This window comes from Carassius gibelio, chromosome A22, assembly GCF_023724105.1.
Source record: "Carassius gibelio isolate Cgi1373 ecotype wild population from Czech Republic chromosome A22, carGib1.2-hapl.c, whole genome shotgun sequence".
NCBI lineage: Eukaryota > Metazoa > Chordata > Actinopteri > Cypriniformes > Cyprinidae > Carassius > Carassius gibelio.
The window spans coordinates 16,235,748-16,379,926 of record NC_068392.1 but is presented as its reverse complement, the minus strand read 5'-3'; the positions used below and the strand labels follow the sequence as shown (position 1 = coordinate 16,379,926).

The 144,179-nt window shown below is 37.3% G+C and overlaps 1 protein-coding gene and 6 long non-coding RNA genes across 8 annotated transcripts; 3 read left to right on the top strand and 4 right to left on the bottom strand.

Annotated features, from left to right (window-relative positions):
• The first annotated feature begins 73,788 nt into the window (after positions 1-73,788).
• Positions 73,789-86,734, top strand: LOC127942641 (uncharacterized). Of its 2 annotated transcripts, none has more exons than XR_008149362.1 (4): positions 73,789-74,038; positions 74,693-74,766; positions 74,892-75,477; positions 86,598-86,734. It is a non-coding gene; the product is annotated as an uncharacterized LOC127942641 (long non-coding RNA). The 2 variants fall into 2 exon arrangements; XR_008149361.1 differs by lacking the exon at positions 86,598-86,734 and adding an exon at positions 75,626-75,770.
• LOC127942642 (uncharacterized) lies at positions 80,130-82,819 on the bottom strand. Its single transcript, XR_008149363.1, has 3 exons — positions 82,023-82,819; positions 81,710-81,813; positions 80,130-80,685 (listed from the first exon to the last, which is right to left on the bottom strand). It is a non-coding gene; the product is annotated as an uncharacterized LOC127942642 (long non-coding RNA).
• Positions 86,735-98,483: 11,749 nt separating the features above from the next.
• LOC127942640 (uncharacterized) lies at positions 98,484-100,483 on the top strand. Its single transcript, XR_008149360.1, has 2 exons — positions 98,484-99,097; positions 99,354-100,483. It is a non-coding gene; the product is annotated as an uncharacterized LOC127942640 (long non-coding RNA).
• Positions 100,484-111,287: 10,804 nt separating this feature from the next.
• On the bottom strand, positions 111,288-112,626 carry LOC127942638 (uncharacterized). Its single transcript, XR_008149358.1, has 2 exons — positions 112,501-112,626; positions 111,288-112,069 (listed from the first exon to the last, which is right to left on the bottom strand). It is a non-coding gene; the product is annotated as an uncharacterized LOC127942638 (long non-coding RNA).
• A 7,048-nt stretch (positions 112,627-119,674) lies between these two features.
• LOC127942639 (uncharacterized) lies at positions 119,675-121,435 on the bottom strand. Its single transcript, XR_008149359.1, has 2 exons — positions 120,890-121,435; positions 119,675-120,458 (listed from the first exon to the last, which is right to left on the bottom strand). It is a non-coding gene; the product is annotated as an uncharacterized LOC127942639 (long non-coding RNA).
• Positions 121,436-123,494: 2,059 nt separating this feature from the next.
• LOC127942637 (uncharacterized) lies at positions 123,495-126,033 on the top strand. The gene is made up of 5 exons (XM_052538496.1): positions 123,495-123,594; positions 123,675-124,007; positions 124,136-124,240; positions 124,375-124,472; positions 124,937-126,033. Exons 1-5 carry the CDS (start codon positions 123,570-123,572, stop codon positions 125,042-125,044), a joined length of 669 nt encoding a protein of 222 aa, XP_052394456.1. The 5' UTR covers positions 123,495-123,569; the 3' UTR covers positions 125,045-126,033.
• Positions 126,034-135,472: 9,439 nt separating this feature from the next.
• Positions 135,473-139,146, bottom strand: LOC127942636 (uncharacterized). The gene is made up of 3 exons (XR_008149357.1): positions 138,911-139,146; positions 137,786-138,832; positions 135,473-135,927 (listed from the first exon to the last, which is right to left on the bottom strand). It is a non-coding gene; the product is annotated as an uncharacterized LOC127942636 (long non-coding RNA).
• Between the last annotated feature and the right edge of the window lie 5,033 nt (positions 139,147-144,179).

Sequence of the window (144,179 nt, the reverse complement as noted above, 5' to 3'; positions counted from 1 at the left end):
CATACAACGAATAATCTGATGAAGTTTGATTAAAATCAGGAAATGTATGTGGACGGTATTAGACACTTCCTGTTTCTCATTTCTCGCCATAATTTCAACGCCTCGCCACGAGCAAACCGTTTGAGATATCAAAAATCCCCTGGCAATTTTTCATCCCCAGTGTCTTGAGATCATGTTGACCAAGTTTGGCGGCAATCGAGAAAAAAACCTATGACAAGTATTTCAAATTCCAGAGCATGCGCTTTTTACATAACTCTAAATAGCTGACTTCCTGTTGGGTGGAGCCTATGACATGCAATACGAAAGTTGTTCGGCACGATGAGATCTATATGTGTACTGAGTTTCATATGAATATGTGCAAGTATGTGTGAGCTTTACATCAACATTTCTGACTGTGTTCCAGGGGGCGCCGTAGAGCCCCTGTGCCACGCCCGGGTCCCAGCCTCTGCAGGCTCCTAAAGGCCACCAATTCCAAAGTGTGCGCAAATTTTCAAGAGTTTTTGAGTATGTTAAGGACCCTAAAAGCCCCCACAACTTTGACGAAAAATTTGAATACTAAACCCTAAATAGCCAACTTCCTGTTGGGCGGAGCCTATGATATGCAATACAAAAGTTGTTTGGATTGATGAGATTTATATGTGTACCGAGTTTCATACGTCTACGAGCAAGAATGTATGATATATGGCCCTCCATATTCCAGGGGGCGCTGTAGAGCCCCTGTGCCACGCCCGTGTATCAGTCTCTGCCCGGCCCTAATGGCCGCAGGTTCCAATCTGTGTGCCAATTTTCAAGACTTTTTAAGCACGTTAAGGGCCCCAAAAGTCCCCGAGACGTTGGAAAAAAATAATAATAATAATAATAATAATAATAAAAAATAATCCTAAGGAAAACAATAGGCCTCTCGCCCTTTGGGCTTGAGCCCTAATAATAAACAACACAGAAACAAGAGGGTCCTCACACCATCGGTGCTCGGGCCCTAATAATAATAATAATAATAATAATAAACGGAGCAATTCCAAGAGGGTCCTCACACCATCGGTGCTCGGGCCCTAATAATAATAATAAAAAAATATAGCTGCAAGCAGCGATGGCGGGCTCAAGCCACCAGTGCCATCGCCACCCCGGTGGCATCAGGTAAACTGTGCCCAGCGGGCACATGCATTCACAATATCCCTCTGGCAGTGAGGTTTTAAAGGATATGGCAGTTAAAGGGTTAATCCGAATCATCTAGACTTTAAAATCACATTCACAGAACAATATATATGTATAACTTTAGTAACACTTTACAGTAAGATTCCATTCATAAACATTATGTTAACATGAACAATATTTATATAGCATTCATTCACGTCAGTTAATATTCCAAACTTAAACATTAAAACATTGTTTTATTGTGATTTTTTTCCAAGCACATTTTACCAATTCCTAACCATATAAATCTTAATAACTACCATTATTTTTTATTTAATCATTTATGAGTGCTATACAATAGTCCAGGAAAGCTGGAAGAGAAAAACTCCTTATATTCATGTGTGCAGAATTATTAGGCATGTTTTCTTTTACAGATGAAATGCGCTAAAATAGACTTTTAACTCAAACTGTAAGGTCGAAAATTATGAAATACCCATGAGAAATATCAAACACAAATGCAATACAGAAATGGATAAGTTAAGACTTGACCATTGTACAAAAAATACTGACTGGGTCATGAGGTCAGAAAAGAAGAAGAAAAAAGCAGGTCAAGAAGAACTGACAAAAAGAATTGCAAAATAATTAGGAATTAATGTGAAGATTAATTTTTAGTCAATTCTGCAAGACAGACTTTTCAGGAAAGGAGGTGGAATAAAAATGAGCTCCTAAATCTTAATCCTGGATTCTGGAAGATATACTCCTCAAACCATCGAACAAGAGGAGGTGGTGCTGGTCCTTCACGAGTCACTCTAATCTGTTCATAAAGCCTATATATAAAGCCTTAATATATAGTATTTCACAATACTTCATGGTATTCTAATTAAATCATTTTTTGGAATCTTAAGTCTCTCAGAGCCTGACACCGAGTAATTCTGGAGACTCCAGGAAAGTGGCAGTTCTGTAAAATGTTGGCGCTGGAGACTAAATGCACCCTGATAGTTTCACACCTAATTCACTTAACACACACACACACACACACACATTACCCACAGTGACAGTGGGACTGAGTGACATCAGATGTATGATAGTTTTTTTTAATTTTCTATCATCCATACAGTGTTGTATAGTCATGAAACTATGGTCATGAGACCAGTCATTCTGAGGAAATATGCCTCAGAATGACTGGTCTTCTATGTGTACATTTTTTTTTTTTTAAGTGTTTAGAAGCTGCACTTTAAAAAAATAAAAAGACATTTACTGGTTCCTTTTTTACTATTATTTCAAAAAATCATCACGGCAAAACCATTCAAGCTATCCAAAATTCATTCACACCTATTCTGTAAGATTAATTCTTTAAACAGTGGTAAAAGAGGATGTGGTGCTGAACCTTCAAGAGTCACTCAAAACGTTATCTGTCCATAAAGCCTATAAAGAATTATTCTTAATATACAGTTCAAAATACTTCAGCTTGTTATTCTAATTAAGTGAGGGTCATTTTATCAGTAAAATATATACAATTCATTTTTTTTTTGAAAGATTTCTATAAATGATTTAAATCATACTCGTTTCTACAATAATTATTTAAAAGTAATCCTATAGCTCCCTCTGGTGGCCATTATAGGTACTAAGAATTACAAGCTTGATTTATAATTTATGATAGTTTAAATTTTATGCTGGCTCTTGAAAGTGATAAAGCTATGAAACTTACTGTGCTTCCTTCAAATGAGGACTTCTACTTATATAAAAAATTATGAAGATTTAGAATGAAAAATTGTAAAGATATAGTAAAATAACTATTGTATTTTTTTATGTTACTTTAATAAATCTCTATGGCAACACCATTTAAGCTATCCTAAACCCATTCACAATTTAACATCTCAGTATATAGGCATAATGTTGAAAAAGGAGTATGGAGTAGTATGAGTAGGAGTATGAATTCATTTGCAGGCTTTATCATAAATCCACAATAAAATTTCTGAGTTCTGTATCAATCTGTGTTGTTGTTTGTTTATTTTTATCTTTTATTTTTCATAGGAAGATAACTTACTCTCATTTTTAATAAATGTGCTTATAAACCAAGGACAAGCTATTTATAGCTGTATTTATAAACTGCTTACTACTGACTATTGATATTGGGACAAGGCTTTATAAAGCATGAACTGACTATTTAATAATGAGTGCAGTTATTATAAAGTGTTATCAATGAATTTGCTAATGTTAACAAATTAGACATTATTTTACAGTGTTATCAAATCCTTAAATGACTCATAAGCATTTGTGAAAGTTCTGCTTGCATTACAGCTTAGTATTGATCTGTGAGCTGAACAGATTTACTGTTACATCCATGAGATTATGTAAGTTAAAATAAATATAATGTCACAGGATGTCATAGGTCAGTATCAAATGAGTTTGAAATTATTATTTGCAGCACAAATAAGGTTTTTTTAGGATTTTTAAAAATCCCTAAAACTGTCAGAAAAAGGTTAAGGCCTAAGCTATTTCTATGTGAGTGGCTAAATTTATTTTTGTTTTTATAATTGTAATACACAAACTATGAAATTATACAAAATGTATAAAAAGATAAATAAATAAATACGCACACATTAAAAAAGCAGCCAAGTCGAATGAGTTTCTTTTTTTATATAGATTAAAATTGAAGACAGAAACAAGTGGTAAATGTGGTCACTTTAATATTCAAATCCAGTAGATCCAGTTTATGTTCACGTGGCTGTTTTCGTTTATATTCGCCAAGCTATTATGTATTTTGAAATAATCTTGTCCGTGATGTGTTCGTTCGTACGACGAAAGGCAGAATCCTGCATCTCGAGAGATATGTTATTCTGCCAGTCGCACTTTCAAATAGTCTTGCACACTTAAACAGGTCACAAACACCTGCATTTAGCTCTTGTTGTGTTACAATGGGTTTATTGTGTGCATTTGTGGTAATATTTTATTTAAAAAAGCTCTTAAACAAGAATAAATTCGTTTGTTTTGAGCTGGACACTGTACGCGCTGATCGGAGGCGGTGATTTCAGATAGGCAGCCACAAATATTTCATTTTCACACAAACAGTTCAAAAACATCTTAATTTAGCTCTTGGTGTGTTCTAATTGGTTGATTGTGTGATATCGCTGTAATAATTTATTTTTAAAAGCTTTAAAACAGGAATAAATTCGTTTTCTCTGAGCTCTTTAGCCTACTCCAGACGCTCGTGATCACAGCGGTGATTCATCTCTCCTATTTCTCACATATCTCTGGCCAGAAATAATTTATCCATGAGCCCTGAACCGGTAATAATCAGATATGTTGGTTTAGCTTGTCAGTGTGAATTAAATCTAAGTATTTGTTTGTATTTTTAACCGATTTAAAAGTGAAAGTAAAAGTTCGGGAATTGAACCTGTAGGGGCGCTATTTCTCTCAGACAATGGAAGTCTAAGCACACACACTCAAACAGAGGGACAGAGTGAGATGAGATGTCTGACAGTTTTTTAATTTTCTGTTATCCATACAGTGTTGTAAAGTCTTGAAACTATGCATATTTCCTCAGAATGACTTTTTCATCTGTATGAAAAAATTATTTGACGTGTTTGGAAGCTGCAATTTAAAAATACAATAATGATTCCCTTTGTAAGGTCATTTAAAAAAATCACCACGGCAAAACCATTCAAGCTATCCAAAATCCATTCACAATTTAAGTTCCTATCAGAAATACTGATGTGTGTTCAGAGTTTTGTGAAATTCTAAGTATGTTATTTGCCTCAAAATCACCTGAGAAGTATTCTAGTTTGACATGTTGCCACGGCAACAATTTTTTAGATATCAATATCCCCCTTGCAGATTTATATCGGCTGTGTTTTAACATTATTCTGATGAAGTTTGAAGCAAATCGAGTAATAATAAGATGCTGAATTCAAATCATTTTGAAAATGACACACTTCCTTCTGCCAGTTGGTGGCGCTATAACTTTGACTCCTAATAGTCACATATATGCGATCGACATCATACAACGAATAATCTGATGAAGTTTGATTAAAATCAGGAAATGTATGTGGATGGTATTAGACACTTCCTGTTTCTCATTTCTCGCCATAAATTCAACGCCTCGCCACGAGCAAACCGTTCGAGATATCAAAAATCCCCTGGCAATTTTTCATCCCCAGTGTCTTGAGATCATGTTGACCGAGTTTGGCGGCAATCGAGCAAAAAACCTATGACAAGTATTTCAAATTCCAGAGCATGCGCTTTTTACATAACTCTAAATAGCTGACTTCCTGTTGGGTGGAGCCTATGACATGCAATACGAAAGTTGTTCGGCACGATGAGATCTATATGTGTACTGAGTTTCATATGAATATGTGCAAGTATGTGTGAGCTATACATCAACATTTCTGACTGTGTTCCAGGGGGCGCCGTAGAGCCCCTGTGCCACGCCCGGGTCCCAGCCTCTGCAGGCTCCTTAAGGCCACAGATTCCAAAGTGTGCGCAAACTTTCAAGAGTTTTTGAGTATGTTAAGGACCCCAAAAGCCCCCACAACTTTGACGAAAAATTTGAATACTAAACCCTAAATAGCCAACTTCCTGTTGGGCGGAGCCTATGATATGCAATACAAAAGTTGTTTGGATTGATGAGATTTATATGTGTACCGAGTTTCATACGTCTACGAGCAAGAATGTATGATATATGGCCCTCCATATTCCAGGGGGCGCTGTAGAGCCCCTGTGCCACGCCCGTGTATCAGTCTCTGCCCGGCCCTAATGGCCGCAGGTTCCAATCTGTGTGCCAATTTTCAAGACTTTTTAAGCATGTTAAGGGCCCCAAAAGCCCCCGAGACGTTGGAAGAAAATAATAATAATAATAATAATAATAATAATAAAAAATAATCTTAAGGAAAACAATAGGCCTCTCGCCCTTTGGGCTTGAGCCCTAATAATAATAAACGGAGCAATTCCAAGAGGGTCCTCACACCATCGGTGCTCGGGCCCTAATTAAAGCTGCAAGCAGCGATGAACGGGCCCTCGCACCCGGGCTCACCGCCATCGTGTGGCTTTAGTAAAAAGGTGAACGTTGAGAAATATGCATTTAATGTCCTAAATATAAGTGGAATATATCAAAGTATATCCCATATATGTGCCAATCTTACCGTTGCTAGCAGGTGGCGCTATCTTTATAATGGAATATTGGCCTTCAGATGTCTTCAGGCCAGGACTCTTATCAAACATGTGAAGTTTGGGGAAGATTGAACATTTTATGCTTGAGTTACAACAACTTCTCTTGCTGTGGCAAGACATCAAATTTTGTCATGGCGCCATGGAAATGCCCTTTAACAAAAACTCAAGATCTCCAAAAGTTAACATTGCACAGGCCTTTAGATTAGACTGACCACAAAATATATGTTAATCTCAAAAAAATTATAGGAGTAGTTTGTCGCAGCGTAAAACATGTCACTTCCTGTTGCCAATAGGTGGCGCTATGACTATAACTGAATGTGGGCATGGAGATCTGTTAAGGGCAGAAGTTTTATCTAACATGTGAAGTTTGGGGCAGATTGGACATTGTATGTCTGAGTTACAGCAACTTCCTTTTTCATGGCGAAACATCGAAATTTGTCAGGCCGCCATGGACACGCCCTTTAACGAAATCTAAAGATCTTCGCAATTTAACATCGCAAAGGGCTTAAGATTACACTGACCAGGTTTGGTGTTGATCTGAATAAATCTCTAGGAGGAGTTCGTTAAAGTACAACCCCTGAAAATGGCAAAAACAACGCCAATTTTGCAGAGAAAATTCTAAATATCCGACTTCCTGTTGGGATTCGGATTTCGTACCAAGAGACTTTTTTGTAGGTATTGGTGTGTTACATGTGTATACCGATTTTTGTACATGTACGTGAAACATAGCTCGAGGCGCACTCCGTTGAAAGTGTATAGGTGGCGCTATCAAGCCATTTTGCCACACCTGATGGAATTTTGGCCTTCAGATCTGTTCAGGCCAGGACCCTTATCACACAAGTGCAGTTTGGGGAAGATCGAACATTTTATGCCTGAGTTAAAACATCTTTTATTCCCATGGCGAGACATCGAACTTCGTGACGGAGCCATGGACACGCCTTTTAACGAAAACTCAAGATCTTCACAACTTAACATCGCACAGGCCTTTAGATTAGACTGACCACAAAAAATACATTGATGTCATAAAATTTCTAGGAGTAGTTCATCGCAGCATAAAATATGTCACTTCCTGTTGCCAATAGGTGGCGCTATGACTATAACTGAATATGGGCATGTCAATCTGTTCAGGTCAGGAGTCTCATCAAACATGTGAAGTTTGGGGCAGATTGGTCATTGTATGTCTGAGTTATAGCAACTTCCTGTTTCATGGCGAATCATCAAAATTCGCCAGGCCGCCACGGACACGCCCATTAACGAAAACTCAAAAGCTTCGCAATTTAACATCGCAAAGGCCTTCAGATTAGGCATACCAAATTTGGTGTTGATTTGAAGAAATCTCTAGGAGGAGTTCGTTAAAATACAACGCATGGAAATGGCAAAAATGACACAAAATTTGCTCATAATATTAAAAATAACCGACTTCCTGTTGGGTTTAGAATTTTGCTCCAAGAGTCTTTTTTGTAGGTATTGATGTGTTACATGTGTGTACCGATTTTCATACATGTACGTGAAATGTAACTCGAGGCGCACACCGCTGAACATGCATAGGTGGCGCTGTCGAGCCATTTTACCACGCCCACTTCTGAAACCCATATCAGATGTAAATTTTCGCCAGTTCGGAGGCGTGTGCAAAATTTGGTGACTTTTTGAGCATGTTTAGGCCCTCAAAAATGCGATTCATTAAGGAGAAGCGGAATAATAATAATAAATATAGCTGCAAGCAGCGATGGCGGGCTCAAGCCGTCAGTGCAACGCCACCCCGGTGGCATCGGGAAAACTGTGCCCAGCGGGCATAAGCATTTACAGTAACCCTCTGGCAATCAAATTTTAAGGGATATGGCAGTTAAAGGGTTAATCCGACCCGTCTAGACTTTGAAATCACATACACAGAACAATATATATAACTTTAGTAACACTTTATTTTAATATATATATAAATGTATAAGGTGTACATTGTAGCTGACACCTAAATTAACACATTAAAATTGTTTTATGACTGCAAGTCTTTCTCCTCAAATGCTATTGAGCTTCAAATTTGCTTTTGAGTCCATTTGAAAAAGTAGCATAATTTACATATGACTTACAGTTTGTTTTAATAAATATCAAACATTCAATTTAATGGTGCATTATAGCTGTCACCTAGATGAACAATTACAGTTGTTTTTATGACTGTAAGTCATTCTCTTCAAATGCTACTGACGTTAGAAAATTGTATAACAATATCACATGTAACTTAAGAGACGGTCCCTAAATTTGAGACTCTCGAATGTCCAATGTCAAGCCAAATTTATGCCTGTTTTTGTTTTGTTTTTTACTTTATTTTTCTTTTCTCTGTGCCGGATTGCTGATGACTTTTACCCGGGCATAGATGTCCATCCATCAATTACGAACATTCATCCGCAAATGTCCGAGCGGTCGCGAGCGCGGATGGGAGAATGGCGCATGTTTTATTTTACTGGGATGGTGCCTCCTCTGGGAGTTGGTGCCCTACGAAGACTGCGTATTCTGCATATAGGGAGCGGCGGTACTATCTGGAAGATATATTCCTCAAACCGTCGTACAAGAGGAGGTGATGCTAGTACTTCAAGCATCTCTCAAAACCTATCTGTTCATAAAGCCTATATATAAAGTCTTAATATAGTATTCCACAATATGTTGTGCTATTCTAATATTATTGTGGTTTTTTATTGACATTGTTATTTGCTGTTATTTTTTGTTTTAATATTGTTACTGTTGTTACTTGTTGTACGGTGACCTTGAGTGGTTTGAAAGGCGCCTTAAATAAAATGCATTATTATTATTATTATTATTATTATTATTATTATTATTATTAGCTGTACACTTGATAAAAAAAATTAAATATAAACTTATGCAATTGTATATATATGTATATATAGTGTACAGTTTTCTTTTATTGCATCTTGAAATAAATGTTTCTGAGTTCTGTGTTTGTTTATTTTTTTATTTTTATTTTTTTATTTTTTTTAGGAAGATTACAGCCTTTAATCTCCTCAAAATAAATGTGCATATAAACCATGAACAATTTAATTATAGCTGTATTTATAAAATGCTTACTAATGACTATTAATTTTGGGAGATGGCTATATAAAGCAGCAACAGTTGATGTTGAGGCCTAAGATATTTCTTAAGCTGTAATGATGAAAAAACAACAACAACACAAAATTGCTTTTTTTTTCTGCTGGTGATTAAAGAGATGATTAAGTCTCCCTCCCTCTCTCTCTCTCTCTCTCTCTCTCTCTCTCTCTCTGACACCAAGCCCATCCCCTCTCCCACACATTCACACAAACTCAGCACACACACTTAACACACAAACACACACACACACACACACATTACCCACAGTGACAGAGGGACAGAGTGAAATCAGATGTATGGTAGTTTTTTAATTTTCTATCATCCATATAGTGTTGTATAGTCATGAAACTATGCATATTTCCTCAGCATGACTTCTATGTGTACATTTTGTTGAAGTGTTTAGAAGCTGCACTTTAAAAAAATAAAAGACATTTACTGGTTACTTTTTTACTGTTATTTCAAAAAATCACCACGACAAAACCATTCAAGCTATCCAAAATTAATTTGCATCTGTTCTGTAAGATAAATTCTTTAAACAGTGGTAAAAGAGGATGTGGTGCTGATCCTTCAAGAGTCACTCAAAACGTGTCTGTCCATAAAGCCTATAAAGAATTATTCTTAATATACAGTTCACAATATTTCAGCTTGTTATTCTAATAAAGTGAGGGTCATTTTATCAGTAAATACATAAAATTCATATTATTTTTCTTTGAAAGATTTCTATAAATGATTTAAATCATACTTGTTTCTACAATAATTATTTAAAAGTAATCCTATACCTCCATCTGGTGGCCATTATTGGTACTAAGAATTGCAAGCTTCATTTATAAGTTATGATAGTTTTAATTTTATGCTGGCTCTTGAAAATGATAAAGCTATTAAACTTACTGTGCTTCCTTCAAATGATAACTTCTACGTATATAAAAAAATATGAAGAGTTTGGAATGAAAAAAATTAAAGATATAGTAAAATAACTATTGTATTTTTTTTATGTTACTTTAATAAATCGCTATGACCACACCATTTAAGCTATCCTAAACCCATTCGCAATTTAACATCTCAGTATATTGGCTTCATGTTAAAAAAAGTTTGGTGTGAACTACTTGTGTCTTCTTGGAGGAGTATGAAATCATTTACAGGCTGATTTTATCATAAATCCACAATAGAATTTCTGAGTTCTGTATCAATCAGTGTTGTTGTTTGTTTATTTTTATTTTTTTATTTTTCATAGGAAGATAACTGACCCTTTACTCTCCTTTTTAACAAATGTGCTTATAAACCAAAAACAAGCTATTTATAGCTGTATTTATAAACTGCTTACTACTGACTATTAATATTGGGACAAGGCTTTATAAAGCATGAACTGACTATTTACTTTTTGAGTTTGAAATTATTATTTGCAGCACAAATAAGGTTTTTTAGGATTTTTAAAAATCCCTAAAACTGTCAGAAAAGGATAAGGCCTATTTCTATGTGAGTGGCTACATTTATTTGTTTTTATAACTATAATGCATAAACTATGAAATTATACAAAATGTATAAAAAAAGTACAACAGTTATTGTTTTCCAATGTTTTTTATTAATTTTTTTTTTTTTTTTTTTTTTTTGGATTTACATTTAAAAAAATTAGCCTACTGCAATCATTCTAAACAGCTTGAATAAAACCTGTCAATATTTATTATAGACCACTGTAACTGTGTATAATCTAACAAACAAGTTTATTATGAAAATAAAAGTGTGTACACCAGAAAAATTGGACGATAAAGAAATTGCTAACAATAGTATAATAGATCATGTTTTATGTTTTTAGGCGTTTAGATGCAGAAATGGACAAATAAAATGTAAAATAAAATGTAATTGATTTAATTAAATATAGATTAATTCTTGTTAGAGCAAAATAATAAATACATACGTACACACATTAAAAAAGCAGCCAAGATGAATGAGTTTCATTTTTTTTTATAGATTCAAATTGAAGACAGAAGCAGCTGGTATATGCGGTCACTTAATATTCAAATCCAGTAGATCCACTTCAGATTTATTTCTCAACAGTTTATGTTCAATTGGCTGTTTTCGTTCATATTCGCCAAGCTATTTTGAAATAATCTTGTCCGTTATGTGTTCGTTCGTACGACGAAAGGCAGAATCCTGCAGCTCGAGAGATACATGTTATTCTGCCAGTGGCGGTGTCAAATAGTCTTTCACACTTAAACGAGTCACAAACACCTGCATTTAGCTCTTGCAGTGTTACAATGGGTTTATTGTGTGCATTTGTGGTAATATTTTATTTAAAAAAGCTCCTAAACAAGAATAAATTCGTTTGTTTTGAGCTCGACACTGTAAGCGCTGATCGGAGCGGTGATTTCAGATAGGCAGCCACAAATATTTAATTTTCACACAAACAGTTCAAAAACATCTGAATTTAGCTCTTGGTGTGTTCTAATTGGTTGATTGTGTGATATCGCTGTAATAATTTATTTTTAAAAGCTTTAAAACAGGAATAAATTCGTTTTTTCTGAGCTCTTTACTCCAGACGCTCGTGATCAGAGCGGTGATTCATCTCTCCTATTTCTCACGTATCTCTGGCCAGAAATTATTTATCCATGAGCCCTGAACCGGTAATAATCAGATATGTTGGTTTAGCTTGTCAGTGTGAATTAAATCTAAGTATGTATTTGTATTTTTAACCGATTTAAAAGTGAAAGTAAAAGTCCGGTAATTGCACCTGTAGGGGCGCTATTTCTCTCAGACAATGGAAGTCTGAAGCACATATACTCAAACAGAGGGACAGAGTGAGATGAGATGTCTGACAGTTTTTTAATTTTCTGTTATCCATACAGTGTTGTAAAGTCGTGAAACTATCCATATTTACTCAGAATGACTTTTTTTCTGTATGAAAAAAGGTTTTGAAGTGTTTGGAATTTAAAAATGCAGGACAATTAATAATTCCATTTTTATTGTCATTTAAAAAAATCACCATGACAAAACCGTTCAAGCTATCCAAAATCCATTGGCAATTTAAGTTGTTTAAAATGTTTTGGCATCATGTAGACAAAGTTTGGTGTGTATAGTGTTACTCTCCTCTGAGCAGTATGCATTAATTCACAGCTAAATGTAAAAAAAAAATCCACATTCAAATCAAAATAGCTGACTTCCTGTTGATCGTAGCTGATGACTGTGAATTAGAAAGTTGTCCGTGTTGATAAGAACAATTTTTGTACCGAGTTTGGTGTCTGTAGCTAAAACTAACCCCCCCACTTTTGACAAAAGGTGGCGCTATAGAGTGCCTCTTCCACGCCCTTTTAAAAGCTTTTTCCATTGTCTAGCTATCAAGAATACTGATATGTGTTTTGAGTTTCATGTAAATCTGAGGTTGTTATCTGCCTCAAAATCACCATAACAGAATATTCAAGTTTGACACGTTGCCATGGCAACAATATATAAGATATCAATATCCCCACAACAGATTTACATCGGCCATGTTTTGTCATTATTCTGATGAAGTTTGAAGCAAATCGAGTAAAAATAAGATGCTGAATTCAAAGCATTTTGAAAATGACTCACTTCCTGCTGCCAGTTGGTGGCGCTATAACGTTGACTCTTAATAATCACATATATACGATCGGTATCATACATCGAACAAACCGATGAAGTTTGATCAAACTCAGGCAATGTATGTGGATGTTATTAGGCATTTCCTGTTTCTCACTTTTTGCCCTAATTTCAACGCCTCGCCACGGGCAAACCGTTCGAGATATAAAAAATCCCCTCGCAATTTTTCATCCCCAATGTCTTGAGATCATGTTCACCGAGTTTGGTGGCAATCATGTAAAAAACCTATGACAAGTATATCAAATTCCAGAACATGCTTTTTTTAAACAGCCATGAATAGCTGACTTCCTGTTGGGCGGAGCCTTTGACATAGAGCGCGAAAGTTGTTCAGCTCAATGAGATCTACAAGTGTACTGAGTTTCATATAAATATATGCAAGTGTGTGTGAGCTATGGTTCAAGATTTCTGACTGTGTTCCAGGGGGCGCTGTAGAGCCCCTGTGCCACGCCCGGGTCCCAGTCTCTGTGGCGTCCTGATGGCCGCAGATTCCAATGTGTGTGCCAATTTTCAAGAGTTTTTGAGCATGTTAAGGCCCCCAAAAACCCCCGGAAGGTTTAATAAAAAATAAAAAAAATAATAATAAATATAGCTGCAAGCAGCGATGTCGGGCTCAAGCCGTCAGTGCAACGCCACCCCGGTGGCATCGGGAAAACTGTGCCCAGCGGGCATAAGCATTTACAGTAACCCTCTGACAATCAAGTTTAAAGGGATGCGGCAGTTAAAGGGTTAATCCGACCAATCTAGACTTTGAAATCACATACACAGAACAATATATAGAACTTTAGTAACACATTATTTTTATATTTATTTAAAGATGTATTACTGCTTAATAATGACTATTATTAAGGGAAAAGGCTTTATAATCATGAACTATTTACTAATGCTTAGCTAATGAGTGCAGTTATTATAAAGTGTTACCAATGCATTTACTAATGTTAACAAATTAGACATTATTTTACAGTGTTACCAAATCCTTAAATAATTTATTAGTGTTTTGTAATGATTTTAATGACCTATAAGCATTTGTGAAATAGTTTTGCTTGCATTGCAGCTTTATCTGTCAGTTGAAGAGTTTTACTGTTACATCCATGAGATTAATAAATGTCATGTCACAGGTTGTCATAGGTCAGTATCAAATAAGTTTGAAATTATTATTTGCAGCACAAATAAGGATTCTTAGGATGTTTTTAAATCCCTAAAACTGTCAGAAAAGGATAAGGCCTAAGAGATTTCTTAACCTGTAATGAAAGGAAAAAAACGCCACCATTAGCAACAACAAAAACAATAACAATTTAAAATACAGATTTGTTTTTCTTGATTATTAAAGGGATGATTAGGTCTCTCTCTCTCTCTCTCTCTCTCTCTCTGCCAGACAGCACCTCCCTACAGTCCACACACACTGTCAGTCACCAAAAATTCACAGTCACCAACCCCCTCACACTCCCCCTCCCTCTCCCCCTCCCTTTCTCACTCACTGAGTGGCCAGAGTGAGATCATGTCAGTTGAGAAGTCTGACAGTTTTCACATTTTCTTTTATCCATACAGTGTTGTAAAGTCGTGAAACTATGCATATTTCCTCAGAATGACTTGTCTTCTATGTGTACATTTTTTTGAAGTGTTTAGAAGCTGCACTTTAAAACAATAAAAGACATTTACTGGTTCCTTTTTTACTGTTATTTCAAAAAATCACCACGACAAAACCATTTAAGCTATCCAAATTCATTCGCAACTGTTCTGTAAGATAAATTCTTTAAACAGTGGTAAAAGAGGATGTGGTGCTGATCCTTCAAGAGTCACTCAAAACTTATCTGTCCATAAAGCCTATTAAGAATTATACTTAATATACAGTATTTCACAATACTTCAGCATGTTATTCTAATTAAGTGAGGGTCATTTTATCAGTAAAATACATAAAATACATATTTTTCTTTGAAAGATCTCTATAAATGATTTAAATCATACTCGTTTCTACAATAATTATTTTAAAGTAATCCTATATCTCCATCTAGTGGCCATTATTGGTACTAAGAATTGCGAGCTTGATTTATAAGTTATGATAGTTTTAATTTTATGCTGGCTCCTGAACATAATAAAGCTATGAAACTTATTGTGCTTCCTTCAAATGATGACTTCTACTTATATAAAAAAATATGGAGAGTTGGAATGAAAAATTGTAAAGATATAGTAAAATAACTATTGTATTTTTTTTATGTTACTTTAATAAATCGCTATGGCCACAACATTTAAGGTATCCTAAACCCATTCACAATTTAACATCTTCAGTATATTGGCATCATGTTGAAAAAGTTTGGTGTGAACTACTCTTCTTGGAGGAGTATGAATTCATTTACAGTCTGATTTTATCATAATTCCACAATAACATTTCTGAGTTCTGTATCAATCAGTGTTGTTGTTTGTTTATTTTTATTTTTTTTATTTTTCATAGGAAGATAACTGACCCTTTACTCTCCTTTTTAACAAATGTGCTTATAAACCAAGGACAAGCTATTTATAGCTGTATTTATAAACTGCTTACTACTGACTATTAATATTGGGACAAGGCTTTATAAAGCATGAACTGACTATTTACTAATGAGTGCAGTTATTATAAAGTGTTACCAATGCATTTACTAATGTTAACAAATTAGACATTATTTTACAGTGTTATTAAATCCTTTAATGACTTATAAGCATTTGTGAAAGCATCTTAGTCTTGATCTGTGAGCTGAACAGTTTTACTGTTACATCCATGAGATTTTAAAAATGTAGATACATGTCATGTTACAGGATGGAATAGGTCAGTATCAAATGAGTTGAAATTATTATTTGCAGCACAAATAAGTATTTTTAGAATTTTGTTTTTAATTCCTGAAACTGTCAGAAAAGGATAAGGCCTAAGAGATTTCTTAAGCTGTAATGAAAACAGCAATGTTAGCAACAACAACAAAAAATAACAATTTAAAATACTTTTTTTTTTCTGGTGATTAAAGAGATGATTAAGTCTCTCTCTCTCTCTCTTTCTCTCTCTCATTGTGTCTGCCACTCAGCTCATGCCCATCCCCCACTCACACACACACACACTCAGTCAGCACACATACATTCCTCAAACAGAGGGACAGAGTGAGTTGAGATGTCTGACAGTTTTTTTATTTTCTTTTAATCATACAGTGTTGTAAAGTCATGAAACTATGCATATATCCTCAGAATGATTTGATCTCTGTATGATTTTTTTTTTTAAGTGTTTGGAAGCTGCAATTTAAAAATACAAGACAATTAATGATTCCCTTTTTACTGTCATTTCAAAAAATCACCACGACAAAACCGTTCCAGCTAACCAAAATCTGTTCGCAATTTAAGTTCCTCGATGTTTTTTCTTCATGTAGACCTAGTTTGGTGTGTATAGTGTACTTCCCCTGTGAGGAGTATTCATTAATTCACAACTGTAAAATCTCAAAAATACACATTCAAATCAAAATAGCCGACTTCCTGTTGATCGTAGCTTATGACTGTGAATTAGAAAGTTGTCCGTCTTGATAAGAACAATTTATGTACCAACTTTGGTGTCTGTAGCTAAAACTAACCCCCACACTTTTGACAAAAGGTGGCGCTATAGAGTGCCTCATTCACGCCCTTTTAAAAGCTTTTGCCATTGTCTAGCTATCACTAATACTGATATGTGTTTTGAGTTTCATGTAAATCTGAGCTTGTTGTCTGCCTCAAACTCACCATAACAGAACATTCAAGTTTGACACGTTGCCATGGCAACACTATATCAGATATCAATATCCCCACAACAGATTTTCATCGGCCGTGTTTTGTCATTATTCTGATGAAGTTTTAAGTAAATCGAGTAAAAATAAGATGCTGAATTCAAAGCATTTGGAAAATGACACACTTCCTGCTGCCAGTTGGTGGCGCTATAACGTTGACTCTTAATAGTCACATATATACAATCGGTATCATACAACGAACAAACCCATGAAGTTTGATCAAATTCAGGAAAAGTATGTGGATGTTATTAGACATTTCCTGTTTCTCATTTCTCGCCATAAGTTCCACGCCTCGCCACGGGCAAACCGTTCGAGATATCAAAAATCCCCTCGCAATTTTTCATCCTCAATGTCTTGAGATCATGTTCACCGAGTTTCGTGGCGAACGGGTTGAAAACCTCAGAGGAGTATTTCAAATTCCAGAGCATGCTTTTTTTAAACAGCCCTGAATAGCTGATTTCCTGTTGGGCGGAGCCTATGACATAAAGTGTGAAAGTTGTTCGGCTCAATGAGATCTATAAGTGTACTGAGTTTCATATAAATACATGCAAGTGTGTGTGAGCTATGGTTCAAGATTTCTGACTGTGTTCCAGGGGGCGCTGTAGAGCCCCTGTGCCACGCCCGGGTCCCAGCCTCTGCGGCGTCCTGATGGCCGCAGATTCCAATGTGTGTGCCAATTTTCAAGAGTTTTTGAGCATGTTAAGGCCCCCAAAAACCCCCGGAAGGTTTAATAAAAAATAAAAATAATAATAATAATAACAAGAATAATCCTTAGAAGAACAATAGGGCTCTTCGCCCCTTCGGGCTTGAGCCCTAATAATAATAAGAAAAAGAATAATCCTTAGGGGAACAATAGGGCTCTTCTCCCCCTTCGGGCTTGAGCCCTAAATATAGCTGCAAGCAGCGATGGCGGGCTCAAGCCACCAATGCCATCGCCACCCCGGTGGCATCAGGTAAACTGTGCCCAGCGGGCACATGCATTCACAATATCCCTCTGGCAGTGAGGTTTTAAAGGATATGGCAGTTAAAGGGTTAATCCGAATCATCTAGACTTTAAAATCACATTCACAGAACAATATATATATATATATATATATATATATATATATATATATATATATATATATATATATATATAACTTTAGTAACACTTTACAATAAGATTCCATTTATGAACATTATGTTATCATGAACAATATTTATATAGCATTCATTCATGTCAGTTAATATTCCAAACTTAAATATTAAAACATTGTTTTATTGTGATTTTTTTCCAAGCACATTTTACCAATTCCAAACCATATCAATCTTAATAACTATTATTATTTTTTATTTAATCATTTATGAGTGCTATACAATAGTCCAGGAAAGCTGGAAGAGAAAAACTCCTTATATTCATATGTGCAGAATTATTAGGCATGTTTTCTTTTACAGATGAAATGCGCTAAAAAAGAGTTTTAACTCAAACTGTAAAGTCGAAAATTATGAAATACCCATTAGAAATATCAAACACAAAGGCAATACAGAAATGGATAAGTTAAGACTTGACCATTATACAAAAAATGCTGACTGGGTCATGAGGTCAGAAAAGAAGAAGAAAAAAACAGGTCAAGAAGAACTGACAAAAAGAATTGCAAAATAATAAGGAATTAATGTGAAGATAAATTTTTAGTCAATTCTGCAAGACAGACTTTCAGGAAAGGAGGTGGAATAAAAATGAGCTCCTAAATCTTAATCCTGGATTCTGGAAGATATATTCCTCAAACCATCGGACAAGAGGAGGTGGTGCTGGTCCTTCACGAGTCACTCTAATCTGTTCATAAAGCCTATATATAAAGCCTTAATATATAGTATTTCACAATACTTCATGGTATTCTAATTAAATAATTTTTTGGAATCTTAAGTCTCTCAGAGCCTGACACAGAGTAATTCTGGAGACTCCAGGAAAGTGGCAGTTCTGTAAAATGTTGGCGCTGGAGACTAAATGCACCCTGATAGTTTCACACCTAATTCACTTAACACACACACAAACACACACACACACACACAGACACACTACCCACAGTGACAGAGGGACAGAGTGACATCAGATGTATGATAGTTTTTTAATTTTCTATCATCCATATAGTGTTGTATAGTCATGAAACTATGCATATTTCCTCAGAATGACTTGTCTTCTATGTGTACATTTTTTTGAAGTGTTTAGAAGCTGCACTTTAAAAAAATATAAGACATTTACTGGTTACTTTTTTACTGTTATTTCAAAAAATCACCACGACAAAACCATTCAAGCTATCCAAAATTCATTTGCATCTGTTCTGTAAGATAAATTCTTTAAACAGTGGTAAAAGAGGATGTGGTGCTGATCCTTCAAGAGTCACTCAAAACATGTCTATCCATAAAGCCTATAAAGAATTATTCTTAATATACAGTTCACAATACTTCAGCTTGTTATTCTAATTAAGTCAGGGTCATTTTATCAGTAAAATACATAAAATTCATATTATTTTTCTTTGAAAGATTTCTATAAATGATTTAAATCATACTTGTTTCTACAATAATTATTTAAAAGTAATCCTATAGCTCCATCTGGTGGCCATTATTGGTACTAAGAATTGCAAGCTTGATTTATAAGTTATGATAGTTTTAATTTTATGCTGGCTCTTGAAAATGATAAAGCTATGAAACTTACTGTGCTTCCTTCAAATGATGACTTCTACCTATATAAAAAATTATGAAGAGTTTGGAATGAAAAAATTTAAAGATATAGTAAAATAACTATTGTATTTTTTTATGTTACTTTAATAAATCGCTATGGCCACACCATTTAAGGTATCCTAAACCCATTCGCAATTTAACATTTTCAGTATATTGGCTTCATGTTAAAAAAAAGTTTGGTGTGAACTACTTGTGTCTTCTTGGAGGAGTATGAATTAATTTACAGGCTGATTTTATCATAAATCCACAATAGAATTTCTGAGCTCTGTATCAATCTGTGTTGTTGTTTGTTTATTTTTATTTTTTTATTTTTCATAGGAAGATAACTGACCCTTTACTCTCCTTTTTAATAAATGTGCTTATAAACCAAAAACAAGCTATTTATAGCTGTATTTATAAACTGCTTACTACTGACTATTAATATTGGGACAAGGCTTTATAAAGCATGAACTGACTATTTACTTTTTGAGTTTGAAATTATTATTTGCAGCACAAATAAGGTTTTTTGGGATTTTTAAAAATCCCTAAAACTGTCAGAAAAGGATAAGGCCTAAGATTTCTATGTGAGTAGCTAAATTTATTTGTTTTTATAACTATAATGCATAAACTATGAAATTATACAAAATGTATAAAAAAGTACAACAGTTATTGTTTTCCAATGTTTTTTATTTATTTATTTATTTTTTTGGGGGGGGATTTACATTTAAAAAAAATAGCCTACTGCAATCATTCTAAACAGCTTGACTAAAACCTGTTAATATTTATTATAGACCACTGTAACTGTGTATAATCTAACAAACAAGTTTATTATGAAAATAAAAGTGTGTACACCAGATAAATTGGACGATAAAGAAATTGCTAACAATAGTATAATAGAGCATGTTTTATGTTTTTAGGCGTTTAGATGCAGAAATTGACAAATCAAATGTAAAATAAAATGTAATTGATTTAATTAAATATAGATTAATTATTGTTAGAGCAAAATAATAAATAAATAAATACGTACACACATTAAAAAAGCACCCAAGATGAATGAATTTCATTTTTTATATAGATTAAAATTGAAGACAGAAGCAGCTGGTATACGCGGTCACTTAATATTAAAATCCAGTAGATCCGTTTCAGATATATTTCTCAACAGTTTATGTTCACGTGGCTGTTGTTGTTTATGGTCGCCAAGCTATTATGTATTTTGAAATAATCTTGTCCGTGATGTGTTCGTTCGTACGACGAAAGGCAGAATCCTGCAGCTCGAGAGATGTGTTATTCTGCCAGTCGCGCTTTCAAATAGTCTTGCACACTTAAACGGGTCACAAACACCTGCATTTAGCTCTTGTAGTGTTACAATGGATTTATTGTGTGCATTTGTGGTAATATTTTATTTAAAAAAGCTCTTAAACAAGAATAAATTCGTTTGTTTTGAGCTCGACACTGTACGCGCTGATCGGAGGCGGTGATTTCAGATAGGCAGCCGCAAATAATTCATTTTCACACAAACAGTTCAAAAACATCTGAATTTAGCTCTTGGTGTGTTCTAATTGGTTGATTGTGTGATATCGCTGTAATAATTTATTTTTAAAAGCTTTAAAACAGGAATAAATTCGTTTTTTCTGAGCTCTTTACTCCAGACGCTCGTGATCACAGCGGTGATTCATCTCTCCTATTTCTCACATATCTCTGGCCAGAAATAATTTATCCATGAGCCCTGAACCCGTAATAATCAGATATGTTGGTTTAGCTTGTCAGTGTGAATTAAATCTAAGTATCTATTTGTATTTTTAACCGATTTAAAAGTGAAAGTAAAAGTCCGGGAATTGAACCTGTAGGGGTGCTATTTCTCTCAGACAATGGAAGTCTGAAGCACATATACTCAAACAGAGGGACAGAGTGAGATGAGATGTCTGACAGTTTTTTAATTTTCTGTTATCCATACAGTGTTGTAAAGTCGTGAAACTATCCATATTTACTCAGAATGACTTTTTTTCTGTACGAAAAAAGGTTTTGAAGTGTTTGGAATTTAAAAATGCAGGACAATTAATAATTCCATTTTTACTGTCATTTAAAAAAATCACCACGACAAAACCGTTTAAGCTATCCAAAATCTATTGGCAATTTAAGTTGTTTAAAATGTTTTGGCATCATGTAGACAAAGTTTGGTGTGTATAGTGTTACTCTCCTCTGAGCAGTATGCATTAATTCACAGCTAAATGTAAAAAAAATCCACATTCAAATCAAAATAGCTGACTTCCTGTTGATCGTAGCTGATGACTGTGAATTAGAAAGTTGTCCGTCTTGATAAGAAAAATTTTTGTACCGAGTTTGGTGTCTGTAGCTAAAACTAACCCCGCCACTTTTGACAAAAGGTGGCGCTATAGAGTGCCTCTTCCACGCCCTCTTATGAACTTTTGCCAGTGTCTAGTTATCATAAATACTGATATGTGTTCTGAGTTTGATGAAATTCTAAGCATGTTATATGCCTCAAAATCACCTGAGAAGTATTCCAGTTTAACATGTTGCCACGGCAACAATATTTTTAGATATCAATATCCCCCCAGCAGATTTATATCGGCTGTGTTTTAACATTATTCTGATGAAGTTTGAAGCAAATAGAGTAAAAATAAGATGCTGAATTCAAATCATTTTGAAAATGACACACTTCCTGCTGCCAGTTGGTGGCGCTATAACTTTGACTCCTAATAGTCACATATATGCGATCGACATCATACAACGAATAATCTGATGCAGTTTGATTAAAATCAGGAAATGTATGTGGATGGTATTAGACACTTCCTGTTTCTCATTTCTCGCCATAATTTCAACACCTCGCCACGAGCAAACCGTTCGAGATATCAAAAATCCCCTGGCAATTTTTCATCCCCAATGTCTTGAGATCATGTTGACCGAATTTGGTGGCAATCGGCAAAAAAACCTATGACAAGTATTTCAAATTCCAGAGCATGCGCTTTTTACATAACTCTAAATAGCTGACTTCCTGTTGGGCGGAGCCGAATGACATGCAGTACGAAAGTTGTTCAGCACGATGAGCTCTATATGTGTACTGAGTTTCATATTAATACGAGCAAGTATGTGTGAGCTATACATCAACATTTATGACTGTGTTCCAGGGGGCGCCATAGAGCCCCTGTGCCACGCCCGGGTCCCAGCCTCTGCAGGCTCCTAAAGGCCACAGATTCCAAAGTGTGCGCAAATTTTCAAGAGTTTTTGAGTATGTTAAGGACCCCAAAAGCCCCCACAACTTTGACGAAAAATATGAATACTAAACCCTAAATATCCAACTTCCTGTTGGGCGGAGCCTATGACATGCAGTACAAAAGTTGTTTGGTTTGATGAGATCTACATGTGTACCGAGTTTTGTGTGTCTACGTGCAAGTATGTATGATATATGGCCCTCAGTATTCCAGGGGGCGCTGTAGAGCCCCTGTGCCACGCCCGTGTATCAGTCTCTGCCCGGCCCTAATGGCCGCAGTTTCCAATGTGTGTGCCAATTTTCAAGACTTTTTAAGCATGTTAAGGGCCCCAAAAGCCCCCGAAACCTTGAAGAAAAATAATAATAAATATAGCTGCAAGCAGCGATGTCGGGCTCAAGCCATCAGTGCAACGCCACCCCGGTGGCATCGGGAAAATTGTGCCCAGCGGGCATAAGCATTTACAGTAACCCTCTGACAATCAAGTTTTAAGGGATTACACACAGTTAAAGGGTTAATCCGACCAATCTAGACTTTGAAATCACATACACAGAGCAATATATATAACTTTAGTAACACTTTATTTTACTATTTATAAAAAATGTATAAGGTGTGCATTGTAGCTGACACCTATATGAACACATTACAATTGTTTTGTGACTGCAAGTCTTTCTTCTCAAATGCTATTGAGCTTCAAATTTGCATTTGAGCCCATGTGTAAAAGTAGCATAATATACATATGACTTACAGTTTGATGTAATAAATATTAAACATTCAAATTAATTGTGCATTATAGCTGTCACCTAGATGAACAATTACAGTTGTTTTTATGACTGTAAGTCATTCTCTTCAAATGCTACTGACGTTAGAAAAGTGTATAACAATATCACATGTAACTTTAGAGACGGTCCCTAAATTTGAGATTCTCGAATGGGAGAATGTTTGTGTGCATGTTTGTTTTTGTTTTTTTTGAGCAACTGGGATGGTGCCCCCTCTGGGAGTTGGTGCCCTACGAAGACTGCATACTCTGCATATAGGGAGAGGCGGTACTATCTGGAAGATATATTCCTCAAACCATCGTACAAGAGGAGGTGATGCTAGTCCTTCAAGAATCGCTCAAAACCTATTCAATTGTAGTTTCCTTTTTTTGCATCTTGAGATAAATATTTCTGAATTCTGAATCAAACTGGGTTGTGTTTATTTATTTATTTTATAAGACAACTGAGACTTTAATCTCCTTTGTAATATATGTGATTTTAAACCAAGAACAATTTATTTATAGATGTATTACTGCTTAATAATGACTATTCTTAAGGGAAAAGGCTTTATTATCATTAACTATTTACTAATGCTTAGCTAATGAGTGCAGTTATTATAAAGTGTTACCAATGCATTTACTAATGTTAACAAATTAATAATTTATTAGTGTTTTGTAATGATTTTAATGACCTATAAGCATTTGTGAAATAGTTTTGCTTGCATTGCAGCTTTATCTGTCAGTTGAAGAGTTTTACTGTTACATCCATGAGATTAATAAATGTCATGTCAAGTCACAGGTTGTCATAGGTCAGTATCAAATGAGTTTGAAATTATTATTTGCAGCACAAATAAGGATTCTTAGGATGTTTTTAAATCCCTAAAACTGTCAGAAAAGGATAAGGCCTGAGATATTTCTTAACCTGTAATGAAAGGGAAAAAAAAAACCACCATTAGCAACAACAAAAACAATTACAATTTAAAATACAGATTTTTTTTCCTGATTATTAAAGGGATGATTAGGTCTCTCTCTCTCTCTCTCTCTCTCTCTCTGTCTCTCTCTCTCTGCCAGACAGCCCCTCCCTACAATCCACACACACTGTCAGTCACCAAAAATTCACAGTCACCAACCCCCTCACACTCCCCCTCCCTCTCCCCCTCCCTTTCCTCACACAGACAGAGTGGCCAGAGTGAGATCATGTCAGTTGAGAAGTCTGATAGTTTTCACATTTTCTTTTATCAATACAGTGTTGTTAAGTCGTGAAACTATGCATATTTCCTCAGAATGATTTGATCTCTGTATGAACAAATGCTTTGAAGTGTTTGGAAGCTGCAATTTAAACATACAAGACAATTAATGTTTCCCTTTTTACTGTCATTTCAAAAAATCACCACGACAAAACAGTTCAAGCTAACCAAAATCTGTTCGCAATTTAAGTTCCTCAATGTTTTTTCTTCATGTAGACAAAGTTTGGTGTGTATAGTGTACTTCCCCTGTGAGGAGTATTCATTAATTCACAAAATAATCTTCCCAAAAATCCATATTCAAATCAAAATAGCGGACTTCCTGTTGGTTGTAGCTTATGACTGTAAATTAGAAAGTTGTCCGTCTTGATAAGAACAATTTATGTACCAAGTTTGGTGTCTGTAGCTAAAACTAAATAAAATGCATTATTATTATTACTATTATTAGCTGTACACTTGATAAAAAATGTTCAATATAAACTTATGCAATTGTGTGTGTGTGTGTGTGTGTGTGTGTGTGTATATATATATATATATATATATATATATATATATATATAAAAATTCAAGTGTACAGTTTTCTTTTATTGCATCTTGAAATAAATATTTATGAGTTCTGTGTTTGTTTATTTTATTTATTTTATTTTTTATTTTACATTTTTTTAGGAAGATTACAGCCTTTAATCTCCTCAAAATAAATGTGCATATAAACCATGAACAATTTAATTATAGCTGTATTTATAAAATGCTTACTAAAATATTAATTTTGGGAGAAGGCTATATAAAGCATGAACTGACTATTTACTAATGCTTAGCTAAGAATTGCAGCTATTATGAAGTGTTACCAATGCATTTACTAATGTTAACAATTGAGACATTATTTTAAAGTGTTACCAAATCCTTAAATAATGTAAAAATGTTTTGTTATGATTTCATTAACCTATAAGCATTTGTGAAATAGTTCTGCTTGCATTACAGCTTAGTCTTCATCTGTGAGCTGAACAGTTTTACTGTTACATCCATGAGATTATGTAAATTCAAATAAATGTCATGTCACAGGGTGTCAGAGGTCAGTATCAAATGAGTTTGAAACTATTATTTGCAGCACAAATAAGGTTTTTTAGGATTTTTTTTAATCCCTGAAACTGTCAGAAAAGGATAAGGCCTAAGATATTTCTTAAGCTGTAATGAAAACAGCACAATTAGCAACAACAACAAAAAAATAACAATTTAAAAAACAGTTTTTTTTTTCTGGTGATTAAAGAGATGTTTAAGTCTCTCTCTCTCTCTCTCTCTCTCTCTCTCTCTCTCTCTCTCTCTCTCTCTGTCTGTCTGCCACTCAGCTCACACCCCTCCCCCACTCACACTCACACACACACACACAGTCAGCACTCATACATTCCTCAAACAGAGTGACAGAGTGAGATCAGATGTCTGACAGTTTTTTAATTTTCTTTTAATCATACAGTGCTGTAAAGTCATGAAACTATGCATATTTCCTCAGAATCACTGGTTTTCTAAATGAAAAATGTTTTTTAAAGGTTTGGAAGCTGCAATTTAAAAATAGAAGACGATTAATGTTTCACTTTTTACTGTCATTTCAAAAAATCACCACGACAAAACCGTTCAAGCTAACCAAAATCTGTTCGCAATTTAAGTTCCTCGATGTTTTTTCTTCATGTAGACAAAGTTTTGTGTGTATAGTGTACTTCCCCTGTGAGGAGTATTCATTAATTTTACAACTGTAAAATCTCAAAAATACACATTCAAATCAAAATAGCCGACTTCCTGTTGATCATAGCTTATGACTGTGAATTAGAAAGTTGTCCGTCTTGATAAGAACAATTTATGTACCAAGTTTGGTGTCTGTAGCTAAAACTAACCCCCCCACTTTTGACAAAAGGTGGCGCTATAGAGTGCCTCTTCCACGCCCTTTTCAAAGCTTTTGCCATGGTTTAGCTATCTTTAATACTGATATCTGTTTCGAGTTTCATGTAAATCTGAGCTTGTTGTCTGCCTAAAAATCACCAGAACAGAACATTCAAGTTTGACACGTTGCCATGGCAACACTATATTAGATATCAATATCCCCACAACAGATTTTCTTCGGCCGTGTTTTGTCATTATTCTGATGAAGTTTGAAGCAAATCAAGTAAAAATAAGATGCTGAATTCAAAGCATTTTGAAAATGATTCACTTCCTGCTGCCAGTTGGTGGCGCTATAACTTTGACTCCTAATAGTCACATATATACGATCGGTATCATACAACGAACAAACAAATTAAGTTTGATCAAATTCAGGAAATGTATGTGGATGTTATTAGACATTTCCTGTTTCTCATTTCTCGCCATAATTTCAACGCCTCGCCACGGGCAAACCGTTCGAGATATCAAAAATCTCTTCGCAATTTAGCATCCCCAATGTCTTGAGATCGTGTTCACCGAGTTTTGTGGTGAACGGGTGGAGTTCCTCAGAGGAGTATATCAAATTCCAGAGCATATGTTTTTCATAAAACCCTAAATAGCCAACTTCCTGTTGGGCGGAGCTTATGACATGCAGTGTGAAAGTTGTTTGGTTTGATGAGTTATATATATGTACCAAGTTTCATATGTATACGTGCAAGTATGCATGATATATGGCCCTCAGTACTACAGGGGGCGCTGTAGAGCCCCTGTGCCACGCCCGTGTATCAGACTCTGCCCGGCCCTAATGGCCGCAGGTTCCAAGGTGTGTGCCAATTTTCAAGACTTTTTGAGTATGTTAAGGACCCCAAAAGCCCCCGAAACCTTGGAAAAAAATTAGAAGAATAAAGGAAGAAAAAAAAAAAAATAATAATCCTAAGGAAAACAATAGGGCTCTCGCCCTCCAGGCTTGAGCCCTAATAACAAAATATAGCTGCAAGCAGCGATGGCGGGCTCAAGCCACCAATGCCATCACCACCCCGGTGCCATCAGGTAAACTGTGGCCAGCGGGCACATGCATTCACAATATCCCTCTGGCAGTGAGGTTTTAAAGGAAATGGCGGTTAAAGGGTTAATCCGAATCATCTAGACTTTAAAATCACATTCACAGAACAATATATATATATATATATATATATATATATATATATATATATATATATATATATATATATATATATATATTTATGTATTTATATATTTAGTAACACTTTACAATAAGATTTCATTTATAAACATTATGTTAACATGAACAATATTTATATAGCATTCATTCATGTCAGTTAATATTCCAAACTTAAACATTAAAACATTGTTTTATTGTGATTTTTTTTCCAAGCACATTTTACCAATTCCAAACCATATCAATCTTAATAACTACCATTATTTTTTATTTAATCATTTATGAGTGCTATACAATATTCCAGGAAAGCTGGAAGAGAAAAACTCCTTATATTTATGTGCATAATTATTAGGCATGTTTTCTTTTACAGATGAAATGCGCTAAAAAAGAGTTTTAACTCAAACTGTTTTAACTCAAAGTCGAAAATTATGAAATACCCATGAGAAATATCAAACACAAATGCAATACAGAAATAGATAAGTTAAGACGTGACCATTGTACAAAAATGCTGACTGGGTCATGAGGTCAGAAAAGAAGAAGAAAAAAAAACAGGTCAAGAAGAACTGACAAAAATGATTGCAAAATAATTAGGAATTAATGTTAATACAACGAACAACTTGTTTTTTTTGAGCAACTGGGATGGTGCCCCCTCTGGGAGTTGGTGCCCTACGAAGACTGCATACTCTGCATATAGGGAGAGGCGGTACTATCTGGAAGATATATTCCTCAAACCATCGTACAAGAGGAGGTGATGCTAGTCCTTCAAGAATCGCTCAAAACCTATTCAATTGTAGTTTCCTTTTTTTGCATCTTGAGATAAATATTTCTGAATTCTGAATCAAACTGGGTTGTGTTTATTTATTTATTTTATAAGACAACTGAGACTTTAATCTCCTTTGTAATATATGTGATTTTAAACCAAGAACAATTTATTTATAGATGTATTACTGCTTAATAATGACTATTCTTAAGGGAAAAGGCTTTATTATCATTAACTATTTACTAATGCTTAGCTAATGAGTGCAGTTATTATAAAGTGTTACCAATGCATTTACTAATGTTAACAAATTAATAATTTATTAGTGTTTTGTAATGATTTTAATGACCTATAAGCATTTGTGAAATAGTTTTGCTTGCATTGCAGCTTTATCTGTCAGTTGAAGAGTTTTACTGTTACATCCATGAGATTAATAAATGTCATGTCAAGTCACAGGTTGTCATAGGTCAGTATCAAATGAGTTTGAAATTATTATTTGCAGCACAAATAAGGATTCTTAGGATGTTTTTAAATCCCTAAAACTGTCAGAAAAGGATAAGGCCTGAGATATTTCTTAACCTGTAATGAAAGGGAAAAAAAAAACCACCATTAGCAACAACAAAAACAATTACAATTTAAAATACAGATTTTTTTTCCTGATTATTAACCCTTAGGGGACTAAGCCCTTTTTGGTCCGTTTTCTCTATTTTTACATTTCGGCTTATAAACCATATGTAATGAGGATGGACCACCATGTATTTGGTATCAATGGATTCAGAAGACCCTAAGCTACCATAAGCATGCATGCAATATGTCTATAAAGGAAGTATGAGTGAAAAATTGTACAATAAACTAGAGAATTTCAAAGACGAAAATGAGATTTTTGTCATTTATTACTGAAAATCCTACCTCACACAACAATAGTTAAAAGTTTTTGACCCAAAAATATATTTTTCAAACTCTTTGCTTGACAGAAATGGGTTAATGTTCAATCAAATGTGTAAAGATCAATTAAATAATTAACTTTATTTACAAACAGTCCTAGGCGTTTTTTTTATTTTTGGGACTAAGCCCTTTTTGGTCTGTTTTCTCTATTTTTATATTTGGGCTTATAAATCATATGTAAAGGAGATGAAACACCCTGTGTTTGGTATCTATGGATTCAGAAGACCCTAAGCTACCATAAGCATGCATGCAATATGTTTATATAAAGGAAGTATGAGTGAAAAATTTTACAATAAACTAAAGAATTTCAAAAACGAAAATTAGATTTTTGTCATTTATTACTGAAAAACACACAATATAGAACAGTTTTTGAACAAAGAAAATATATTTTTTCAAACTCTTTGCTTGACAGAAATGTGTTATTGTTTAATCAAATGTGTAAAGAACAATTAAATAATTAACTTTTTTAAAAAACAGTCCTAGGCATGCCAGTGAGCAAAGCAAGGCCTCTCCAGGCCTTTCCAGTAATTGTTCCAGAGCTTGTTCTGCCGTAAATCTTTTACTGCTTGCCATTTTGATAAAACAATTCTGTAATAATGCTGTATCTCTCTCGAATTGATCTCTTTGTGCTCGCTAACACACTTTCTGCTTTCTCCACGTGATGCTGATTCTCCGATCGCTCGAATTTAGCTCTTTGTGCTCGCTAATACTCCGATCGCGTTCTGCTTTCTCCACCCTGATGCTGATTCTCTGAACGCTTATTGATTACATGTCTTTTACTTTAGTCCAGCCTGATTTTAAAAGGCTACAGCAGAGCTACAGAGTCCTCTGAATCGCTAGAAGACATAACCTTCCTCTGATTGGGTTAGAAAAAGACTCCTCCCTGCAGCAATTTTTCCATTGGCTGTTGCGTGTTGAATCTGCCTAGCACAATCTTTTTCATTGGCCTGTTTACGCAGTCGTATTGCGCAATAAGGGAAGTGTTTAATATACAAACTGGACACCGCTGTTTTCAGCGGAATCTGAGGAAGACGGCAAAAAAACCCGCATCTCTCTAGCATTAATAGTTTTTGAGATAACTACACATTTGTAAAAGTATGCCATTTTGGGCGGTACCGCCTAATCCGTCCCCAGAGGGTTAAAGGGATGATTAGGTCTCTCTCTCTCTCTCTCTCTCTCTCTGTCTCTCTCTCTCTGCCAGACAGCCCCTCCCTACAATCCACACACACTGTCAGTCACCAAAAATTCACAGTCACCAACCCCCTCACACTCCCCCTCCCTCTCCCCCTCCCTTTCCTCACACAGACAGAGTGGCCAGAGTGAGATCATGTCAGTTGAGAAGTCTGATAGTTTTCACATTTTCTTTTATCAATACAGTGTTGTTAAGTCGTGAAACTATGCATATTTCCTCAGAATGATTTGATCTCTGTATGAACAAATGCTTTGAAGTGTTTGGAAGCTGCAATTTAAACATACAAGACAATTAATGTTTCCCTTTTTACTGTCATTTCAAAAAATCACCACGACAAAACAGTTCAAGCTAACCAAAATCTGTTCGCAATTTAAGTTCCTCAATGTTTTTTCTTCATGTAGACAAAGTTTGGTGTGTATAGTGTACTTCCCCTGTGAGGAGTATTCATTAATTCACAAAATAATCTTCCCAAAAATCCATATTCAAATCAAAATAGCGGACTTCCTGTTGGTTGTAGCTTATGACTGTAAATTAGAAAGTTGTCCGTCTTGATAAGAACAATTTATGTACCAAGTTTGGTGTCTGTAGCTAAAACTAAATAAAATGCATTATTATTATTACTATTATTAGCTGTACACTTGATAAAAAATGTTCAATATAAACTTATGCAATTGTGTGTGTGTGTGTGTGTGTGTGTATATATATATATATATATATATATATATATATATATATATATATATATATATATATATATATATATATATATAAAAATTCAAGTGTACAGTTTTCTTTTATTGCATCTTGAAATAAATATTTATGAGTTCTGTGTTTGTTTATTTTATTTATTTTATTTTTTATTTTACATTTTTTTAGGAAGATTACAGCCTTTAATCTCCTCAAAATAAATGTGCATATAAACCATGAACAATTTAATTATAGCTGTATTTATAAAATGCTTACTAAAATATTAATTTTGGGAGAAGGCTATATAAAGCATGAACTGACTATTTACTAATGCTTAGCTAAGAATTGCAGCTATTATGAAGTGTTACCAATGCATTTACTAATGTTAACAATTGAGACATTATTTTAAAGTGTTACCAAATCCTTAAATAATGTAAAAATGTTTTGTTATGATTTCATTAACCTATAAGCATTTGTGAAATAGTTCTGCTTGCATTACAGCTTAGTCTTCATCTGTGAGCTGAACAGTTTTACTGTTACATCCATGAGATTATGTAAATTCAAATAAATGTCATGTCACAGGGTGTCAGAGGTCAGTATCAAATGAGTTTGAAACTATTATTTGCAGCACAAATAAGGTTTTTTAGGATTTTTTTTAATCCCTGAAACTGTCAGAAAAGGATAAGGCCTAAGATATTTCTTAAGCTGTAATGAAAACAGCACAATTAGCAACAACAACAAAAAAATAACAATTTAAAAAACAGTTTTTTTTTCTGGTGATTAAAGAGATGTTTAAGTCTCTCTCTCTCTCTCTCTCTCTCTCTCTCTCTCTCTCTCTCTGTCTGTCTGCCACTCAGCTCACACCCCTCCCCCACTCACACTCACACACACACACACAGTCAGCACTCATACATTCCTCAAACAGAGTGACAGAGTGAGATCAGATGTCTGACAGTTTTTTAATTTTCTTTTAATCATACAGTGCTGTAAAGTCATGAAACTATGCATATTTCCTCAGAATCACTGGTTTTCTAAATGAAAAATGTTTTTTAAAGGTTTGGAAGCTGCAATTTAAAAATAGAAGACGATTAATGTTTCACTTTTTACTGTCATTTCAAAAAATCACCACGACAAAACCGTTCAAGCTAACCAAAATCTGTTCGCAATTTAAGTTCCTCGATGTTTTTTCTTCATGTAGACAAAGTTTTGTGTGTATAGTGTACTTCCCCTGTGAGGAGTATTCATTAATTTTACAACTGTAAAATCTCAAAAATACACATTCAAATCAAAATAGCCGACTTCCTGTTGATCATAGCTTATGACTGTGAATTAGAAAGTTGTCCGTCTTGATAAGAACAATTTATGTACCAAGTTTGGTGTCTGTAGCTAAAACTAACCCCCCCACTTTTGACAAAAGGTGGCGCTATAGAGTGCCTCTTCCACGCCCTTTTCAAAGCTTTTGCCATGGTTTAGCTATCTTTAATACTGATATCTGTTTCGAGTTTCATGTAAATCTGAGCTTGTTGTCTGCCTAAAAATCACCAGAACAGAACATTCAAGTTTGACACGTTGCCATGGCAACACTATATTAGATATCAATATCCCCACAACAGATTTTCTTCGGCCGTGTTTTGTCATTATTCTGATGAAGTTTGAAGCAAATCAAGTAAAAATAAGATGCTGAATTAAAAGCATTTTGAAAATGATTCACTTCCTGCTGCCAGTTGGTGGCGCTATAACTTTGACTCCTAATAGTCACATATATACGATCGGTATCATACAACGAACAAACAAATTAAGTTTGATCAAATTCAGGAAATGTATGTGGATGTTATTAGACATTTCCTGTTTCTCATTTCTCGCCATAATTTCAACGCCTCGCCACGGGCAAACCGTTCGAGATATCAAAAATCTCTTCGCAATTTAGCATCCCCAATGTCTTGAGATCGTGTTCACCGAGTTTTGTGGTGAACGGGTGGAGTTCCTCAGAGGAGTATATCAAATTCCAGAGCATATGTTTTTCATAAAACCCTAAATAGCCAACTTCCTGTTGGGCGGAGCTTATGACATGCAGTGTGAAAGTTGTTTGGTTTGATGAGTTATATATATGTACCAAGTTTCATATGTATACGTGCAAGTATGCATGATATATGGCCCTCAGTACTACAGGGGGCGCTGTAGAGCCCCTGTGCCACGCCCGTGTATCAGACTCTGCCCGGCCCTAATGGCCGCAGGTTCCAAGGTGTGTGCCAATTTTCAAGAGTTTTTGAGTATGTTAAGGACCCCAAAAGCCCCCGAAACCTTGGAAAAAAATTAGAAGAATAAAGGAAAAAAAAAAAAATTAAAGCTGCAAGCAGCGATGAACGGGCCCTCGAACCCGGGCTCACCGCCATCGTGTGGCTTTAGTAAAAAGGTGAACGTTGAGAAATATGCATTTAATGTCCTAAATATAAGTGGAATATATCAAAGTATATCCCATATATGTGCCAATCTTACCGTTGCCAGCAGGTGGCGCTATCATTATAACGGAATATTGGCCTTCAGAGGTGTTCAGGCCAGGACTCTTATCAAACATGTGAAGTTTGGGGAAGATTGAAAATTTTATACTTGAGTTACAACAACTTCTCTTGCTGTGGCAAGACATCAAATTTTGTCATGGCGCCATGGAAACGCCCTTTAACAAAAACTCAAGATCTCCAAAAGTTAACATTGCACAGGCCTTTAGATTAGACTGACCACAAAATGTATGTTAATTCGCAAAAAAATTATAGGAGTAGTTTGTCGCAGCGTAAAACACGTCACTTCCTGTTGCCAGCAGGTGGCGCCAAGACTATAACTGAATATGGGCATGTGGATCTGTTAAGGGCAGAAGTCTTATCTAACATGTGAAGTTTGAGGCAGATTGGACATTGTATGTCTGAGTTACAGCAACTTCCTTTTTCATGGCGAAATATCGAAATTCGCCAGGCCGCCATGGACACGCCCTTTAACAAAACATCAAGATCTTCGCAATTTAACATCTCAAAGGGCTTAAGATTACACTGACCAAGTTTGGTGTTGATCTGAATAAATCTCAAGGAGGAGTTCGTTAAAGTACAACCCCTGAAAATGGCAAAAACAACACCAATTTTGCAGGGAAAATTCAAAATAACCGACTTCCTGCTGGGATTCGGATTTCGTACCAAGAGACTTTTTGGTAGCTATTGGTGTGTTACATATGTGTACCGATTTTCGTACATGTACGTGACACGTAGCTCGAGGCGCACTCCATTGAAAGTGTATAGGTGGCCTTGTCAAGCCATTTTGCCACACCCGGTGGAATATTGGCCTCCAGATGTGTGCAGGTCAGTACTCTTATCAAACATGTGAAGTTTGGGCAAGATCTGATATTTTATGCCTGAGTTACAACAACTTCTACTCCCATGGCGAGACATCGAACTTTGTCACCGTGCCATGGACACGCCCTTTAACGAAAACTCAAGATCTTCACAATTTAACATTGCACAGGCCTTTAGATTAGACTGACCACAAAAAAGACAATGATGTCATAAAATTTCTAGGAGTAGTTCTTCGGAGCATAAAATATGACACTTCCTGTTGCCAATAGGTGGCGCTATGACTATAACTGAATATGGGCATGTCAATCTGTTCAGTTCCAGAGTCTTATCAACCATGTGAAGTTTGAGGCAGATTGGACATTGTATGTCTGAGTTATAGCAACTTCATTTTTCATGGCGAATCATCGAAATTCGCCAGGCCGCCACGGACACGCCCATTAACGAAAACTCAAAATCTTCGCAATTTAACATCGCAAAGGCCTTTAGATGAGGCATACCAAATTTGGTGTTTATCTGAATAAATCTCTAGGAGGAGTTCGTTAAAATACAACGCATGGAAATGACAAAAATGACACAAAATTTGCTCATAAAATTAAAAATAACCGACTTCCTGTTGGGTTTAGAATTTTGGTCCAAGAGTCTTTTTTGTAGGTATTGGAGAGTTACATGTGTATACCAATTTTCATACATGTACATGAAACGTAGCTCGAGGCGCACACCGTTGAACGTGTATAGGTGGCGCTGTTGAGCCATTTTGCCACACCCACTTCTGAAACCCATATCATATGTACATTTTCGCCGGTTCTGAGGTGTGTGCAAAGTTTCATGACTTTTTGAGTATGTTTAGGCCCTCAAAAATGCGATTCATTTTGGAGAAGAAGAATAATAATAATAATAATAATAATAATAATAATAATAAACGGAGCAATTCCAAGAGGGTCCTCACACCATCGGTGCTCGGGCCCTAATAATTAAAGCTGCAAGCAGCGATGAACGGGCCCTCGCACCCGGGCTCACCGCCATCGTGTGGCTTTAGTAAAAAGGTGAACGTTGAGAAATATGCATTTAAACTCATAAATATAAGTGCAATATATCAAAGTTTATTCCATATGTGTGCTAATCTTCCTGTTGCCAGCAGGTGGCGTATTCGTTATAATGGAATATTGGCCTTCAGATGTGTTCAAGCCAGGACCCTTATCACACATGTGAAGTTTGGGCAAGATCGGACATTTTATGCCTGAGTTATAACATCTTTTATTCCCATGGCGAGACATCGAACTTCATCATGGCGCCATGGACACGCCTTTTAACAAAAACTCAAGATCTTCACAACTAAACATCACACAGGTCTTTAGATTAGATTGACCACAAAAAAGACATTGATGTCATAAAATTTCTAGGAGTAGTTTGTCACAGTGTAAAATATGTCACTTCCTGTTGCCAATAGGTGGCGCTATGACTATAACTGAATATTGGCATGTAGATCTGTTCAGGCCAAGAGTCTTATTAAACATGTGAAGTTGAAGCAGATTGGACATTGTATGTCTGAGTTACAGCAACTTCCTTTTTCATGGCGAAACATCGAAATTTGTCAGGCCGCCATGGACATGCCCTTTAACGAAACCTCAAGATCTTCACAATTTAACATCGCAAAGGGCTTAAGATTACACTGACCAAGTTTGGTGTTGATCTGAATAAATCTCTAGGAGGAGTTCGTTAAAGTACAACCCCTGAAAATGGCAAAAACAACACCAATTTTGCAGGGAAAATTCAAAATAACCGACTTCCTATTGCGATTCGGATTTCATACCAAGAGACTTTTTTGTAGCTATTGGTGAGTTACATATGTGTACCGATTTTCGTACATGTACATGACACGTAGCTCGAGGTGCACTCCATTGAAAGTGTATAGGTGGCGCTATCGAGCCATTTTGCCACACCCAATGGAATATTGGCCTCCAGATGTGGGCAGGTCAGTACTCTTATCAAACATGTGAAGTTTGGGCAAGATCTGATATTTTATGCCTGAGTTACAACAACTTCTACTCCCATGGCGAGACATCGAATTTTGACATGGCGCCATGGACATGCCCTTTAACGAAAACTCAAGATCTTCACAATTTAACATCGTACAGGCCTTTAGATTAGACTGACCACAAAAAAGACATTGATGTCATAAAATTTCTAGGAGTAGTTCTTCGCAGCGTAAAATATGACACTTCCTGTTGCCAATAGGTGGCGCTATGAATATAACTGAATATGGGCATGTCAATCTATTCAGTTTCAGAGTCTTATCAACCATGTGAAGTTTGGGGCAGATTGGACATTGTATGTCTGATGTCAACTTCATTTTTCATGGCGAATCATCGAAATTCGTCAGCCCGTCCGCACCCGCAAAACTCTGACAATTTATTCCTGCACAATAATAGAGATGTATTGATTTTGTGTCTTCTCCGGTCCCTCAGGAAAAAAAACAAACAAACAGGTATTTGTATTGATATTATTAAAGAGATTCATGGGGTTGTTTGTTTCGTTTCCCTGGCCTGCATGTAAAAAAAAAAAAAAAAAAAAAAAAGACAAAACACAATACATTCAAATATAATTTTGCTTTTATCAAAAACTTTGCACATAAAAATAGACTGCTTTGCAAAGAAAAAATATAAATAATATGATAAACTAGGCTACATGAAAAACAGTTTTACAATTATTAGCCAAATGTCACAGGTATTCTGTTTGAAAAATACAAATAAGAATAAAAACATTCAAATTTAGGCAGCCTGCTCAATAACACTGGCATCATCACGCCTCTTGACCTAATTAACAAATGGTAACGAGTGGCTGTGCTCAAAAAACAACACTAATAAATAACATTAGGTTCTTTTCTACATCATCTATTGAGATCTTCTCAATCATGTCGCTAGGCAACCTCCCTATCCCGCGGTGTTTTTTTTAGCCGCCCATTCCCGCCCACAGCAAAATTCAAACCGCCCGCTCCCGCGAGATTTGCGTTGGGTCCCGCGGGACCCGGCGGGACTCAATCCCAATGCAGCCCTCTAGTATCTACCAATGCATTTACTAATGTTAAAAAATGAGGCATTATTTTATATTGTTACCAAATCCTTAAGTAATTAAAAGTGTTTTGTTATAAATTTACTGGCCTATAAGCATTTGTGAAATAGTTTGCTTGCATCACAGCTTGGTCGTCATCTGTGAGCTGAACAGTTTTACTGTTACATCCATGAGATTATATAAATTCAGATTAATGTCAATCACAGGGTGTCAGAGGTCAGTATCAAATGAGTTGGAAATTATTATTTGCAGCATAATTTTTTTTTAATCACTGAAACTGTCAGAAAAGGATAAGGCCTAAGAGATTTCTTAAGCTGTAATGAAAACAGCACAATTAGCAACAACAACAACAAAAAAATAACAATTTAAAATAATACTTTTTTTCTGGTGATTAAAGAGATGTTTAAGTCCCTCTCTCTCTCCCTGTCTGTCTGCCACTCAGCTCATGCCCATCCCCCACTCACACTCACACACACACACACACACACACACACACACACACACACACACACACACACACACACACTCAGTCAGCACACATACATTCCTCAAACAGAGGGACAGAGTGAGTTGAGATGTCTGACAGTTTGTTAATTTTCTTTTAATCATACAGTGTCGTAAAGTCATGAAACTATGCATATTTCCTCAGAATGATTTGATCTCTGTATGATAAAATGCTTTTAAGTGTTTGGAAGCTGCAATTAAAAAATACAAGACAATTAATGATTCCTTTTTTTGACTGTCATTTCAAAAAATCACCACGACAAAACCGTTCAAGCTAACCAAAATCCGTTCGCAATTTAAGTTCCTCAATTTTTTTGCAACATGTAGATAAAGTTTGGTGAGTATAGTGAACTTTTCCTCTGAGGAGTATGGATTAAATCACAGCTCAATTTTTTTTCAAAAATCCATATTCAAATAAAAATAGCCGACTTCCTGTTGGTCGTAGCTGATGACTGTGAATTAGAAAGTTGTCCGTCTTGATAAGAACAATATACGTATCGAGTTTGGTGTCTGTAGCTAAAACTAACCCCCCCACTTTTGACAAAAGGTGGCGCTATAGAGTGCCTCTTCCACGCCCTTGTAAAAGCTTTTTCCATTGTCTAGCTATCAATAATACTGATATGTGTTTTGAGTTTCATGTAAATCTGAGGTTGTTATCTGCCTCAAAATCACCATAACAGAATATTCACGTTTGACACGTTGCCATGGCAACAATATATAAGATATCAATATTCCCACAACAGGTTTACATCGGCCATGTTTTGTCATTATTCTGATGAAGTTTGAAGCAAATTGAGTAAAAATAAGATGCTGAATTCAAAGCATTTTGAAAATGACTCAATTCCTGCTGCCAGTTGGTGGCGCTATAACGTTGACTCTTAATAGTCACATATATACGATCGGTATCATACTTCGAACAAACCGATGAAGTTTGATCTAACTCAGGTACTGTATGTGGATGTTATTAGGCATTTCCTGTTTCTAATTTTTTGCCCTAATTTCAACGCCACGCCACGGGCAAACCGTTCAAGATATCAAAAATCCCCTCGCAATTTTTCATCCCCAATGTCTTGAGATCATGTTCACAGAGTTTCGTGGCGAACGGGTTGAAAACCTCAGAGGAGTATTTCAAATTCCAGAGCATGCTTTTTTTAAACAGCCCTGAATAGCTGACTTCCTGTTGGGCGGAGCCTATGACATAAAGTGTGAAAGTTGTTCGGCTCAATGAGATCTATAAGTGTACCGAGTTTCATATAAATACATGCAAGTATGTGTGAGCTATGGTTCAAGATTTCTGACTGTGTTCCAGGGGGCGCTGTAGAGCCCCTGTGCCACGCCCGGGTCCCAGCCTCTGCGGCGTCCTGATGGCCGCAGGTTCCAATGTGTGTGCCAATTTTCAAGAGTTTTTGAGTATGTTAAGGCCCCCAAAAACCCCCGGAAGGTTCATAAAAAATAAAAATAATAAGAAGAAGAATCCTTAGGGGAACAATAGGGCCCTGCGCCCATTGGCTCGGGCCCTAATAATAATCCTAAGGAAAACAATAGGGCTCTCGCCCTCCAGGCTTGAGCCCTAATAACAAAATATAGCTGCAAGCAGCGATGGCGGGCTCAAGCCACCAATGCCATCACCACCCCGGTGCCATCAGGTAAACTGTGGCCAGCGGGCACATGCATTCACAATATCCCTCTGGCAGTGAGGTTTTAAAGGAAATGGCGGTTAAAGGGTTAATCCGAATCATCTAGACTTTAAAATCACATTCACAGAACAATATATATATATATATATATATATATATATATATATATATATATATATATATATATATATATATATATATATATATATATATTTATGTATTTATATATTTAGTAACACTTTACAATAAGATTTCATTTATAAACATTATGTTAACATGAACAATATTTATATAGCATTCATTCATGTCAGTTAATATTCCAAACTTAAACATTAAAACATTGTTTTATTGTGATTTTTTTTCCAAGCACATTTTACCAATTCCAAACCATATCAATCTTAATAACTACCATTATTTTTTATTTAATCATTTATGAGTGCTATACAATATTCCAGGAAAGCTGGAAGAGAAAAACTCCTTATATTTATGTGCATAATTATTAGGCATGTTTTCTTTTACAGATGAAATGCGCTAAAAAAGAGTTTTAACTCAAACTGTTTTAACTCAAAGTCGAAAATTATGAAATACCCATGAGAAATATCAAACACAAATGCAATACAGAAATAGATAAGTTAAGACGTGACCATTGTACAAAAATGCTGACTGGGTCATGAGGTCAGAAAAGAAGAAGAAAAAAAAACAGGTCAAGAAGAACTGACAAAAATAATTGCAAAATAATTAGGAATTAATGTGAAGATTAATTTTTAGTCAATTCTGCAAGACAGACTTTCAGGAAAGGAGGTGGAATAAAAATGAGCTCCTAAATCTTAATCCCGGATTCTGGAAGATATATTCCTCAAACCATCGGACAAGAGAAGGTGGTGCTGGTCCTTCACGAGTCACTCCAATCTGTTCATAAAGCCTATATATAAAGCCTTAATATATAGTATTTCACAATACTTCATGGTATTCTAATTAAATAATTTTTTGGAATCTTAGATCTCTCAGAACCTGACACATTGTAATTCTGAGACTCCAGGAAAGTGGCAGTTCTGTAAAATGTTGGCACTGGAGACTAAATGCTCCCTGATAGTTTCACACCTAATTCACTTAACACACACACACACACACACACACACAAACACACATTACCCACAGTGAAAGAGAGACAGAGTGACATCAGATGTATGATAGTTTTTTAATTTTCTATCATCCATATAGTGTTGTATAGTCATGAAACTATGCATATTTCCTCAGAATGACTTGTCTTCTATGTGTACATTTTTTTGAAGTGTTTAGAAGCTGCACTTAAAAAAAATAAAAGACATTTACTGGTTACTTTTTACTGTTATTTCAAAAAATCACCACGACAAAACCATTCAAGCCATTCAAAATTCATCCGTACCTGTACTGTAAGATACATTCTTTAAACAGTGGTAAAAGATGATGTGGTGCTGATCCTTCAAGAGTCACTCAAAACGTATCTGTCCATAAAGCCTATAAAGAATTATTCTTAATATACGGTTCACAATACTTCAGCTTGTTATTCTAATTAAGGGAGGGTCATTTTATCAGGAAATACATAAAATACATATTATTTTTCTTTGAAAGATTTCTATAAATGATTTAAATCATACTTGTTTCTACAATAATTATTTAAAAAAGTAATCCTATAGCTCCATCTGGTGGCCATTATTGGTACTAAGAATTGCAAGCTTGATTTATATGTTATGATAGTTTTAATTTTATGCTGGCTCTTGAAAATGATAAAGCTATGAAACTTACTGTGCTTCCTTCAAATGATGATTTCTACGTATATAAAAAATTATGAAGAGTTGGAATTAAAAATTTTAAAGATATAGTAAAATAACTATTGTATTATTTCATGTTCACTTAATATATCGCTATGGCCACACCATTTAAGGTATCCTAAACCCATTCGAAATTTAACATCTTCAGTATATAGCTTCATGTTAAAACAGTTTGGTGTGAACTACTTGTGTCTTCTTGGAGGAGAATGAATTCATTTACAGGCTGAGTTTATCATAAATCCACAATAACATTTCTGAGTTCTGTACCAATCTGTGTTGTTGTTTGTTTATTTTTATTGTTTTATGTTTCATAGGAAGATAACTGACCCTTTACTCTCCTTTTTAATAAATGTACTTATAAACCAAGAACAAGCTATTTATAGCTGTATTTATAAACTGCTTACTACTGACTATTAATATTGGGACAAGGCTTTATAAAGCATGAACTGACTATTTACTAATGAGTGCAGTTATTATAAAGTGTTATCAATGCATTTGCTAATGTTAACAAATTAGACATTATTTTACAGTGTTATCAAATCCCTTAAATGATTTGTAAGTGTTTTGTAATGATTTTATTGACCTACAAGCATTTGTGAAAGTTCTGCTTGCATTACAGCTTAGTCTTGATCTGTGAGCTGAACAGATTTACTGTTACATCTATGAGATTATGTAAATTCAAATAAATATCATGTCACAGGATGTCAGAAGTCAGTATCAAATTAATTTGAAATTATTATTTGCAGCACAAATAAGGTTTTTTAGGATTTTTAAAAATCCCTAAAACTGTCAGAAAAGGATAAGGCCCAAGATTTCTATGTGAGTGGCTAAATTTATTTGTTTTTATAACTATAATGCATAAACTATGAAATTATACAAAATGTATAAAAAAGTACAACAGTTATTCTTTTCCAATGTTTTTTATTTATTTTTTTATTTATTTTTTATTTTTATTTTTATTTATTTTATTTTTTTTTTATTTTTTTTTTTTTTTGGATTTACATTTAAAAAAATTAGCCTACGGCATTCATTCTAAACAGCTTGAATAAAACCTGTTAATATTTATTATAGACCACTGTAACTGTGTATAATCTAACAGACAAGTTTATTATGAAAATAAAAGTGTACACCAGATAAATTGGACGATAAAGAAATGGCTAACAATAGTATAATAGAGCATGTTTTAGGTTTTTAGGCGTTTAGATGCAGAAATGGACAAACAAATGTAAAATAAAATGTAATTGATTTAATTAAATATAGATTAAGTCTTGTTAGAGCAAAATAATAAATAAATACGTACACATATTAAAAAAAGCAGCCAAGATGAATGAGTTTAATTCTTTATATAGATTAAAATTGAAGACAGAAGCAGCTGGTATATGCGGTCACTTAATATTAAAATCCAGTAGATCCACTTCAGATTTATTTCTCAACAGTTTATGTTCACGTGGCTGTTTTCGTTTATATTCGCCAAGCTGTTATGTATTTTGAAATAATCTTGTCCTTGATGTGTTTGTTCGTACGACGAAAGGCAGAATCCTGCAGCTCGAGAGATATATGTTATTGTGCCAGTCGCGCTTTCAAATAGTCTTGCACACTTAAACGGGTCACAAACACCTGCATTTAGCTCGTGTTGTGTTATAATGGATGTATTGTGTGCATTTATGGCAATATTTTATTTGAAAAAGCTCTTACACAAGAATAAATTCGTTTGTTTTGAACTTGTGACACTGTACGCGCTGATCGGAGGCGGTGATTTCAGATAGGCAGCCGTGAATATTTCATTTTCACACAAACAGTTCAAAAACATCTGAATTTAGCTCTTGGTGTGTTCTAATTGGTGAATTGTGTGATATCGCTTTAATATTTTATTTGTTAAAGCTATAAAACAAGAATAAACTCGTTTTTTCTGAGCTCGTCATTCCACACGCTCATGCTCAGAGCGTGATTCATCTCTCGTGTTTCTCACGTATCACTGACCACACATCAATTATTAATGAGCCCTGACCCAGTAATAATCATATATGTTGGTTTAGCTTGTCAGTGTGAATTAAATCTAAGTATTTATTTGTATTTTAACCGATTTAAAAATGAAACTAAAAGAGAGTCTCCTCCCTTTCAGTCGAATTTCCCTTTCAGGAATTGAACCTGTAGGGGCGCATTTTCTCTCAGACAATGTAAGTCTCAGCACATAATACTCAAACAGAGGGACAGAGTGAGATGAGATGTCTGACAGTTTTTACATTTTCTGTTATCCATACAGTGTTGTAAAGTCGTGAAACTATCCATATTTCCTCAGAATGATTTGATCTTTGTATGAAAAAATGCTTTGAAGTGTTTGGAAGCTGCAATTTAAACATACAAGACAATTAATGTTTCCCTTTTTACTGTCATTTCAAAAATTCACCACGACAAAACCGTTCAAGCTAACCAAAATCCGTTCGCAATTTAAGTTCCTCAATGGTTTTTCTTAATGTAGACAAAGTTTGGTGTGTATAGTGTACTTCCCCTGGGAGGAGTATGCATTAATTCACAAAAGAAAATTCCCAAAAATCCATATTCAAGTCAAAATAGCCAACTTCCTGTTGGTCGTAGCTTATGACTGCGAATTAGAAAGTTGTCCGTCTTGATAAGAACAATTTATGTACCAAGTTTGGTGTCTGTAGCTAAAACTAATCCCCCCACTTTTGACAAAAGGTGGCGCTATAGAGTGCCTCTTCCACGCCCTTTAAAAAGCTTTTGCCATGGTCTAGCTATCTTTAATACTGATATCTGTTTCGAGTTTCATGTAAATCTGAGCTAGTTATCTGCCTAAAAATCACCAGAACAGAACATTCAAGTTTGACACGTTGCCATGGCAACACTATATTAGATATAAATATCCCCACGACAGATTGTCTTCGGCCGTGTTTTGTCATTATTCTGATGAAGTTTGAAGCAAATCAAGTAAAAATAAGATGCTGAATTCAAAGCGTTCTGAAAATGATTCACTTCCTGCTGCCAGTTGGTGGCGCTATAACTTTGACTCCTAAAAGTCACATATATACGATCGGTATCATACAACGAACAAACCAATTAAGTTTGATCAAATTCAGCAAATGTATGTGGATGTTATTAGACATTTCCTGTTTCTCATTTCTCGCCATAATTTCAACGCCTCGCCACGGGCAAACCGTTCGAGATATCAAAAATCTCTTCGCAATTTAGCATCCCCAATGTCTTGAGATCGTGTTCACCGAGTTTTGTGGTGAACGGGTGGAGTTCCTCAGAGGAGTATATCAAATTCCAGAGCATGTGTTTTTCATAAAACCCTAAATAGCCAACTTCCTGTTGGGCGGAGCTTATGACATGCAGTGTGAAAGTTGTTTGGTTTGATGAGTTATATATATGTACCAAGTTTCATATGTATACGTGCAAGTATGCATGATATATGGCCCTCGGTACTACAGGGGGCGCTGTAGAGCCCCTGTGCCACGCCCGTGTATCAGACTCTGCCCGGCCCTAATGGCCGCAGGTTCCAAGGTGTGTGCCAATTTTCAAGAGTTTTTGAGCATGTTAAGGACCCCAAAAGCCCCCGAAACCTTAGAAAAAAATTAGAAGAATAAAAAAAAAAAAAAAAAAAAAAATAATAATCCTAAGGAAACCAATAGGGCTCTCGCCCTCCAGGCTTGAGCCCTAATAATCCTAAGGAAAACAATAGGGCTCTCGCCCTCCAGGCTTGAGCCCTAATAATCCTAAGGAAAACAATAGGCCTCTCGCCCTTTGGGCTTGAGCCCTAATAATAATAATAATAAAAAATAATCCTAAGGAAAACAATAGGCCTCTCGCCCTTTGGGCTTGAGCCCTAAAAATAATCCTAAGGAAAACAATAGGCCTCTCGCCCTTTGGGCTTGAGCCCTAATAAATATAGCTGCAAGCAGCGATGGCGGGCTCAAGCCGTCAGTGCAACGCCACCCCGGTGGCATCGGGAAAACTGTGCCCAGCGGGCATAAACATCTACAGTAACCCTCTGGCAATCAAATATTAAGGGATATGGCAGTTAAAGGGTTAATCCGACCCATCTAGACTTTGAAATCACATACACAGAACAATATATATAACTTTAGTAACACTTTATTTTAATATATACAAAAAATGTATAAGTCGTAGCTGACACCTAAATGAATACATTACAATTGTTTATGACTGCAAGTCTTTTTCCTCAAATGCTATAGAGCTTCAAATTTGCGTTTGAGCCCATTTGAAAAAGTAGCATAATTTACATATGACTTACAGTTTGTTGTAATAAATATCAAACATTCAATTTAATTGTGCATTATAGCTGTCACCTAGATGAACAATTACAGTTGTTTTTATGACTGTAAGTCATTCTCTTAAAATGCTACTGACGTTAGAAAAGTGTACAATATCACATGTAACTTTAGAGACGGTCCCTAAATTTGAGACTCTCAAATGTCCAATGTCAAGCCAAATTTATGCCTGTTTTTGTTTTGTTTTTTACTTTATTTTTCTTTTTTCTGTGCCGGATTGCTTATGTCCTTTACCCGGGCATAGATGTCCATCCATCAATTACGAACATTCATCCGCAAATGTCCGAGCGGTCCCGAGCGCGGATGGGAGAATGGCACATGTTTTTTTTATTGTGTTTTTTTTATGAGCAACTGGGATGGTGAACCCTCTGGGAGTTGGTGCCCTACGAAGACTGCGTACTCTGCATATAGGGAGTGGTGGTACTGGAAGATATATTCCTCAAACCGTCGTACAAGAGGTGATGCTAGTACTTCAAGAATCTCTCAAAACCTATCTGTTCATAAAGCCTATATATAAAGTCTTAATATAGTATTCCACAATATGTTGTGCTATTCTAATATTATTGTGTTTTTTATTGACATTGTTATTTGCCACCAATTATTAGGCATGTTTTCTTTTACAGATGAAATGCGCTAAAAAAAGAGTTTTAACTCAAACTGTTTTACTCAAAGTCGAAAATTATGAAATACCCATGAGAAATATCAAACACAAATGCAATACAGAAATGGATAACTTAAGACTTGACCATTGTACAAAAATGCTGACTGGGTCATGAGGTCAGAAAAGAAGAAGAAAAAAAAACAGGTCAAGAAGAACTGACAAAAATAATTGCAAAATAATTAGGAATTAATGTGAAGATTAATTTTTAGTCAATTCTGCAAGACAGACTTTCAGGAAAGGAGGTGGAATAAAAATGAGCTCCTAAATCTTAATCCCGGATTCTGGAAGATATATTCCTCAAACCATCGAACAAGAGGAGGTGGTGCTGGTCCTTCACGAGTCACTCTAATCTGTTCATAAAGCCTATATATAAAGTCTTAATATATAGTATTTCACAATACTTCATGGTATTCTAATTAAATCATTTTTTGGAATCTTAGATCTCTCAGAAACTGACACATTGTAATTCTGAGACTCCAGGAAAGTGGCAGTTCTGTAAAATGTTGGCACTGGAGACTAAATGCTCCCTGATAGTTTCACACCTAATTCACTTAACACACACACACACACACACATTACCCACAGTGACAGAGGGACAGAGTGACATCAGATGTATGATAGTTTTTTAATTTTCTATCATCCATATAGTGTTGTATAGTCATGAAACTATGCATATTTCCTCAGAATGACTTGTCTTCTATGTGTACATTTTTTTGAAGTGTTTAGAAGCTGCACTTAAAAAAAATAAGAGACATTTACTGGTTACTTTTTTACTGTTATTTCAAAAAATCACCACGACAAAACCATTCAAGCTATTCAAAATTCATTCACACCTGTTCTGTAAGATACATTCTTTAAACAGTGGTAAAAGAGGATGTGGTGCTGAACCTTCAAGAGTCACTCAAAACATATCTGTCCATAAAGCCTATGAAGAATTATTCTTAATATACGGTTCACAATATTTCAGCTTGTTATTCTAATTAAGGGAGGGTCATTTTATCAGTAAAATACATAAAATTCATATTATTTTTCTTTGAAAGATTTCTATAAATGATTTAAATCATACTTGTTTCTACAATAATTATTTAAAAGTAATCCTATAGCTCCATCTGGTGGCCATTATTGATACTAAGAATTGCAAGCTTGATTTATATGTTATGATAGTTTTAATTTTATGCTGGCTCTTGAAAATGATAAAGCTATGAAAATTACTGTGCTTCCTTCAAATGATGACTTCTATGTATATAAAAAATTATGAAGAGTTGGAACTAAAAATTTTAAAGATATAGTAAAATAACTATTGTATTATTTTATGTTCACTTAATAAATCACTATGGCCACACCATTTAAGGTATCCTAAACCCATTCGAAATTTAACATCTTCAGTATATGGCTTCATGTTAAAACAGTTTTAGGTGTGAACTACTTGTGTCTTCTTGGAGGAGAATGAATTCATTTACAGGCTGAGTTTATCATAAATCCACAATAACATTTCTGAGTTCTGTATCAATCTGTGTTGTTGTTTGTTTATTTTTATTTTTTTATTTTTCATAGGAAGATAACTGACCCTTTACTCTCCTTTTTAATAAATGAGCTATTTATAGCTGTATTTATAAACTGCTTACTACTGACTATTAATATTGGGACAAGGCTTTATAAAGCATGAACTGACTATTTACTAATGAGTGCAGTTATTATAAAGTGTTATCAATGCATTTGCTAATGTTAACAAATTAAACATTATTTTACAGTGTTATCAAATCCCTTAAATGATTTGTAAGTGTTTTGTAATGATTTTATTGACCTACAAGCATTTGTGAAAGTTCTGCTTGCATTACAGCTTAGTCTTCATCTGTGAGCTGAACAGATTTACTGTTACATCCATGAGATTATGCAAATTCAAATAAATTTCATGTCACAGGATGTCAGAAGTCAGTATCAAATTAATTTGAAATTATTATTTGCAGCACAAATAAGGTTTTTTAGGATTTTTAAAAATCCCTAAAACTGTCAGAAAAGGATAAGGCCTAAGATTTCTATGTGAGTGGCTAAATTTATTTGTTTTTATAACTATAATGCATAAACTATGAAATTATACAAAATGTATAAAAAAGTACAACAGTTATTCTTTTCCAATGTTTTTTATTTATTAATTTAATTTTATTTAATTTTTTTATTTACATTTTTAAAAATTAGCCTATGGCAATCATTCTAAACAGCTTGAATAAAACCTGTTAATATTTATTATAGACCACTGTAACTGTGTATAATCTAACAAACAAGTTTATTATGAAAATAAAAGTGTACACCAGATAAATTGGACGATAAAGAAATTGCTAACAATAGTATAATAGAGCATGTTTTATGTTTTTAGGCGTTTAGATGCAGAAATGGACAAATCAAATGTAAAATAAAATGTAATTGATTTAATTAAATATAGATTAAGTCTTGTTAGAGCAAAATAATAAATAAATACGTACACACATTAAAAAAGCAGCCAAGATGAATGAGTTAAATTTTTTATATAGATTAAAATTGAAGACAGAAGCAGCTGGTATATGCGGTCACTTAATATTAAAATCCAGTAGATCCACTTCAGATTTAATTCTCAACAGTTTATGTTCACGTGGCTGTTTTCGTTTTTATTAGCCAAGCTATTATGTATTTGGAAATAATCTTGTCCGTGATGTGTTCGTTCTTACGACGAAAGGCAGAATCCTGCAGCTCGAGAGATATATGTTATTCTGCCAGTCGCGCTTTCAAATAGTCTTGCACACTTAAACGGGTCACAAACACCTGCATTTAGCTCGTGTTGTGTTATAATGGATGTATTGTGTGCATTTATGGCAATAATTTATTTTAAAAAGCTCTTAAACAAGAATAAATTCGTTAGTTTTGAACTTGTGACTGTGCGCGCTGATCGGAGGCAGTGATTTCAGATAGGCAGCCGCAAATATTTCATTTTCACACAAACAGTTCAAAAACATCTTAATTTAGCTCTTGGTGTGCTCTAATTGGTGAATTGTGTGATATCGCTGCAATACTTTATTTTTAATAGATATAAAACAAGAATAAACCCGTTTTTTTCTGAGCTCGTCCTTCCACACGCTCCTGCTCAGAGCGATGATTCATCTCTCATGTTTCTCACATATCACTGACCACACATCAATTATTAATGAGCCCTGACCTGATAATAATCATATATGTTGGTTTAGCTTGTCAGTGTGAATTAAATCCAAGTACTTATTTGTATTTTAACCGATTTAAAAGTGAAACCAAAAGACAGTCTCCTCCCTTTTTTAGTCCGGTAACTGCACCTGTAGGGGCGCATTTTCTCTCAGACAATGGAAGTCTAAGCACACACACTCAAACAGATGGACAGAGTGATATGAGATGTCTGATAGTTTTTTAATTTTCTGTTATCCATACAGTGTTGTAAAGTCATGAAACTATGCATATTTACTCAGAATAACTTTGTTTCTGTATGAAAAAAGGTTTTGAAGTGTTTGGAATTTAAAAATGCAGGAAAATTAATAATTCCATCTTTATTGTCATTTAAAAAAATCACCACAACAAAACCATCCAAGCTATCCAAAACCCATTCACAATTTAAGTTCCTCAATGTTTTTTCAACATGTAGACCAAGTTTGGTGTGTATAGTGTTACTCTCCTCTGAGCAGTATGCATTAATTCACAGCTAAATGTAAAAAACAATCCACATTCAAATCAAAATAGCTGACTTCCTGTTGGTTGTAGCTGATGACTGTGAATTAGAAAGTTGTCTGTCTTGATAAGAACAATTTTTGTACTGAGTTTGGTGTCTGTAGTTAAAACTAACCCCCTCACTTTTGACAAAAGGTGGCGATATAGAGTGCCTCTTCCACGCCCTCTTATGAACTTTTGCCAGTGTCTAGCTGTCACTAATACTGATATGTGTTCTGAGTTTGATGAAATTCTAAGCATGTTATATGCCTCAAAATCACCTGAGAAGTATTCCAGTTTGACATGTTGCCACGGCAACAATATTTTTAGATATCAATATCCCCCCAGCAGATTTATATCGGCTGTGTTTTAACATTATTCTGATGAAGTTTGAAGCAAATCGAGTAAAAATAAGATGCTGAATTCAAAGCATTTTGAAAATGACACACTTCCTGCTGCCAGTTGGTGGCGCTATAACTTTGACTCCTAATAGTCACATATATGCGATCGACATCATACAATGAATAATCTGATGAAGTTTGATTAAAATTAGGAAATGTATGTGGATGGTATTAGACACTTCCTGTTTCTCAATTCTCGCCATAAATTCAACGCCTCGCTACGAGCAAACTGTTCGAGATATCAAAAATCCCCTGGCAATTTTTCATCCCCAATGTCTTGAGATCATGTTGACCGAGTTTGGTGGCAATCGAGTAAAAAACCTATGACAAGTATATCAAATTCCAGAGCATGCGCTTTTTACATAACTCTAAATAGCTGACTTCCTGTTGGGCGGAGCCTATGACATGCAATACGCAAGTTGTTCGGCATGATGAGATCTATATGTGTACTGAGTTTCATATTAATACGTGCAAGTATGTGTGAGCTATACATCAACATTTATGACTGTGTTCCAGGGGGCGCCGTAGAGCCCCTGTGCCACACCCGGGTCCCAACCTCTGCAGGCTCCTAAAGGCCACAGATCCAAAGGTGTGTGCAAATTTTCAAGAGTTTTTGAGTATGTTAAGGACTCCAAAAGCCCCCACAACTTTGACAATATGAAACAAAACAAAACAAAAATTTGACAAATATGAATAATAAACCCTAAATAGCCAACTTCCTGTTGGGTGGAGCCTATGATATGCAATACGAAAGTTGTTTGTATTGATGAGTTCTATATGTGTACCGAGTTTCGTACGTCTACGTACAAGTATGTATGATATATGGCCCTCCATATTCCAGGGGGCGCTGTAGAGCCCCTGTGCCACGCCCGTGTATCAGTCTCTGCCCGGCCCTAATGGCCGCAGGTTCCAATGTGTGTGCCAATTTTCAAGACTTTTTAAGCATGTTAAGGGCCCCAAAAGCCCCCGTAACGTTAGAAAAAAAAAAATAATAATAATAATAATAATAATAAAAAATAATCCTAAGGAAAACAATAGGGCTCTCGCCCTCCAGGCTTGAGCCCTAATAATAATAATAAAAAATAATCCTAAGGAAAACAATAGGGCTCTCGCCCTCCAGGCTTGAGCCCTAATAATAATAATAAAAAATATTCCTAAGGAAAACTATAGGGCTCTCGCCCTCCAGGCTTGAGCCCTAATTAAAGCTGCAAGCAGCGATGAACGGGCCCTCGCACCCGGGCTCACCGCCATCGTGTTGCTTTAGTAAAAAGTTGAACGTTGAGAAATATGCATTTAAACTCATAAACATAAGTGCAATATATCAAAGTTTATTCCATATGTGTGCCAATCTTCCTGTTGCCAGCAGGTGGCGCTATCGTTATAATGGAATATTGGCCTTCAGATGTGTTCAAGCCAGGAAACTTATCACACATGTGAACTTTGGGCAAGATCGGACATTTTATGCCTGAGTTATAACATCTTTTATTCCCATGGCGAGACATCGAACTTCGTCATGGCGCCATGGACACGCCTTTTAACAAAAACTCAAGATCTTCACAACTAAACATCACACAGGTCTTTAGATTAGACTGACCACAAAAAAGACATTAATGTCATAAAATTTCTAGGAGTAGTTTGTCACAGTGTAAAATATGTCACTTCCTGTTGCCAATAGGTGGCACTATGACTATAACTGAATATTGGCATGTAGATCTGTTCAGGTCAAGAGTCTTATCAAACATGTGAAGTTTGGGGCAGATTGGACATTGTATGTCTGAGTTATAGTACCATCATTTTTCATGGCGAATCATAGAAATTTGTCAGGCCGCCATGGACACGCCCTTTAACAAAACCTCAATTCCTTCGCAATTTAACATCGCAAAGGGCTTTAGATTACACTGACCAAGTTTGGTGTTGATCTGAATAAATCTCTAGGAGGAGTTCGTTAAAATACAACCCCTGAAAATGACAAAAACAACACCAATTTTGCAGGGAAAATTAAAAATAACCGACTTCCTGTTGGGATTCGGATTTTGTACCAAGAGACTTTTTTGTAGCTGTTGGTGTGTTACATATGTTTACCGATTTTCGTACATGTACATGACATGTAGCTCGAGGCGCACTCCATTGAAAATGTATAGGTGGCGCTATCGAGCCATTTTGCCACACCCGATGGAATATTAGCCTCCAGATGTGTGCAGGTCAGTACTCTTATCAAACATGTGAAGTTTGGGCAAGATCTGATATTTTATGCCTGAGTTACAACAACTTCTACTCCCATGGCGAGACATCGAACTTTGACATGGCGCCATGGACACGCCCTTTAACGAAAACTCAAGATCTTCACAATTTCACATCGTACACGCCTTTAGATTAGACTGACCACAAAAAAGACATTGATGTCATAAAATTTCTAAGAGTAGTTCTTCGCAGCGTAAAATATGACACTTCCTGTTGCCAATAGGTGGCGCTATGAATATAACTGAATATGGGCATGTCAATCTGTTCAGTTTCAGAGTCTTATCAACCATGTGAAGTTTGGGGCAGATTGGACATTGTATGTCTGAGTTATAGCAACTTCATTTTTCATGGCGAATCATCGAAATTCGCCAGGCCGCCACTGACACGCCCATTAACGAAAACTCAAAATCTTCTCAATTTAACATTGCAAAGGCCTTTAGATTAGGCATACCAAATTTGGTGTTGATCTGAATAAGTCTCTAGGAGGAGTTCGTTAAAATACAATGCATGGAAATGGCAAAAATGACACAAAATTTGCTCATAATATTAAAAATAACCGACTTCTTGTTTTTTTTTGTAACATTTTTGTAGGTACTGGAGAGTTACACATGTGTACTGATTTTCATACATGTACGTGAAACATAGCTCGAGGCGCACACCGTTGAACGTGTATAGGTGGCGCTGTTGAGCCATTTTGCCACACCCACTTCTGAAACCCATATCAGATGTAAATTTTCGCCAGTTCTGAGGTGTGTGCAAAGTTTTGTGACTTTTTGAGTATGTTTAGGCCCTCAAAAAGACGATTCATTTTGGAGAAGTATACTAATAATAAACGGAGCAATTCCAAAAGGGTCCTCACACCATCGGTGCTCGGGCCCTAATAATAATAAACAAAGCAGATACAAGAGGGTCCTCGCACCTCGGTGCTCGGGCCCTAATAAACGGAGCAATTCCAAGAGGGTCCTCACACCATCGGTGCTCGGGCCCTAATAATAATAAACGGAGCAATTCCAAGAGGGTCCTCACACCATCGGTGCTCGGGCCCTAATAACAAATAATCCTAAGGAAAACAATAGGGCTCTCGCCCTCCAGGCTTGAGCCCTAATAAGAAGAAGAATAATAATAAAAAATAATCCTAAGGAAAACAATAGGCCTCTCGCCCTTTGGGCTTGAGCCCTAATAAGAAGAAGAATCCTTAGGGGAACAATAGGGCCCTGCGCCCATTGGCTCGAGCCCTAATAATAAACGGAGCAATTCCAAGAGGGTCCTCGCACCATCGGTGCTCGGGCCCTAATAATAATAAACGGAGCAATTCCAAGAGGGTCCTCACACCATCGGGGCTCGGGCCCTAATAAACGGAGCAATTCCAAGAGGGTCCTCGCACCATCGTTGCTCGGGCCCTAATAAACAGAGCAATTCCAAGAGGGTCCTCGCACCATCGGTGCTCTGGCCCTAATAAACGGAGCAATTCCAGTAGGGTCCTCGCACTGCACTGCTCGGGCCCTAATAATAAGAAACGGAGCAATTCCAAGAGGGTCCTCACACCATTGGTGCTCGGGCCCTAATAATAAACGGAGCAATTCCAAGAGGGTCCTCGCACCATCGGTGCTCGGGTCCTAATAATAATAAACAAAGCAGATACAAGGGGGTCCTCGCACCTCGGTGCTCGGGCCCTAATAATACATCAATACTGTCAAGAATTTATTTTCCCCTGTAAAATAAGTCAGCTGACAAAGTTCTGAAGGTGTAAAAACAATGTCTAAATGACAGGTGGGACAGTAAGAACTATTAAATCATTCAATTTACAACAGATCTCTTGACATGAGAAAATCAAAAGTTAATTTTAGTTCAGTTCATAATAAAGTGTTCAGCACTGATAAAACTGCATTGGCATGAGGAATAGTTCACTGAATGGGACAGATGTAAACTTGACAGGAAAATTGTTAAAGGTTAAAAGTACACCCTGAAAGTTAACATAGAATAATACATATAATGGGTTCAATACGAGTTCATGTAATTGACTTTCCTTAAACCATTAAAGTGAAAAGTCTATTAAAATCAATGGGACTTAGGAATATGCTGTGTATGCCAAGGCTAACCAGTTGCTTATTTTTTTATGTCATGAACATCAAAGAGACCATAAGGACATTTGCTACATGTATTCATGTAAATGGCCTAATGCAAACAAACTAGGGCTGTGCAAAAAAAAAAAATCGAATTCGATTTTCATGCACCATCTCATCAGTAAACGCGCTCCTGTGATTAGTAGTATATCTCCAGCACGTGTGTTCAGATCAGGGTTGCCGGGTTTTCACAACAAATCCTGCCCAGTTGCTTCTCAAAACTATTCCAAAACTAGCCTAATTGCATTTCCAGGGGGTTCCCCAATAAAACCGGGGTTAAAATGCATGTTTTTTGTTTGCATTTTAGGGGCTAAATATCACGTTACTATGATTGGGGTCGCTTCAACCCGTGGACAAGAAAAACAACTGAGGACTCCTGCTAATTTTAAATCGATTTTGTGTAGATTGTCAGTGAATTACAACTCTGTGTAGTAAAGTCCAACCAGTGTTGCCAAGCCCGCGGTCCGCGTTTTTTTTCACAGCCAAAAATACATACATAATTCATGCTGCAAATTATCCGAACGGTCTCACATATATTTGTTTCTAAGGAACACCATCTGTTTGTACAGAAAATAAACTGAAACGTATGAGAAGAAAACATCTTCCATGTTTAAAATGGGGTCTATCAGTAACATTTTGCCGTTCTTTGTCCTTGACAGGTAAAATTCTTACCTTTCTTGAATAGCCATCTATTCCCCCAAAAATAACAAAGTTGTACCTAGGTTAAAATAAATCAGACAAGTAGTAAGTCCAAAACACACTACATAACATCTCCAACAGCCTATGTCTTACAATACAATATCTCTGGGAATGTAAGCAGAATAAAATCAGTTCGTTGCACTCTAATTCAATGAAGTTCACTTCACTGTGATCTATTACTCTGGTTGATGTGATACAATATACACAATGCCAGATACACAACTTGAAACAAAAATGAACTACACAGATAGATAGTGTGCAGACATACCTGATGAGCTTGTGTTTGGTGTCAATGTGCACCATGTACTTTGGGTAAGGAACCGTGTACGTCCTCCTCGCCACACATCTGAGACAAGTCATCCTGGAAAGCACACCTACACTGTCCACGCGATGCATGGATGCCTACACTCTGTCCCATTGCACTCTGTGTCCCTGTGCAAGTAGAGCACCTTTGACTTCTCTGCATCCAGCATCTGGCATTGTGCTCTTAATTCCTCTGTTCAATGAGTCCAATTCATCATCACTGGAGCCACTGCATGAGGAAGATATATATATGTGGCAATGCTGAAGGAAAGGAGGAACGTTGGAAATAAGTTTGGAAACACACCCAAAGACAATCCGACTACGCCACCCCGTAAGAAATGGGGAAATAATCAAAAATAAGGAACACAGGTTCGTAGGCTGAAGTAATCCGAGAGAGGCGTGTGAACAATGTACAAAAGACTTTATTCAAATCACCATAATTAGTTAAAACGTTCAATGATAATCAATGTCAATTGTCAGGTCATCAAACACTATCACAATCAGAAACTCTGTGTACTGGACAAAATAAAAATATCAATTTGAAAATACTCACAACAAAAAATAAACAACAAAATAATAAAAGACACAGGCCTTCCAGTGGTAGGGGACAGGCCAGATGGAGTGAAGACCCTATCTGTGGATTCGTGTAACACACACACACACACACACACAGTGAGAAGTGAATCCAAGCAGCACTGCACTCCACACAACTGCACCACCACCTATAACAAACCAGCCTCCCAGCCCCGGGCCAGCAGTGCCTAGAGTAAACCAAAACAAATTAAATTCAATAATACAGTTGAAATTTCCATCAAAATAAACAAAAACATTTATAAAGAAACACTACTACAATAGCAAACTTAATTATTGAAAGTATACAAAACAGAATACTAATAAACAACGATATAAACAACACTACACAAAATTAAATGAATGCAACAGTCCGAACCGAGCAGGTCCCAGAATCAAAGTTCCCCAACACTAGCTTCGAAACCCTTATCAGGGCACGAGCGATGACACTAATAATGCTCTAGATGTAAACCAGCCCAAAAAAAGCAGGGAAAGAAAAACAGCAGCAAATCCTCCTTTAACGACGGGTATAAACTTCCGCCTTCAAGAAACGCGACGGGAGAGACAGCTCAGCACACTAAGAAAGAAGAATTCTTAATTAAATACTTGTCTTGCGAAAAAAAGAGGAAACAGATTGATCATGCTTACCCAAGGCAATTCCTCGTACCACACGAAGTGTATAGTCGCTCACAGCTCATAATGAATTAACATGCAGGAAGACTTTTCACTGATTTCATGGCTGACATGCAGTGGACAGCCTGTGACCCAACCGGGCATAAAACACACGTCTGCACCGCCGTACTCCGTATCAGCGGTCCCAGTCGTGACGCACGCCAAAGCAATCTAACTCCAGCCTTAAAATACCATCAGCGCCACCTCCAATAGGCTATGGTGGGTGACAATCATGCACCAATGAGCCAATGAAACTGAACTACGTCACCCACCTCGCCACATATAGATTATTTTCAGCCATTTGCCTAAAAAGCGTAGCTCTCGACACACCGAGCAGTCTAGCGATGCATTTTGATGGCAGTCCAAGTTCTAGAAGATGTGTGAGGGTCTCTACTGATGTCGTCAATCGTGGACGCCCACGAAAGCCCTTCTGCAAATCCAGTGTTATAAATGTCTGCTCATTCTCAATCTCCTGTTGGATAACAGTACTTAAATTTGTAAGTGCAGACAGTAATTCTTCTCCTACATTCACTACGTCATCAAGAGCACTTAATAAAACTAAATTCTGATGGCAAACAAAATGTAACCCTTCCATGTCAAGAGGCTGCCTCTCCAAGATGTGTAGCAGTCGGTCATGCAATCTCTGAAGGAGTTCACGCTTCAGTGATTCCTAAGGGATAGAAGAGAAATAGACATTTAATTTTATTCACTTGCTGTCTGTACACTTTTTCTGAACTTTCCCCTTAAATGCAGAATCAGAAGCTGTGAATCCACTATATGCAAGGAGCGTTCTCTGGAACTTCCATATAAAGATAAGTCAGCCCGTGAACTTCCGGTGGAACGTCATTTGATGTTGTGGTACTTTTAGGTTAGTGGGCGGCACCTTCAAATCCGACTCCTTGAGACTCTAGTGGTTTATAGATACAGTTTGAACTAGAACTTATTTATTTAATTTATTATTTATTCAATATCTACGTGAAAATAAAGTAATAACTTAGGTTAACGGAAATGAAAAAGGCATTTAAATTTCAGCGCTGTGAGGGAACGTCAGCTGAGCACTGTTGTGTCCCTCAGTGTTCGTCCTCAGCGAAATTCAACTCAGTTATAAGTTTTCATACTTTCCCTTCATACGTACAACAGCGAAATAAATGGATAATAAATATAAAAAAGAGACAATTTTATTATATCTCACCATACACGCGTGTGTAGTCGGCACTTTGTGCCAGAAGAGCTCAAGGAGTCTGCTGAAGTCGGAGGGAGGCGAAGGCTGAAGTCTGGTGCCGTACCTGTACTGTTCCCTTGGAATAATTACTCTCTTGGAGAGAGAAGGCTTGGAGTTTGGGAAAGGAGAACGAGACCAGAGAGTATGGAAACTGGGGAATATTATGAACGTATATCTACCAACGACCACGATTACAGCGCAGCACCGCAGCCCGCGTTTGTTGACTTGGTTCTGGAAGAAAACGAAAGGCTTCGCGAAGAAATCGACCATGTGAGGCAGCAGATGGAACAGATGTCACTCAAACAGCGTTTTGGGCTTCAGCGATTTACCGGTTCTGACAGTGATATCCGTTTCTATACCAGGTATGTAGACATATTTAATTTAATAAAAACGCATTATACTTTAAGAACACTTTAAATATCTTGCATTTAAAGACTGATATTATACAGTGATCATACTATCTTTACTGATTATATTTAAAAATAAAATATTATTTAATATTAAAACACTTTTTAGGCTTAATGTGTCAGTAAATATCGATTTTTAGTATACTTAGTATGAAATAAATTATTTTAAAAACATTTTGGTTTAGGTTTTTTTTTTGCACTACGGTGTCCAAACCACAAACATTGAAGCCCAAATATAAATAGACCAGTGCAAGTCACTTCCTACTTCAGGTTCACCTCTGACCTGGTGTGTATAAATGTAATAATATGTATGGTGCTATATGCAAGAAATGTCAATGCTTTGACATTTTCACTATTTACAGGTTTTCATCTTATGATCATCTGATGCGGTTTTGGCAGGTTATTGAACCATCACTGAGATTCATGGGTTCGAGTAACCAGAGCAGGAAATGCAAACATTGAATCTGAAAAGCAAAGTGCTTCCATGGTAAGTCTGTTATCTGTGCTATTATGACCAAACTCTCCGGCTACAGAATTTATGCATCCTATCATTTACTTGTTCAAAACATGGTTGGACTTTTACTTTCTGAAGCCAGGATGTTCACATTATGACCAACACTAGTACTTTTAGAATTTAATGTAGAATGAATGGAAATAAATTCCACACCATCAGATATCTGTTGTTGTAACTGTACTGTACACCTACTAGTTTTGACAATTACATATACAATTTTGTTATGATCTGTCAGTCCTTACAGGCAATAGATGAACATTTCCTCTTCCTGAACTACCTTGCCCTTGGTCTGAAGCAGAGGGACCTAGCTGAGCGGTATGGGGTGCATCAATCTACTGTAAGCAGAATCATTCTGACCTGGAGCAATTTCCTGTTCTCTGTTCTTGGTTCACAATGCATTTGGATGACTCAAGACAAAATTAAGGAACAATTGCCATCAGAGTTTGAAGACTACCCAGACACCACCACAATTCTGGACTGCACAGACCTCCGGTGTCAAACACCCTCCTCCCCTTTACTTCAGAGTGAGGTATACTCAAACTATAAGTCCCACTGTACCCTGAAGGGAATGATTGGCATGGCCCCCCATGGCGCTGTAACCTTTGTTTCCTCCCTTTTTGCCGGCTCAGTAAGTGACAAACAGATCTTTGTAGAGTCAGGTATTCTTACTCTGCTTAGGCCAGATATGGCAATTATGGTCGACAGAGGCTTCCTTGTTGATGACTGTGTGCCCTGTAAGGTGTACAGGCCTGCATTCCTCGCTGGGAGACCTCAGATGCCAAAGCACGAGGTCATGGAGACCCAATCTATTGCACATCTCAGAGTGCACATTGAGCGCCTAATTCGTAGACTGAAGGAATTTAAATTCTTTGATACGGTCATCCCCTTAAACATGTTTGGGAGCATAAATCAGCTTTATGCAGTTGCATGCCTACTGTTAAATTATCAGAGTGGGCCACTTGTAAAAGCTTGGGCTAAGTAAAGTAAAAGTGCCTCTTGTTTTTATCCTCTCTTAATCCTTGTAAATATATCTTAAACATGCCTCTAGATTTCTTCTCTGTATATATCATTCATCTCATAGTTTAAACTTAAAATCTATTCACAAAAAATCTGATTAACTGTAATATAATTACTTTTGTTGTTTTTACATTATTTCTATGTTTTGTACGCTTTGTTAATTGTATTTAACTTTTCAATATTTGTTAACTAATGAAGTATAAATTCAGAACACACAAACAAATAACATGTTTATTAAAATACATAATTTAATCAGTTAACAACAGATCCTGTACATTTGTGGAAACAGTTCAAAATAAAGCATGGGGCAAAAAATATGTACAAACTGATGGAAACTGATTGAATGGCTTGAAACGTTTCAAGCCAAAAGTGTTGGAAGATAAAAGTAAAAGTAAAAGTAATCAACCTTTTGCTTCATTGTTTTAATGACTCCCTCATCTCTGTATATTCTTTGTATGAACATGTCGTCTTCAGTAAACACAACAAAATCACACCACTTCATCCCGGAAATGAACAGTTGGCCCTGCACCTGCCAGTAGTAAGTGTGAGACCGTTTGAGCTGTAGCACTCCACCAGAGACCCTTAGCTAGGCACAGTCCACATAGCTTCTCAAATTTGGGCACTTCACTTCTACCAGTCCAAACACAGGATCAGCTTTAGGGTCGTACACCAACCCATCTGGTGATGAGCCAAGCTAAGGTGCATCGGGGTGGATGATAAAACCACAAGGTTAGTGATTTACCTCCTGAATGCAGCAGTATTCCTCAATAGCTTTGGGCTCCATCTGAAGGCCCCGCTTCATTTCTGCAGACTGATAGCTTGACTTAAAAATTCTCACTGCTAGACTCGCCACTGAGGACTGCCCTCTCACATGGCAAACTTCTCTAGACATAAATTGATACACTTAAAAATAACTTTAGTATTTATATTAGATGACAATAAATGAGTATTTAAATGAGAAAACAAAATGTGCTGAATGTGACAGTATAGTTTACAGTTACCTGAATCTAGAGGAGGTTAGACGTGGCTTTCTCAATAAATGCCATTCCCTCATTGTGCTTTGTTGTCTTGTGCCCATCTCAGTTTCGTGTGCCATGACTTCTGTTGTTGCTAGAGAAGTCATGTGCATCTGCTGATGGTGAGTCAACACAAAACAGCACTCTGAGGGACCTAGACAGTAGCCATCCAGAGGCAAGTATGGTCGTTGTGGTGCAGTGCTATGTGGACAGGTCTTTGGTGGGCTCCATGCTGGAAGTTGATAGGACAGTAAACTCCCTTCTTGGACTTTTCCAAAAGCGCTGTCAACTAAAGGCACATCCCCTGAAATATCCATAGTGGCTATTAAAGGAGCAGATTCTTTCGACATGCCTTCGTAAATATCCTTCACCCGTAGAACTGACATGTCTGGAAGGCAACAGGTCAGGTTACAGGCAGCTTTATACAGGTTGCTCCTGAAAACATACATAAAAGACATGCACACAGTGTTAATTAAAGGTTCATGTAATGTGTAGATTACAGTGATCATAAACAAGTCTGAAAAAAAGTATTTTACAGTTTAATACATATTTTCAACACATGCATGTAGTAAAACAACTTCCCATTTCTACACCTTACCTGATGCCTTCTGCCAATCTTCTCTCCTTGGGCCTAGCTGACAATACCACCATTACATTTGTTGGACCAGGCTTAAAGCCCTGTAAATGAATGTTGTATAAGAACTTATTTGTGCTGTATTTAGTTTACTTTAGCTCCATGATTTACCTATTTTCATAAGAAAAGATTTCTGTGTTATTGGAAGTTGATGTGAGAACAAGAACAAAACTTAACAAAGAAGATGTAGGATTATATTATAATGTGTAAATTAACAATTAATTGTGATAGTGTTGAGCAGCATCACCTGGGTCCTGGGTTTGTGCCATTGCTGCTCAGACCCTGTGCAGCTGTGAGTCGGGGGGACAGCTGCCGCTCCCTGTTGGCTGTAATGTGCTGTTTGGAAGAGCAATGCTGCAATGTGATTACATAGAGCAAGCCCTGCCACACATGAGCACTGACAGGCCATCAGCTCAACAGGTTTATTGTGTTTGAGGACAACCTGTAAGCGAAAAAGATATCAATTGTATATTTTCTGTGTTTTAGGATTCAGGCAATCATAGTCACTAATTACTGGAATAAATAATCATTAGTTGAATTATGTTGGTTTGCACTGTATCTAGTGTTTGAATCTTCCTTGGGCTACAGTGTCAAATGTTGGCAAGCTAACTAACTCTACTCTCTGGGAATCTTAATAGGCCGTATTTGTAATAAATTACTGTGTATATACTTGTTAGAATACACAGTGTGCAGTTGATATAGTGGTACAGTGAACTATTGTCCTGACAGCAACAGTTATGCTGTAAGCCTTTGTAAACTCCAAACATTGGTCTATTACAATCATTATCTGCATAATTTTATTTATATATATATATATATATATATATATATATATATATATATATATATATATATATATATATAAAAATATATATATATATATATATATATATATATATATATATATATATATATATAAATAAATAAATAAATAAATAAATAAATAAATAAATAAATATATTTATTTATTTATTTATTTATTTATTTATTTATTTATTTATATATATATATATATATATATATTTATTTATATATATATATATATATATATATATATATTTTTTTTTTTTTTTTTTTTTTTTTTTTTTTTTTCATTGAATTCCTAGAGAGCAGACACTGCCTTATTACATTTTATTACATTGAATCTGATCTCATTCCCCTACACTCAAGTTGTGTGGTCTCTCATTTTTCCTCATAGACCTGAAGCATCTTGCCCTCACAGAAACCTCTCCTGCCTCGTTCTTGTCAGAAACTGAGAAACAAAACAATTACAACACTAGGAATATCAATACACATGCACTTGGATTTTTCCTCAGCAGTGGAAACATCTTATACTGCCTGTTATTTATGGTCATACAGATAAGAGAACATCATTCAAAAGGGAAAATCTGTAACCTGTGGCATTTCAAGCGTTTAATAAAAATGCATGCGTCTTGCGGAAGAACATTGTAGCCGGAGCTACTTCTCTATGTTTATGTCTATGGCGAGTCACGCAGGGATGTCCATACATAGTGATACAAGCCGACTGGTCTAAAATAGTCCCAATATAAACACTATTATAGGTGTATAACGTAGTGATTCAGGATAAGACAAAAACACGGTTTAGAAAATCGATTCATGATGTATTCGCTCATATAAATTGTGTAAATTTTGAAAATAAAAAAAGTTACAGAAAGCAGCTAAATAACATTGTGGTATTTTAAAGTTTAATGATATATCAACATACTAGTGTATATGTCGAGCCTGGTAATCACGGGAGAGTACCTAGACACATAATTGTAAATTTAAATGCTGACAACTAACGTTAAAAACGCGTTAACTGTTTGGATGTTTGCTAGCTATCCTATCTCGTAAACAACATCATCTTAATAATCGATAACTTACCTTCACAGTCATGAATATAACTGGATATGTACAGCTTAAATCCTTTTTCCCGTTTACTGGACGAAGCCTTGGAGTTTTCCTGAATAAGGCGGTGTACATCATTGATGTTGACTTGAGGTAAATCCTGAAGGCAGCGAGTGTAGAAAGACATCTTCACGGCCGCTTGATTTTGCACATTTGACCGGAAATGACTGAGCTGACTTATCTAAACCAGGAAGTGGCCGTGCATATAGTCCATTGGGAGGCCAACTTCAGCTTCATCTTATGCCGGTTTCACATAAGTTAACGTAACAAACCAAGATTGGGGCCGAGGACAGCTCCCGGGGCAATAACTGCACAAAAGCCTGAGCTGCTACCTTGGCTTGGGGCGACAGACCCTGTCAAACAGTCACTTAATTCACAAGAATTTCAACTTTATGGAACGATACTAGCCTGACCCTATAAGCATGCAGACACGCTAGCTTATGTTGATAGTTGCACAATTAAACCGGTTGACATTAACAATTAAACAACATCTTATAACAAGGAGATAACTAGCTAAACACTTTAAGTTGTACTTACCGCTCCCATGTCGTTTCCAGAAGCCATGTTGAGATCTCAACCAACCGAGAGACAGACAGAAGAACTCCACCGCGCCACACAGGCATATGGCGCTGTGTTAACGCATTCATGTGATTGGCTTATAAGTAAACAATCCCCCAAGTGGGGTGCGTTCTTGTGATTGGCTAAAACAAGGGAGATATCTGATTGGTTGTTGATCATTCCCTGTTTTAAAAAAAGGCATTTGTGTGTCGAGCCAAGTCAGGGGAGTCTCAAAATTCACACACAAATGCAGTCAAGTTCACAGACCGCAAGCAGTTTGTAAATCACGATATATTTGTGTGTGCATCAGAAATACATTTCTGAATCTTGTCCTGTGAATTTCTGAATCTTGAGTGCATTTGTAAATGTTGTTTGCATTTCTGAATTGTGTGTGCATTTGTGAATTTTTTATGCATTTGTGAATCTTCTGTGCTTTTTAAATTTTGTGTGTGCATTTGTGAATTTTGTGCGCATTTGTGTATCCTGTGTCTGTATTTATGATTCAGGTGTGTGCATGTATGAATCATGTGTGTGCATATGTGAATGTAGTATGTGCATTTATCTTTTTTGAGACTCGTCTGGCTCCATACGCAGCTGGCGACTCACTTTCCGCAGCCGGAGACTCACTTTCCTCACGCAGCAGACCATTGACTCTCTCTTCATGTAGGGACCGAATATTATAAAGTCACTTCTATATTACATCCAGAAGAATATTTAGATATAATATTTAAATATTATTATTAAAATATTATTTAAATATATGTTCACATTTCAATGAAATGAAATAATTGCCTATTGCAAATTTATGAATGCATGGTTAACTTTTTTTTTTCTGTAGTCACTAGGCTATATGTACTGAGACATTTAAAAGATTGTCCCTCATATGCTATTTGAGACAGATTGAGAGACGTTTTTATATTCATTGCACATTAAGCAATGCTTGAGTATCAGCACATGTGCGCGAGCACAAATGTGCTATTAATTTTATAGCTACAACAGTGCATAGTAAAACGGTGTTTCGTTCCTTGAATTCATCAGATTCAACAGTCCATTCAGATGGACTCACTTGTTTCCTTTCTAATGGAATCAGCCGTTTTAACCATGGATTTGCTGTCACCTACTGGCGATTTTATTTGTCAACATTATTTATCCATGAAAGGCCTAAACCAGACAAGGTGCCAGCACAAAAACACATTTAGCAAAATAGTTACCAAAATTAATCAGTTTCATTTAATAAGGCAAAATTTTCAATAAAACGTAAAAATTATACCTTTTTAATTTGAATATATAATATTAATATACATAAATTAAATTACAGTAAAGATTAAAAGCTTAATAATTTATTTTTTAAGTAACGTTTCCTGTCGCCGATTAGGTTTCCTGGGGTCCACAGTTTATAAAAACGTAGTACTGGGGTTTTGGCTGTTTGCTGTTTTTTTATTGCTTAGCTTAGCTCTCACTATATATTATAATAGTTTATATCATATTTTTTTAAACATTATATATTTATTAGCCTACTTATTTATGAAATTGTATGAAAATACAGATGTTTAGATTATAATTCAGGTTTATTTTTAATTATTTTTTACAAAATATAGAAATGGGATTATTTTCCCGCCAAATGTATTGCAGTCACAGATCAAAAAATAATGCGCATAAATAAAATATTTAAAAACACGTGTAAAATAATAACGCACAAAACCGAAAAACAAATGCAATTTTTTAAAATAACAAACAGCGCAGTCATGGATTACACAAATCTGAAACATGAATTCAACATTTTCCAAATCGCAAACAAAATCAGGTTTCCTGCTCATATGTTATTTTTTTGTGTGCTTGTGGTTTTTTCCTCTTTGCTTTTGTTTCCACGTTCTGCGCTTGCGTTTCTAAAAGTTGCAGTTTGAGTTTCATGTAAATCAGGGGAGGCTTCAGCGTCACCATTGGCCACAAGTTCTAGATTGACAGGTGCGCCTCTAGCCAATCAGTTCAAGGGGGAGTTGACGTCACTCCAATGCGACTTGTGGCTGCTGTGGCAGGTGTGTGTGTGTGAAGTAGAGGGTGATGGTGACAGGGGAGTGGATTTTCAAATCTCTCCCGTCCCCCTCCCGCAAAAAAAGATCCCGTCCCAATCCCACTAAAAAAACTGAGAGAAATTCCCATCCCATTTCCCGGAATGGCTCACGATCTCTCCCTCTCCCATGTTGTTTTATATATATATTTTTTTTTTTCAGACGGAATCTTTCAGTTACAGTGAAAAAATACAGCACAGATCACAGCATGCCCACTTTAGTAAATTTTTTTTTTTTTTTTGTTATTTTATTGAACTGAAAGCAATCTTAAACAATGCACATTGTGCATTTTAGACACGTTTTCTATTTTTTTTTTTTTCATTTGAGCATAGACCTTGCACTCTGAGAGTGGAACTCTATATAGATTTTTTTTTCATACATGGAGTTTCTCGCTCAAGTTCATATTTTAAGAGCAAGAGCACTGGTGCCTCCATCTGTCCTGCTGTTCAGTGTCCACACACACTTCAATAGCACACATTTCTGTAGGTCAACACTACACATCAACTCACCAGGGGTTTTCCTAGCACTCGTGAATGACGTGTTGAGAGACATGATAGATCAGTTTATATATATGTTTACCTGGACTCCAGGAACATGTGCAACACGTCAGACGAGTGCTCCAGAGATTACTAGAGAATGGGCTTTTTGTCAAGGCATAGAAATGCGTATTCCATGCACAGTCTGTTCCCTTCCTAGGGTACATCGTCTCATCTGAGGGAATACGTATAGATAGATACGTGATAGATTGGCCAAGCCCAGATTCCCATAAGGTCCTACAGCGGTTTCTGGGGATCGCCAATTTTTATCAACGTTTTATTTGTAATTTCAGCCAACTAGTCTCACCTCTGACCGCTTTGACCTCCCCCAGCACTGCGTTCAGGTGTTCTAATACAGCCGAAACTGTATTTTCTAACCTCAAAAGCCACTTCGTTTTGCTCCCATCTTAGTAGCCCCTGATCCCACACGTTAGTTTGTGGTGGAGGTTGACGCATAAGAGGTGGGAGTAGGTGCAGTTCTTTCCCAACGTGCTGCCTCAGACGACAAGATGCATCCATGCGCATTTTTTCCCCATTGTTTATCTCCTGCAGAACGTAATTATGACATTGGTAACAGAGAATTGTTGGCCATCAAATTAGCATTGGAAGAATGGCGTCACTGATTGGAGGGGTCGGGGGTACCTTTCAACGTAATGTAGCTTGTCATCCAGGGATAAGCCGCACCAAGTGCTTAGTAAAGCAACGATTCTGGTGGCCACTTATGGCTCGCGAGGTTCACAATTTTGTTTTGGCTTGCTCAGTTTGCATAGGGTAGCATAGGGTACCAGCCACCTGTTTTTCCTAGTCTGAAGTCTGAAGTCGCGGTCCCCTCCATCACACGTTTGTCCAGCAGTGCCACCGCACCTGGACCAGAGCCCACGAGACTCTGCTCCGGATGAGGGTGCGCACCAAGGCCAAGGCCGATCACCACCGGTCGAAGTCTCCCGTATACCCCCCCCCCCCCCCCACTAATATAAGATTACATGCACCAGTCACTTTGTGAAGCATTGGTCTGCTCACTAACTCATTCTCCATGGAACTGACGTCATTCCACTACCTCATCAGTCAGTTAAATAAAATAACTGCTCTTGAGCCCTTTGTCACTTTAATCAGACTTAATAAGCTTTTGTTTTTGCACTAAAAAACCTTTTAACTGCACTGTTGTTCACTTCATTGATTTGCACTCTATCTGCTATTTGCCTTGTGCTTCTTTATTTAACTTTATTTTTAATTGTATTTTATGTCTTTTTTACATTCCCTTATTGTATAGTTGTAAAATCTACATTTTTTATTTGATCTAGATTTTTAGGCGTTAATGTTATCTGTGTGCACTGGGGGTCTGAGAGTAACACAATTTCGATTCTCTGTATGTATGTACTGTACATGGGGAAGAATTGACAATAAAGCAGACTTGAACTTGAACTTGTATACGTCGTGGGTCAAAAAGTGTGGCTTTCTACTAACAACATTCTGCTCCGTTCCGTTTCTAATAAGTTAGCTCCCAAATTTATTGGCGCGTTTCCTGTCACCAAAATCATTAGTCCGGTGACAGTCCACCTCAAACTTCCTCCGGCGTAAAGGAGGATTCATCCCGCCTTCCATGAATCCAAAATCAAGCCCGTGTTTTATTCACGCAATAACCCACCTACCCTGGTTCCCCCACCACCGCGACTCATTGATGGGGAACCCACCTTTTCGGTTAATCACATTCTGGACTCGAGGCGGAGGGGGCAAGGATTCCAGTACTTGGTGGACTGGGAGGGTTACGGTCCGGAGGAGAGGAGTTGGGTACCTGCTAGGGACATACTAGATCACTCCCTGATTGATTATTACAATCGACAGGGAGGGCCGCCTGGGAACTCCAGGAGGTGTTCCTAGAGGGGAGGGTACTGTCACGGTTGGTAAACCGTGCACTCGGGTTTTGCACTATGTGGGTGGTGTGAGTGTGTGTCTTGCGTCAGCACTGATTGTTACACGTGGGCGTCTCCACTAATTGTCCATGATCACCATCTGCTACTCATTACCCTTTCCCTACATATTGCCCTGTCTTTTGTCTTGTGTTTGTCAGAGCATTGTTTGTCATTTCTAGTGTTACTTCCTGTTTCTCACGTTCCTGTTTATGTTCTTCTCGTCGTTGGATTGTCCTGTTTTCGGAACCCCATCCACGGACTTCACCACTCACCTTCACGGCTCTTCCCCCGCAGTTCCTGTGTCACGCTCTACTGCTGCCAACTTACCACCGCACCCTGGAACACCTGTGAGTTTTTTCTCTTCCCGGATTATACCAGACCTGCAAGATCACTCGTTCTCCTGTCTTCATGTTCAGTGTTTGTTATATTGTTCAATAAATTTATCATTAACTCGCACTTGCTTCCTCACCTCTTTAATACCGTTACAGTCATAGCCCAGGGCCCAGTGAGGTCTTAATCTGGCCCTGACGTAGACATGACTACTGACAATGCAAGACATGAGAGTAAGTAGAGATCACTGTTGTTTTTAATTTTTGTTTTTACATGAGAGAGCACTAAGTTTACCTGTCGAGAGCAGCGGGCAAACAAACAATGATAAAGGACATTCATGATTGGTCTTGTAAGTATCTGTATTTTAGTTTTGATGTGTTCATTATTTATCTGTATTATTTGTTATCATGTTTAGGAACTGTGACATTTTAGAGAGAGAAGGGGAGCAGATTGTATATATATATATATATATATATATATATATATTAAAATTTGTATATATAAATTTGTATATATATATATAATTGTCTAAGTTTAAGAACGCTAAAAGTCTCTCTCTCTCTCTCTCTCTCTCTCTCTCCAGTAGATTGAAGTAAGAGAAAAAATAGATTAATTGAATGCCTCTTTCTGGATGTTGGGTTTGTGGTATTGTTGTTTGCATTCACCCAAACTGATTTGGCAAAATTGGACGGTGAGAGAATTTCCTGCTAGAGCGAGTAGCATCTGCCTGCAAGATTTGGAGGCTGCATTTTCAGGACCGCAATCCTAGGAACGCATTTTTTGGACTCAATATTGATTGGTTTTTCAATAAGCTGTAGCACGTTCGTTGTGAAAGCTTATTAATTACTCATTCTTTTTCCATTTTAATTATGTTGAAATAATCTTAATGTTTTAACTGTCACATGCCATGCCTCCTAAAACGGCTCATTCAAACACGCCCCAACATGTCTATGTCATGATATGGGATGATTTGCATAACACCACCCAAATATTCATGCAAACAAAGAAGGCCTAACTTTTATTCTCGTTGTACTATTGTTGTTGCCGCCGCCATGTTGTGGAAACACTTTTGTTGGGAAAGCAAAAGTACTTTGTTTGGCCTTCCAAAAGAGGACGATATCTGCTTTGTCATGCTTAGAGCTGATCCAAGCTGGTCGCTGAGAAAATCAGTGGTGGACGAAGTACACAGATCAAGTACTTGAGTAAAAGTACAGATACATATGGTAAAATATTACTCCAGTAAAAGTAAAAGTACTCCTTTTTCAATTTTACTCAAGTGAAAGTACAAAAGTACGGAGCCCTTCTGGAACCACTTTGTCAAAAAAAAAAAAAAAAAAACTAACTCGTGGCCTCAAGATACTAACTCGTGGCCTCAAGATAAGCTAACTCGTGGCCTCAAGATAAGCTAACTCGTGGCCTCAAGATAAGTTAAGTCGTGGCCTCAAGATAAGTTAACTCGTGGCCTCAAGATAAGTTAAGTCGTGGCCTCAAGATAAGCTAAGTCGTGGCCTCAAGATAAGCTAAGTCGTGGCCTCAAGATAAGCTAAGTCGTGGCCTCAAGATAAGCTAAGTCGTGGCCTCAAGATAAGCTAACTCGTGGCCTCAAGATAGTGAAGTGTCTGACACATGGACCCTTTGTTATTAAACTGGACCCTGTACTGTAGTGCAATGTACGGAGCCCTTCTGGAACCACTTTGTCAAAAAAAAAAAAAAAAACTAACTCGTGGCCTCAAGATAAGTTAACTCGTGGCCTCAAGATACTAACTCGTGGCCTCAAGATACTAACTCGTGGCCTCAAGATACTAACTCGTGGCCTCAAGATACTAACTCGTGGCCTCAAGATAAGCTAACTCGTGGCCTCAAGATAAGCTAACTCGTGGCCTCAAGATAAGCTAACTCGTGGCCTCAAGATAAGCTAACTCGTGGCCTCAAGATAAGCTAACTCGTGGCCTCAAGATAAGCTAACTCGTGGCCTCAAGATAAGCTAACTCGTGGCCTCAAGATAAGCTAACTCGTGGCCTCAAGATAAGCTAAGTCGTGGCCTCAAGATAAGCTAACTCGTGGCCTCAAGATAAGCTAACTCGTGGCCTCAAGATAAGCTAACTCGTGGCCTCAAGATAAGCTAAGTCGTGGCCTCAAGATAAGCTAACTCGTGGCCTCAAGATAAGCTAACTCGTGGCCTCAAGATAAGCTAACTCGTGGCCTCAAGATAAGCTAAGTCGTGGCCTCAAGATAAGCTAACTCGTGGCCTCAAGATAAGCTAACTCGTGGCCTCAAGATAAGCTAACTCGTGGCCTCAAGATAAGCTAACTCGTGGCCTCAAGATAAGCTAACTCGTGGCCTCAAGATAAGCTAAGTCGTGGCCTCAAGATAAGCTAAGTCGTGGCCTCAAGATAAGCTAACTCATGGCCTCAAGATAAGCTAAGTCGTGGCCTCAAGATAAGCTAAGTCGTGGCCTCAAGATAAGCTAAGTCGTGGCCTCAAGATAAGCTAACTCGTGGCCTCAAGATAGTGAAGTGTCTGACACATGGACCCTTTGTTATTAAACTGGACCCTGTACTGTAGTGCAATGTAATACTTCACATTCTGTGCAATATTATCTGTTTTAATATTCAGTGTAATAGAATTTGCTGCAGTTCTGTTTCTATTAATTTACTAGTACTGTTCATCACAATCAATTCAATTCTGTTAATACAGTAATATAAATCTTGTAGGCTGTATTTCCATAGTCCTTTATAATTCTTCTTCATATTTTATAGCATATTTTTATACTTTTTACATGTATATAGGCTACTAGTTTATTTACCAACTTCTATTATTATTTATATTCCTTTAAATGTCTTGATGTGCACATCAACTGTGACACAAGAATTGTCCCCTGGGTTATCAATATCAATAAAGATCAAAGTATTTCTGATTCTGATTTTAAGATAGCCTATAGTAGTGTGCAGACTGGTTCATTAATTATTGAAGTGTTTCACATTTTGGAAAAGTATGTCTGTGTAGCCTACGATAAAACGTCAGCAGAGGGCGTTCTAGGCTTAGGTCACGGTACCTCCATCTGGCTGTATGTATTTATGTGTATTTCCCAGTTGACTGCAAGGAGTTGCGGGATGAGAATGCATTAGATGATCATATGAATAATTAGCATAACAAGTTAAGCAGGCTAATTCAACATTAATGGCTATCAAGTCCGATAAAATTTGTAACATTAGTAACAGAGACTAAGATAGCAGTGACTTGATAGCCAGTAACGTTGAATTAGCCTGCTTAACTTGTAATTCTAATCATTAATGCTTCCAGCTGAACACCTATAAGAGATCGCTAACACATGTGACCAACTGGGCGGCAACGTCATCCGAATGCAAAGAATTATGGGTATGTTTGGCCATCGTCTGGCATAGCAGGCTAGTGTTCTGGCATGAAAATAATGACACATTAGAGTGAAAACTGAATATAATCCTACAAAATGCAGCGGGCTAAAGAAAACATTGTCGGAGCATACCGCCTAAAACTAAATCCTAATGCAAAGATGAGATATGACGAGAAAATAAAGAGAATCGAAGGACTCGATCCTTATGAGCAGACCGTCTGGTCAAGGTAACACCCTCCAGCCCAAAAGAAGGGCATGTGAAAAGGTTGTGTTGTGACAGTAACAATATAAAGAAATCGTGTCATATCACAACCTCTATTCCTAAAGATTCCAGATTATCTATACACAGGGGGCAACATACACTACCGTTCAAAAGTTTGGGATTTTTAACGATTTTTAAATGTTTTTAAGAGAAGCATCTTCTGCTCACCAAGGCTGCATTTATTTGATAAAAAATTAATAATAATAAAAACAGTAATATTGTGAAATATTATGACAATATAAAATGACTTCTCCATTTTAATATATTTTAAACTAATTTATTCCTGTAATCAAAGCAGGATCACACTCCAACATTTCATAGGCAGGTTTGACTGCAAACACAGTCACCAAATAAATTGCAATGTAGCCTAGATGTACAACATTTAAAACTGATTAACGTTACGCTTTAATACACAGGTAACTTAAGTTAATTTTCTAGCCATGTCATGCTAGTTAACATTTACAGAGAGTTATTGTAACTTACCTTTGTGAAAATAGTTTGAACACCATTATGTGTGGTGGAGTGTTATCGAAGGTAAGCTTGGCCTCCTTACCGCTGCTATCCACAAGTGTGTACGTCTGTACGTCCACGCGAGACCTCAAAACGATAAATTGTTGGCAATATGGCGGCACAGAGTAGAATATTGGTTACGTTTTAAGGGAGGCAGGGATTTTAGGCAGGATTTGATTCATGATGTGTGTGTAGATATTAATGTTAGGGAACAATGTGAGAGTGTACGTTTTAGTAGGAAAACGTATTACGTGACCCACACTCCGGAACAGAAGAGGGCGGTAATGCACCAATAAGCTGGATGCCAACCGCCGTTAAACTGGAAAGAAGACGAATATGACAGCTTGCTGTGAGAGACAACGGTGAGAATATATTTTTTTTCCGAAGTAATTATTTCAGTTGAAGTGTATAAGTCATTTTCATACAGTGGTATTGTTTTTGGAGTTAATAATTTATTAAAACTAAGGCGTAAAGTAAGCAACATATAAGCAAAAGGTCTAAAGACGCCATCCCCAGGTATCACAGGCTCAGTCTGTCTGTGACCTACATAATATAGCATATTTGTGATTTAGCTGTAAACATGTTTTATAATGCATAACTAACAGTGAAGCTCCATTAAGTACACGACTCAATAGTAGATTTACATAAACTATATATACTTCTTGAAGACTATTACTAAAATGTCTATTTATGATCTGGCTGTTTGATAAGTATTGTAGATGAGCACATCTAACAGACATGAAACAGGGGTCTGAGTGATATCTGTGTGTGATATTGTGTAGAATTCACTTTTGTCAACACTGCTATAGATGAATGTGAGCCATGTAAACAAACAAATCTACATACAGTAACTAAACATAAGTTATCTATTTTATTTGTACATTTGCAATATTGATAATTTAAGGAACATTTTTGTTGGATAAAAAGTGAGTTGCATCAGTTATTAGTTCAACATGTAAATGCAGTATATCACAGATATATGACAGAGGAGACTGACTCTTGTCTGGATGTTACAGGGACAGATGAGACACATATGTGTTTATCTGCTGTAGAGTAACTGATGAAGGAATGCTGCCATCAAAGGATTTGTGTAAGTACACTACAAAAATAAATGAAACATTTTAAGTCTTAAGTTGTATTTTATTTTAATACATGTAATTTTAAACAACTATTACACCTCCTTTCTTATTCTTGATTTCTGTGCATTTGCTGCAGATCTTTTGTGGTGGAGCAGGACCTGCAAGGAAAGATGAAAAAGAGGGAAAACCTGAAACAAAAGAATAATGTAATGACTTTTTGTATTGTGTATGTGTATTTTTGTAGGACATGAAAATGTCTGTAGACTGGTGTGTGGACTGAGGATGGAGAAGACTACAGCATCATCCTGGAAATGATCGAGAGTCACAAATGAGACGCTTTATCACTCCAGCTCTTACTGTCTCATCAGGACCAGATGCTGCTCTGGTGTCTTCATCCTTAGTGACCCCAGAGCCAGTGAGAGCATCTAGAGAAAGACCACAAGACACTGAGGATGTGATTTTGGTAATGTTTGTTCAGCTGGTTAATGTTTAAACAATGAAGGCCGACTTTCAGAAGCTTCAAAAGCATCATCAAAAAATGTGATGGAGCTTTTATCTGAAGTGATTGACAGTGCTCTTATTACAGGGGCCTTCAATCCCCTGATCAACCTGGAGAAGAGAGCCTTGCTTAAGGACACACTGGTGTTCCTGTGGCTCAAGTGGTAGAGCATTGCGTTAGCAGTGCAAGGTTTTGGGTTCGAATACCAGGGAACACATGTTAGGTAAAAACTGTTATTCTGAATGCACTGTAAGTCACTTTGGATAAATGTATAATTTATTTATAAATTCGAACCACTTCAGTGGTTTAGCCCACTACAAAAGTAATAAATCAATGCATATACTTGTAAACTCTGTGTAAATGTTTTTCAGGTAGTCGTGCTCATGGGGTGCAGGCACATGAAAGTTCGGAGCAGACACAGCGGTCAGATTGTCCTGCACGTGTTCTTCTGCTCTTGCTTCAAGGTTGTGTGGTTCAGAGAGCCGTCATCATGGTCTTCCTCATCCTGTTGCTCAACGACATCCCTGTTGAGAAGAGTGAGATCTTGAAGTGCAGCAGCAGAACTGTATCAGCTGTGTTCAGATCACAGGAGGATGTTGGGTTCACCATCTCTAAATACTTGATTGTTAGAACAATAAGTTTGAATGAAGCTTTGTATCATGTGTTGTTGACTTGTGCATGTATGCATTTATTGTGATGATAACTTTTATACATTATTTTAATCATTTAGACATGTTTTTTTGTTCTCAGTAAATAAAATATAAATATTTTATCCATTCATGTATTAATTGCTTGACTGAAAATGGATGTATTCACATCGACTGCATTTATTTAACTAGTATATATTCATGTATAGCTGTGTCACAAAAGAAAATACATTTGGCTTTTTTTACTAAAATGTCATTTTAAGAAAAAAAAGATATAATTATTGGTTGGCATTTATCGTTATTATTGCATGGTAAGTGTTGGGGTGGGCAAAAGATGCAATTCATTATGGGGTAATGTTAATTTTCGAGTAGTAATACTTACATTTTTAGAGTGTCAAATCAACAGTCTTCTCCAAAGGTGAGATCTTCGAGCAGCTGATCGAAGTACCCTTTGTGCAGATATCGCAGAGTCACTGTGAGGTGTTTGTGCACTTGACCCACTTTTTATTATTATTGCCAAATTATAATTATTTGATTATATTTGATTAAAATTATTACATAAAAGATCATGGTAAGAGGTTGTATCTGACAATAAACAATAATAATGCGATAAAACAGTTAATAAAAAAAATATGTGTTCATCATAGTATGAGATACTATAAAAGAAAAACTTAGAAAAAGAAAAATTATTTTAAAAAAATATTCAAGAGATAACGATTTTGGGTTTTCTAATAAAAAAATGCTTTAAGGATAACACTTGAACACATTAGTGGAGTTAAAAATATAAAAAAATTAAATCAACAGTATTGGCTATACTACAATCACAAAATAAAAAGGCAGCCGTTTCTGCAACATGTTCTTCATTATCAATTACAAATACAATAAGTAAACCTGTCACTTATGTCTTTTACGTTTTTGTGCTTGTTTTAACTTTGTAGGTCACATGATCAACATAACGGATGAAGATATACAATTTGGATTCATACCTCATACATATGCATTTAGGCTGTAGAGTATAAACTCTTTTAGCGCTCCTTAAGTTAGTACTTATTGAAATTAAGAGCCTAATTAAAGGGTATGCGGTTTCTAACGCATCCCGACAAAATCTCGTTTTGAGATCTTGCGTGGTTCTGTGTGATTTGAACAACTTCAAGTTACGCCCCCGTCTTGCAGTCTGCAGACAGACCCTATCCATGCCATTCGTCGCCTTTTTGTCACCTCTGAAACATGGCTTGTACTATTATTTTTCCACGCTGGAAAACGATAAAATGATATTCCATTCTTAAGATTTATGCCACTTCTATCGTGAGAACGACTATTGCAGTTTATAGGTAGACAGCATCTTGAACACTGTTCTTCCCTCATGCAAAGAAGTCTAGCACCTAATACTTGTGCTGCGGATTCCCAAAATGCTTTACGTTCACCACAGGGAAAACGTCATGATGACAACACATTAGCGATCTCTTATGTCTTGCAGTTATCTTAACTCAGTAATTTGCCATCTAACTAAATGTTAACCATTCTAATTAAAACACTCTTACTTCTGTAAAGCCGTCACAATTAATTATATGATCATCTAACGCATTCTCAGCCCGCAACTCCTTGCCATCAACTGGGAAATACCGGGCAATACACATAAATACATACAGCCAGATGGAGGTACCGTGACCTAAGCCTAGACCGCCCTCTGCTGACGTTTTATCGTAGGCTACACAGACATGCTTTTCCAAAATGTGAAACACTTCAATAATTAATGAACCAGTCTGCACACTACTATAGGCTATCTTAAAATCAGAATCAGAAATACTTTGATCTTTATTGATATTGATAACCCAGGGGACAATTCTTGTGTCACAGTTGATGTGCACATCAAGACATTTAAAGGAATATAAATAATAATAGAAGTTGGTAAATAAACTAGTAGCCTATATACATGTAAAAAGTATAAAAATATGCTATAAAATATGAAGAAGAATTATAAAGGACTATGGGAATGCAGCCTACAAGATTTATATTACTGTATTAACAGAATTGAATTGATTGTGATGAACAGTACTAGTAAATTAATAGAAACAGAAATGCAGCAAATTCTATTACACTGAATTATAAAACAGATAATATTGCACAGAATGTGAATTATTACATTGCACTACAGTACAGGGTCCAGTTTAATAACAAAGGGTCCATGTGTCAGACACTTCACTATCTTGAGGCCACGAGTTAGCTTATCTTGAGGCCACGACTTAGCTTATCTTGAGGCCACGACTTAGCTTATCTTGAGGCCACGACTTAGCTTATCTTGAGGCCACGAGTTAGCTTATCTTGAGGCCACGAGTTAGCTTATTTTTTTTTTTTTGACAAAGTGGTTCCAGAAGGGCTCCGTAGCAATGTAATAATTCACATTCTGTGCAATATTATCTGTTTTAATATTCAGTGTAATAGAATTTGCTGCAGTTCTGTTTCTATTAATTTACTAGTACTGTTCATCACAATCAATTCAATTCTGTTAATACAGTAATATAAATCTTGTAGGCTGTATTTCCATAGTCCTATATAATTCTTCTTCATATTTTATAGCATATTTTTATACTTTTTACATGTATATAGGCTACTAGTTTATTTACCAACTTCTATTATTATTTATATTCCTTTAAATGTCTTGATGTGCACATCAACTGTGACACAAGAATTGTCCCCCGGGTTATCAATATCAATAAAGATCAAAGTATTTCTGATTCTGATTTTAAGATAGCCTGTAGTAGTGTGCAGACTGGTTCATTAATTATTGAAGTGTTTCACATTTTGGAAAAGCATGTCTGTGTAGCCTACGATAAAACGTCAGCAGAGGGCGTTCTAGGCTTAGGTCACGGTACCTCCATCTGGGTGTATGTATTTATGTGTATTTCCCAGTTGACTGCAAGGAGTTGCGGGATGAGAATGCGTTAGATGATCATATGAATAATTAGCATAACAAGTTAAGCAGGCTAATTCAACATTAATGGCTATCAAGTCCGACAAAATTTGTAACATTAGTAACAGAGACTAAGATAGCAGTGACTTGATAGCCATTAACGTTGAATTAGCCTGCTTAACTTGTAATTCTAATCATTAATGCTTCCAGCTGAACACCTATAAGAGATCGCTAACACATGTGACCAACTGGGCGGCAACGTCATCCGAATGCAAAGAATTATGGGTATGTTTGGCCATCGTCTGGCATAGCAGGCTAGTGTTCTGGCATGAAAATAATGACAAATTAGCTACAAAATGCAGCGGGCTAAAGAAAACATTGTCGGAGCATACCGCCTAAAACTAAATCCTAATGCAAATATGAGATATGACGAGAAAATAAAGAGAATCAAAGGACTCGATCCTTACGAGCAGAGCGTCTGGTCAAGGTAACACCCTCCAGCCCAAAAGAAGGGAAAAGGTTGTGTTGTGTTGTGTTGCTTTTGCAGACAGCCTGAAGAGCTTGATGACATGTTTGCTTGCGATAATCAGAACTGTCTCATACCCCACCCAGCAAAAACTCGTTGAAAAGACGTCGAAAAGACGTCATTGGCAGTCGTCTAAACAACGTTAAAATTTAGTTGAAAAGTGAAAGGTGTCAAAAAGACGTCTATAAATAGACGTCCAAATTACGTTTAAATGTGGTTGAATAGTGAACGGTGAAAAGACGTCTTTTCCAGACCTAATTACAACCATGAATTATTTGTCATATTCCTAATTAGTGAAAATAAGACAATTCACAGTATATTGACACATTTATTGACACATTACATCTTTCATGTAAAATCTTGATCACATCTTAAGCTTCTTTTGATTAAACAGACCGTAAAAACTGTAATATTGTGAAATATAACTACAGAAATAATTGTTTTCTATGTGGATGCATTGTAGAATGTAATTTATGCCTGTAAACTGAAATTTTTAACACAATTACTTCAGTCTTCAGTATTACATGATCTTCAGAAATCATTATAATATACTGATTTGCTGCTCAAGAAACATTTCTGATTATTATCAGTTTAAAACCGTTGTGCTGCCAAATATTTTGTGGAAACCATTACATTTGTCCATATTTTTTTAATAGACCTTGCAAAAGAGTAGTATTTATTTAGATTTTTTTTTTTTTTATCAATTTAAAAGGCTTTACTATAAACTTATCAAATTAATCCATGTTTCTGTATAAATATATTTTTTCAAGACAAATAAAATAATAACCAATTATAACCACATTAGAACAACCAAAAATTTTAATTCTGTCATTAATTACTTACCCTCATGTTGCCCCAAACCCATAACACCCTTTTGTGCAGAACACAAATTAAGATATTTTTTTAACAGATGCCTTGTGTACAAAAAAAAACAAACAAACAATAACAACAGCAAAAATAATCTATTCAGAAATTATGACTCCCCAATGGATTTTCACAAAAGCACCAAAAGCGCCAGCTCTCACGCCAATGCAACACTGATGCATCATGGTGCTTGTGTGAATGTGTTATTTTATATAAAGAAAATAATCTCAGATTTCATTAAAAAGTTCCGCATTTATGTTTCAAGGATGAACAAAAGTCTGGTTTGGAACAACATAAAGGTGAGTGAGGAAAATCTTTGGTTAAACTAACACATTAGGTAAATGGGGTTCCCACAGGGGCACCAGTAGATCTCTGCCTGATCTCTGATCTTCTGCTCCTTCCTCCATCCCAATTCTGGATTAATGAGCCAAGGCAGATGTTTCCACTTTGAATGCTTTAGCCTCGCTCTTTTTTCTGCAGCATCTAAAGTGAGAAAGAAAACCGTAACTAAAATGTAAATTAATAATACAAAAACAATGGTTGTCCAAAATGTACAAATTAAAGTGTACTCGTTCTTCATGAGGGATTATTAACTAATCAGTATGTTGGGTTGTCAGCTCTGGCCATTAAGGTGAGACTTAGGTCTCTGCAGAGTAAAAGTGGGCGTTTATGACTTTGTGGGTGTTTTCAAACTGCTGGGTGTTTCTAAATCATGCAATCAAAATGATCCCCCTTACCTAAACCCCACCCTAAACCTACCGTCACTATGATGTCAGCCAATCAGGTATCATGGTCTAAAAACACCCTGATCTGGTAACTCCCATTACTTTAGTACAGAGACATATGCTTGGATTAAGGTCCACTGTCATGCAGAGTTTACGTCTCAATCAGCTTCACAGTTTGCCCAGTTGTGAATATATTGTGTACATAAATGTAGGTACTGGTAAGCTCTGTGGCTCACTATACACTGGTGGCTATTTCTGTCCTCATTGTACAACATCACTACTGACATTAATGCACAACAATAAAACTGATATCTTACTTTAATGCTATTTACAGCACATTATGATGAATACTTTATTACATGTATGTGCAAGATTTAATTAATAAATTAATTGGAAATGTTCACTAGATTAGACATCACCTGTCTAGTGATATGTTTATGCTGAAATATATTATTGGTTTGTGTTTTAAAATCTATTACGTGTAATCTTACAGCGAATTATCAGTGCACCGTAAAATGAAAATAGTGATTGAGGCAGCCCTTCACCACTGAGTACTGAGCAACGGACCTGAGTGAAACACACCCAGTGTTTACGTCCACACCTGATCACACTCACCTGTTTGTGACTTATAGCTAGTAAAACTGAAGACCTTGATTAATGTGTTCAGGTGCACTGCACTAGGTTGGTGCAAAACTCTGCATGTAAAAGGACCTTGTGAGACAATGTTGAGATCTCCTGCAATATGTTCTGAACATGAACTATAGAGAGACAGAATGACTTACAACACTGGTGTCCAGTCCTGGGCTGGAGGAGCACCGTTCTGCAGAGTTTCTGCTGATCCTTGATCAGCTGCTCAGGTCTGCTTAACTGGGCTTAGAGCTAAACTCTGAAAAAAGAGAAGACAACCAATATTATAATGTTACAAAGTTAAACAACGTTAAATAATTTGATCCATAAATATGCACAACATCTGAAAATGCACAAAGATGAGAAGAAAGAACTTTCAACATTGAAAAATAAGAAGCAATATTAAGTCACACATGCATTTTCTTTTCTTCTTATTATTCCTCTTGCAATAAGTTTATTCACAATTACCTTGTGGTTTATCAATGATTTTCAGTCTCTGAAATAGAAAAGATCCATCAATGATGAACTATTATTTACCCCGTTTATATCTGCGAGGTGTTCATAACACATTTTACCAGTGTGTTAAGATCAGTAATTATGACTGTCGAATGTCAGACTTGACTCAATGTATTCTGCCCCCAAACATATGATTAGACTATCAGTCGAATATCGGCAAGATTCAAAAATTCTGATTCAACTATGAAAAACCTTAGTCAAGGACACCCCTAGTAATTTCAAATATTACTATTTTACTGTATTTTAATCAAATAAATGCAGCAGTGGTGAGCATAAAAGATTTATTTTAAATACATTTTTAAATAATATTTTCTATTTCTCTTCCACCTTTATTTGATCCTCTAACTTTAACACTCACTATTCTAATTCTATTCTTAAAAAAAATCTAACTACCTTTCTAATCTTTTTGTATTATATTTTCTTTACATTTATTATGCAATTGTGTGTATGTGTGTGTGTACGAGTAAAGACCTCTAACTAGCTTGTTCTACTCTTTTTTTTAATTCTGTTTTCTCTTTATTTATTATATTATTTAAAATCCCATGCTATGTGTACCGTGTTAAGCTAACTGAGACTTGTTATAGCACTATAACATTGCTTATATATCATTGCTCTTGTTTTTGATTGCTTCCACTGTCTTAATCTGTAAGTCGCTTTGGATAAAAGAGTCTGCTAAATGAATAAATGTAAATGTAAATACATGATAAATCTGACCCTTAAACGTTTGAATAATAGTGTATGTCTGAGGTATTACTAACTAGTTATATGTTTCATAATGTCTAAAAATGTTCTTCAGCTGGATACAGGCACGGCCATCAGCATGGAAGAATCTAGAACATAAACAATCTGTCATTCTGTCAATCTGTCTAAGCCAACAATATTTATTATACAATGCCATGTTTATTATAAATAAACTATAGCAGAGGTGAAATGCAGAAAAGAAAATTAATTTACAGATTATACAAAAAAATTAAAAGAATAATAACAGAATTTAAAGTTTTAGGTTTACTAATCGATTAATACTCTTACAGTGTGGACATCAAAATAACTAACATGCAAACAAACACACACACACACACACACATTATGAAAATATTATATAAACACACACATATATAAGAAAATTACAGATTCATGCTGATGTAGGCGAAATATATTGTGAAAAATGCACATAAAGTTACCTCTTGTAGTTAGCATTACATTTGAGATGCTAACGGACTTTTCATGAAGACACTGACCATTTCTATAAACTACAGCCCATTTACATCTATTTTTGGGCTAAATAAAAAAATAAAATAAAAAAGACGTTAAATGTCGCTTTTTGGGCTTAATTTGGACCAAATCCGACGGACCAAACGAAGACCAATTTTCAACGTCGCTTTTAGGGCTTAATTTGGACCAAATCCGACGGACCAAATGAAGACCAATTTTCAACGTCGCTTTTTGGTCTAAAAGATGGCCATGACGGGCCGACTTGATTTAGACCAGAAAACGACGTCCAAATGACGTCTGGTGCTGGGTGGGACATTTTCAGTTTCTCATCATTTTTTTTCGACTCTTTATAAATGTAAATGTATTCATCTAATTGTATTTACATGTTAAATATGTAAAGAAACTGAAAAGTTGGTTGTTACTACTATTTAAGTTATGTAATTGTGTTTGCAACCAAAGAACACTGATTTTGCACAATTCTTCCTTAATAAAGATAAAGGAGGCAGAATTACATTCAATCTTTGTGTATTTTATTTACAGACATGGCTAAAAAAACATTAAATGTGAGAAGAGACATTACAAAATCTTTTTTTAGAAAAAAAAAAAAAAAAACATTTTACATATTAGATGTGAGCATGGTGTATAATTCTAACATGACACCTTCACAACAATACTTGGACACATTGGTCAAAGCACAGCACACAACCACAATTATTATCCAGCAAAGTCTTCAGCTCAGTCTCATGAGTGGTGTGTACAGTGTCCGGCGATGGGAGTGGATTCTCAGGATCTTCCATCTCAGGTGCAGGTGTAGTGTCTGACAGTAACAATATAAAGAAATCGTGTCATATCACAACCTCTATTCCTAAGGATTCCAGATTATCTATACACAGGGGGCAACATACACTACCGTTCAAAAGTTTGGGATTTTTAAAGATTTTTAAATGTTTTTAAAAGAAGCATCTTCTGCTCACCAAGGCTGCATTTATTTGATAAAAAAATTAATAATAATAAAAACAGTAATATTGTGAAATATTCTGACAATATAAAATGACTTCTCTATTTTAATATATTTTAAACTAATTTATTCCTGTAACCAAAGCAGGATCACACTCCAACATTTCATAGGCAGGTTTGACTGCAAACAGTCACCAAAAATAAATTGCAATGTAGCCTAGATGTACAACATTTAAAACTGATTAACGTTACGCTTTAATACACAGGTAACTTAAGTTCATTTTCTAGCCATGTCATGCTAGTTAACAGTTAACATTTACAGAGAGTTATTGTAACTTACCTTTGTGAAAATGCTTTGAACACCATCATGTGTGGTGGAGTGTTATCGAAGGTAAGCTTGGCCTCCTTACCGCTGCTATCCACAAGCGTGTACGTCTGCAGACTGCAAGACGGGGCGTAACTTGAAGTTGTCCAAATCACACAGAACCGCGCGAGACCTCAAAACGATAAATTGTTGGCAATATGGCGGCACAAGGTAGAATATTGGTTACGTTTTAAGGGAGGCAGGTATTTTAGGCAGGATTTGATTCATGATGTGTGTAGATATTAATGTTAGGGGACAATGTGAGAGTGTACGTTTTAGTAGGAAAACGTATTACGTGACCCACACTCCGGAACAGAAGAGGGCGGTAATGCACCAATAAGCTGGATGCCAACCGCCGTTAAACTGGAAGGAAGACGAATATGACAGCTTGCTGTGAGAGACAACGGTGAGAATATATTTTTTTTTCCGAAGTAATTATTTCAGTTGAAGTGTATAAGTCATTTTCATACAGTGGTATTGTTTTTGGAGTTAATAATTTATTAAAACTAAGGCTCAAAGTAAGCAACATATAAGCAAAAGGTCTAAAGACGCCATCCCCAGGTATCACAGGCTCAATCTGTCTGTGACCTACATAATATAGCATATTTGTGATTTAGCTGTAAACATGTTTTATAATGCATAACTAACAGTGAAGCTCCATTAAGTACACGACTCAATAGTAGATTTACATAAACTATATATACTTCTTGAAGACTATTACTAAAATGTCTATTTATGATCTGGCTGTTTGATAAGTATTGTAGATGAGCACATCTAACAGACATGAAACAGGGGTCTGAGTGATATCTGTGTGTGATATTGTGTAGAATTCACTTTTGTCAACACTGCTATAGATGAATGTGAGTCATGTAAACAAACAAATCTACATACAGTAACTAAACATAAGTTATCTATTTTATTTGTCCATTTGCAATATTGATAATTTAAGGAACATTTTTGTTGGATAAAAAGTGAGTTGCATCAGTTATTAGTTCAACATGTAAATGCAGTATATCACAGATATATGACAGAGGAGACTGACTCTTGTCTGGATGTTACAGGGACAGATGAGACACATATGTGTTTATCTGCTGTAGAGTAACTGATGAAGGAATGCTGCCATCAAAGGATTTGTGTAAGTACACTACAAAAATAAATAAAACATTTTAAGTCTTAAGTTGTATTTTATTTTAATAAATGTAATTTTAAACAACTATTACACCTCCTTTCTTATTCTTGATTTCTGTGCATTTGCTGCAGATCTTTTGTGGTGGAGCAGGACCTGCAAGGAAAGATGAAAAAGAGGGAAAACCTGAAACAAAAGAATAATGTAATGACTTTTTGTATTGTGTATGTGTATTTTTGTAGGACATGAAAATGTCTGTAGACTGGTGTGTGGACTGAGGATGGAGAAGACTACAGCATCATCCTGGAAATGATCGAGAGTCACAAATGAGACGCTTTATCACTCCAGCTCTTACTGTCTCATCAGGACCAGATGCTGCTCTGGTGTCTTCATCCTTAGTGACCCCAGAGCCAGTGAGAGCATCTAGAGAAAGACCACAAGACACTGAGGATGTGATTTTGGTAATGTTTGTTCAGCTGGTTAATGTTTAAACAATGAAGGCTGACTTTCAGAAGCTTCAAAAGCATCATCAAAAAATGTGATGGAGCTTTTATCTGAAGTGATTGACAGTGCTCTTATTACAGGGGCCTTCAATCCCCTGATCAACCTGGAGAAGAGAGCCTTGCTTAAGGACACACTGGTGTTCCTGTGGCTCAAGTGGTAGAGCATTGCGTTAGCAGTGCAAGGTTTTGGGTTCGAATACCAGGGAACACATGTTAGGTAAAAACTGTTAGTCTGAATGCACTGTAAGTCACTTTGGATAAATGTATAATTTATTTATAAATTTGAACCACTTCAGTGGTTTAGCCCACTACAAAAGTAATAAATCAATGCATATACTTGTAAACTCTGTGTAAATGTTTTTCAGGTAGTCGTGCTCATGGGGTGCAGGCACATGAAAGTTCGGAGCAGACACAGCAGTCAGATTGTCCTGCACGTGTTCTTCTGCTCTCGCTTCAAGGTTGTGTGGTTCAGAGAGCCGTCATCATGGTCTTCCTCATCCTGTTGCTCAACGACATCCCTGTTGAGAAGAGTGAGATTGTGAAGCAGAGCAGCAGAACTGTATCAGCTGTGTTCAGATCACAGGAGGATGTTGGGTTCACCATCTGTAAATACTTGATTGTTAGAACAATAAGTTTGAATGAAGCTTTGTATCATGTGTTGTTGACTTGTGCATGTATGCATTTATTGTGATGATAACTTTTATATATTATTTTAATCATTTAGACATGTTTTTTTGTTCTCAGTAAATAAAATATCTATATTTTATCCATTCATGTATTAATTGCTTGACTGAAAATGGATGTATTCACATCGACTGCATTTATTTAACTAGTATATATTCATGTATAGCTGTGTCACAAAAGAAAATACATTTGGCTTTTTTTACTAAAATGTCATTTTAAGAAAAAAAAGATATAATTATTGGTTGGCATTTATCGTTATTATTGCATGGTAAGTGTTGGGGTGGGCAAAAGATGCAATTCATTATGGGGTAATGTTAATTTTCGAGTAGTAATACTTACATTTTTAGAGTGTCAAATCAACAGTCTTCTCCAAAGGTGAGATCTTCGAGCAGCTGATCGAAGTACCCTTTGTGCAGATATCGCAGAGTCACTGTGAGGTGTTTGTGCACTTGACCCACTTTATTATTATTGACAAATTATTACATAAAAGATCATGGTAAGAGGTTGTATCTGAAAATAAACAATAATAATGCGATAAAACAGTAAATAAAAAAATTATGTGTTCATCATAGTATGAGATACTATAAAAGAAAAACGTTTTTCACGTAAAATTATAAAAAAAAATATTCAAGAGATAACGATTTTGGGTTTTCTAATAAAAAAATGCTTTAAGGATAACACTTGATCACATTAGTGGAGTTAAAAATATTAAAAAAATTAAATCAACAGTATTGGCTATACTACAATCACAAAATAAAAAGGCAGCCGTTTCTGCAACATGTTCTTCATTATCAATTACAAATACAATAAGTAAACCTGTCACTTATGTCTTTTACGTTTTTGTGCTTGTTTTAACTTTGTAGGTCACATGATCAACATAGCGGATGATGATATACAATTTGGATTCATGCCTCATACATATGCATTTAGGCTGTAGAGTATAAACTCTTTTAGCGCTCCTTAAGTTAGTACTTAATGAAATTAAGAGCCTAATTAAAGGGTATGCGGTTTCTAACGCATCCCGACAAAATCTCGTTTTGAGATCTTGCGTGGTTCTGTGTGATTTGAACAACTTCAAGTTACGCCCCCGTCTTGCAGTCTGCAGACAGACCCTATCCATGCCATTCGTCGCCTTTTTGTCACCTCTGAAACATGGCTTGTACTATTATTTTTCCACGCTGGAAAACGATAAAATGATATTCCATTCTTAAGATTTATGCCACTTCTATCGTGAGAACGACTATTGCAGTTTATAGGTAGACAGCATCTTGAACACTGTTCTTCCCTCATGCAAAGAAGTCTAGCGCCTAATACTTGTGCTGCGGATTCCCAAAATGCTTTACGTTCACCACAGGGAAAACGTCATGATGACAACACATTAGCGATCTCTTATGTCTTGCAGTTATCTTAACTCAGTAATTTGCCATCTAACTAAATTTTAACCATTCTAATTAAAACACTCTTACTTCTGTAAAGCCGTCACAATTAATTATATGATCATCTAACGCATTCTCATCCCGCAACTCCTTGCCATCAACTGGGAAATACCGGGAAATACACATAAATACATGGGTCAATATATAATTGTGGGAGATTTTGAGTTTGAATAATTCTGGGAAAAAAATATATTTATTTACAAAATATTATTATCTTCCCTGATAAATCATCCCTGAAATATTTTATTTTTAGTCATTGCCAAGCTCAGGGATAATTGATTTCAGATATTTAGTTTTAAAAACAAGAAGTTTACTCATTATTTGGTCAACTATGTTACGGACAAAACCTATAAGTTTTAACTTTAAGTAAATGGCAGACATTTAAAAAAATCATTACTCTTGGAAGAATATGTGTCTATTTACCTACCTTTTCAATTAAAATACCCAATTAATTAAGAAAATACGCATTTTGTTCAATTGAAACCCCAAATTTCAAGTACTGAAATAACCGGTCTGTATATTTTGTTTCCAAAGTGCTTGATTCATGATAATTTTCTTGATGAAATTATGCTGAGGTATATATTTGACAGCTACTCAGTTTCTAAATATTTACTTGGAGATTAGGGATCCATTGAAATATATATATATTTTTAAAAACATAATGGTAACTTAATTGACAGCCCAGTATCATAGTTGACAAAAGTAACATAGTTGACATGACGAAGAAGGATGATGTATTTAACAAAAACAATCTTAAACTATCTCATTTATTATATGTTAGCTAATCGTTTATTGCATTTAATCAAGACCTGTTTAATATTTCACGACATAAAAGGAGAAATACAGACACACATCAGTTTACAAGGATCAATCACAACTTTATTAACAAGCACATATATCATAAGCAAGAGATCCTAACATAGAAAACAAAAACAACAAAAGTATAAAAAACAGCACTTCAACAAAATTCAACCAACAAAAATTCAACCATGTAAACATTTTGAAAATCTTGTTTGTGGAATGAAATACAGCAGTGTATTGTATTGAACAAAAAATAACAGTGCACTGCAATAAGTAACAATAACCAAATAGTGTTTTATTCTGTTGGTTAACAGAATAAGTGTGATGCATTGGATGAAAATTTTAATAGTGCAAAAAGTTGTTTCTCAAAAACATTCATATGTCACAACCCAAGTAAAACATAGGCATACCCTCCAACTTCCAGGCACCCAAACCGGTGGAGACAGAACACACTCCCCATTTTTTAAACCAAGAACATGGCCAATTATGGTTTGTTTTACAATGAATTTGTCAAGCTCAATCAAATAAACTTAGAGTGTGTGTTTGTTTGTGTGCATGTGTGTCTGTGTCTGTGTGTGTGTGTGTGTGTGTGTGTCTTTATCTGTGCGTTTGTGTATATCAGAGGTGTATAGTCCAAGTGCCAGAAAGTAGAAATCCTGTCCAGCAGCTGTTCCAACCATCACTAAACCAGCTCCTCTACCAAGTAGATGAGCTCGTTAGTGAAAACACCTGTTCTAGATGTAGAGGCAGATCCAAAAACATGACAGGATTTTTACTTTCTGGCACCTGGACTATACACGTCTGGTGTCTATATGTGTGTGTGCTTAACGGTGTGCTTGTGCCACGTGTTTGTCAGCGTGTGTGTGTGTGTGTGTGCGTGTGTGTGCGCATGTCCTTAGCCATGAAGATATGATTTGGCAATATCTTCCCACACATCTCTTTTTATTTCAACATGACGTGCTGTCACGTGCTGTGGGGCAGGAATCAACCTGAGCACATCCTCAAATGGATACCAGAGAGCATCCTCTCGCATTGGCCAGTAGTAACGATTGTGTCCCACTCTGTGCATGCACTTAACATGAACATGTGTCTCACTCACTTCAACAATGGTTCCAGGGTAAACCTCATCGTCATATCTGATGACACACCACTGACCAACAATGTCATCTCTATCCCACTGTACTTCAAGGTCTGGTTGTTCTTGGTGCAATGCAGGAACAGTAGAGTTGACTTTGAAGTCGAAGGCCTGAGCTTGGTAACACTGACATTGCAGAATCTGCCTTGCTGAACACAGGCAGCTCACATCACGGTATGTCAGTTTCCCTGGTGCTTGCGTGATGACCTGGTGAATCCGCATAGTGCATGGTACAGCGGGGAGTCGTTGTGGCATCTGCTGTATGGCCTTTTCCACTGTAGCCTCTTCAATGTAGAAGATCTTGACAGTTGTATTGGTGTTTACCAATGCATTGAAAAGATGTTTAGCAGTGGAAATGTCTTCACCTTGGCTCACCAATCTGTCAGCTGTTCTCTTCAGAAGGCCTCCTACCCCATCAGGGGCACCCTTTCCGTGGCTGGCCTCAAAAAAGTTCCAAGTGCCCGCAGTGAAGCCCTGGTTGTACAGTTCAGTTGTAAACAAGTAAAAGTTGCACTTCTGCCTGTATTGTGAGCAGGGACCATCACTGAAAAAGTGGATAATTGACACTGTTGGGTATGTTTCCTTGAGATGGTTAAGTACTGGGGAGAGGTGTGCCCATATGGCAGGTGGACCCTTTTCTTTGCATGGCGAAATTGTTGTGAAGCACAAGTGGTCTTCCTCACCACCAATGTAGAGGACCCCTGTATGAAGAGTTGCTTGTTGATGAGAAGAGGCAAAATGGACAGCTTGAATCTCTTTGTGAAACTTGCAAGAGTAGTTTTCAGAGAAATCAATGTGTATGAGGCATTCATTACTCTTCATGTTCTTTTTCAATTCCCTGTAGTAGTTAAACTGGGTCTTGATGTTGAACAAGTGCCTTTTGAACTTTTTGAGCTGTTTCTGGAAAGTCTCAATCAGGTCCTCCAAAGAACTCTCCATTTCCCTCTTCACGGTGATATTCACAGGCAACTTGTCTTTGCTGTCACCACTTTTCTTCTCTCTGAGGACAGTTTCAGTTGTCCACTGCACAAAAGAAACTTGGGTTTGACCATCATAGCCAGACTGAATCTTGAGGTCTTGTAGTTTGCAGTTCTTGCATTCCACATACATGCATGGCTTAAATGTTGGATTACAGCAAGTTTCCTCAGCAAGAGATTCCAACTCTGTTCTCTCCAGAAGTTTAAGTCCATGAAGTTTCTCCACGATAAATTCCAAGTTTTCATGCACCTTACATAGACACGTATCTCTGTCTGCAATGGTTGGATGGACTACCCAATATGGGCGCATTCGGCAGAAGAGTGTATAGGAAAGTTTGCTAGAGACGTTTTCCAGCAGGAATTTCCTATGGAGGTTTTTCATGGTGTCGGTCATAAACCGCTTCTGCTTTTTTACTTTTCCCTTTGTTACAGTCTGCTTTTTACCGGCTGTTGAACGACTTACGTCATCCCTGGTGTAAAAGGCAACAACCTGGTCTTGCAGTTTTGAGTGTGTGGATATGTATTTCTTCCTGGCAAAACAGGCTATTTCATCCCCATTTGTGTTCACATTCTTGCAGAATCGTTTGGCTGAGACACCCAGTGTGTCATGAATGATTTTCTGGAACCTGTATTTTTTCAATATTTTTCCAGATACAATTCTGGCGATTAGGTTCCTGGTCTTTTCTTTTGCTGCACACAGAAATTTTTGTTTGAGGCTTTTCACAAGTGCATGATGATAGACCAGAGTTCTCCGCACATCATTACTGACTGGACTTTTTCCGAGCATCCTTTTTGTTCTTTTCCTAGGAGAGTCGACACTGCACAGTAGCCGTTCATAGCGCTTACGGTATTTGTCTGATGTTTTTGTTTGAGCTTTAAGCTTTTCCTTGAGTTTTTGATTCTCAATGTATATTTTCGGGTACCGTCTTCTTCTAGTCCTTCTTCCATGTATTCTCTGTCTGAAATTACATGAAGACATTTTTAAATTATTTTTTAACATTGCAGGTGTCACTTAAAAGCATTTGAAATTAATAGTCACCATGCCACCATGAAATTTTGCATTTTAATCTAACATTATAATCTAACAAGTACTTTTTCATGAGACATTGTTCTGTTTAAGGTACTTTCTACATAGCCTGCCTACATAGTTCTGTTTGAGGTTCTTTCTACATAACCTTCTAACCTTCCTGGTTGTGGAACTGGTTGTTCCTCGCTGTCAGGACTCAGTGGTGGGGTAACAATAGCAGAAGCCTGTTTCTTTCTGCGTCTGCTCTGTTCCTGGGCTCTTCTCCAGGCCTTTCTTTTTGCACGTTTTTCCCTCTCACTCTGTTCAGATATGGGCTTATAGTATGCACCTTGCTCCCTCTTTTCTCTCCATTTCTGCCGGCCTTTTGCCAAGTATGCCTCCCTTTTTGCAGGATCAGCATCTCGCCGTGCACGGTAACGGCGCTGCTTTTCTGCAGCAGATAATCGTGGCATTTGCCTGAAAACAAGTTTACTTTTATCATATTTATTGCAAAGTATTTTATAGTTACTGTACAATTAGAATATTAAATGAACTCCTGAAAACTATAAGAACATGTCATGAATGTCAACTATGTTACTCTTAGTCAACTAAGTTACCGTTGCAGAGTAACATAGGTGACTGGTAACCTAGTTGACATTTTTGCTGTTTTTAGGGATAAAATCAAAATGGTTGCCTAGCACCAGACACCACATGGCATTTTACGGAGAGGTTCTTCTAAATATCATATGTACAACTGAGTAAAATTGAAATTCAAAGTTATTTATGAATTCATTGTAGTAAAATTGTTGACATATTTTAAGTACACATTTGCCCCAAGCACTACTTTACGTGAAATAACTGAAAATGTGGAGAACATACCTTGGAGTCTTGCTAGTTTTCTCTTCAGGAGGAAATGACATCATGTGGAGCAGATCATGTGATTTGGAAAACACACTCTTCCTTGAGTGGTGTATTTGCTACGGGTAACTTAGATGACAGCGACTTCTCGGACACGTATTCAATTTGTTAATTTCTATTGAAAATGTGATATATTGCCCAAAAAGACACATTGTTCACAATTACCTCAACTTAATGTAAATAATATAATTAAAACTGTTTTTGAATAAGTTTTTTAAATGTTTTTTTAGGTAATGAGATTATGGTTGTAATTCATTTCGGACGGTTATTTAGTTGACATTTTAGGGATATCTATTACATTTTTTATAAATAAATGATTATTTACATAATAATTAACTATCGAATTTGTAAAGACAAGATCATGAAGAACACTGAAGATTTTTAAAATTTTATTTTAATAAGCATGTTTGCAAGATAAATCTCATGGACATGAAAACTCCCTCAATTATATATTGACTCACATACACACAGACGGAGGTACTGTGACCTAAGCCTAGAACGCCCTCTGCTGACGTTTTATCGTAGGCTACACAGACATGCTTTTCCAAAATGTGAAACACTTCAATAATTAATGAACCAGTCTGCACACTACTACAGGCTATCTTAAAATCAGAATCAGAAATACTTTGATCTTTATTGATATTGATAACCCGGGGGACAATTCTTGTGTCACAGTTGATGTGCACATCAAGACATTTAAAGGAATATAAATAATAATAGAAGTTGGTAAATAAACTAGTAGCCTATATACATGTAAAAAGTATAAAAATATGCTATAAAATATGAAGAAGAATTATAAAGGACTATGGAAATACAGCCTACAAGATTTATATTACTGTATTAACAGAATTGAATTGATTGTGATGAACAGTACTAGTAAATTAATAGAAACAGAACTGCAGCAAATTCTATTACACTGAATATTAAAACAGATAATATTGCACAGAATGTGAATTATTACATTGCACTACAGTACAGGGTCCAGTTTAATAACAAAGGGTCCATGTGTCAGACACTTCACTATCTTGAGGCCACGAGTTAGCTTATCTTGAGGCCACGAGTTAGCTTATCTTGAGGCCACGAGTTAGCTTATCTTGAGGCCACGACTTAGCTTATCTTGAGGCCACGAGTTAGCTTATCTTGAGGCCACGACTTAGCTTATCTTGAGGCCACGACTTAGCTTATCTTGAGGCCACGAGTTAGCTTATCTTGAGGCCACGACTTAGCTTATCTTGAGGCCACGAGTTAGCTTATCTTGAGGCCACGACTTAGCTTATCTTGAGGCCACGACTTAGCTTATCTTGAGGCCATGAGTTAGCTTATCTTGAGGCCACGACTTAACTTATCTTGAGGCCACGAGTTAACTTATCTTGAGGCCACGACTTAACTTATCTTGAGGCCACGAGTTAGCTTATCTTGAGGCCACGAGTTAGCTTATCTTGAGGCCACGAGTTAGCTTATCTTGAGGCCACGAGTTAACTTATCTTGAGGCCACGAGTTAGCTTATCTTGAGGCCACGAGTTAGCTTATCTTGAGGCCACGACTTAGCTTATCTTGAGGCCACGAGTTAGCTTATCTTGAGGCCACGAGTTAGCTTATCTTGAGGCCACGAGTTAGCTTATCTTGAGGTCACGAGTTAACTTATCTTGAGGCCACGACTTAGCTTATCTTGAGGCCACGACTTAGCTTATCTTGAGGCCACGACTTAGCTTATCTTGAGGCCACGACTTAGCTTATCTTGAGGCCACGACTTAGCTTATCTTGAGGCCACGAGTTACCTTATCTTGAGGCCACGAGTTAGCTTATCTTGAGGCCACGAGTTAGTTATATATTTTTTTTTTTTGACAAAGTGTGACCAGAGGGGCTCCGTACTAAAGTACTCAATTTGTTATGTACTTAAGTAAAAAAGTACTGCAAGATAGATGTTTGCAATTTTATATAGGATACTTAATTTAATTTTATATTAGCACATTTTTTTATAATCCTACTGCTCAAAATACCTGGGATTTTTTCCAAAATAACCACTATATGGAGTCAAGATATATTTTTGATGTTGATATGGACTACGCTGATGAGAGTAATGTTCACTGTGAAGCTTACACTATGATGTACATGAGAGAAAGCAGAGTTGACCATCTGATTTTCACCAGTAAGAAAAAAGTATTTTAAAGTTTTACAGAACATCAAAGTTACAGTACAGACCAAAAGTTTGGACACACCATCTCATTCAAAGAGTTTTCTTTATTTTCATGATTATGAAAATTGTAGAGTCACACTGAAGGCATCAAGGGCTATTTGAGCAAGTAGGAGAGAGATGACCTGGCCTCCACAGTCACCGAACCTGAACCCAATCGAGATGGTTTAGGGGTGAGCTGGACCGAAGACAGAAGGCAAAAGGGCCAACAATTGCTAAGCATCTCTCGGGGAACTCCTTCAAGACTGTTGGAGACCATTTCAGTTGACTACCTCTTGAAGCTCATCAAGAGAATGCCAAGAGTGTGCAAAGCAGTAATCACAGCAAAAGATGGCTACTTTGAAGAACATAGAATATGACATATTTTCAGTTGTTTCACACTTTTTTGTTATGTATATAATTCCATATATAATTCCACATGTGTTAATTCATAGTTATGATGCCTTCAGTGTGAATCTACAATTTTCATAGTCATGAAAATAAAGAAAACTCTTTGAATTAGAAGGTGTGTCCAAACTTTTGGTCTGTATATGACATGAAAATAAGGCCTGAAGTTAGGAAGAACATTTTAAGGAAAATATAATTAAATTTTCATAATGATTTTTTCCTTCTCAAATCTTGTCTGTGGTTTAAAAACAACCCTGGCCAAACGGGGTGCATCTCTTCCCACTGATAATTACTGTAGTTACCATGTTCTGAACATCACATCCTTTCTTTTCTAACCAGATGTAACCTATATATATATATATAGGTGGCTGAATAAAAATATTTGGACATTATTTATAAAAATTACATCAACATAGCACCAACAAGCTTTTCAGCTAGACAGTTAGCATCAGCTAACAATATTTACTTATTTTTAGTACGATGAACATTCATGTCTGTCTAACACTCGTCTGGTTAATCCAAACATATAACTGTTACTGTCGATAAACAATATAAAAACAGACGTCACATAGGACATTTTAATAAAACTGTTAACATTACGTCAGCGGTGAATTTGAACGTGCATGAGTTATTGTATTTAATCTGTGTTATTTTAAGTGTTTTTTTTTTTTTACCTAAAATTGATGTGTCTGCATCGTCTGCACTCGAGAATTTCAGTGGGCTTAAATAGATCACTCTTTACAACGGATTTAGTTCCCAAACAACTGACAGTTTTGACCTAAATATGATTTTCAGTTACAATAATTAATCCAAAATTTCGACATTAATAACTTACTTTTAGCGACATCAGACGCACGCGCGCTCACAAGATCTCCCGGTTCTTACTACTCGCACTAAACGGTTCATTTGAATCAGTGAGTGGTTGACTCCAGAACAGCTGCAATTGGATCATTCTAATTCGTAAACGAATCGTTTGGTGTGGTATGCGATCCAATTTAAAAGTTTATTTTGAAAAGACTCAGTTCGTTCAAAATGAGTCAGACCGCTTCTGCGTGTCGGAGCACGTGATATAGGGAGTAACGATATGTTTTATGAAATGTAGTGAAGTTAAAAGTACGATTTTATGCTTTGGAATGTAGTGAAGTAAAAGTAAAAGTTGTTCAAAATAAAACTACTCCAGTAAAGTACAGATACTTGAAAAATGTACTTATAAGTACAGTAACGAAGTAAAGCTACTCCGTTACTGTCCACCACTGGAGAAAATACATCAACTTCACACTGTGAACATGTCCACACGTTTTCTTCGTCGAATCCGCCGGTTGTGCCGTTCTCTAATCCGCCAACTGTTCCTTACTCAAGCCTGCAGTGTGATCCTGTGTGACACATTTTATGAAGGACTGTTTCCTGAACCTGCAGACTAGCCTACAATGGGTCTGAGGTCAAAGGGCGCTTCTGACTCATAGCCTGTAAGAATTTTTTTTTTATATTTGCCATTGATGATTCAAAAGCAAGTTTCAAGTAGTGCTTGTTGATTATTGTTTCTCTGATCACAAATGCAGATTTGGTTTTATATTTACACAGCGCGATACACAAAGCAAACAATAATGTACAGTATGTGGAAAATAATGTGTTTTTTGAAACCTTAAACTGCATAATCACATTGCATTACACCAAATACAGCAATTTGCAATTTGACCCCTTCGAGGCTGCGTGCATTTGCGCTGATGCTGCACTGACGGGACACATAACACATTGCGTCGCTCTTGACAGTCACAGTAGCATGGTCTCGTGTTGTTTCCACCTGCGCCACAATTTTTTCAGCACTTATTGATGGATGTCTTAAATATAAAAATAAGAAGAAGTCTAAAACAGGCAAGAGACCTAGCCCGCATCTGAACTATGACGTGACAATTGGCCCAAAGCCTTGCCCAAGGGGGCATAAAAGAAGTCTGGGCCCTTCGGACCTGGGCTAAAATACAGGGCTCTACTCCATCCCCACTATGGCGCTCTCTCTCTCTATACACTGGTTATACTTTTGCCTCCTCAGCCACCTTTTTCAAACAGGTGTAGCACATCCTTGTGGTGCTGTAGATTAGAAAATGTATGATCTGGAGCAGAGCAAAATTCTGGACCCAATCGTTTTTAATCCATTACATATGGAAGTTGAACTTGGGCAATTTAGGAATGAACTGAAAAAAGTTAGTGCACACACACATAAACACGCACATTAAACATAAAGAAGAGGACAACTCTGTTGGGCAGCCTGAAGTGAAAAAAAGAGGAAGAAAAGAGGAAACAGGACAATGGTAAGCATAGGCACCAATTTATTTACCCATAGTCTATTCCACTCCAAACCAAATATAAAACATTTCATTAATCATTGTTCCCATGAGCAAATGATAATGGGCTAGGTTGTCATGAAACAACTGTGTTTTAATTTTTTTTTTATATATATATTTTAACATTCCCATTTTTTACAGCCTAATTAAATAAAAATTATAAATATTTTTTTTTTCTCAGTTCGATATTGTGCTTTAATTCATTAGGCTACACAAAAGATATTATTCATGTCTAGCGAAGAGAAAGAAGTCTGGTGGTTGATGGGCTTCTGGCAGCATTAAATTCAGGAGAAAAGACAATTTTATAGATTTGAGTGCACAGGTTTGAGTGTGCTTATATACAGTGTTGGGGAGTAACTAGTTACATGTGTCACAGTGTGACAAATGGCATGTGGAACTTATTCCCGCTGAAGCAGTGTTCCCGGGGAAACGCTTTGAGTGTAACTCTGTTCCCAGGCCTGTGTGTGTGTTTGTTGCTGTGACAACCCCAAATGATGGATTGGCAACAGGTGTGGGGGATTTACTCAGAGTTTGCGTGAGGCCTCATCAACAGTGGAGAGGATAAAAAGCAAGAGAGAGAGGTGGTGCGTGTGGTTTTTCTCCCTTGTGAAAAGTCGTTTTATTGGGTGGTAATAGTTACTGGAGGACGGGTGAATGAAGAGGACAGTGTTGCTTGATGAGGGATTCGAGAACAACAGCAGGAGAGTGAATTACCCTGTTTGCATTGGAGAGGAGCTGAGTAACTGAGAACTGAGTCTTGTAATTGCACACTTTTGACACTGAATTGGATGTGGTTTGGAGTGTTTGGATCACGATCATAAATATCACTGAGTGGATTGTATTGATTCATTACCGAACTCTTACCTCTCCCTCCTCTATAAATGGTGATGTGAACTCTGCCTGTGACTGTGAAGAAAAACATCTCAGAACATCCTCAGTGGCAGTGAGGATTGCGCCCTCCCCCTTCCCCTCGGACAGAAACCCGAATGTGAGTGCTGGCTTTAAATTGCACGTCGTGAAGTGAGTTTGCAGTGGCTAAAATTGATGTTTTTCCCCACAATATATGTGTGAAGTGGAATTGTCGTGTGTGTGTGTAAGCTACATTCCTGTTTTCCATGCACTCTATGTGTCATGAGGGCTGACTGTCAATAGTAAGAGTCCTGCGACACTGATTTGTTCCAACTGTCTGGATGTTGAGGATTTGTCATCTGGGATGTGAATTAACCCCTCTGTTGTGCTAATAGGAGAAGAGATGCCCTGTTGAAATATTTACTATCTGCCTCAGAAAAGCTCTGTGCAACCTGTTGACTTCGAGTCTGCTGTATCCCTGCCATTCAACTGTATGGTGAGAGGTGTTCGCTCCTTCCAATACATGTGAACTGTATACTTGCTTGAAACATCCATTCTGTCTGTCTCAGAAGAAGCCCATATTCAGCCTGTTGACTTCGAGTCTGCTGTATCCCTGCCATTCAACTGTATGGTGAGAAGTGTTCGCTCCTTCCAATGCATGTGAACTGTATACTTGCCTGAAACATCCATTCTGTCTGTCTCAGAAGAAGCCCCATTCAGCCTGTTGACTTCGAGTCTGCTGTATCCCTGCTACCCATCTGTATGAGGAAGCCCCATTCAGCCTGTTGACTTCGAGTCTGCTGTATCCCTGCTATTCATCCGTATTGTGAGAAGTGTTCGTTCCTTCCAACGCATGTGAACTGTATACTTTGTCTGAAGCATCCATTCTGTCTGTTTCAGTGGAAACCCTGCACAGCCTGTTGACTTAGAGTTTGTTGCATCCTTGTGGCCCACCTGTGCTGAGAGAGGTGACTGTCCTTTGTCACGAACGTGAGATGGGCACGCTTTGTCTGGAATATCCATTCTGACGGTGTCAGGAGAAGCCACCTTACTGTAAGACCGTGCACCTGCCGTATACGTACTTGACTGATATCATTCGCCTCAAATTCCGTACCTGTGGAAGAAGGAAGGAAGGCTGGAATTACATACTTACCGGAGGAGACTTACCGGACCCCTCACTTGCCAAACACATCCCCACCTTAAGGCTGTGTATCTGCCGTGTACGGACCTGACCGATATCCATCCGTCCCAAATTCTGCATCTGTGAAGAAGGGAAGGGAGTTTGGAAGTATTTAATTACCAGAGGAGACCTACCAGACTGCGGGCTTGCCGATTGTATTCCCACCTGTGAAATACCTACTTGACCACCCATCTGTCCATCTATTGCGGGGCCCGCACAGAGGAAGAGGGCGGGAGAGTCCCCGGTCGCGGCATTGTTTACCTTCAAGCCCTGAGGGTAACAAAGAAGATTTTAGGTTAGGATTCCCACTTTGCTTTTACTTCAAAATAAAACTTGTTAAATTTATTCTCTGTCTCCGACTCTTCCCTCTGATACGCTCCTCGAGGTGGTCCTGGTTTAGGGGTGGGCGCAGTCCAGCTTGGCCCTCCTGACCTGTGACGCATGTAACGGCGTTACGTAATTTAATTACAAAATTAATGTAACTGTAATTAGTTACAGTTACTAAGAAAAAATGAGTAATTAAATTACAGTTACTTATGAAATTTTTAACGATTACAAAGGGGATTACATTTGAATATTTACACACATCCACATACAGATTTAACTGATTTCCCAAATTGCACTGACTATTCTGAGACATACGCCCTAATAATTTCCGGGATGCGGAAATACAAGCTGTGTCCAAATTCAGGGTCTACATCCTTCGGAGGACGCATTTGAAGGATGTTACGTCACAGCGCCGCGACGAAAGATGTCCAAATTCGTAGGATCCTTCAAATGCGGCCCACAAATGCGTCCTCCTTTTCCCCGAATTCGAAGGATGGGTGTGGTGGATCCTTTCGTGTCCTACCTATCCCATAATTCTTTTCGGCAGGACGAAGCGAGCGGTAGCGGAGTGGGGGAGGAGTATTATTTTCGATGTTTTTTAAAAACTGGCTTTTCAAAAATATATATTTTCAGTGGTTTTCTAGGCATTTTGTTTTAGCGTTAAGCATTTTTTTTTTACATGTGTACGTGTATATGTTAAAAAAAAAAAAAAAACGTTTACTTTTGTAAACTAGCTTCTTCCTTACTGCCTGTGTGAATATCCCCTTACACACAGCTTATTTGTTAGTGATTGAAGCTGTTTTTAACGCTTCTAAGGACGAAAGAGCAGACAGAAGTGTTTATAAAGCTCCGGGGAGAGAACGATGAGCTCTTGTCTTGCTTGGCGCTGTCACGGTTGCTAGGCGACAGGATATGAGCAACGGTTAAGGGAGGGAACTGAAAGAAGGGTAGGCTGTCCAAATTCACAAACACCGACTTCCGGTTTTTGCGGTCATCGGAGGACCCATCCTCCTTCAACCGTGTAGGAAGGATCCTAAGGAGGATGCAGACCCTGAATTTGGACACAGCTACAGTCTGGTTCATAGAATCCAGTCATAAAAACGGAATGCCTAACGCGGACGGAATATGCCATATTTTGGATGATTAAATCAAAAGTAGGTCAGTACACTTGAATCAAAACATGATATGGACTAGTGTCTGTGAATATTAAGCCCCAAAAATGCAATATAGGACTCCTGCACATTCTGCGTTGAAATCAGGCGCGGACTGGACACCGGGAGAACCGGGACAATTCCCGGTGGCCTGGCAGCTTCCTCAGTCTTCCTCAATTTGGCCCTCTATTTTAATATCATTATTGTATAATTGCCTGCCGAATGTACTAAAGCGATCATTTGCGAATCCGCCATTTGATAATTGAATCTCAAATAAATCTGTTAATCGTGACTTGCGCGCTCTCCGCGCCTTCGCCAAACGGTTTGGATCAGACTCCGAGTAATCAATGCGAAAGAGAGAGAAAAGAGTGGACTGTGGAAGCGCACAGCTGGAGCAGAGAAGCAGAACTACTGTTCAGGGTTTCAGGTCAGTTTCATCTGTAAAGATGCTTTTTTTATCTTTGTTTGTTTTTTGTTTTTTTTTAAATCAAGCAGCAGCACGTTGCTCATCAGTCATCACTCAAAATATATAAAGGACATCATTATTATCTGTTGTAATGTTACAGTAGTAATTTAGCTGAAAAATAATCAGAATTTTTTGGGAAGCTGAGAAAATGATTACTATTGTTTAACTGTGGTAATCAAAAATTTAAAATTATTTTACAAATGTATTTATTTAAAAATAAATACAAATCCATTTGCAAAACAAAAAAACAAAACAAGGTTATTGTACTTTTATATAGGCTAATAAAAGCATGGTAAATTTTTGTAAAGGAAAAACATGACTCGTGTACAGTATTAGGATTTTTCTATAAATATATTGTTGTATTGTAGAGTATTGTAAAGTATAGTTTTGTTCAATCTTGAGTATTAAAGTCATGAGAGAGATGGATAACAGGGCAAAATAAAGAGACTGAAGAGAAAAATGGAAGTGAAGGTGCAGTTCAGGAGAGAACTTTTAATTATTTGCATGTCCCCAATTTAAAGATTTAAACCTTTTTTATGTCAGGTCCATACTAAAAATAGTTTTGTCCATGAATTTGTTTGTATGAGTTTGAATTTTCCATTCTGATTTTTTTCCCCAGTCCGCCCCTCCTGTAAATTAATGGCAAAGACATGGTTTTATTTACTACACATAGGCCTACTGAAGCTTGCAGTGTTATCAACCTCTGCCGTCTCAATATAGGAGTACACAAGCACATAAACATAATTTCTTGTAACGCCACGCCAGCACTGAACTGACTGTGTTCCGCTCCCTCTGCTTCACCTGTACTTACTGTTTGTGCTATATATAAGCATGGCCACCGCCACTGTCACGTTGCGAAGTATTGCCAGCCTGTCTGCCTTACCGAGCGTTTTTCCCATTGCCATAGTTTGCCTTCTTGTGTATGATCTTTGCCTGGTTTCCCTGTCTCTGTCTTTGGATTTGCCCACTAAAGAAAACTGGTATAACTAGACCAGTTGGGGGTTGCCAGTGGGGGGACTAGTTCACCACAGATGTCCGGTAAGAGACATAAAGATGCAGGTTAAGTCTTTGATGCATTTATTTTCTTCACAACAATTCACAAATGTTGCAGATATTACATTGGTGTTGTTTCCATCTGGGTGTGGTCTTTAACAAAAAGATATAACAAATTAGTATAAACAAATCAATGAAGTAGGTAAATTCATACAAAGAAGGTAGCAATATACACTTAAATGAACAACCTACATAAGAATGTGTGATGACAACCAGTAATTGCATTTAAAGTACCTTAAACAATGAATATCAACTAAAATGCAGAAGGGTCACAGCTATCAAAGCTGAAGTACATAAATAAACTTACTTGGTTCATCTAACATACGCACACAACACCAACACTTGAGAAAGCCTCGAGTACATTTGCTTTCACCTACTCGGTGCAGGCTATTTCTACCAAACACTAATCATTGCCACCTGCTGGAAGTGGGCGGAGCATAGTGTCTTTAGGTTGCTGCGATGACATCACATTCAAAACACTGGCTGATCACCAGAAAACTTCATAAATAAAAGCTTGTTTACAGCGGGCCTTTTTAACAGCCGCCCCCAGATTTCTAAAGAATGTGGAAATCTGTACATTATAAAAAGGCAAGTCAATTTCAATCTGGTATCGCAGGTAGCTGTACAACCTTTGCCACAGGTCGCACATAAGACTTGTCCTTAACTTTCACTTCAACAGTCCTGATTCTATTGTCAAACCCAGGGAATACTTGAGAGATCTGACCAATGGGCCATAGGGCCCTGGGAAATTGAGGGTCCACAATCATAACAGTAGTTCCCACCTTGATATCGGGTGACTCTCGCTGCCACTTGTTGCGAGTCTGAAGACCAGGCAAATAGAACTTGATAAACCGCTTCCAAAAGTGATCTGCTATAATTTGGCTATGGCGCCAACGACGTCGACTCAACAGTTCACTTTGGGGGTACATCACTTGAGGAACGGATGAATCAGGCCGCCCCATAAGAAGCGAATTAGGAGTAATAGGATCTGGATCAGAGGCATTGGATGATGTATAACCCAGGGGTTTAGAATTTAGAATCCCTTCAATCTCGATGAGCACAGTTTGAAGGGTTTCCTCTGGTATTGGTTGAGTTCCCAGAGTGACCTGTAGAGCCTGTTTCAGGGAACGAATTTCCCTTTCCCAACACCCACCGAAATGTGGGGCATGAGGCGGGTTGAATCGAAAGATAATCTGCTGACTGGCAAGTTGTTCCTGAAGCTCCGGAACTAGTTCAGCATATGTCTGATGCAACTCCCTTTCCCCTCCTTTAAAATTAGTACCTTGATCACATAAAACCTCAAAAGGTTTCCCACGTCTGGCTATAAATCTTCTGAGGGCCATCAGGAAGGAGTCGGTGTCAATTCTTGGGAGAAGATCAATATACACAGCACGTGTAGTCATGCACTTGAATAGAATACCCCAGCGCTTCTCACTTTTACGTCCAATCTTTACGGAATATGGCCCGAAACAGTCAATGCCAGTCGAATAGAAGGCAGGTTTAAATAGACGTAGTCTGGCAGGAGGTAGGTCTGCCATCCTGGGTATCTGTGGGGTTTTGCGAAACTTCTGACACACTGGACAATCTTTGCGCTGATAACGTCGAATTGCTTCCCTACCCCGAAGAATCCAATATTTCCTACGCATCTCCGCCAGTATTCTCTCAGGACCTGGGTGGAATAGCTTCGTGTCATATTCCTTAATGAGAAGGGTAGTGACTGGATGCCGGGGATCAAGGATAATAGGATGCATCGACTCGGGCTCAATCTCTTCACAGCGGCGAAGACGACCTCCTATCCTTAGGAGTTTGCTTGCAGCGTCAAGTTCGGGGGCGAGGCAAAGCAGTCGACTGTTGGTCTGTAGTGGTTTCCCTGCCATAAGCTGTGCCATCTCAGAAGGAAAGCTTTCCCCTTGAGCTTGCTGAAGGATAGCCATTTCAGCCTGTTGAAAGTCCTCAGCTGATACATTGATCCCATGTTCCCCAAGAGATTCTACTGTTGCAGTCAATAAATCTTGGAAGGTCAGAAATTGGCTTGGATCAGGGATCGACAAATGAAGTACAGTATTAGTCAGACCACAGAATGTAGAGTTTCTCAATTCATCACCAGCTATGGAACAGGATGGCGGTGGAACCGGCCACTGATCAGATGGGAGTTGAAGGTATGTTGGTCCCGTATTCCAACGGCTTTGTGGTCCAAGTTCTGCCAGCCTTTTACCTCGAGTGATGTCATTAGCAGGGTTACTTTCTGAATGCACATAGCGCCATTCCCAGCAGCTGGTAAGGTCCTGAATCTCTGTTATTCGTGTACCAACGAAAACCTTGAATCGGAAGGATTCAGATTTAATCCAGGTCAAAACTGTGGTGGAATCAGACCAAAGAAAAACTTGATGAATGGGCAAAGTCAATTCATTCTGCAGGATCTTTGCTAACTGGGCCCCTGTCAGGGCTGCACATAGCTCTAAACGAGGTATTGACAGACGTTTCTTAGGAGCCACTCTTGATCTGGCCACTATGAAGGTGATCTCCACTTCTCCCCTTTGATCTACTGTTCGAAGATAGGCAACAGACCCATAGGCACTCTCGGATGCGTCACAAAAGATATGGATCTCACGCTGGCTTGAAACATCATCCTTTGGTGCACTGCAATAGCATCTGGGTAAGACTATCTTTTGTAGATCACTGAGCTCTCCTGCCCATCTTTTCCACTCATTGACTAAGTTCTCAGGTAGTTTAGGATACTCCTAAACTTCCCATAATCGCTGTACTATTACCTTTGCACGTGTGGTATATGGGATAATGTAACCGAGAGGATCATATTGGCTAGCAAGCACTTTATAGATGTTGCACATGGTAACCTCTTGGCACTCTACAGCACGGAGCTTATAGGACAAGGTATCAGTTTCACAGTTCCACTGAAGTCCAAGCACTGATTCATGGTTGATGGCATTACCCTTTGCAATCCATTGCTCAGCACTGTCAGATCTGGATGCCACTGGTAGATGACTAATGGTTGAGGGTATATTGCTGGCCCATTGCCTGAGTTCGAATCCTCCCCCTGCTAAAACACTTTGCAGCTGGTCTACCATGAACCTTGCTTCATCTACAGAAGGCAGACTTTGCAGATAGTTGTCAACATAAAACGCCTTTAGTACAGCATCACGTACCTTGTCACCAGGCTGACTATTCTCCAGGATGTGCTTCTGCAAGGCAAAGACAGCACAACATGGGCTACTAGTGGTGCCAAAGGGTAGAACTTGCCATTCATAGATTCTAGGCTCCACTTCTCTTTGCAGATCTCTCCATAAGAAACGGAGAAGGGGCCGATCCTCTGGAAGGAGTCTAACCTGGTGGAACATTCCTTTAATATCACTACAGATCGCGATTGAGTGCTCCCGGAATCTTAGTAGCACAGCCAGTAATGAAGAAGTCAGTGTTGGCCCTGGAAGTAACAATTCATTGAGATTGTTCCCTTGAAACTGGAATGAACAGTTGAAAACCACTCGATGTTTCCCATTATGTTCAACCATGTGATGTGGGATATACCAACTTATTTGAGCGTCTTCTGCTCCTGACTGCAATTCAGCAATGTAGCCTGCCTGCTCCAGTCTTTTAATCTCAGCCCGGTAGATAGCTGCTTGCTCAGGGGACTTACTGAGACGCCGCTCAAGACTTCTTAACTGAGGCATTACTGCTTCTTTAGGTGCACAAAGAGGGGGCATATTTTGGACCCTTAGCAGTGGGGTAGCATATCGCTTAATCCCATCAACATCAACTCTAGAAGTTCTTTGCTCCAGTAGTTTCATTGACTGCTGGTCTTGTACAGATCGAGTACTCATTCTCTCATCTCTCCACGGAAGGACATCCAGTTGCCAGAGTCTTTCAACTTGTTCATGCAACATAGCAGAGGGTGACCAACTTGTTGTGAACAGACACTCTTGCTCTCGAAGAAGATGCTGTAATGCTTGAATTGGGCCTTGCATTGTCCATCCAAGGAGAGTTCTAATTGCAGCAGGACCCCCTGGTGGACCCAAGCGAACTGGCTCAACTGGGGTAATTAAATGAGGGCAGTCAGATCCTATGAGCAAAACTGGATGAGCAGCTTTAATTTCTTGGAGGGGAAGTCCTTTAAGATGACGGTACCTTTTCCGTAAAGCCTTGACAGGATAACAGTGCACTCCAAGCCCCAACTCCGCTGCAGTGAATGCTCCATTTATCCGATACATCTTGTTTGGCTGGCAGGCTGGTGAAAGGTTAAAGGAAACAGCCGCCCCATGCAGGACCTTTAATTCTTGTCTGACAGTACGCAGGGGCAAGTCCTCTGGCTTACCTTCCAGTTTCAGCCGGGTTGCTGCAGTATTTAACAAGATGGTTCTTTCGGAGCCATCATCCAGAATGGCATAAGCGGTCATCGATCGATCTCCATTTCTTAGAATCACTTTACATATCTTCAACAGTACCTTACGACTTCCTGGGGGCTTGTCAATGAATAACACCTCATTTGCAGCCTCCCCCAAGACAGGGCTAGTAGATGGATCTTCTGCTTCCACTACTTTCTCCTTGTTCCATATATTAACATCATGAAGAACAAGCAAGTGACGACCATTGCATGTTTTGCAGCGCATTTTAAGGTTACACTCTGATGATCTATGGCCCCGTCCACAGCGCCAGCATCGGTTGTGCCCCTTAATCCAATTCTGCCTCTGAGACTTGGAAAGTTGAGAGAAATTTACACAGTTATTCAAAGTGTGTTTGTTGTTATCACAATAAGGGCAGTAAGCTTTCCCCTTGGTGATCTTAGCAGTGACAGCTGAGGAATGTGATGGTGATGAAGGGTATTTCTCTGTGCTAAGCAGAACCTCTGTGCCCTTGTTGAATGATGTCAACCTCCTTGACCTATCCCTGGGCAAACTGGTTGAGTATCCTCTGCCCGAACGGCTTACATACCTTGTGGAATCTTCTTGCACTTGGATTTCATATTCTAACCAGTCTGCTAAGTTAAGGAGGGTTGGAATCTTCACATCTAATGGATAAATAAATCTTCTGAAACTGCTACGCAGATCATGTGGCAACTTACTCAGAAGTCTGGACACATGCGAGCCACATCTTAATTCCACCATGCCAGGCTTACCTAGTTGTTTCAGCATTCCCACCAAGGATCTCACCCTCAGAGCATACATTCGAAAAGTTTTAATATCTCCAGTGCTGATGCTGGGCCCATCCATCAATTCCACTATGCGCTGTAATGCTAACTGATGTGGCTGGCCATACTGTTTATTGAGAGCATCCATAGTGTTGGTATAAGGATGACGTGAACTACTGTAAGATTCAGCAATTAACTGTGCCTCTTCAACCTTGAGATGTTCTAGCAGGATATGGAATTTAAAGCGTTCTGTAGCATCAGCTGGTAGAATGTTTTCTAAAGCAATCTTAAGCCGTGCAAACTCTCTGGGGTTTGGGTAAATCAGGTCAGGAATTGTAGGAGTAGGGCCACGATATACTCTTTCCTGGTCAGTAGTTGGACTCAGAGAGTGGTGGTGCCGTCTCTTGCTCCTAGAAGACAAGCTGTGCCATCTGGAAGAAGATTGTGGAGGTCCAGAGCGAACATAACTTCTTACATTCTCGGCTTGAGTTCCTCCACTCTTTCTCTGACAAATTTGTCTAACAATTGCTGGACTGGTATTAACATTCTTCTTCCTGGATGAGCTCAGGGACAGATTTCTCATGCCCTCAACAGAAGAGGACAAACTTTCTTGACTGCTTGAACCCTCATAGCTCTCCACACTTTCTGCTGAACTACTATCTTGCGATGCATTGTAAGAGGCTTGGGCATAGTTTGAATTTGCTACAGGTTCAGCTACTCTTGGCTTTCTAGGGGCTGGAACTGGTTTAGGGCGGTCTCGGGCTTCGGACTGACAAGGTACAGGAAAGGTAGACAATGCCTGAGGAGGCTGTGACTGATTCTGCCAACTTAACAATTGTTTCACCTCCGCTTGTAGCTGAGACATCTGAGATGTAAACTTGGCGTTGGCCTGCTTAAGATCATCTCTTTCCTCCTGCAGCCGCTGAACTGTAGTAATCAGGCCACTTTGTTGTCTCCTTAAATCAGCATTTTCTTCTCTCAAGGTTTCAACCTGCTGATCCCATCGATCTGTTACATACCACTGTTGAGGACTGTGATAGTCACGGTGATGTGCTGCTACATGTGGGGTGTCCATCCTGACATCCTCCTCAGGTGACACAGCACAGGGGGTTTCATGGGAATAGCTAGGTGGTGATAAGGATCTTTGTAGATTGTAGCCAGTCAAGTCATAATCCTGCAAGTGTGCAGGCAGAGATGATTGTCTCCTGGGCCGCTCAACAGGAACATCATCTGATGGATGCATCTCCATAACTGTGGAAAACTCGAAGGACCATAAAGAAAACTGGTATAACTAGACCAGTTGGGGGTTGCCAGTGGGGGGACTATTTCACCACAGATGTCCGGTAAGAGACATAAAGATGCAGGTTAAGTCTTTGATGCATTTATTTTCTTCACAACAATTCACAAATGTTGCAGATATTACATTGGTGTTGTTTCCATCTGGGTGTGGTCTTTAACAAAAAGATATAACAAATTAGTATAAACAAATCAATGAAGTAGGTAAATTCATACAAAGAAGGTAGCAATATACACTTAAATGAACAACCTACATAAGAATGTGTGATGACAACCAGTAATTGCATTTAAAGTACCTTAAACAATGAATATCAACTAAAATGCAGAAGGGTCACAGCTATCAAAGCTGAAGTACATAAATAAACTTACTTGGTTCATCTAACATACGCACACAACACTTGAGAAAGCCTCGAGTACATTTGCTTTCACCTACTCGGTGCAGGCTATTTCTACCAAACACTAATCATTGCCACCTGCTGGAAGTGGGCGGAGCATAGTGTCTTTAGGTTGCTGCGATGACATCACATTCAAAACACTGGCTGATCACCAGAAAACTTCATAAATAAAAGCTTGTTTACAGCGGGCCTTTTTAACACCCACTGTCTTGTTGTTTGGATTGGACTGCCTATCTGTGTATGATTCTCTGCCTCCTATGATTACGATTCCCTGCCTACTGTTTGGATTTGTTTGCTGTGGAAGTTATTAAACTGCACATGGATTCTAACGCCGCCTCCGCGTCATTACATTTCTAGAACTGCTCTGTCACTTCATGCATTTTACTTATTTTGAGAAAACTATCATCATATCATATACAGTATTGTTCAAAATAATAGCAGTACAATGTGACTAACCAGAATAATCAAGGTTTTTCGTATATTTTTTTATTGCTACGTGGCAAACAAGTTACCAGTAGGTTCAGTAGATTCTCAGAAAACAAATGAGACCCAGCATTCATGATATGCACGCTCTTAAGGCTGTGCAATTGGGCAATTAGTTGAATTAGTTGAAAGGGGTGTGTTCAAAAAAATAGCAGTGTGGCATTCAATCACTGAGGTCATCAATTTTGTGAAGAAACAGGTGTGAATCAGGTGGCCCCTATTTAAGGATGAAGCCAACACTTGTTGAACATGCATTTGAAAGCTGAGGAAAATGGGTCGTTCAAGACATTGTTCAGAAGAACAGCGTACTTTGATTAAAAAGTTGATTAGACAGGGGAAAACCTATAAAGAGGTGCAAAAAATGATAGGCTGTTCAGCTAAAATGATCTCCAATGCCTTAAAATGGAGAGCAAAACCAGAGAGACGTGGAAGAAAACGGAAGACAACCATCAAAATGGATAGAAGAATAACCAGAATGGCAAAGGCTCAGCCAATGATCACCTCCAGGATGATCAAAGACAGTCTGGAGTTACCTGTAAGTACTGTGACAGTTAGAAGACGTCTGTGTGAAGCTAATCTATTTTCAAGAATCCCCCGCAAAGTCCCTCTGTTAAAAAAAGGCATGTGCAGAAGAGGTTACAATTTGCCAAAGAACACATCAACTGGCCTAAAGAGAAATGGAGGAACATTTTGTGGACTGATTGTAACACCCGCGAAGAATGCACGGAAGGAAATAATTTGGTTTCACAGCTACTTCTATGTATGTGTGGGGCCGGATCAGAAGACTACGTTCGCTCAGGAGTCAGGATTGCAGCAGGAGAAAGAACACAACAACAACTTCTGGAAAAGGTAAGTATTTATGTAGATTTTGATTGTTTGAAAGAGCAAAAGAATAACAATTTGAATAGACAATGGTAAATCTCAAGTGAACCAAACACTTTTCAATTAATGGAAATAACTACTTACAGTAGTCACTTTAACTCTCACTTTATGTAAAGCTCCTAAATACCTCTTAATATGTTTATCTATTATTTGATTATATTAATTATATATTTATATTTATTTTATACTTATTTATCTATAGTTTAATGAGATTATGATATAATATATATAACTCTTTGGTTTGATACAACTTCACACTCTTGAAAATGTAAATTCAAAGTTTCACTCTTAAAATAACCAACAATGTTTTACACTCTTTCAGAAAACTCAACAGAAAGTAAACAACAAAAATGCACAGGTAAATAACCAGATGAAAAGGTATCAGTCCAAAGCAAATGCTTAGTCCTTTGAAATAAATGTCCAACGTGGAAACAAAAATACTCAGATCCTTGAGTGAAAAGAGTTTCGATGCTTAGCAAAAAAATGTGTCCAAAAAGTAAAAAACAGGTTTACACAATATTTCCTACCAGTGTGATGAACAACTTCCAGATTCTATGAAATGGGATGGCTCGCCAGTTTCTGCAACCGTGTGTCTCTCTCTCTCTCGATGGACAGCAGAAACAATTCTTCCAAACGTCAACAAAACTCCAGATCCAGAATCAGCATTGCTCTCAGGAACATCAATAAACAAAGAAGAGAGAAAGAAAAGAAAAGAAACCAACAAAAAAAAAACCCAACCTTGCAAAACAAGGCAGAAAATTACAATTAATATCAGAGCTCTCAATATCAAAAGCATATTTCAGTAACACACTGAAAAAATGTACAATTGCACTCACAATATACACATCTCTTTTCCTTTAAACACATTTCTCATTAAAATACAACAACTGATTTGCTCAACTTACTCAACCCATATAAATCAATGCGTTAGCCATTAGCTAAGACCGCATGGTTAGCATAACTCCCTGTGCTTAGCATCACACTTTCAGCACATATTATTGACATAAAATAACCATTTGACCACAAATCAACATATATACACATATATTTTTCTTCTAAAACATTGAACAGAAATAAAGCATAATTTAGACGTTTGTTTTGTAGTGAAACACTACACTAACTAATTTATATAAAGGACAGACAAATACATATACATGTAATTCACTTACCAAGAAAATAGTGAGTAAACAGAACAATCCCGGATGGAAAAATAAAAATCTCTCTTTTGGTTTCTCTCGAGTGAATTAACTTTTTTCTGTTTCCTATTTTCTTCAGATCCAGTGCAATCGCAATCGTCTAATGTAAGCACCACTTTACTGCTAACGAGCGAACACTATTCTCATATTTCAAAACACTTCTCTTACAGATCGACTTAACTTAAAACACTTTAAATCTCTGTTCAAAAGCTGTTTTTGCTAAATCGCCATGTCTCCGCTTCTCACCGCTCTCTCCCTTTTTCTGTTTTTCTTTTTGACCTCAACCTTGAGGGAGGGGTTACTCTTAAACGGCCAGTTTCTAATTTTACTTATTTTCCTAGACATTTTCTGTTATTAATTATTTCACTTAGTATAAGTTGAGAATTCGATATATAATATGAATATGAATAAAATAATGGGATGATATTAATAAAATAGTCTTATTTTATTTACATATGTGGTAATATATATTTTTCTCTATTCACAGGTGCTGGCTCTTGTAACCTGGGTTACATCCTCCCTCACGGAATATATGCACGTCCCTGTGCATTTACACATCGATGATAGGGGGAACCACAGACTCTTCAAAGGAGCACTCGACTGCCTTACTTAAGCCTTGCAATAAAGACTGAAACACTGTGGTGAGTGGATTTCCTAATGTGGGGTATTCAAACTTTTTAGGGGGGTGTCGCTCTCTCTGTGAGCGTCTGGGAATAATATCCTCAAGATCAGCATTTTCGGTCTGTTCTTTCTGTGAAACTGCAACATGACGGTTTTCATTTGCCTCACTGCTTTTCTCCTCACTCAGTAACTCAGTACTTCCTGCATTTTCCTCCACAGGTTGCTCTTCAGGTAAGTATTCGTCCACAGGTTCCACTGAAAAATCCTCTTCGGATTCCAGGGCAGGTAAGCTCTTCCTCACAGGCTCAGGTACAGGTAAGCCAGATGTTCCTTCCAGAACACGAGGTAAGTAACTTGTAACAATCTCAATGTCAGATTCTAAGGATCTCCCTGGAACACTACATAGGATTTGTTCATCCTCAGACTCTTGGCTTTCAGCGACAGATTCTGATCCCAACACCTCTACATCATTAGAAGAACTCCTGGTCTTAGGTTTCCTAGTAACCTTTCCCTTAGATTGTATATCAGGACTGCTTGGCTGCAAAAACCCACAGGGTAATAACAGGTCTCGATGCAAAGTCCTTAGAGAGCCTGTCTTTCCTTCTGGCTGGACAGCGTAAACAGGTAAATCACGAATCCTTTTGACAACTACATAAACTCCTTGCTCCCATTTGTCAGCCAATTTGTGTTTACCCCTTAGCCTCACATTCTTCACAAGAACTCTGTCTCCTTCTTCCAGATTAGAAGCGACCACTCTTTTGTCGAATCTCCTTTTGTTACGTCCAGCCACTTTCTCAGCATTCTTAGTAGCTATGTCATAACTTTCTCGCAATCTTGCTTTCAAATCTTGCACATATTGGGAATGTGACTTTGTAGGGGCATCCACCGGTAATCCAAAAGCCAAATCAACTGGCAACCTGGGTTGCCGTCCGAATATAAGTTCGTAAGGTGTGTATCCCGTAGTGTCGTTCCGGGTACAATTATAAGCATGTACCAGGGGCTTTACGAATTCCTTCCACTGAGATTTCTTCTCATTCTCCAGTGTTCCCAACATTTGGAGAAGTGTGCGATTAAATCGCTCCACAGGGTTCCCTCTTGGATGGTAAGGGGTGGTTCGGACTTTACGTATTCCGGCAATCTTACACAGTTCTTTTATCATTTTTGACTCAAAGTCTGCACCCTGGTCGCTATGCAATTTTTCTGGGAACCCATAGTGTACAAAGTAATTGTCCCATAGACTTTTGGCAACAGTCTGAGCAGTTTGGTTCCTGGTTGGTATCGCAACTGCATACTTGGTGAAGTGATCTGTAATAACCAGGATGTTCTTGGTATTACTCCGATCTGGTTCCAAAGACAGAAAGTCTATGCACACCAGCTCCAGTGGCATGCTAGTTTTTATGCTCACCAAGGGTGCTGCTCTTTCCGGTGCGGTCTTTCTACGAACGCAACGTTCACATGTCCTGATCTTTTTCTCCACTGCTTGAGACATTCTTGGCCAAAAGAATCTTGATCTGACAAGATCTAAAGTTCTGTCAGTTCCCAGATGACCCATATCATCGTGGAGACTTCTCAACACTGTACTTCTAAGAAAAATGGGAAGCGCCAACTGATACAAGGGAACCCCGTGATCTTGTTTCTTTCTGTACAATATCCCATTCCTTAACTCAAGTCGATTCCATTCCTTGAACCACAACCGCAAAGTAGACGACTGATTCCCAAGATTACTGGGCTTCTTACCACTCTCCAATCCTTCTATGACAGCTTTTATCTCTGAATCTTTTCTCTGCAGGTCTGCTAAAGACGATGGAGACAGCTGAGGGAGATCTGGAAGACCATGCTCATCCTCCTGCTGGAACTCTTTGGGCAAAGCATCTTCATGGCAAGTGAGGGATTCGATCAAGGTAAGTGAAATATCAGAAGGGCTTGAATTCTCAGCTGATCCAACCACTTGATGTCTGTCACATATCGCTTTTATGGTGTCTGCAAGAACAACAGATGGCTCAGCTTCTTGCTCCATGAAATGGTGCAGAGCGAACTGTTTGATTCTTTCTCTTTCTTTCCGTGAGACCCAGTCATCAAGAAGTTCACCATGTGGTCGGCGAGAGAGCCCATCGGCATCCTGATTTTGGCTGCCAGCTCTGTACTGCAGCTTGAAGTTATAGGTTGATAAGCTGGACAACCAACGGTAACTAATGGCATCAAGCTTTGCCGAGGTAAGGATGTATGTCAGAGGATTACTATCCGTGACAACAGTGAACTCCGCTCCGTAAAGATAATCACTGAATTTGGAGGTAACTGCCCATTTCAGCGCCAGGAACTCTAATTTATGTGCAGGGTATCGGCTCTCTCCTTTCGTCAGTCCTCTGCTGGCAAAAGCTATAACTCTCTTCTGCCCTTCTTGCTCCTGATATAAAGCTGCGCCCAGCCCTGTGGTGCTGGCATCTGTGTGTAGCACATAGGGGAGCTTGGGGTTAGCGAAACCAAGTACAGGCGCAGACGTAAGCTTGTCAATGATGGAATCAAAGGCAATTTGACACTCTGGAGTCCATCTCTCATGAAACTCCTCTTTGGGATTGAAATATCCATCTTTCAACCTCTTACTCCTACTCTTTTGGAGTGGAGGGTATCCAGCCGTGAGATCTGTAAGAGGCTTCACTATCTTAGAGAAATCCCGGACGAATCTTCTGTAATACCCGGCAAACCCTAGGAAGGACTTTAACTCTTTTAGATTCGTTGGCCTCGGCCAAGTCTTCAGAGCTTCAGTTTTCGAGGGATCTGTCTCCACTCCACTCTGAGAGACAATATGGCCAAGATATTTTACAGATGTCTGGAAGAAATGGCATTTCTCAGGAGATAGCTTTAATCCATACTCCTTCAGATGATTAAAGACACGTAACAACCTTGCTTCGTGCTCTTCCAGAGTTTCTGAGAACACAATGAGATCGTCGATAAACACCAACACCTCTTTTCGATTTAGGTCTCCCATGCAACGCTCCATCAATCTTTGAAACGTGCTCGGTGCATTGGATATTCCTTGTGGCATTCGATTGAATTCCCAGAATCCAAATGGGCAAACGAACGCTGTCTTACACTTGTCTGTTTCTTCCATTTCGATCTGGTAGAATCCCGATTTTAGGTCAAGCACGGAGAACCACTTCGACCCAGTCAACGTGGAAAAGACTTCCTCCAAGTTTGGAAGCGCATAAGCATCCTTAATTGTCTGCAAATTAAGCTTCCTAAAATCGATGCACAATCTTACTCCACCATTTTTCTTACGAACCACAACAATGGGCGAGGCAAATGAGGATTCGGACTCACGTATGATTCCAGCTGACAATAACTCTTGGAGGTGAGCTCTCACAGCATCGACGTCCTGAGGGTGAATAGGTCTAGCCCTATGCTTGAACGGTGTCTCATTGCTTAGTTTTATTTGATGTTTCACTTTTGTCGTGTGACCATAATCAAGGTCATGCTGCGAGAAGACTTCAGGCCTAGAACTCAGAAACTTTGAGATCCTCTCCTTCCATTCTGCAGATAAAGGGGAGTCTCCAAAATCAAAGGTGAGGTTGCCAGTGTTACGTTCTCTCTCCACTGGTTCCTTGCTTAAACCTTGATGCTGGCCCATGATCCTCTGGACTGCATGGATTTCCGCTAACACAGTTTTAGGAGTAAGTCGTATGTCAGTTTGTGTCTCATTCCTCAGCAGGACTGATAACTTAGTTGGATGCTTATGGGGTAGAGAGTGCAGACAGCTTGCAATCAAGATTCCATTCGGCAAAGGAATCGATGGTGGTTCAAGGGCCACCCATCCTTTCATGTAGGGCCCATTCAGATGAACTGCACCATCCAAAACTACTGTACTTTTTGCAGGTATAACTTCCACAGAGGTCCCTTTCACTTTTACACACCCAAGGTTCTCGCTGGTAGCTCGAATCCACCTGCCCTCCAACACTCTAAGTACTGCCTGATATCCACAAAGACTGGACTGAAGCTTCACTGAACTCTCTTTGGCACTCTTGCTATACAACACATCAAGGGAGTTAGTTCCAACTAGGATCTGTGGGGAACTCGTCAAGTCTGGCACCACCAACGCCAAAGTAGGAATTTCAACTTCCACCCCAATGAACGTTGCAGGAAACTTTAGGGTTAACTCAATGTATCCTAAGTATGGTACAGCCTGACCGTTAGCCCCTTCAACTTCTAACAGGTTACCCAGTGGTTTCAAGGGAGAGTCTGTCAGATTATTTTCATAAAATGATTGAGGGACCGTAGTCACTTGTGAGCCTGTATCTAGCAGACAGTTCACTTTTTTGTCTCCAATCATAACTTCTGCCGTACACTTCACTCCTACTAACCCTTTGGGCAAGCAGTTTGACGGCGGTGTGTTATGTCTATCTGTATCAACGTTCTGTTCAAAACATTCAGGGCGATAGTCTGAATGTATGGTCTTCGTATGCCCTCCTACAAAGACCTTCTTTAGTTTAAAGGCTGAGTAGGCCTTCCATACTGAGAGTCCCAAGCACGCTGCTGCTCTCTCAGCTTAGCCCTTTTCTCCGTCACCTTAGCGGGGTTCGCTGCATTTTCGCAATTAACTGCCAGGTGTCCATCTTCTCCACAGGAAAAACAATACCAAGCACGAGGCCTATCAGTCCTCAATGAGCTTTTCCTGGGGTCATTGTTCCTCACTGTATCAAGCGGTCTCTGCATATAGAATGCTTGAGGTGTCTGACGAATAGCACTCTGAGCTTGCAGTTCAGCCACTTGACTTCGCAGCTTACGAATCTCTGATTCCTCCAAATCGCTTGATTTTGAACTTTGGGCTACTGACTCCTTCACTGCTGCAACCTGGGTGCTTAACTCCTCCACCATCCCCTTCAGAGCAGTTAGCTCAACCTTCTCAGAGAAACCTTTCTTGTTCTTCTGATCTGGTGGCTGTTTCAGGGCCGTGACTTGAGCCTGAATTTCCACTACTTGCTTCCTTAACAGACTCATTTCAGAATTCTCAGAATGTGGTATATCACAAGGGCAAGCCAACATCTGATTGGAAGGTATTCGAAGCTTTGGAAAACCAGCTGAAGGTTTTGACAGTCCAAGATGTTTCTTCATACGTTCCTCCTTCGAAGCTTGTTTATCTTCTTGAGTACGTATAAGCACTGCCAACTCGGCAAAAGCAGGTGGATGCGCTTCTCTTTTTTCAAGCTGGAGATCTGCGATGAGGCTATTGTCCCAACACCCTCTGCAGAACTGTTTCAGCAAGTAGCGATCCCGCTCTGTTTCCATTATTCCGTTTCGTCTGATCGTCGTACTCAAAATGACCTGCAGCCTGTGCAAGTAACCTGATGGCTTTTCACTCTGATTCTGACAGGTACTCATGAATTTAGCCAGCAGCTCATCACCATCCTCTACAGAACCATACACAGACTCCAAGATCTCAAGATAAGCAGCAGGTAAGGCTGGAGGGTGCACATGCTTCACAACATCAGCTGCTGGAGGTAAGAGACTATCCAGAATTTTCCGGGTTCTATGCAAGTCAGAAATGGAAGGGTCATTCAACAAGAAGTCGACACTCGCACGCCAAGTGTCGAAATCCGGCTCATTTGGGGGACGTGGGGACTTCCCAGAGAAGGCCCTCAGACGAATCAAAGTCTGCTGTGAAGTATTGTCGCTTTTCACTATGTGCTCAACGACCATCCTCTGGACACCGGGTGGGTCTATGATATTTACAGGAAATGTGAGACTGGTGGGTACACTAACATCCTCCGTAGTGACTCTCGAAACAGGTGGGGACACAAAGGTAATCTCACTCTTGGTTGGGTTTTTATTCTCAATATCTTGAGCATCTGTTGCAGGAGGAGGGTTGACAGAATGAGTATCTGCGATTTTCTCCAATTCTTCCTGTAGGACACTCTGAAAAGGCCTCCCATTTTCTTTGGCAATGGCTCTTAATTCTTCAATATACCCTTCTGTGGCGGTGCGACTAGTGGGCTTAGTGTATGCAGAAGGAAGGGTACGGACACGGAAGGTGACAGCTGGGTCAGAAAGACTGCCTAGAGTCAAGGGCAGAAGGGGAAGTAACTTCTGGATCGCTGAGTTGTGGCTGTATTCAACAATAGCATTTCTATGGAACTCAGACTCTGGGTCGTCAATTATGAGATTTTTGCTAATTGAGCCAAATCTTTGCAAATATTTTTCTATTTCATTGTCAACTTCAGTTAACGTAAGGCCTTCAATCAAAAGTGCGTTCTCTACATTAACGTTTTCCTGTTTCACTATCTCCATCTTCTGCTTTTAAAGATTAAGTTTCTGAGGCTCACAGGTTTATTTTTCTCTGGTTCTTTCACAGACTCTTGTTGCAACCAAGACTCCTGGCTGGCTCGCCAAGTTTTCCCCTGTAACACCCGCGAAGAATGCACGGAAGGAAATAATTTGGTTTCACAGCTACTTCTATGTATGTGTGGGGCCGGATCAGAAGACTACGTTCGCTCAGGAGTCAGGATTGCAGCAGGAGAAAGAACACAACAACAACTTCTGGAAAAGGTAAGTATTTATGTAGATTTTGATTGTTTGAAAGAGCAAAAGAATAACAATTTGAATAGACAATGGTAAATCTCAAGTGAACCAAACACTTTTCAATTAATGGAAATAACTACTTACAGTAGTCACTTTAACTCTCACTTTATGTAAAGCTCCTAAATACCTCTTAATATGTTTATCTATTATTTGATTATATTAATTATATATTTATATTTATTTTATACTTATTTATCTATAGTTTAATGAGATTATGATATAATATATATAACTCTTTGGTTTGATACAACTTCACACTCTTGAAAATGTAAATTCAAAGTTTCACTCTTAAAATAACCAACAATGTTTTACACTCTTTCAGAAAACTCAACAGAAAGTAAACAACAAAAATGCACAGGTAAATAACCAGATGAAAAGGTATCAGTCCAAAGCAAATGCTTAGTCCTTTGAAATAAATGTCCAACGTGGAAACAAAAATACTCAGATCCTTGAGTGAAAAGAGTTTCGATGCTTAGCAAAAAAATGTGTCCAAAAAGTAAAAAACAGGTTTACACAATATTTCCTACCAGTGTGATGAACAACTTCCAGATTCTATGAAATGGGATGGCTCGCCAGTTTCTGCAACCGTGTGTCTCTCTCTCTCTCTCGATGGACAGCAGAAACAATTCTTCCAAACGTCAACAAAACTCCAGATCCAGAATCAGCATTGCTCTCAGGAACATCAATAAACAAAGAAGAGAGAAAGAAAAGAAAAGAAACCAACAAAAAAAAAACCCAACCTTGCAAAACAAGGCAGAAAATTACAATTAATATCAGAGCTCTCAATATCAAAAGCATATTTCAGTAACACACTGAAAAAATGTACAATTGCACTCACAATATACACATCTCTTTTCCTTTAAACACATTTCTCATTAAAATACAACAACTGATTTGCTCAACTTACTCAACCCATATAAATCAATGCGTTAGCCATTAGCTAAGACCGCATGGTTAGCATAACTCCCTGTGCTTAGCATCACACTTTCAGCACATATTATTGACATAAAATAACCATTTGACCACAAATCAACATATATACACATATATTTTTCTTCTAAAACATTGAACAGAAATAAAGCATAATTTAGACGTTTGTTTTGTAGTGAAACACTACACTAACTAATTTATATAAAGGACAGACAAATACATATACATGTAATTCACTTACCAAGAAAATAGTGAGTAAACAGAACAATCCCGGATGGAAAAATAAAAATCTCTCTTTTGGTTTCTCTCGAGTGAATTAACTTTTTTCTGTTTCCTATTTTCTTCAGATCCAGTGCAATCGCAATTGTCTAATGTAAGCACCACTTTACTGCTAACGAGCGAACACTATTCTCATATTTCAAAACACTTCTCTTACAGATCGACTTAACTTAAAACACTTTAAATCTCTGTTCAAAAGCTGTTTTTGCTAAATCGCCATGTCTCCGCTTCTCACCGTTCTCTCCCTTTTTCTGTTTTTCTTTTTGACCTCAACCTTGAGGGAGGGGTTACTCTTAAACGGCCAGTTTCTAATTTTACTTATTTTCCTAGACATTTTCTGTTATTAATTATTTCACTTAGTATAAGTTGAGAATTCGATATATAATATGAATATGAATAAAATAATGGGATGATATTAATAAAATAGTCTTATTTTATTTACATATGTGGTAATATATATTTTTCTCTATTCACAGGTGCTGGCTCTTGTAACCTGGGTTACATGATGAGAGTAAAATTGTTCTTTTTGGGTCCAAGGGCCACAGGCAGTTTGTGAGACGACCCCCAAACTCTGAATTCAAGCCACAGTACACAGTGAAGACAGTGAAGCATGGAGGTGCAAGCATCATGATATGGGCATGTTTCTCCTACTATGGTGTTGGGCCTATTTATCGCATACCAGGGATCATGGATCAGTTTGCATATGTTAAAATACTTGAAGAGGTCATGTTGCCCTATGCTGAAGAGGACATGCCCTTGAAATGGTTGTTTCAACAAGACAATGACCCAAAACACACTAGTAAACGGGCAAAGTCTTGGTTCCAAACCAACAAAATTAATGTTATGGAGTGGCCAGCCCAATCTCCAGACCTTAATCCAATTGAGAACTTGTGGGGTGATATCAAAAATGCTGTTTCTGAAGCAAAACCAAGAAATGTGAATGAATTGTGGAATGTTGTTAAAGAATCATGGAGTGGAATAACAGCTGAGAGGTGCCACAAGTTGGTTGACTCCATGCCACACAGATGTCAAGCAGTTTTAAAAAACTGTGGTCATACAACTAAATATTAGTTTAGTGATTCACAGGATCGCTAAATCCCAGAAAAAAAAATGTTTGTACAAAATAGTTTTGAGTTTGTACAGTCAAAGGTAGACACTGCTATTTTTTTTAACACACCCCTTTCAACTAATTGCCCAATTGCACAGCCTTAAGAGCGTGCATATCATGAATGCTGGGTCTTGTTTGTTTTCTGACAATCTACTGAACCTACTGGTAACTTGTTTGCCACGTAGCAATAAAAAATATACTAAAAACCTTGATTATTCTGGTTAGTCACATTGTACTGCTATTATTTTGAACAATACTGTACAAAGAGACAGCAGTTAAAAAAAACACACCAATGTTTCAGGAGTTTATTATACAGAATATGACACATGCTTATTAGATAACTGTATTTGAGTTGATGTATATGCTTTTATTTATTATTATTTAATTTTCACAAATTTAGAAAAGTAATCAAAAAGTACTCAAAAGTAATTAGTTACATTACTTTAATAAAGTAATTGAAAAAGTTACACTACTATTACATTTTAAACAGTGTAACTTGTAATCTGTAACCTATTACATTTCCAAAGTAACCTTCCCAAATATATATATAAGAAAGGGCTCCCTAATTAATTTTGCCTGTGGCCCTGCTACAGAGTCCTATACAGGAATCTAGTGGTGACACCTTGAAATTACAGATTTTATTATTATTATTTATTTATTTATTTTTGTTTGTTTCTCACCAGAAGGTGCTATTCTTCAACATTTGGATTTTAAAGGCCTAGTCTCTATTTTAATCTTAAATACTTAACTGAATTTTTTTTTTTTTTTTTTTTATGTAATTTTCAATGTGGGAAAAATTAACATAATTATTTTGAAAATATTAATTAGTACCATAAAATTCTCTAAAAATACGAAAGAAAAAAATATTATTTAACAAAAATATATTATATTGATTTTACTGAAGAAGAAAAAAGGTGTACATAACAGGTGTCTGGTCATTTTTGACTGCAAAGACCATGAGTGTGACTCCCAAATGAGGAGTACACAAGGGTTAATATGTCATGGCTTAGAGCCGGTTGTGAAAAAATAACAATCATACACTCAGGAATGAATGGAAATTCCCAAATGGAAAATGCTGGTCACTATAGCAGTAAGACATATTTTCAGCTGTAAAATATGCAATAAAATAAAAATAAAATAAAAAAGGAAAATAACTTATGTTTTACCTGGCAGGATATTTTCTTGAATAAAAGCTAGAGGTACTAGTTTCATCACTTAGGCTGGTTTGGATGTTACATTGCAAATGCTTAAAAATGGCTTTTGAAAAAAGACACCCTGCTTTTAGATTGCAGGGTTACATATGGATTATGAAAGAGGATTTGGAGCTCTGACATACATATAGTATTCATAACTACTACTTCAACCTATGATGTTGATTTTGTAAAAGAATTCTCATGCTATCAGAGAAGCCCAGCTCTGACTTCCCCTCTGGTGTGTGTGGTTGAGGTTTCATCTACAGTTCAGTGATGTTTCCGCTCACAGTGAGAGATGTTCAAATGTTCATAGTATAGAAGATATTCACCTGGATCACACGATGAAGATCATCCAGCTTCAGATCTGTGAGTTTATCACATCATATTTAAATAAGATGTGTTATTTATTAAGATTAATATATGTGTTTTTTTTCTCTCTCTCATAGATCTGTTCGTGTGGTCTCAAGTCACAGAGAGTCTAACAAACACAGCAGTAACTTTAGGAGCTGATGTGATTATAAGCTGTGATCTTGACATAAAGGATATTTACTGGTTCAGACAGAAATCACCGGATCCTCCAGAGTTGATCTTACGCACTTACAGTAGCAGAACTGGAGGAGCTGATTATGAAAACATAATCTTCAAACTCAAATACTCAGTGAAAACTAACAGTAGTCTGTTCATCAGAAATATCACCGCTGATGAATTAGGAGTTTATTATTGTGTGAAAACTAGTGAACCACAAAAATTCAGCAACGGCACCAAGATCTACATCAGCGGTGAGTTACTTTCTCATTTCAGATGAATTTTCAATCCAACTGAAGAATTTTCATGTTGGAAATACTGTATATTTCTATAATTTTGTTAAAGATGTAAACAGAGATTGATAATTAGAAGCCATTTACAGACTCAGTCTACAGGAATCAGACAGCTCTAGAACAGGAGATACAATGGAGAAACCTGACCATCACTTCTGTCCTGTTCAATGTGCTTCTGATCATTGCATTCATAGGTATGGACTTTTTTTCTGTTACTACTTTCAGATTAAACTCCAACTGAATTAAATACAAGGAAACTCTAGATAAGGAGACCCTTTTAAAACTGTCGTATGTGAATTCAATGATGTTTAATTCAGTACTCTTTCAGGTTTGTTGAAGTGCTGCCTTGACGCAAGCAGAAGATCTAAAAATACTTCAGAGAAACCTCAAAGTACTACAGCAGCTCAATACACAAATGATCCACAGGCAAGATACTTCTTTAATAAATTATCTTTATTACTTTTAATACATTGGTCTACATTTGAACCTTTCTTTGTTATATTGCATTCATAGGTTACTTAGTGATTTGATAGTAATATTTTAGTTGTTGCTAATCCAACTAAATCCTTTCAAATCCAAGTATATTAAATAGATTACATGAAATTAATATAAGAAACAGACTTTTAAAAACTTATATGCACACACCTTCTGGGATATTCAATACTGATTGGTCCGTCGCAACATTCTGTTCAAATATATACATTTTATATAATTACTGATAAACTCTGTGTTTAATTGTTGTGTTAGTTTTACATCTCTTTTCCTTTTTTCCCACCTTTCAGTATGATACAAGAACATCAGGGTCCAAATCACCCTTTCACCCATCTGACTGTTCATTCTGTCTTACACACAGTATACAGCCATTAATTTGTATGATTTTCTTCTTTCAGTATGCGGACATTGATTACTCGAAACCCTCCAGAAGACACAGACCTCGTCCAGTACCAGAACAGGACCAGACCACCTACTCTCTTCTGCAGCCAGTAAAGACTGTTTAACAACATTACAAATGGCATCTACATATACGTACATGTCTTTACAAAATGTAAATGTGTTAGTGTTGTTCTTTTTCCAGTTTCCTCATTGTTTCTGCTTAGCCCAAAGAGTAACAAAATACCCCTCTATTGGATCAATCTACTAAATTAGTCTTATTTAAGTAAAGACTGAGTGAGTCTTGTTTAATCAACTAAATCAGTCTTTTTCGTGGGAATGGTGTTTAATCTAAATATACAGAGGGGAAGATTCTAATATAATGTATTCGTAAGTATTATTATTATCATGCAGACCATTTAAAACATTTTTTTTCCTTTATGTTCTCTGAGATGTTCATGCGAGCAATGAAAGTTAATGTAAACCATAGCAATGTGGTTTCTCTGTGTTACAGCCGCTTCTTACACTTGCAATTTTGTGCTACTTCATGTTTTTCACATTTCACGTTTCACAGGAGTTAAAACACATGATTAAAGCTAAATATATATGAAGTTTATTATTATTATTATTATTATTATTATTATCAACATTTGCTTGCATGTTATCTTTTAATAATCTGGTTCTTACATATTTAAACTTGTATCGTCTGCACAGCTCTTTTTTGTGGTTAGCACAAGTATGGTTTCATGTGAAAGAAATGTTCCGCTGGTTTGGTCAGCTGATACATTTGCATGCATATAGACGAGTGGAGGTGGTTGAAAATTTCCCTTTTGCCTGACAAAAAAAGAAATAATAATAATAATAATAATAATATAAACAAATTTACTTGTACCCATTCCATTAATTTGTCAGCATTGCAAAATGACACTAACGATTTCAAATCTTCAAGAAACTTCTGTGCTACTACAATTGAGTTAAATGGGTACAAAGTATACAGTAGCATTGGGTTGCAACCCAAAAATGGACCATATATGTGAAAATGTATATGTAAATATAGGACCAAACCTGTGAAAAACAATGATAAATGTAAATAATAAAATGGTAACCAAACGGACCATCCACCTAATTTGGATGGAAGAATAAGCTTCCCGTATATTTTATTGTTGACGTCAAAGTGGTTGACTTTTTTTTTTTTTATCAGCATATGTTAAGTTGATAACTTGGCATATTGTTGGGTCTGTGCTGTGCCTGGTGATATTAATACAGTTCAATATCTAAATTTATATATTTTGGTACTGTGTTGGGACATGACTTGTAAAAAGTAAACCAGCAGAGAACCACTGCACTACTATCTATACAGTTATAAAAGACTTTGTTCATAGCAAAACACTGTAAAAACTAAAAACAAACAGTATCGTGCTTCACATGAAAGTCCCCTAATAATTGAGTCGGAACAGTTTCATTTCTCAAGTTAGCTTCACTTTAACTTTGTGTCAAGGTATGACTCAAAAGAAGATTAGGAAGTCTTTAAATCAGTCTGTCTGAAAAAGCAACAAGAATGCACAAATAACTGAAACTCGGGGATATAAATTTGCAGACTGATCTAGCAACTAAAGACAGGTGATCAAATTAGCATGAAAACAAATTATATATTCAGAAACCTAGATGACAAAATAAAAATATATATTCATAAAATGTTTCACAAATGCAAATCAGAATTCACAGCTGTACAACTCTTTATCAGAGCCTGTCCTCCAACAAAAAATGACCATATAGGTCATTTGTGCAAGCATTTATTACGACCTATATTTACGTTTTAAAGTTAAGCGCCCTCTAGCGGGCGTAAAAATAATGACAGTATCACGTTGCGTCTGTCGTCATGAATTGACGTATAACGTCATTACCAATCAGAACGCACGTTTATTTAAATGCAATGTGTGGGCATTTTACACTGATCTCACAGTATTTCCTACATATTTTACTACTGTAGGTGGCTTATTCGTTCGAATGACCACACCTAACCCCACCCCTAAACCTAACCCTCACAGAAATCATGCTAAATTATGATTTATTGAGCATATACATTTTCGTGCACGTCCATTCCCTGGGATCAAACCCATGATAGCATGATTACATATCAAGGTCTAACGCAATAATCTACTAACTGAGCTACACGACACGCAAACCAGAGTGCAAATAAAAGAGTACAAAACATTAATATGAAAACAACCTTTTGCCGATAGGGGCGCAATTGTAGTATACGCTGTGATGGGTCGTATTTCAGGGGTTTGGACAAACGACCTATACAAGCGTATTGGTTGGAGGACAGGTTGCTTTATCATGGACTGTGAATGTGCAAATCGGCACTTTTGTGTGAATCGCCTTGGATTTGCATATTTTTTTAATTTTCTTGGCAGCCACATGGTCACACACTCTTTAGCCAATCAGATCAGAGCCTGTCAATCAACCAATCAATACCTTCTGTATGAAGCATGTGTCCTTTCCGTGGATAACTGGATGTTACGTCTTCATCGTGAGACCACAGTACAAGTTATGATGCAACAGAGGAATGTGAAGTTTATCATATTATAACTAGTCTAGTAAAGGTGTATTAGTTTTTTTTTTGCGTATTTACTTAAAACTTAGAAGTAAAATCGTAATTTAGACACACTCACTAAAGTGACCAGTTTAAAGGGATACTCCACCCCAAAATGAAAATTGTGTCATGAATCACTTACCCCCATGTCGTTCCACACCTGTAAAAAGCTTTTATTCGTCTTCAGAAAACAATTGAAGATATTTTGGATAAAAACTGTTAGGCTTGAGACTGTCCTAAAAGACTGCCAAATAAATAACAGTGTCAAGGTCCAGGAAGGTATGAAAAACATTGTCAGAATTGTTCATCTGCCATCAGTGATTGACGAGAAATGACGAGAGTACTTTTTGTACACTTAAAAAAAAAAAAAAAAAAAAAACTTTCAGAATTCCTTTCTTTCTCTGTCTCTTCAAATCAGCATAGCGCCCTGTTGGAAAATCTGAGCTGTGCGCAGATGGCATATGCTCTTTTGTATCAGCCTTGCCACAAGGATATAATTTTTTTACATGTATTTATGTTTGTGGTTTCAAAGCAAACAACTGTTTCAATCTTATTCAGAGCTCACCTTCATCCGTCCACGGCAGGTTATAATTTGTTGATTGACAGGCTCAAATCTGATTGGCTGAAGAGTATGAAAGTGACAAGCGTGAGAGGAGCCTGCCAAGCAAGTCTCAAAAGTAATAAATACACACACACACACACACACACACACACACACACACACACACACACCCAAGATGATTCACACAGGAATGATGATTTGCACATTCACAGTTCATGAAAAACTTGCAGAATAGAAACAGATCTGTGAATTCTGCATTTATGAAATGAATTTTATCAATATATATATTCTTGTTTTGTTTATGGGGATTGGTTTTGTTAATATATAGTAAGATATTATGGATGTGAATCCGGCTACATGTGTGTGCATCATGCCTTTTGCATGAATTATTATCAATAATAATAATAATACAAATAATTATTATTATTGAGAATAATCTCGCTCCATAGAAGAATGAGGCGAAGTCAGTCATGTTGGAGAATCATGGTGACCCTGTGGGACCAGAAGACTATGATGGGGCTAGGAGCTTGAAGGACTGAGGTGGAGCCGGGAGGATGAGGGACACCAGTTGAGCTGCAGGGCTGACAGACCAAGGTGGAGCAGAGGGAGTGAGGACCCATGGTGAAGCTGATGGATTGATAGGTTAAGGCAGTGTCTGGGGCCCAGAGGACAGAGGTGAGGCCAACGGATCTGAGGACGTGTTGTCTTTAAGCGTGCATACAGTCATGAGTTTTTGCTCAACATTATTAGAGTTAAAAGGCGTGAGAGGAAGCAGAAGAGGAGTGAGCACGGAGGCATCCAGGCTAGGCTAATGGCTAACCCACACAAGCCAGCTATCCCCACCATCGTACTGGCTAACGTACACTCTTTGTACAATAAACTGGACTACATCCGACTACTACGCACAACTAGGACTGTAAGAAACTTTTGTGTTCATAAAAACATGGCTCAGCAGCAGACCAGCAGTCTGCAAACACTGCTCACCCCAGGTGGAGGTTATGATTATTAAGTGCCGGCCGTTCTAATAAGCACAAATTCTGAGTATGGGTCACCATACGTGGCTGTATGTCTACCAAGAGAATATACAGCCATACTGCTCGTCGTTGTATTCATCTCTCCCAGCTCCAGCAACAGAAACGAGACACTAAATGAACTGTACCAGCACATCTGTGAGCAGAAGACAGCCCACCTAGATTTTTTTCTAATCTTATCTGGGGATTTCAACCAGACTCTTGAAGATGCGGAACGTTTCCTTCAGAGCTGGAGATTAGTTGGGTCTGAGGACAGCTAGGGCCAATCTATCCCACGACATCAGAGAGGCTAAGAGACAGTACTCCAGGAGGATAGCCCATCAATTCAGCAATAACAGAGACACTCGGAGCATGTGGCAGGGGATATAGACCATTACGGAGTACAAGCCCCCATTGCGGACCTCTGACAGCACCATCTCCTTGCTTCTCCTAGACGCACACATTTTTCAACATCTCACATGTTGTTGTCCCCAAATGCTTCAAAGCTACCACCATCATTCCAGTCCCGAAGAAGCTGTCTCCATCCTGCTTCAATCACTACCGTCCAGTTGCACTTACTCTGATTTTTCTAAAGTGCTGAAGTCTGCAAGATGGTAGCTCTTCAGGAGCAGGGTTGGAGATCCCTATTCTAGACCATGCTTATGCACTCTTCTTCCTGGCGTGAGAAAAGTAATGAAGTAAAGAACGATTTTAAAATCTGTTTTCATTTCAATATAGACTTAAAATATTTTTATGGAGATAAGCGCTGAAAATCGTTACGCAGAAGTTAAACAAAAACTTTTTGTCACTTTAATCAGACCGAATAAGCTCTTTTGCACTGCAATCATTTTATCTGCACTGTTTGTTTACTTCACTGGTATGCACTTTACCTGCCATGTGCCTTGTGCTGCTTTATTTATTTATTTTTACATTTCCTTATTTGTATAGTTGTATTTTATAATTATTTGTATCTATCTGTATTTTAATGCTCTACTGTTAGTGTTATCTGTATGCACCAAGGGTCTGAAAAATACAGTTTCAATGGAGGACCACTGGATGACATAAATTGGTGGAAAGATGTTGTCAACATGCCCTAGTTCCAACAAACATGATGGCAGAGTTTTAGAAAGTCTTCCCCAAAATCTTCCTGTGGCCACCCTCCTTGATAAAAAGGCCTCTGAATGGAGGGATACTGCTGCTAGCTCCATATTATTCTTATCTTACAATGTGGTTTAACAAAAGCAGGTGATACTTGCAACAGTATTTCTTTATTGAATGGAAACAAAACACTCTCGGCAAACTACAGGAGAACAGAAAACATATCTAGACTAAAAAGTCAACTAAGACACAGGTGAGATAAATATATAACCTTAGAGACATGACCTAATCAGAAACCAAACTAACCAAGGAAACAGGAACTTAATTCAGGAAGCATGGACATAAAGACAAAGGACAAAAACAGAATGTGAAATGATATAATAATAGATTTAGGCTATATTAGGTTTAGAACAGGTTTCATCCATATCCATTGTTTTTTTATAATGGGGTTTTACAAATAATGAATAAAATAAAGTCTGTGATAAACATAACTTGACAATACTTTTGTTGTATTGTTGTACCTTATTTTTTTTGTCTCATAGGAACAGTTTCTTAAATGCAAAAGTGATTTGCTGGAGAAAAGTGTGGTTGCCACCACATAAATATTACCTTAGAAATAAGATTAAATAAGTTTATTATAAGATCATTCATATAATTTATAAAGCAAATAAAAAATCACAATAAAAGTAAATCTTTTTTTCTGTAATGAATATGAAGAAACTGCACTTGCACTTACTTTAAATGTATCAAAGAAGATATTCAGTGTTTAAGTACTTACTCGCTCATGAAAATAAAAAAAATACTCTTTGGCTTTACTGAATATTCTGACCAAGAGTAGCAGTATTTGTACTTAATTGTTTTACTTATACTATGAGCCAAATATATCTAATAAGAATCTAATCTAAATCTAATAAGAAACCCAAGCTTTCAAAGCCCTACAGCTTTCTTATTCAAAGATCCTGTCTATATATACTTAATAATTTTAATGCTTATTAATGTGATCTGTTATTTGTACAGTTTATTTCGCTGTTCTGAAATGAAATAAGGTGATCAGACTTTGAAGAATTGCCTATACATATACAGTATTAGGATTTGTTGACTTTTAATTTGCCTTATTTCAAAATATGTCCTTTAGTTAAGATTATTTATTTATTCACTATACTATTTATTACCAATGTCTCATTTCAGTTTAAGTTTGGCTCTAGCTTTGTATTTATTCCAGTTTATATGAAAAGGTTAATGTATTGTGGATTAAAATTCATGTACAGAATAAATCCTTTTCACTGAACATGTTAAAAATAAGTTCTGCTGTACTGTAAATATATAAAAACTAAATTTTTGACGAGTAATATGCATGGCTAAGAATTCAGTTGTACAACTTTAAAGGTGATTTTCTCAGTATTTAGATTTTTTTTGCACCTCAGATTCCAGATTTTAAATAGTTGTATCTCTGATAAATATTGTCCAATCCTAATAAACCATCAATTAATGGAAGACACATTCAGCTTTCAGAATTTTTATAAATGCCAATTTTGCAAAAATTGACAGTTAAGAGTGTTTTTTTTTTTTTTGGTCCACGGTCTCAAATACACATATATAGACAGAGAGAGAGAGAAAGTGAAAAAAAGAAAAAAAAAAAAAAAATATATATATATATATATATATATATTTTTTTTTTTTTTTTTTTTTTATTGTGCCTGTTTTCATTTAAGTAAGATAATGACAGAAAAAAATAAAGTAATAATAAAATTAAAAGTAAATAGGGGGAGACAATTCTGATGCCTGTTGTATCTCCAAATCTGATGAAGAAACAAACTCATCTACATCATGGATGGCCTGAGAGTGTGTAACAATGTCAGCAAATGTTATTTTGGGGTGAACTATTCCTTTAACATGAATCTTCTTTTCCTTTGTCTAATAATGGCATAACAGGAAACAAGAGCCATAAAGAGTGTGGTCAATAAACACAAACTCTTAACATTATAAGTGGAACTCAGGAAAAAAAAAATTAATGGAATTTAAATAGAATTAAATAAAAAGTTACACTGTTCTTAAGTGGCCATCTTCCTCCAACTTACATGAAAATGAAACATGGATAGACCAAAAAAGATTTTACTGTTATTGACCACCAGAGGACAGAACAGATCTGATCATTATCAGTTGTCCTATTTGAGCAGTGTGCTTGTGTTTTATTATGTTATAGTTCATAGCAACTTTAGGCTGGTCTCAGTGAGATTTATGATGTTAAACATACACACAGTAAGGTAATTTCAGCATTTTAAACAACTTTTGGAAAATATCTGAAACAAGCCTGCGCTAGTGTGGATGAAGAATGTCTGAAACCAGTCCAGATCTTAACCAGATGAATGTGGGTGTAGACTCGCAGTATCTGAACTTGTAGAAACAGTTGTTTAAATAGTTCAGACATGTTAGTCATAACTGTTCAACCCCTCCAGCAGTCCAGCTGGAGTCAAAATTATTCAAACATGTCCGAAAACATTTTTGTAGGGTATTCAAACTCTCAAACTCAGGGAAGCAGGGACACTTTTAGGGCTTAACATCAGTGAGATTGACAGAACTAATCAAATTGTGTGAAATGCTTTCAGTTTCATGAAATGATATGAGTAGTGCCTGACTTATCTCAATAAACAGCTGTATTCAGAGTAAACTCAAAGTATAGACTTCTGTTGTACTTCCTGTTTCTACTTCCATGTTTGTAGTCCTTTGTAGTCCTTTTCTTGTTTTGGGTTTTACTCTGTTTCCATTAAATGTAAATTTGTGCTTAGATCCTCTGAGTCCATCTTCCATTCACAATCTGCTCATGTCACGCTAAAGAGTTTTGGTTTTTGGCAATGCATACTGTTTTAATATTTTCCCACACATATTTAATAACATCTAACTTCTACACAGTTTCTCTCTCTTTTCAATTAATTTGCAATAATGACCGGCTGACTGTACATCATGTCTTACATACTGTACATGGACACTGTTCTTTCAGTGTTCTGAAATGGATTTTTACATGCGTCCTGGTGACACTGGGCCTTGCAGAGAGCAAAGAACTGTTGTCCTTTACAGCTAATGAATTTTTCTGCTTTTATGTTTTTTCATTTGTCATACCACTGGAAATCAAGGACACATAAAAGTATTAAAGAGTTAGGGAGAATTGTACCTTAAAATAAAGTGTGACCTTTAAAGGTATGGAATTAGAGATTAATACTTAAAGGATAAAAGACAAAAGCTCTTGTATATGGGTTAATGTTTGATTTTAAATAAAAGAAAACACATGTGGTCAGAGACAACCTCTGAAAATTGGCGAAACATTTTTTTGATAAACCGCATATTTCAGTTTAAAACAACTACATTCTCACATGAAATACTTTTAAAACTACATTTCATGACATGATAACAGTAATGTTTAGAAAATTATCTGAATAAAAATGATGGTTGAAAATGCTGCGTGAACTCAACTGGCAGAAGCGGCGAATTCGAATTAAGTTTGTGAAGCATATGAACTCAAACTCAAAAGGGTTTTCAGGGAAGTTGGAGAATAATTAAGACTCTAAAGACTCTATGTTTAATAAGAATAAGGGATGATTTATGAAACATCTATACTGTATTTATAGTTCATGATGACACATTCACAAATTGAGTTTGTAGTAAACAGAACATGAACACGAGTAGAGCAGCTGATGATACTGAACTGCAGCACGTGCTGGTTAGAGCGATTCTCGTTCTCGAGTCAAGAACCGGTTGCATCGGTTTTCGGATTATCAGTAAACTGAACCGAAAACCGTTTCTTTCAGACGCGTCTGATTTGAGAACCGAAGAGCTGATGATACTGCGCATGCATGATTCAGCGTGAAGCCGACTGACTCACAGCGCATCTGAACTGAACTGGTTATTTTGGCGATTGATTCTGATTCTGTGCTAATGTTATGAGCGCGGGTAAACCGAGGGCTTGAATGAAGGGCAGTCTGGCGAAACTAAGTTCATTTAATAGTAAATACATCGCAATGGATTATGTATAGTAAGTGGATCATGGTTTCTGCGCTGAGAAACCATGATCCACGTACTATACATAATCCATTGCGATTATGTAAAGTTTCACCTAATTTATTTACTTTATATCTTTAAGACTTAAATCCTCATATGCACATTATTGCTGTTACTGTATTTTTTTTCAACCGGTTTATTGAATCAAACCATCCGAAAGAACCGGTTCGCGGAAAAGAATTGAACTTCCCATCAATATTATCGCTGATGCCGTCTTGTGTTTAAAGGTTGTCAGAGCGTGCAGTGAGACAGGTTGAGGTAAAGTTCCTCTTTATAGTTATAATTAATCTTTATCTTTGTGTGAAAGAAACAAGACTGCACTGTTTTAACTTTAGTGTTTTAACATCCTGAAGGCCGTCTACTGGAGCTTCTACTCTGTGAGTTTATTATACTTTATGAATATTTTAATGTGCTTCGTAAATTAATAAATTGACATTGTTTTATGACACAATGACATTCCGAATTGTTTTGTTTGTGTGTGTCTGTGTGTGTGTATTTTTTAATTGCATTATTTTCACAGATCTGCTGATATTTTGTCAAGCAACAGAGACTTTAACAGATCAACAAACATATTTTGATCATAAACCGTGATCTTGATGAACAGGAACTTATTACTGGTTATTACTTAAACTACCAGATTCTCCAGTCCTGATATCACTCTCTTCAACTCAACACCAACACGGATATCTTAAGGATGTTTGGAAAATATAAAGCATGTTGTGTATCTCAATATTAAAGTTTAAAGCTTAAAAATGTAAACATAATAAAGCAAATATGCTGAAATTAAGGTCAACAGCATGATGAGAGTGTAATATTGCTTTTATACATCAGTTTAATGTATGTGCCGTTTATGGGGAAGTAAATATAAAATAAAAATAACACCTAATTATGCATGTGAGTACTAATTTCAGTATGTAAGGTTCACAACACAATAGGCCCTGTTTACGGTCCTTTTAATAACTACAACTAATGATGTGTTTTTTGGTCTAATTTTTTTGGTCTTAATATTTTCTGCTTGGAGTCTACACTGCAGTTGTCGTGTTCCTAGGACCTGATTGGTGCCATTGTCTGCCAGCAATTCTGTTTGGTCTACGGACTGTTTTCATTAAACCTTATTACTACTCGCTACTGTATTCTGTCGTATGATTCCTGACACTAGTGGGGTTGCTAGGGTTGGAAAAAATGGTCTCATTTAACATCTTTAATGTTTTTTTTTTTTATTTTACACTTACATTTAATCATTTAGCAGACGCTTTTATCCAAAGCGACTTACAAATGAGAACAATCGAAGCAGTTAGGTCAACAAGAGAACAACAACAGTATACAAGCGCCATGACAAGTCTCAGTTATTCTAGTATAGAACGCATAGCCAGGTTTTTTATTTTTTTATTTATTAAATGAAAAGACAAGAAAAGGAAAAGTGCTAGTATTAGTTGGTTAAGAGCTGTCACTGAAAGTGAGTAAAGACTCGAATTGAGATTGGGAGGTCATTCCACCAGCTGGGCACAGTCCAGGAAAAGGTCCGTGAGAGTGATTTTGAACTTCTTTGGGATGGCACCACAAGGCGTCGTTCACTTGCAGAGCGCAAACTTCTGGAAGGCACATAAGATTTAACCAGTGACCATGGTCGTCTTGTAGGCAAGCATCAGTACCTTGAATTTGATGCAAGCGGCTACTGGTAGCCTGTGCAACCTGTTGAGGAGAGGAGTAACGTGAGCTTTTTTTTTGGAAAAAATATATTTATTTAAGAAATTAAAGGCTTTTATTTGTTTACATGACATGTGGTTAAATGATCTACTAGATCTGCACAATTCTGTATAAACTGAGTGTGGAGTATCAAAAAATTCATAGTAATATATCTTCATTCTCCCACAATTCTAAAAAAAGAAAAAAAAATAGACATTTAAGTAAATTCTCAATGTGTTATCAAAACTTCCACAAGAATACTATTTGTTAAATACTTGAACAGTTTTCCTTAACTTAATTGCCAAATTAACATTTTGTCTAAAAGTCCTATGTTACACACCTGGTAAATTTATTAAAGAAACCTTTTTTTTTTTTTTTTATACATAGTTGTGGGTTCTACACTGTGTACCAAATATATAAATTATATAAACTGCATTATTAAAGGGGTCATATGTCGTTGCTAAAAAAAACGTTAACACTATTTTGTGTATTTGATGTAATGCAATGATTAATACTTTATTTCAGTAGTCCACTTTAGTCATTCTACTAAAAGTAAGTAACTTTGCAACTACATTACTACAGTATTAGTAGACTGTCTGCTTAATATCTCCTAACACTTTCTTTGTCAACTTATTCAAGTCTAAACTTACCCTACCAGTCTACTCTGGGAGTTAGTAGACATGTAGTTGCAAATAATGAGATTTAGTTGACGTGCAGTTGACACGTAGTTACAAAGTTACCTACAGTTGGTAGAGTATCTAAAGTGGACTATCAAAATAAAGTATAACCATGCAATGTGTTTATGTGGCTTAATGTAAAAAAAAATACATTATTTTCCACATGCTCCTCTATACCCCGCCTTTCTGAAATGTCTCCATTTTTACAAAGCTCATCATTCTGAAAGGTGAGGTGTGCTCTGATTGGCCAGCCATCCAGTGTGTTATGATTCGCCGAATTCCTAAAGCATGTGACAGAAATGTTACTTCCCTTACCAGGTTCAGGAAACCTTCCTCCGTAAAATAAGCTGTACACACTCTAATATTTGGGTTGAGCTGTTCTAGAACAGTGTTGTAAATTAAACTGATTTGTAGTTTTGTCCTCTTCAATCAATCACCTTTATTTTTTTTACAAACAACTTTGCTTTCTTCTGGAAAGCAAAGTTGTATTTCTTTCGCAACAAAACACAGCAGCTCCACATCGTAAGCGACGGCAACAATACAACAGCGAGAATAAAAACTACACCTTATTTCTCTGAGTACATTTAGGCAATGTTATGCATTTCTTCCACACAGTGACATAGATATGTGGCAGGGCCCCACCCCATTATAAAAATCAGAAAATGCTGATTTTTCTAAACGTTAGTATAAAATTACATAACATAACATATACTGATAAGTATAAACATCAATAAATTGTGATTAAATAAACATGAATAAATATAATAAGTATTTTTTTTTTGTCATTTGGTTTAGTTAATTAACTTATTTATTAAATTCAATATATTTATTTTTCATCTGTTTGTTTGGTTGTTTGTCTGTTTAAACGTAAGTACCACAGAAACAGTAAAAGCAAAGCTGTCTAAAATGGTCTTTTAATGAAAAATTGGACAAACAAATTTTTATTAAAGCAGCGGGAGTGACCCAAAATAGTTTGGTAAAAAATAAATCGTTAAAGACTTTAAGCTTTTATATTTACTGTCGTATCTATCGCTACAACACATTAACTGTAAATTTGGTTTTCAGTGCAGTGTAAATGCAGCAAAATCCGTAGTCACTTTGGGATTTTGACGAAATTATAGTTTAAGAGTCATATTTTGTATTATGTGTCATTTATGGTGAGACTTTAATTACTTGGGCATAATTACCTTGCCAGACCATATTGTCTTTCTGCAGTAGACTGTAGAGTAATTCATGTACTCAAACAGTACACTGACTAAACTGCTGTGAAGAGAGAACTGAAGATGAACACCGAGCATAGCCAGATAACAAATAAACGATTGACAAATTCCATGGAAACATACTGGACTACCAACAAAAACTGTACAAAACAAACTGCAACAATGTGCAAATAAAGGCTACAACAAATTAATACATTGGTCCAATTTGCAACAGGGTCTTTCCTTTAGTTTTCAACAAACAATAATGGCCTGATAAGCGCTATAGCTCCTCTAGACTGTACCATATGAACAAACAGGGTCCATGCATACAACATATTATACACAGGAAAAAATGAAATAATAAAACATTAAACATACCCAGAAATAACAATCTGTATGAACCCTTGAATACTTAAACACTCCATAAAAAGAAAAAGAAAAAGAAAAGTAAAGAATTGTGAGGCTGTTATTTCCCCTTCTTCCCAGACAAAAATACCAATGGTTCAGACCAATAAAAGCATGCTAATGCTATAAAAAACAGTTTGATGAACTTGGTCTGTTTGATGGTACAGCATGAGACTGGAAGGCCAACAGCCAAACAAAATGTTTGGAGGAAATTCCAACCTAAAATAAAAGGTAATTCTGACTGGAATTAAGCTATATTGTCACATTCTTTAAAAAGAACAACTGATTAAACAAAATGTCTGCCAAAAAAACAACAACAACAAAAACAACATTTGGTACAGCACAATAATTACACAACACCATGATAGTTTAAAAGATGGTAAACACTGGTATAATCAAATAATGACGTGTGCATGTGTCTCTTGTCTGTCACCAAGCTTACCTTGTGACACACCCCCCGCCCCCTCCTCCAGACGCCTCATGAGGTGTACAGGAGAAGTAGTCAGCAGTACAGTTTTGGGTGCCTGACCTATAAAGTGTTGCTACCCCACTGAAATGATGGTCTTTGCTCCTTAACTGATGTTTCCAAAAATGTTTAATACGTTGACATTCAAGTAGACACCGTAAGAACTACAAACAAACAATACATAAGCCAAATACAAAACCTATCATCACATTATTCATCATACAATGTACAAAACCAATTACCTTATTTCCATTTTCAGTGAGACGCACAAGTACAATAAAAGGAAGAGAAAGACGTCAAACTGCAGGCTGCGTCCTTCACAAAGCACACACACACAAACAGCGGAAATGTGTCGCTCTTTATACAGGTCCGATTTGCGCATTAAGTTAATTTCATAATAAAAGTCCTTTAACTGCTTTGTACAAAAAAAGGGTCAATGCAATACAGACTTCATATCTGGTTAACAAATTGGCAGTCCGTTACATAAAGGACTTCAAAATCAAATGGTTGAATGTCTAAAACCATTGTGTAATTCTAGAATTAGTGTCTCTCCTTTGACCCAACCAGGACAAGGCCTGATGATCAGTTTATAGTCTAAATTTACGGCCCAGCAAATAATAACGTAGGGAGTCCAGGGCCCACCTGATTGCCAAACACTCCTTGCCATGCTAAGAAGCATATGTTTGTACAGTAAAAGTCTGTTCAGAATAAGGACTCTGCAGTATTGGATCCTTGCAGAGAGAGTATTTTAAGTCCTGAAAAGCAAGTTCACGTTCACCAGTCCACACCACCTTGTTTAATTTGTCCTTTTTTGGTGAGGGGTGGTCAGCAAAGCAGCTCGCGCAGAAAAGTTTGGTATAAAACGTCTAAACCAACCAATTAATCCAAGGAAGGACCGCACTGGTTTCTTAGTTTGTGGTCTTCCAGCAGACTTAATCACCTCAATTTTGATGACTTGAGGCCGAATCACTCTACGACCCAGAACAAATCCCAGGTACTGTGTTTCTCGCTTTGCCAGAAAGCACTTATCAGGGTGAAGAGTGAGACCTGCGCTTTTAATTCTCTCTGGAACATCCATTATAACATTCATCATTAGGTGAAGCAGATGGTCTTCTTATGACCGGCTAAAGATGACAATGTTATAGAGGTAGGCGGCTGTGTACCCCTCTGTACCTCGCTGATCCATCATTCGTTTGAAGGTTGATGGTGCTCCATGAAGTCCAAAAGGAAGCACACGGAAATGGAAGTGTGGTGTTCGGAAGGCTGTCACTTCCTGACTCTCTGGGGTCAACGGAAACTGCCATTAGCCCTTAAAGAGGTCTAAGGTGCTGATGTACTTAGCTCGTTCCAATCGCTCCCCAAGGTCATCTACCATAGGCATAGAATAGAAGTCACACTTGCTGACACTGTTTACTTTCCTTAAGTCTAGGCAGAAATGAAGGCTGCCATCCTTCTTAGGCACCAAGATGACTGGACTACTCCACTCACTCGCAGATGGCTCTATGACCCCAAGACTCTGCATTGTTTCCAACTGCTCTTTAAATATATGCAGGAGTCATTCTGGTATTCTGTAAACAGGTTGGCGAATGGGTTTAGAACTGTGTAGTGTTATGTGGTGTGATACCAGATTGGTCAGACCAGGTGTTTCATACAGCATATGATTTTATTTTTATTTTATTTTTTAACTTGAATAAAGTTACTTGTAAACAAATGTAGTAATAAAGCACATTTTTTATTTTTGTTTTTTTGTCATCCCTGTATATATCCATTAATTTAAATTTTAGAGTCACTGTTTATTATTTTTAGTGTTTTCATAAAACTATCAAGTTTATAAAATAAAAGCAATTTTAATAATGAGCAATTTTAAAAACCCAGAAGCCGAAACTATATAAACTATTTTCTTTTAATAAGTAGTTTGGCCATTACAATATACAGTAGTTTTATTCACAATCTCTTTCAAATAAAAATAAATAAATACATAAATTTCCCCCCAATTCAAATGGTTTGGCCAAAACATCACATTCAACATTCAACATTTCGTTCAAATTAATTTACAAAAAAGCTAAAGTAACAGAGAGTTAAAGTTTTAGCACTGTAACAGTTCAAATGAAAACACCACAGTTTAAAAATAAAATAGAACAGTCTTTAGTTTAGAAACAATAAAAACAGTAGCAGAAAGAGAGGAAGACAGTCGAAAAAGCAGACCTCAACTAAAACAGCTGGATTCTTCTGTTTTGGTGGTGACTGGCAAACCATCTAACAATATCATCTAAAGCCCCTTTCACACTGCAAGTCGGACCCGGCAAATTGGCGGAACATTGCCAGGTTGCCTTCTGTGTGAAAGCAAACACATCCCGGGATTGATTCCTGCATTGAACCCGGGTCGGGGACCTAATAACATTACCGGGTTCAGTCCCAGGATGAGCACTGTGTGAACAAAAGCCAGATCTAATGCCGTGTCATAGTGATGATGCACGTTATCGTGCGACTCTTTTTTTGGCTGTTTTGAAGGAAGATCAATGTTCGCGACAAAAAAATATGTTCAAAGTGTAATGAACCAGAGATCAGTTTGTTCCTCACTTTCCATGCTGACGCTGAGATCGTTTACCAGCTTGAGTGAAAGTATAACGTGCCTAACGTTCCCTACATTACACGTCACACTCTGATGTCACATGTCGTTACGGGATCTTTACAGGTTGTTTGTGAAAGCATGCACATATCCCGGGTAAACACTGGCAGTGTGAAAGTGCAAAATCTAGCGACTGCCGGAACACTTTACCCGTGTATTTGCTGGAATCGCAGTGTGAAAGGGGCTTAAGTCAAGACATTTGGCTCTACTCACCTCAATGCTTAAGATTCCAAGATTACTGAGTCTGTCACCAGTCCTGGTAGTGCTTAAATGTGTTTTTATGAGCTTAAGTGCAGAGAAGCTGCACTCACAACTTGCACTACTGACTGGTAAGGCCACAGCTATTCTGCACAAATGAAAAAGCTGATAAAACACCTCTTTGAATGGCTCAAGGAAGATGGTAAACTTACGTATTACAAAATATGCAAATCACCACCACAGTGTTTATTGTTTGATGGCGCCCAGCATATTTTACTTTTATTGTATTTTATTAAACGTTGACTGAACATTCGATTGAAATCAACCACGACCAACATGAGCAGAGCCTGACGGGGTAAAAACATTGATCTGAGAAAACCATACAAACATATTAAACCATACATAAAGGTTACCTACCAGCTCTTTTTTTGGTGTCTTGACTTCCTACACTTGATAAAGTAAAAGTCCAAGTCCACGATGACTGTCGTTTCTCTGATGTTGCACTTCTTTGAATCGCAAACTTCAGTAGAGTCTATAAACTGATGGGCCATAAAATGAACCAATCTCAAGACATCTTATAGGGAGGCACCTGGGGTGGCCAATCGAATTTCAGGGGGAGCCGGTGCACCTCCTGGCCACCACGTAGACCAGCCCCTGCCTACACTCGAACTCAAACTTAAGCCATCCAAGTTCCTTTTGGCACGATCTTCTGTTAATTTCCTTGGCCACCGTGTTTTCAGTGCCTGTGTTGAGCCAGATCCATCCAACATAGACAAAGGTGGAATGGTCAATTCCAACATCAGCCACACAGGTCAGGGCTATTATCGTCAATTCATTAGCCTTTGCACCCACAGCTGAACCCATGTACCAGCTCACACACAAAGCAGTGCCATTCTGCAGGCACTCACTTCATCACTGTGGCGAGTGGGGCGGGGCCGAGAGGCGTGGGAACGAGGAGTGAGGCCAGGTGTAGTGATTGGAGATGAGCTGCACCTGCGCCCCACCGCCAGTATCGAGTCCCACGTAGGAGATGGAAGGATATAAAACTGGAGCGACTATAGTGAAGGACGAGAGAGGACCAGGCCTGGGACATATTTTATGTTTTGGTTTTTATTTGTGCGCACCAGTCGTCCGTGAGGGGCTGGTGCGCCGTTTTGTATTTATTTTGAATTATTAAAATGTTTTGATTGTGCGCCGGTTCCCGCCTCCTTCTTCCCGATGTATATGGAGTTTTAGTATTATTACAATCACCAATCATGGCGTTTCCAAATCTTTCAGTTACTTTCTTACTCTACACTGAAGCTTCCCTACATTTGGTTGGTTCTGTTCTCTCACAAGAGGTGTATGGAAAAGAGCATATCATTGCAAATGCCAGCCATGTGTTGGTTGCTTCGGAAAAAGAAATGGTCCACTTTTGATAGGGAATTGTATGACATTGTGTCATTTCGATACTATCTTGCTTTTCACCCATTTACTATCATTGCTGATCACAAGTCTTTGGTTGGTCTCAGGAAGCTGGTCTTTAGATCATGATCATATGGGTAGATGAGCACGCTTGGCTATAGAACTAGACCTTTATGACTAGCATGTCATCCATTGTGATGAAGCCAAACACCCTAGTGCTGATCCCATGTCTTGGAGGCCAGAATCTTTTTCTCTAGAACCTGACAGTTGTTCTCAGAGTGGTATGTCTGCTGTTTCGGTAGCAAACGCAGACCACATCAATAGCTTTGCAACCAGCAGTGGTTTCAACGCACTCCCAAACGCCACCTATAAACAATCTTTCTCTTCATTCATGTTTGTTCCAAACCATACATCAAATCTTGTTCAGATTCTAAGTGATTGGAATGTGATTGAATAACAGAGGTTAGATCCAGATTTAGCTACTCTTTTATATTGGATAGAAACAAGATTAAATAACCCTTATGGAGGTTACATGATGGTTCACTATAACTCAGGAAGTTATGACCATGTCAACCACCACAACAAGTTGTGTCCACGTTGGGTGGGTCCATATGTGGTTTTGAGACCAATATACCTCTCTGGGCGTTCCACTTCTGTTAATTTTGAATTTCAGGATGTATCTAAGCCTCATGCAAAAGCAAAGATCATTCATTACAATCGCACAAAACCTTACATCAATTACCCAAAGAATACAACCTTTTTTCTATATAATTGCCTCCCAAAACTGTCTGACATGACTGCATTCTTGAACAGCAGTATCCACCTCCGAAAACAATGACCGCATTTATTGTTTCATCTGCTTGATTGAGTAAGTAATTAATTATATATGTAAATTATTATATTCAGTGGCATCTCCTACATCTTTTCATCATATTTAGTATCAGTTTATCAAGAAGTTATGGTTTTGTTCTCTTCAACTCGTTGGATGGAAACGGTGCTATTTTGAAAATATTTTATGCAATATTTAAATTTTGCACATGAGTTCGCAAACTTTGGATGGAAACCCTTCTATATAGTTATTAACTGCTGCAAGTTTTATCAAAAATTAATCATTCAGTGTCATTAATGAACAAGCTGATTGAAAATAATTGTCTCAAAAGATTTGTTCATGAAACGGACATCATCAAGATCTCAATTTCTTCACTTTAAAATAATGAAGGTAAGGTTGTGTTGTATACAACATACTATCGTGCCACACATGCAAATATAGTCACAAATAA

Coding starts and splice junctions, on each gene's coding strand:
- LOC127942637 (XM_052538496.1), top strand. CDS start 123,570: ATGAAGATCATCCAGCTTCAGATCT. Junction 124,008..124,135: donor CACCAAGATCTACATCAGCG/GTGAGTTACTTT, acceptor AGCCATTTACAG/ACTCAGTCTACAGGAATCAG. Junction 124,473..124,936: donor AATACACAAATGATCCACAG/GCAAGATACTTC, acceptor TTCTTCTTTCAG/TATGCGGACATTGATTACTC.